This window comes from Mya arenaria, chromosome 5 (genome assembly GCF_026914265.1).
Source record: "Mya arenaria isolate MELC-2E11 chromosome 5, ASM2691426v1".
In the NCBI taxonomy this organism is placed as follows: Eukaryota; Metazoa; Mollusca; class Bivalvia; order Myida; family Myidae; genus Mya; species Mya arenaria.
Window position 1 is genome coordinate 33,340,360 of NC_069126.1, and position 121,896 is coordinate 33,462,255.

At 34.0% G+C, this 121,896-nt stretch overlaps 3 protein-coding genes and 2 long non-coding RNA genes across 9 annotated transcripts; 3 read left to right on the forward strand and 2 right to left on the reverse strand.

Annotated features, from left to right (window-relative positions):
* The first annotated feature begins 221 nt into the window (after window positions 1-221).
* On the forward strand, window positions 222-8,412 carry LOC128234767 (uncharacterized). The gene is made up of 4 exons (XR_008261030.1): window positions 222-402; window positions 2,375-2,577; window positions 7,128-7,334; window positions 7,815-8,412. It is a non-coding gene; the product is annotated as an uncharacterized LOC128234767 (long non-coding RNA).
* Window positions 8,413-28,301: 19,889 nt separating this feature from the next.
* Window positions 28,302-31,439, forward strand: LOC128234764 (toll-like receptor 4). Its single transcript, XM_052949264.1, has one exon. It carries the CDS (start codon window positions 28,364-28,366, stop codon window positions 30,986-30,988), a length of 2,625 nt encoding a protein of 874 aa, XP_052805224.1. The 5' UTR covers window positions 28,302-28,363; the 3' UTR covers window positions 30,989-31,439.
* A 3,824-nt stretch (window positions 31,440-35,263) lies between these two features.
* On the reverse strand, window positions 35,264-38,855 carry LOC128234768 (uncharacterized). Of its 2 annotated transcripts, XR_008261032.1 has the most exons (5): window positions 38,763-38,855; window positions 37,804-37,933; window positions 37,380-37,555; window positions 37,040-37,121; window positions 35,264-36,577 (listed from the first exon to the last, which is right to left on the reverse strand). It is a non-coding gene; the product is annotated as an uncharacterized LOC128234768 (long non-coding RNA). The 2 variants fall into 2 exon arrangements; XR_008261031.1 differs by having other exon boundaries at window positions 37,380-37,933.
* A 9,435-nt stretch (window positions 38,856-48,290) lies between these two features.
* LOC128234763 (transient receptor potential cation channel subfamily M member-like 2) lies at window positions 48,291-99,163 on the reverse strand. 4 transcript variants are annotated; one of them, XR_008261029.1, is made up of 25 exons: window positions 98,811-99,163; window positions 83,948-84,027; window positions 82,390-82,513; window positions 81,587-81,767; window positions 81,041-81,195; window positions 80,385-80,481; window positions 74,711-74,915; window positions 74,319-74,509; window positions 73,434-73,534; window positions 72,925-73,059; window positions 67,191-67,257; window positions 65,440-65,552; window positions 64,524-64,624; window positions 63,321-63,546; window positions 62,537-62,658; window positions 61,927-61,984; window positions 60,842-60,970; window positions 57,640-57,894; window positions 56,973-57,147; window positions 56,202-56,358; window positions 54,851-55,053; window positions 54,388-54,514; window positions 54,079-54,157; window positions 53,708-53,824; window positions 48,291-50,817 (listed from the first exon to the last, which is right to left on the reverse strand). XR_008261029.1 is itself a non-coding variant. In XM_052949262.1 (25 exons), exons 1-24 carry the CDS (start codon window positions 98,934-98,936, stop codon window positions 53,762-53,764), a joined length of 3,261 nt encoding a protein of 1,086 aa, XP_052805222.1. In that variant the 5' UTR covers window positions 98,937-99,163; the 3' UTR covers window positions 48,291-50,817; window positions 53,742-53,761. The 4 variants fall into 4 exon arrangements, 3 of the variants coding, with proteins under 3 accessions (XP_052805222.1, XP_052805221.1, XP_052805223.1); XM_052949262.1 differs by having other exon boundaries at window positions 53,742-53,824; window positions 65,440-65,543; XM_052949261.1 differs by having other exon boundaries at window positions 53,742-53,824.
* A 1,904-nt stretch (window positions 99,164-101,067) lies between these two features.
* LOC128233881 (uncharacterized) lies at window positions 101,068-105,387 on the forward strand. The gene is made up of 5 exons (XM_052947748.1): window positions 101,068-101,170; window positions 103,199-103,376; window positions 103,736-103,800; window positions 104,038-104,132; window positions 105,139-105,387. The coding sequence occupies exons 2-5, from the start codon at window positions 103,317-103,319 to the stop codon at window positions 105,270-105,272; spliced, it is 354 nt and encodes a 117-aa protein (XP_052803708.1). The 5' UTR covers window positions 101,068-101,170; window positions 103,199-103,316; the 3' UTR covers window positions 105,273-105,387.
* The last annotated feature ends 16,509 nt before the right edge of the window (window positions 105,388-121,896 follow it).

The following is a 121,896-nucleotide window of genomic DNA, read 5'->3' on the forward strand; positions in this document are numbered from 1 at the left end:
ATCATACGCGGTTAAAGAGTTCATGTCATGTAATATTTTGTTAAATAGCTTTTATGTTTCAAATGATTTTTTCAGCAGCAATCGAACTATTGTATTTGTTTGAGTAAGTTAATTGGATTATACAGTACCTATCAAAGTGTGTCAACGTTATGCCTATTGTTATTTTGGACTATAGGGTGTAGTTTTTAAGTTATAAACAATATGGCGGCGATTATGCGGAAATGAAATTGAATGTTACTTCGAACACGTTCTTCTACAAAATAACCGACCTGTATTTAGTGTTATTGCTTCAACATCAATCGAAGCAAAAATGGCATCAATGTATGCGTCTAAAAATGTTAAATTTAGATGGAGACAATCCAGAAATGAGCTGCCAGGAAGTGATCGATTTCGGACACGAAGGTACATGTACATTAGTCTGAAATAATAGACGTGTTATACTTGATTCTTCCAATCCCTAACGTCTAAACGGTTTTGTGCAAAAAGCGGGGGTGTTTGAAAAATATTGAAATTGTATTAAGTGAAGTATTTTATGGTTGAAATGGATAATAAAGGTTTATATTCATATTTTACCATGGAAGTGCAAAGCTATTGTGCAAAAAAAACCAAGCATTTAATGCATTAAAACACATCATTTACCTTTTCATTAAAAGGAAAGTTGACTGACACAGACAACAATTATGCCAAGCGGAACAACTTGACCCAATCGTAATAATTCGGCCACCTCCGACAAGCTTCGAGATAATACAATTGTAACAACTAGGCCTAGCCAGTATCCAACAGGAATTGACTTTCTCGAAGCTTACCGAAGATGGCGAGTTGTTACAATTGATGGCTGAAATGTTCCGATTGTTGTAAAACTGTGAACTGCAGCCTTGCAGGTGCCCTTCATGTATATATTGTTATGTTTTGACAGAATGAAATGAAGAAAAAACCATCAAACTCATAATTATTTGCTGAATATTACTTTTTGGTTACGGAATTTATGTAAAATAACATTATCTGGTAATATTTCTTGTTTTTATGATATGTTATAGATGCAATATGCTTAAACACGGAATCCCGATCGGAATAACTACCCACCAAAACAATTCGTACGTGAAGGATTTGCTGTATCAAAAATTGTAAACAAATCTGTCAACGTACAATTATTTGGACTTGAAGGTACATCTAGCTGATCTACATCTCTTAGTCTAAATATTTGTACGTTGACAGACTCTTTTTACGATTAAAAAAAATAAAAATAAAAATATATATATATACAATATATATATATGGCAAATCCTTCTCTACAACATCTTCATGTTACTTTCAATTCAGAGTTGATTATTCACTAAAATTATTTCGCATTTTTAATTGTTGTTTAACATGAAACGTCTCAACCATAAAAAAAGAACATAAGTGCTTCAATAGTCTAAAAAAATAGACGTGTTATATGGGATTCTTCCAATCCTTTATGTCTAATCGGGTTTGTGCAAAACAGGGTGGGGGTTGAAAGATATTGAAATCGTAGTTAGATAAGTATTATATGTTTGAAATAGATATTAAAGGCTTATATTCGTATTTTAGTTATTACCATGTAAGTGCAAAGATTTTTTTCACAAAACAAGCATTTAATGCATTTAAACACAACCATTTCACCTAGCATAACAACTCGACCATCTCAGGTTAACTTCGAGATAGACCAGTCACCTTTTGTATATATAATCGTAACAACTCGGCCATGGCCAAAAGGCTCCGATTGTTGTAAATCTATGCACCGCAGCCTTGCAGGTCGTCACCTTAGTGCAATTACTCAATAACTGCATATAGAAATAGAAGCAGATATTGAGTTATTACACTAAGGTGACGAGGTGCTCTTCATGTATAACAGTTTATATCATTATGTTTTGACAGTATGAAATGAAGAAAAACACTCATCAAACTCATAATAATTTGTCAGCTTTTATTTTTTCTGTACATAACTCATATTTTAGATATATATAATTATCTGACCCGGAATCCCAATCGGAATAGCGACCCACTTTTGGTACAAAAAAATTTTTATGTGAAGGATATGCCATTTCAAAATTTGTAAAAAGATCATTCAAGTTACTATTATTTGGACTAGTGCTTCAAGTGTTTGATTTATTGTCTCTATAATGTATAATGCACCTGTCAATTGTAGAGCCAAGCTGGGAGCTGCCTAAAAATCAGTTACCTGGTTAGCTCAGTTTGACAGATCTCCATGCAAGTGTTCACATGGTCGTGGGTTCAAGCACCATACCAGTAGCATCTTTTCTCAAAGGTTTACTTTAGAACCCATCATCCAGGAGTAAACAATTATGATTTTTTTATTAAATATTACAGGCCATGTTCTTTTGTAAACTTTCAGATTGAGAAGTGCCTGGATACAAGGCTTGTATTGTTAACATCATCTGATACAATCAACTGGAACAAAGCTGAAATGGCTGCCTGACCTGACTTAAAAATCGGATAGCAGTACATCAGACTAGAAGATTACAAGTATTGAGATGGACAAAATGAAACCTGAGCCTACCAAAGCTGACAGATTGCACAAGAAACACATAAATGCAGGTATTTGCTGAGATATTGTAATTATTTTTTGAAACTTCTCATTCATTTAGGAAGTTCAGTTGAAACAGAGTTGAAAAAAAAATGAACAAAGGTACATGTATATACATTTTGAATTCTAATTCAAATGAGAACTTTACTGGCCAGCACAGAATGGTAAAATGCTAGTCGACCAATATAAATGTACCTGGTTCGAATCAGTAAAGCTGATGAATGTACTGGTTGTGTAGCCAGGATGTGAGTAGGTCTGCACTTGGCTGATAATGCATATCACTTTAAATGTTTAAGCTGCACTCTCACAGATTGTCTGTTTTACCAACTCTTTTTAGCTCACCTGTCACATAGTGACAAGGTGAGCTTTTGTGATCACAATTTGTCGTCCGTCCGTCGTCCGTCCGTTGTCCGTCCGTAAACTTTTACTTTAAACGACATCTCCTCATAAACCGCTTAGCCAATTTCATCCAAACTTCACAGGAATGTTCCTTGGGTGGTCCCCTTTGAAAATTGTTCAAAGAATTGAATTCCATGCAGAACTCTGGTTGCCATGGCAATGGAAAGGAAAAACTTTAAAAATCTTCTTCTCCCAAACCACAAGGCTTAGGCCGTTGATATATGGTAGGTAGGATCACCAAATGGTCCTCTACCAAGATTGTTCAAATTATGGCCCTTGGGTCAAAATTGGCCCCGCCCCGGGGGGTCATGGGTTTTCTCTATATGTTTATAGTGAAAACTTAAAAAATCTTCTCCTCTGAACTTACTTGTCCTAGAGCTTAGATATTTGTCATGATTCATCGTCTAGTGGACCTCTACAAAGTTTGTTCAAATTATGGCCCTGGGGTCAAAATTGGCCCCGCCCCGGGGGGTCATGGGTATGCTCTATATGTTTATAGTTAAAACTTCAAAAATCTTCTCCTCTGAACTTACTTGGACTAGAGCTTAGATATTTGGCATGATTCATCGTCTAGTGGACCTTTACAAAGATTGTTCAAATTATGGCATTGGGGTCAAAATTGGCTCCGCCCCGGGGGGTCATGGGTTTTCTCTATATGTTTGTAGTGAAAACTTCAAAAATCTTCTCCTTTGAACTTACTTGGACTAGAGCTTAGATATTTGGCATGATTCATCGTCTAGTGGACCTCTACAAAGATTGTTCAAATTATGGCCTTGGGGTCAAAATTGGCCCCGCCCCGGGGGGTCATGGGTATACTTGATATGTTATAGTTAAAACTTCAAAAATCTTCTCCTCTTAACTTACTTGGACTAGAGCTTAGATATTTAGCATGATTCATCGTCTAGTGGACCTCTACAAAGATTGTTCAAATTATGGCCTTGGGGTCAAAATTGGCCCCGCCCCGGGGGGTCATGGGTATTCTCTATATATGTTTATAGTGAAAACTTCAAAAATCTTCTTCTTTGAACTTACTTGGACTAGAGCTTAGATATTTGGCATGATTCATCGTCAAGTGGACCTCTACAAAGATTGTTCAAATTATGGCCTTGGGGTCAAAATTGGCCCCGCCCCGGGGGGTCATGGGTATACTTGATATGTTTATAGTTAAAACTTCAAAAATCTTCTCCTCTTAACTTACTTGGACTAGAGCTTAGATATTTGGCATGATTCATCGTCTAGTGGACCTCTACAAAGATTGTTCAAATTATGGCCTTGGGGTCAAAATTGGCCCCACCCCCTTCGGGGGTCATGGGTTTTCTCTATATGTTTATAGTGAAAACTTCAAAAATCATCTCCTCTGAACTTACGTGGCTTAGAGCTTAGATATTTGGCATGATTCATCGTCTAGTGGACCTCTACAAAGTTTGTTCAAATTATGGCCCTGGGGTCAAAATTGGCCACACCCCGGGGCTGATGCGTTTTCTCTATATGTGTTATAGTGAAAACTTGAAAAATCTTCTCCGAACTCACAAAGACAAGTAACGTCTTAATTTAAACTGGATAACATATTTAGTACACATACCAATTTTCAATATGGGCCACATACAACAATTAATAACAAATATACATATATAGATACACACGTAAAATCAAGTAGTGACAAGAGCTTAGATATTTGGCATGATATATCATCTAGTTGACTTGTACCAATATTGTTCAATCTTTGGCCCTGGGGTCAAAAAATGGCCCCACCCGGGCGGTCATGGGTTTCCTTATATATGTATATGATGAAAACTTAAAAAATCTTCTTCTCCGAAACCAAAAGGCGAAGGCCTTAGATATTTGGTATGAAGCATCGTTTATCGGATCACTATTAAGATTGTTCAAACTTTAGCCCTGGGGTCAAAATTGGCCACGCCCCGTGTTCATAGGCTTAGGTTTTCAATATTTTTATATAGTCTTACATAATAAAACTTTAGAAATCCTCTTCTCCAAAATATAAGACCTAGAGCTTTCATATTTGGTATATAGTGTTACCTAGTGGACCTACACCAAAGGTATTCAAATTATTGTCCCGGGGTCAAATTGGCCTTGCTCAGGGGTCATTTGATTTTACATTGTCTTGTCACTTAAACATCTTTTCCTCTGAAAGTAAAGGTCAGAATGACTCCATACTTGATATGTAGCATCCTTACATGGTCCTCTCTCAACTTTGTTCAAATGGTTTTGTTTGGCCCCTTTTAGGGGTCACCAGAGCAAAAAATAGAAAAACCTTTAAACAACTTGATCTTATTAACTGCTTGATGGATCTTCAAGTCTGAAGCATCATAGCATGGGCCTCTGTCAGGTCTTTTCAAATAATTTTGTTTGGCCCCTTTTAAGGGCCACCAGAGCTAAAATTAGTAAAAAAAACATAACATTTTCTTCGCATGAACCCCTTGATAGATCTTCAGCAAATTTGGTTTGAAGTGTCCTTGCATGGACCTCTCTTAAATTTGTTCACATAATTTTGTTTGGCCCGGTTGCCATGGCAACCTAAAGGAAAATGTCAACAATTGGTTATAATCATCTTCTTCTCCTAAACAGCTTTGACAATTTTGATGAAACTTCATAGGAATGATCCTTGGTTGGTGCTTTTTCAAAATTGTTCAAAGAAATTAATTCCATGTAGAACTCTGGTTGACATGGCAACCTAAAGGAAAAGTGTCAACAATTGGTTACAATCATCTTCTTCTCCTAAACCGCTTGGACAATTTTGATGAAACTTCATAGGAATGATCCTTGGTTGGTGCTTTTTCAAAATTGTTCCAAAAAATTAATTCCATGCAGAACTCTGGTTGCCATGGCAACCTGAAGGAAAATATAGGCTGTCGTGTCCGCGCTGTGACTTACTCTTATATGGACAGATTTTAAAATGACTTGCCATATGTTTTCGACATACCAAGACAACGTGTCGTGTGCAAGACCCATGTCCCTACCTCTAAGGTGAAAGATACACTATGTGTTTATTCACAATGGAATGCTGAATATGAGGACATAAAGAGTGTTGGCTGTCATTTAGTATGATTGGGGTTTTTTCTATGCTCAGAGGCAATTTAATATAATTTGCAATATGTATTTGACACATAAAGGCAAGATCAACTTTTTATGTACTTGTTCATAGATCAATGTCACATTGGGGGGCATTTGTCACATACTTTGACAGCTCTTGTTCAATATTCTTTGAGAACAAGCTATATTATTAACAAAGGTTAAACTCTTTTACTCAGGTGAGCGATTTAGGGCCATCATGGCCCTCTTGTTTTATTTCTTGGTCTTGTAATGAATTATTTTATGCGAATTTCTGAACACTGGTCATAACAGACAACTGGAAAAAGTGGATCGCTGCTTTCTTATATTAATTCAGTCAAAAAAGACAACTGAAAATATTGGAACGCTGTTTTCTTATTTTAATACGGTCAAAAGATGATGTTCTGTGCCAAAAATCTCATTATTAGTAAAGCGTTAGTAATGCTTTTAACCATAAAACCAATAGTTACAAATGTAAGTATAAAAACATGATCTTATCTTTTGTCAGCAGTCTTATATCATCAGTTTTCATACTGCTTTTCATTAGCTTACCGGTATTCCAAGCCAAAAAGTAAAAGAAGTTGTCAAAACCTTCAATCTGTGACTGAGAGTGTGCAGCACTCTTACAGATTGAACGTTTTGACTACTTTATTTATTTTTGTCTTGGAACGGGCCAATTTATGTGAAAATGCATGTTAACCATTCATATAAGATTGCTGACAATAAATTAGTCAGAAAATGTTTATATTCAAGTTCAAAATGTTTTATGCATTTTCTTAAACCGTTAGTAACGCTTTAAGCCAAAAAACCGGTTTTCGACCTGAAATAGGGAAGTCTGCAATCTAATATTTTGTCAGTAGTCTTATATCACTAGTTTGCAGATATTTAAGCAAAAAAATAGGTCATTCCAAGACAAAAAATACAAAAGTTGTAAAAACAGTAAATCTGTGAGAGTGCAGCTTTAAATGACTAAATGTTTTGATTTGGCTCAATCCTCACCTAAAATCTTATAGTTTTGTGGCATCTAAATGGTTTGTTTTTAACAACATTACATGTGCATATGTATATATTTGTTCTTATTTTTGTAATTTAGATTTGAAGATTCATTCTCTGGAAAGTAGAAAAGGGCATGTTACATACTGTTATCACTGCCATGACAGAAACCATATTGAGGAGCTGGTCCACCTGTAGGAAGAATTGCGCTATTGGTTGGAGCAGCACTATTCCCCAGCCATACACCAGCACTTAGTTTGTCATAGGGAGCATTTCTGAGCAGTTATGGAGACCACTAACTATGCAGGTATGTCATAATCAAAATCTTGGTTTATATATTTTTTTATAATTTAGCATCTGTTGAGAAGAAATTTATTTCTAGATTGAAGGCACACACTATTATAGATTGATGCCCAAAAATATTTTTCTTATTTTAATGCATTATCATGTCTACCTCATTTGACTTAAATGATCAAAGCAAAAGAAATGCAAATGATTAATCTGCATATATACAAATGTAAGCTTTTTATCTGGGGAAATTGTTGCCACTTGTCTATTAATTAAAGAACACATTTATAATTAATAATGTTTAATCTGTACACAAATCATATGCCTTCTTTGTTTTAACCATCAATGTCAAAGAGTCCAGCATGATAATGCATTAAATTGAAAAAAATGCATTAATTTATATGAACCCTTTAAAACAAAGACATTTCCAAAATCCAATAAAAAATAATTGAATTTTGATGCAGAGTTCAGTTAGAATATAATATAGCTTTTTTTGCAGTTGTTGCAGTGAAACTTGCACCAGTGTGTTTTCTGTGGAGATAAAGAGATAGTGTCCAGCAATGAAGACCCAACTCAAGATCTGACCTTGTAAGGCCAATATGAAATAACTGTGTGGGAAAATGGGAAAAACCTGCAGTCAGGAATGCACGGAAATCATCAAAAGAACAGTGTTAAATTAATCTTGAATAACTTGACATTTATTTTGTTTGACATATTTATTTATGGTGCAGTGAAAACATGCTTTTTTCTTATGGTTATTTAAATTTAGAATTGATAGGAGAGAACATCACTATGTCGTTTCATGTTCATAGTCAGATCAAAACCCATGTACATGCCCAAATGAGCATTCGAAAATATCAAAATGGTACTTGTTGTATGTAGTGTAAGTTAATTAACATAATAAACAAAAATATTTAATTAATTTCAATTTATTATGCCCCCTTCAAAGAAGAGGAGTATATTGCTTTGCACATGTTGGCCGCTACGTCCGTCTGTCTGACAGTAGACCAAAGCTTTTCCGGGTGATAACTCTACAATTCCCAGACCTATTGTCAAACTTGACACGAAAGTTTGGTTTAACCAGTAGATGACACCTTTTGATTTAAGGGGTAATATGGTCAAAGGTCACAGTGACCTTGAACAGGAAGGTGTCAAAGCATACATCTGACTGATAAGTTGACAATGCCTGCACCTATGGCCCTCAAACTCAACAGGGAGGCTAAGCCTGACTATTAGAAGATCCTATTGATTTAAGGGGTCATTGGGTCAAAAGTCAAGGTCACAGCGACCTTGAATGCTGAAAGGTTGTACTAATAATGGCTGGACAAAGCCTGCACCCATGGCCCTTCAACAACTTGACTGGGGTTGGGCCTGACCAGTAGGTAAGCCCTATTGATTTGTCACAGAGACATTGAACGCAAAAAGCTTGCCTGTGTGACAACTCGACAAAGCCTGCACCCATGGCCTTCAAACTTGAAATTTAGGTTTGGGGTGACCAGCAGATGACCCCTTTGGATTTGGAGGTCAAGGTCACAACTCCAATATTGGTCATTAAAACTATGTCATTTACTTATTCCCTGCTGCTAAGAGGATACATGTTTATCAGCAAATATCAGCCATCATCTGAATATGAGTGAAAACTGTAACAACTACCCTCATACTTTGAATAGCATAATCTTAAAACTGCCTCAAAGGCATCTTTTGTCAATGAAAAACCAGCTGTCATCTGGACTCTGTTGATTGAAGTTCTGGGAGGCATTTTTAGGCTTGAAAGAGCATCATTTTAAAGTTATATTTTTATCATGTCCCTTGAATCTTGGGTATAGTTTGTATTGTATTTGCATTTTAAAGACATTGGCTTCAACAGACCCTAATGAAATGAAGGAATGTAATTGCTTACTGAAACTGTTATAAGCGACGTCATAAATTGAAGCAATTTTAACATAATGAATATGTATTTAACTTATTTAAAGCGGTTCAGACTTAGGAAACTTGAATTAAGAATCTTGTAGGCCATTGAATACATGATTAAGTAGGGCCAATATATATGTGCTTATTATAATCACATTTATCCTTCTTCATCTACCTTAAAGAGTGTTCATCATTTGTATGAAATCATTTGATCACGTTTCATTTGAAAGAACTTTGCGGTAGTGTTTGCTTGCTTCAGTTACATCACCGACAGTCTTGCAGTGCTTTCAGCGCTTTGATTAATGATATGTTGCACACATCGTGATTGTTATTTGAAATATGCCACTCCTTGAATCTGTGTATGGGTACTAAAATTAGACAAACACTGTTGTTGAATTATTGATTTCTGTACGATTTTATGCTGTCGCATACACACGTACCGAACATGAGCCAAGCTGATTAAAGAAAACATTGACCAATGATTTTGACTACTGGGCTTGTCCCTGTAGTTTTCACTGTATTATTCAGATAAAAATGTATTGCCAGAGTTAAAATAGAACTGTGTTTGATGTAATTTACGGTTGCGAGACTGTCCTGACTAAATATCTAAAAATAATGTTGTTGTTTTTTTTTCTGGTAAAAAGTATTTGGTATTGCATACTCAACTTTCCAAAATGTGTATTGGAGTAGCTATATGTACGTGATTACTTGATAAACAACAAATGAACATAGTCTAATTGGTTCTGTGTAGTTTTATCAATTATTAAAGGTGTGTTGATACTGTCGGATCCGTGGCCATCTGTTGAAACGATGTGTCCTGTTTCTGCTGAAGTGCGATCAACACCTGTAATACAATTAATTTAATTTTTCCTACCCTTTTTAGCATTCTTTCAATGATGTCTTTGATGTTAATGCTATTACCAGAAATGCAGTAGAAGTGAGGTTTAGGTCGTTTACGTATGCGATACTTACCAAAGATCCAGCATAAAACTATTTAAACAACTCCTTGGACTGCACATAAACGTATCCATCTAAAATATTTTTCGCAATAGTGTTCTAGTCATAACATAAATGATATATGATATCGTACTTTGATATGATTTAACTTCGTTAATTGTTTTTTTTTTTTACAAATGTTAGCATTTATATTTTTATTTTATGACAATGGATTTTAAATAGAAATTAAGTTTAAAATAAAAAGTGCATTTCAGCATACATGTGGTAACGTATCACAACATAAATCATATATTTCCACTGGTTAAGATGTCAGCCTTCCAATAAACAAGCAGTAGTTACCACTGTCTTACACCGTATTGCTTTGTACTGAAAAACACGTACATATTTTTACTTCCCAAAATAGATATATTTCTTTTTAAATTACCCAATGGCGATTGTTAAATAGTTTAACCAATGCAGAGGTACCAACCTGCTTGCCGTTATCTTTAAGTCAAAAATGTGTCGCTCTCATTCATGCTGGCACTAACGATTCTCGATCCTGAAATTATGTTCTATAACCAATCACAGGTTTTGGTTACGTTGTTAGCTTGGGATAATTAACTACTGAGTACCGCACATATATTCGAGGTATGGCCCTATGCATCTTAAATAGCGTTGCTACCGTTGTAAATTTGCAAGTAAGTATATACTTTCTTTCTATTGCATTACCGGTTTAAAAACAGTGTAAATGAGCAGTAACTACTGAAATTGTCCCGTATAAGTCACATAAATGTGAAAATAATCATTATGTGTTGCTGTTTTCCAAACATAAGTCATGCCAGCGTTCTTTGCATGGGACTTGTTGCGAAAAGGGTCCGCTTCATCACATCTGGTGTCTCAATAGGTCAACAGTAGTTTAATTGTTGTCAGATATCATATCCGTTGCTTCGAAAAGATGAATCTTAAGGTCAGCTGTCAGATTCTTGGTGATATTCTTGCTTGGACCTTAGTTAAGGCTATTTGCATGTGCCGATGGGAAATAATGAAAAACAAAACAAAGACTTTCCGACACAAATGGAAATTTATAATGTTAATCAATACTATTGCTTGCAGCTTTACATGGTTGTCGTGTTAAAAATCTGATTTATCTACATTTTGTGTTCCATGAGCTCGAAATCTAAAGTTCCAATGTTGACCAGTATTCGTTGATTTTAAAAGATAAATCTTTATGTGCTTATCTTACTTAGACCTTAGCACAGGCCATAGGCAGATGGAAATGGCAAATGAAGATATATGCCAAAAACGCATTTTCAACTTGTAGGGGACTTTAACTTATATTATTGAATTTCCGATTTACATGACACATCAATGCGTTGTACATGGGTCTGGTAGGAAACATTATACGCTTTGTCTATTGTTCGTGTCTCGCCAGTCTCTCGATGATATTGCCCTTTGCTCTTGTGCAAGTTTAGCTGCGTTGACATCCGTTTGTTGGCATATTGGATATAATTCGACATGGCTGGAAAAATATGGTCTCTGAAAAACGATATGGAATACGTACGTATATTTTGATTTATGCGTATTATATTAAGCCCGTTTCATGTTTGGAACAAGTGTTGAAATGAAACGCAAAATAAATTGATACAAGTAGACTTGGAAACGCACCTCTCTTTTCCTTCAAGAAACTAAAAACAACGAGTTTTGGAGCAGATTTGGTAATACAGTTTGGGGCTCGTACTTCCAGGAAACCCAGTGATTCTCGGAAGGGATGCGTCGAACCTAAGAAACTACACAGGACGACCGCAGGACATCCGTTGGTAGCGTTGTAACTGCCCTACAGACGAAATTTCAGAAGACGCTCTGTCTTTCTATGCAACGCGCCACGGAGCCCTCACCGGAAGAAGTCTCTCGGACCCGAACTTCCGCTACCTGAATGGTCGCGAACTGCCCCATCACTGTAGTCACCGCACCTATGCGCCGACTGTCACTACCTGGAAGTTGACCCGTCGCTAATGTCTATACGTTCCGGATCATGTACCGGCATCATTCCATTAAACTTCAAACTATTGAATGAATGGACAAAGCATGCTCACACTGACCTTTAAAGAAACCACGAAGATAATTAAATATTGGTCAATTTATTTAAACATTCCAAATACAACAGCAGCAACAACAACAACAACAACAACAACAACAACAGTGCATTGGCAATTGATAGCATGCTCCAGATTTCTCTATGATCAGTTACTTTTCAATAAAGTGTTTTTAAGATTTAATGAAAACAACTGGGTGCTTCCTAATAAATGTTATCGAAAGTAATCGCCAAAAAGTGCTGATTCCTAGAGGTTTTTATTTAAACATGTTTCTCTCTAAGCATATTGTTTCGTTAATATGTAGAGATTTACTCTCCGTGAATATTTACCCCCTTGGCCAAATTATATATGCGTATATGTAAATATGAAAGCAATTACTCACGGAGGTAGATCTATCCTTTGGTTCAAATTAGCCCCAAGTCATTGGTGGGGTCAATTGACCCCCCCGCCTAATTTTTTCATAGTTCATGTCTTATAAACGCAGTAATTATTCCCCCGGGTGTATTTTAAATTTGGCATGGTTTTACAGTTAGTAATTGACAACCAAATTTTTAAAGTTAAGGAAAGGTTAATTATTTATGTAAAACTTTATGTATTATGTCAAACATTGTTGAAAATTCTCGGCAGGCTGTTTCTTAAAAGTTTCTTGAAATATCCTGTTTATTTCTGATCTATCTATTTTGTTTTCAAGCTTAGCTATTCAATCTTTCTTCGAGACTGATACTTATCGTATTTTAACCCATTCATTATTTGAAGGAGACAGATTTCTTTATTATTTTCCTTAAATTACTGCGACATAATATCGCTAGGTGAATGAGATTGGTATAAAATACAGAAATTGAAAGCATACGCAAGCAATATTAGCTTTATCATTAGGTCTTATGTTCATTTTTACACAAAAAATGCATTTTATTTAAACTAATGTTCTCAATCACCAGAAAAACGGCTCCAAAAATAACCCAGGTGCAAATTTGAGCACGTTCTATATAAACGCAAACTATCTTAGATGATGACTGTTTTACTTCATAAGCTTTTTAATTCAAGGTCAAAATCATTTGAATGTCAAAATGCAAATATGACCAGTATTGACAGCGTTAAATATAACTTACTTACATTTTATTTGAAAAAGTCAGAACATTAATAAATCCACTAACAGTTTTAATTTTAATTTATATCTTTTCTCATATTAAAAGTCATGCTGACCTTATAATGACCCTACTTTAGCGTGTCCAGTGTTTAAAAAACTACATATATAGGATCTGACACGAGTTGTCATTAAATACATTTTTTATTAAACGAGTTCAGGAAATTTGTTAGTAACCAAGCCTTTGGCGAGCCTACTATAAAATTTCATGGACGCGTTTAACAAAATCTTATTTTAAATGACAACGAGTGTCAGATCTTTTTTTATCACATGCTTTAAATGGCGTTTTTGCGGATTTATATCGAATTTAATTCCATTTTCTGAACCCGTTGTTTGACAACCAAAATAGTTCAAAAGGAAAGACATCGATGCGCCATAGAAATAGTTCCAAATGAAAATGACAAAATTAGCAAGGAACTATCAAGTGTTAATACAAATAAAGCCCTTAACAATTCCAAAAGATAAAAAATGTTTAGTAAATTAATACATTAGGTCCCCCGCTGCCGATTTATGGTTACAGTATAGCCCACTCATTTTCTCTTTTAGACAAAACAGATCTTCGGCTGCCCTATTATCGTTACAGTCAAGCCCACTCATTGTCTCTTTTAGACACAAAAGGTCCCCTGCTGCCCTATTATGGTAACAGTCAAGCCCACTCATTGTCTCTTTTAGACACAATGGGTCCCCAAGCTGCCCTTATTTGGCTACAGTCAAATCCACTCATTGTTTCTTTTAGACACAATTGGTCTCCAGCTGCCCTAATTTGGCTACAGTCAAGTCCACTCATTGTCTCTTTAAGACACATTAGATCACCAGCTGCCCTAATATGGCTACAGTCAAGTCCAAGCATTATCTCTTTTAGACACAATTGGTCTCCAGTTGCCCTATTATGGCTACAGTCAAGTCCACTCATTGTCTCTTTTAGACACAATAGGTCCCTAGCTTCCCTATTATGGCTACAGCCAACTCCACTCATTGTCTCATTAAGACACAATGGGTCTCAAGATGCCCTGTACGGTTACAGTCAAGACCACTCATTGTCTCTTTTAGACACAATAGGTCTCCAGCTGCCCTAATATGGCTACAGTCAAGTCCACTCATTGTCTCTTTAAGACACATTAGATCACCAGCTGCCCTAATATGGCTACAGTCAAGTCCACTCATTGTCTCTTTAAGACACATTAGATCACCAGCTGCCCTAATATGGCTACAGTCAAGTCCAAGCATTGTCTCTTTAAGACACATTAGATCACCAGCTGCCCTAATATGGCTACAGTCAAGTCCAAGCATTGTCTCTTTAAGACACATTAGATCACCAGTTGCCCTAATATGGCTACAGTCAAGTCCACTCATTGTCTCTTTAAGACACATTAGATCACCAGTTGCCCTAATATGGCTACAGTCAAGTCCACTTATTGTCTCTTTAAGACACATTAGATCACCAGTTGCCCTATTATGGCTACAGTCAAGTCCAAGCATTGTCTCTTTAAGACACATTAGATCACCAGCTGCCCTAATATGGCTACAGTCAAGTCCAAGCATTGTCTCTTTTAGACACATTAGATCACCAGTTGCCCTAATATGGCTACAGTCAAGTCCACACATTGTCTCTTTTAGACACAATATATCACCAGTTGCCCTAATATGGCTACAGTCAAATCCACTTATTGTCTCTTTTAGACACAATAGATCACCAGTTGCCCTAATATGGCTACAGTCAAATCCACTCATTGTCTCTTTAAGACACAATAGATCACCAGCTGCCCTAATATGGCTACAGTCAAGTCCAAGCATTGTCTCTTTAAGACACATTAGATCACCAGTTGCCCTATTATGGCTACAGTCAAGTCCACTTATTGTCTCTTTAAGACACATTAGATCACCAGTTGCCCTATTATGGCTACATTCAAGTCCACTTATTGTCTCTTTAAGACACATTAGATCACCAGTTGCCCTAATATGGCTACAGTCAAATCCACTTATTGTCTCTTTTAGACACAATAGATCACCAGTTGCCCTAATATGGCTACAGTCAAATCCACTCATTGTCTCTTTAAGACACAATAGATCACCAGTTGCCCTAATATGGCTACAGTCAAGTCCACTTATTGTCTCTTTAAGACACATTAGATCTCCAGTTGCCCTATTATGGCTACAGTCAAGTCCACTTATTGTCTCTTTAAGACACATTAGATCACCAGTTGCCCTATTATGGCTACAGTCAAGTCCACTCATTGTCTCTTTAAGACACAATAGATCACCAGTTGCCCTATTATGGCTACAGTCAAGTCCACTCATTGTCTCTTTAAGACACATTAGATCACCAGTTGCCCTATTATGGCTACAGTCAAGTCCAAGCATTGTCTCTTTAAGACACATTAGATCACCAGTTGCCCTATTATGGCTACAGTCAAATCCACTTATTGTCTCTTTAAGACACATTAGATCACCAGTTGCCCTATTATGGCTACAGTCAAATCCACTTATTGTCTCTTTAAGACACATTAGATCACCAGTTGCCCTATTATGGCTACAGTCAAGTCCACTTATTGTCTCTTTAAGACACAATTGGTCTCCAGTTGCCCTATTATGGCTACAGTCAAGTCCACTTATTGTCTCTTTAAGACACATTAGATCACCAGTTGCCCTATTATGGCTACAGTCAAATCCACTTATTGTCTCTTTAAGACACATTAGATCACCAGTTGCCCTATTATGGCTACAGTCAAGTCCACTTATTGTCTCTTTAAGACACATTAGATCACCAGTTGCCCTATTATGGCTACAGTCAAATCCACTTATTGTCTCTTTAAGACACATTAGATCACCAGTTGCCCTAATATGGCTACAGTCAAGTCCACTTATTGTCTCTTTAAGACACATTAGATCACCAGTTGCCCTATTATGGCTACAGTCAAATCCACTTATTGTCTCTTTAAGACACATTAGATCACCAGTTGCCCTATTATGGCTACAGTCAAGTCCACTTATTGTCTCTTTAAGACACAATTGGTCTCCAGTTGCCCTATTATGGCTACAGTCAAGTCCACTCATTGTCTCTTTAAGACACAATAGATCACCAGTTGCCCTATTATGGCTACAGTCAAGTCCACTCATTGTCTCTTTAAGACACAATAGATCACCAGCTGCCCTATTATGGCTACAGTCAAATCCACTTATTGTCTCTTTAAGACACATTAGATCACCAGTTGCCCTAATATGGCTACAGTCAAGTCCACGCATTGTCTCTTGAAGACACATTAGATCACCAGCTGCCCTAATATGGCTACAGTCAAGTCCACTCATTGTCTCTTTAAGACACATTAGATCACCAGTTGCCTAATATGGCTACAGTCAAGTCCACGCATTGTCTCTTTAAGACACAATAGATCACCAGCTGCCCTAGCTACAGTCAAGTCCAAGCATTGTCTCTTTAAGACACAATAGATCACCAGTTGCCCTAATATGGCTACAGTCAAATCCACTCATTGTCTCTTTAAGACACAATAGATCACCAGTTGCCCTAATATGGCTACAGTCAAATCCACTCATTGTCTCTTTAAGACACATTAGATCACCAGTTGCCCTAATATGGCTACAGTCAAGTCCACGCATTGTCTCTTTAAGACACAATAGATCACCAGTTGCCCTAATATGGCTACAGTCAAGTCCACGCATTGTCTCTTTTAGACACATTAGATCACCAGCTGCCCTAATATGGCTACAGTCAAGTCCAAGCATTGTCTCTTTTAGACACATTAGATCACCAGCTGCCCTAATATGGCTACAGTCAAGTCCAAGCATTGTCTCTTTAAGACACATTAGATCACCAGCTGCCCTAATATGGCTACAGTCAAGTCCACGCATTGTCTCTTTAAGACACATAAGATCACCAGTTGCCCTAATATGGCTACAGTCAAGTCCAAGCATTGTCTCTTTAAGACACAATAGATCACCAGTTGCCCTAATATGGCTACAGTCAAGTCCAAGCATTGTCTCTTTAAGACACAATAGATCACCAGTTGCCCTAATATGGCTACAGTCAAGTCCACTCATTGTCTCTTTAAGACACATTAGATCACCAGTTGCCCTAATATGGCTACAGTCAAGTCCACTCATTGTCTCTTTAAGACACATTAGATCACCAGTTGCCCTAATATGGCTACAGTCAAGTCCACGCATTGTCTCTTTAAGACACAATAGATCACCAGTTGCCCTAATATGGCTACAGCCAAGTCCACTCATTGTCTCTTTAAGACACATTAGATCACCAGTTGCCCTAATATGGCTACAGTCAAGTCCAAGCATTGTCTCTTTAAGACACAATAGATCACCAGTTGCCCTAATATGGCTACAGTCAAGTCCACGCATTGTCTCTTTAAGACACATTAGATCACCAGCTGCCCTAATATGGCTACAGTCAAGTCCACGCATTGTCTCTTTAAGACACAATAGATCACCAGCTGCCCTAATATGGGTACAGTCAAGTCCAAGCATTGTCTCTTTAAGACACAATAGATCACCAGCTGCCCTAATATGGCTACAGTCAAGTCCAAGCATTGTCTCTTTAAGACACAATAGATCACCAGTTGCCCTAATATGGCTACAATCAAGTCCAAGCATTGTCTCTTTAAGACACATTAGATCACCAGCTGCCCTAATATGGCTACAGTCAAGTCCAAGCATTGTCTCTTTAAGACACATTAGATCACCAGTTGCCCTAATATGGCTACAGTCAAGTCCAAGCATTGTCTCTTTAAGACACTATAGATCACCAGCTGCCCTAATATGGCTACAGTCAAGTCCAAGCATTGTCTCTTTAAGACACATTAGATCACCAGTTGCCTAATATGGCTTCAGTCAAGTCCACGCATTGTCTCTTTAAGACACATTAGATCACCAGCTGCCCTAATATGGCTACAGTCAAGTCCACTCATTGTCTCTTTAAGACACAATAGATCACCAGTTGCCCTAATATGGCTACAGTCAAGTCCACGCATTGTCTCTTTAAGACACGTTAGATCACCAGTTGCCCTAATATGGCTACAGTCAAGTCCACGCATTGTCTCTTTAAGACACAATAGATCACCAGCTGCCCTAATATGGCTACAGTCAAGTCCACTCATTGTCTCTTTAAGACACAATAGATCACCAGCTGCCCTAATATGGCTACAGTCAAGTCCAAGCATTGTCTCTTTAAGACACAATAGATCACCAGCTGCCCTAATATGGCTACAGTCAAGTCCAAGCATTGTCTCTTTAAGACACAATTGATCACCAGTTGCCCTAATATGGCTACAGTCAAATCCACTCATTGTCTCTTTTAGACACAATAGGTCCCCAGCTTCCCTATTATGACTACGGTCAAGTCCACTTATTGTCCCTTTAAGACACAATGGGTCTCAAGATGCCCTGTAAGGTTACAGTCAAGACCACTCATTATCGTTTTTGACACAATAGGTCCCCAGCTGCCCTAATATGGCTCATTCAAGCCCACTTATTGTCTCTTTTAGACACAATAGGTCCCGAGCTGCCCTATAACAGTTACATCAAAACCAACAAATTGCCTCTTTTTGACACAATATGTACCCAGCCACCCTGTTTTAGCTACTGTCAAGCGAGCACATTGTCTCTTTTAGACAAAATAGGTCTCCAGCTGCCCTATTATGGTTACAGTCAAGACCGCTCATTGTCTCTTTTAGACACATTAGGTACCCAGCTGCCCTATTATGGTTACAGTCAAGCCCGCTCTTTGTTTTCTTAGACACAATAGGTCTCCAGCTGCCCTATTATGGTTACAGTCAAACCAACTCATTGTTTCTTTCAGACAAAATATTTCTCCTGGTGCCCTATTTTGGTAAAAGGTCAAGCCTACTCATTGTCTCTTTTAGACACAATAGATCTCCAGCTGCCCTGTTATGGCTACAGTCAAGGACAATCATTGTCTCTTTTAGATGCAATAGGTCTCCAGCTGGCCTGTTATGGCTACAGTCATGCACAATCATTGTCTACTTTAGACACAATATGTCCCCGGCTGCCCTGTTTTGGTTACAGGCAAGCCCACTCATTGTCTCTTTTAGACACAATATGACTCCAGCTGCCCAATTATGGCTTCAATCATGCCTACTCATTGTCTTCTTTAAACACAATATGACCCAATCGGCTCTATTATGGTAACAGTCCAGCGCGCTCATTGTCTCTTTAAGACACAATAGATCCTCAGCTGCCTTAAAATGGTTACAGTCAATACCACTCATTGTCTCTTTTATAGACAATAGGTTCGCAGCTGCTCTATTATGGCAACAGTCAAGCCCACACATTGTCTCTTTTAGATGCAATAGGGTCCATGCCGCCCTGTTATAGTTACAGTCAAGTGCGCTTATTGTCTCTTTTAGACACAATAGGTTACTAGCTGCCATGTTATAGTTACAGTCAAGCCCACACATTGTTACTTTAAGACACGATCGGTCCTCAACTGCCCTGTTATGGTTACAGTCAAGCGCGCTCATTGTCTCTTTTAGTTGCAATAGGTACCCAGCTTCCCTGTTATGGTTACAGTCAAGCGCGCTCATTGTCTCTTTTAGACACAATTTGGTCCCCAGTAGCCCTGTCATGGTTACAGTCAAGCCCGCTCATTGTCTCTTTTAGATACAATAGGTCCCCAGCTGCTCTGTTATGCTTACAGCCAATTCCAATCATTGTTACTTTTAGACACAATAAGTCCCCAACTGCCCTGTTATGCTTACAGCCAATCCCACTCATTGTCTCATTTAGACACAATAGGTCCCCATCTGCCGTGTTATGGTTACAGACAAGCGCGCTCATTGTCTCTTTTAGAAACAATAGGTCCCCAGCTGCCCTGTTATGGTTACTGTCATGCGCGCTCGTTTTCTCTTTTAGACACAATATGTCCCCAGCAGCGCTGTTATGGTAACAGTCAAGCCCGCTCATTATGTCTGACCAACATACAATAAATACTAGTAGGCTCTTTGAAGCTCCCAAGAGCCCTATAAGCAATAGTTTTGCTATACTGAATAAATAACCTCTATATGTTCTTAATCCAATTTAGTGCCAAGTTAATCCAAGTTCTGCTGCAATCAAGTTTATATAATGTCTAACCTTCCATAGTAGGGCTCTTTTACATCCAACTAAGTTTCAAATAAAGTCAAATGCAGCTACAATTAAGTTCATTATGTGTCAAGAAAACACAAAAAATAGCATTACAAACAGCATTCTTAACCAGCGAAGGCTTACACACGAACCATTCCAGGGTTCTACAATTCCTATTGTGACTACAATCAAGCTAAATATACCAATGTGCCTCTCACATTAGGCCAAAAAAACTACACATTTTAGCAACCATAATGCCCATTCAAAGTCAACCATCGCCATGTTCGCCTTTCTATAATTAGTACTCAAATCTGCGTGGTGGCCATATTGGATTTGATAAATTCAATTGCTTTGTCTTGACCTTGACCTTGAGTTAGTCAACGCAGCATTGTAATTTAATGAACATTAGGGACACAAGTAATATACATTGAAACTTATATCCCTTTAAAAATACTCAATTAGATATTTAATCATCTTAAACGCCATCTTTGATTTCTAGGTACATATTATACATGGGTTGAAAACAATGTGCAATACTGCAACACATTAAAGGGATGTTAATATTCAAACATTTCTTTGTAAGTAGCATCAACTTGTGAAAATATAGAGTTCTTTGCCCTTAAAATTGGTAAATATATCATTTTCAAGGGAATAAGTGTTACCACAGCAATATTAAATCTTGTTTTTTGCCGATTTTTTTTATGAATTTTGAAACGCTGCCACCCTGTCAAGAATATAATTAAAATGTAGTTGAAAAACTCGCATATGGCGTGAAGATTTTTTGAAGGTTCTGCAATATGCCTTTATGTCGGACTTATCTCGCAATTTCAGAAACGGCATATGATTATTTAATAATATTTTAAGTCTTTTCGATTAAATATTTTTGCCCAAATCTCGTAACCCACTTGAACATTGTCGTAAAACTGCTCTGAATATTGTCGCCCATTTCGCATATTATCACCTGTTCTCACAATTTTAATCATGGGCGACAAAATACAAGACAAGGGGGCTACGCACGACTTGCTGCGACTTAGTGTGCCGAGTAATGGCAAATTTATTACGACCTATCTTTTTATTTTAATGAGCAACGTGCGAGTTCGGCAAATCACTTGGTATTACTGTTACTTGAGGATCCACACCGTTGCCAGGCATTATAACCAGGGGGTATACCGAGAGCTATAAATGTCGCGATGCGTCAACAAGTAGGACTTCTCGCAATTTCTGGAAGTGCCTACGATATCTTTTACACCCTAACCCTAACCCTAACCCTATTCGTAAAATTCTCCCCGTTAAAATGTTTTTTTCACCAATCTCGTAACCAACCTTGTACAACTGCCTTGGATATTGTCGCCTGTTTCGTATGTAGTCACCTGTTCTCGTTATCCAAAAAACAACTGCCAAATCACGATCGGCAAACGGCGAGGCAAGGAGTTACGTAATATCTACTGCGACAAAGTGTGCCGAGAAATGACACATTTACTTTTCTTCTTTTCTTATTTAACACAATTGAAAGGCAATACGCTGGTTTTCTCGTAACATTAGAGTTTTACAACAATGCATGGTATCAAACGAATACGAGAACCCCCATACACATGCAAACATGCACACACGCACGCACATGCACACGCACACACACACACACGCACGCACGCACACACGCACGCACGCACGCACGCACGCACACGCACACACACTAACTAACACGCACGCACAAACACGCGCACATACACGCGACCAGAGATAAGAAATTTCATTAAAGTTAAGTAAAGGGTGTGTGTGCGTGAGTGTATATGCTTTTTTGGCTTTGAGCAGTAACTTTTTATCTAGATATGATTCGCGAATTTCACTTACAAAGTTACAATTACGTTTGAAAAATGACTTAAGTTAGGAAATGACTTTTGATGATTTATCAATACCGGCCCTGGTGTTTGGTGTATATAACATTTTCGCATAAAATAATTTGCAAAAATGCATGATTACAGGCGTTCTTCATGTTCTACATTTGATTCAAGTGGTGATTCTTAAATCAATTGAATGACAAGTAGAAAAGCTTGGACAGTTAATGATAGTCAATATAAACCACTACATAACGCTCTATAAAACTTTCCGGGTTCCCACCATGCTTTTGAACGAAAATAATATTATTTCATTGTTATTACTGTTATACCGGATGCGTACTTTTAAAATTGACATGGACTGAAGGACATTGTACTTGAAATTATCACACAATGCTAAGTCATTTTCCGGTGTTACATTGAAATTCAAAGTTATTTTAGAAATTAAACACAATAGGTTTTAATGATAAATGTTTTGTTGAACTCATATCTCATATGAACGCAACATGGGACAGGATAATTATCTATTTGTTTTTGTATTTCTTATTGTACACGTGAATATCTCAATGAGCTTTGTTAGTTGTGGACACGAAAATGTTCATGCACGACGAGGCCGTCAGGAGCGATTGCAATGGATTGTAAAGCAAGAAAAGTAAAACTTCGTCAGGTTTGCAAAAATATTGCCCAAATATAACCAAATGTGTCAGGTCTTAATATTGCACGAAATAACATTGGTGACTTCAATGCCGAAGACGTGAACCACCGTCGAAACATCAGTAGTTTGAATATGAATTACAACCAGATCTCGTCTCTGCGTAGTGGTGTCTTAAAGGATTTTCGGAATATATTGACCCTTGATTTGAGCGATAACGTGCTCGACATTAACAACAAAACGGTGTTTGACCCAAGCGTGCTACTATCATCTCTGAGAATTCTCTACGGCAATTTTAGAGAGGGTAACAAGCTTAAAAGAAGCTTTGCCTACCCCAATTTTACTATTTTAAGGAATCTTGCGATGCTGCAGATGGACGGCATTGATACAAATTTCGGTCTGGAATATGTAAACAGCAGCGTTAAGAATTTAACTCTTGCATCCAAAGGACCTTTGGGATTCTGTTCAATAAAGGAAATCTTTTCGACAACTTTCCACTCGCTTGTAAATGTACGTGTTTTAGATATATCCTCGTGTAGAATTGAAAATATTTACAGAGATGCATTTAAACACATGAAGAGTGTGGAAATACTGAATCTTTCTTTGAACAGGCGTCTTGGATTAGGTCTTTGAAGAACATTTCCTATTCGCTTCAGTTTACAACTTTGTGAACTACTCGCGGGTTTATACTTCATTTGGCGTTGGAACTATAATTTTGAATAGAGATATATGTTACCTACGGAATACCTCTCTGAAAGCAGTCGCCTTCGATGGCAACAGGCTTGAAATGATAGAAAAGAACACAAATTTGTTACTTCCGAAGCACTTGGAAACAATTTAAGCACAAGAGAATACATTCTCTTTTGGATTATACCTTTTTCAATTTGGTTGCCTGGAAAACGTTTTACATATTTATGCAAATAACCAAAACAAAGTGCACACAATTATTAAATACTTTGCAGAACCAACATCAAAAAACGACAACGATCGAAGAAGGGATTCAGAATGCCCATTCATGACGGAAGAAAGTTTGAAGTCCATTGCGAAAGAAATCCATGATTGTACGTATTTTCCAGCAAAGGAAACAGTTGCTGAGATGAAACCGCATTTTTCTAGGTCTCTCAAAAGCATTTATTTCTCCGGCTGCAACATGGTTTACAGCATTGACAATATGGATAAAAATATAAGCCCATCAAATAATAATATTGAAGTATTAGATTTTTTGAAAAACGCTTTCCATTCCTTGAGCGGCAGAGTTGGGCCATTTCCAAATCTGAAGATTTTTTGTACTACATTACAAAGCAAAATTACTTTGGCTATCGGCGATTACTAAACGACAACAAAGATGAAAATTACCGATACGATGCGTTTATATCTTATTCTGACCATGACTTACATTTTATACGTGACGAGATTATACCAAGACTGGAGAACAGAGGGATGAAGCTGTGTGTACACCAACGGGACTTCCTACATGGCATACCGATAACGGACAACATAGTGGATGCGATACGCACAAGCAACAAAACGGTAGTGATTCTCTCTAAAACCTTTGTGAAGAAGCAGTGGTGCATATTTGAGTTTAACATGGCAAGAATGGAAAGCATTGACAAGCGATTATGTGAGAATGGGTGTTTAGTGATTGTACTGTACGATAATGTTCCCGCGAAAGAAATTCCGCTAGAAGTAATGGATTGGATTGACAATAATTCGTACATCAGGTATACACGCGACCCGGACGTACAGCCATTATTTTGGGAAAGTCTGACAACAGCCATAGAACATTAATGTCCATCATAAATTAAATACATAATCATTTTTATCGTTACTGGTATTTTATTTGAGAAATACCGTGATTTCTTTATATAGTTGAATGACAAAACATAGATGTTTTGTTGTAATTTTGATGCTAGCATTGTTCAAATGCATATACATATTGATGGTTTTTATGGAAGGTCCTTGTTGTTTTCATTGTAATGTTTTGAAGAAACGATCGAGAACATGAGTGCGTTTTTTTAAATTGCAGATTCATAATTGTAATGTGCATTAATTAGTTATGCTTTATCCAATTTGCATTTTGCAAATGTTTTGCTCTTGTATCCCATAATTGTATTTACAAAGGCGTATATATAAACTTATTTGTGTATAAAGTGTTTGATAATAAAAATCGAATGAAGTAAAAGAGACTGACTTTGGCCTTATATTAGTGGTACTCAAATGTCCGTATGTTTGTCTTTCACGTTGTTCTTTAGAGAAATGGAACTTAACTGATTGGCATAGACATCCTTTTTCAGGTGGAAAATAGCTGCAATTGTTTTCGATATCAATGAACAAAAATGTTTCGATTCACTCTGATATGAATCATACGCATCAACTACATAGATCGAAGAGCCAAACAGCCATCCATTAAATGTGTTATTTTAATGCTACAATGATGAAACTGAATAGCCAAAAAACAAAAAAAACATCACGACATACACACGAACAACAAATACAAAACACACATATACATTATCGTAAATCATTAAACGGGGGGTCACCTTGGAACAACTACAAACAAACGGGGTTGAGGGTCACTGTTTACATCGATTTTTGAGCGCTCATCTTCATACAAATGTGGTTCTATCATTTACAAATACAATGAAATGGCTCGTCTTGAGCTTTCATGAAATTTTAAGACAATAACCTGTAAAGCTCAGCAGTTCGGCTGTTTACATCGTCTGAGCGATACACGTCAAACTTAAAGAAATCACAAGTACTCATTGGATACCTTTAATTGCTCAATTTAAACGATTCCATCTTGTCCATGTGGTTACAACGTTAAGCTTCAATCAGATTCTGACCTATGGATAAGAACAGAAAACGTATTTCGTATTAGTGTCGTAAAAAGTCGTAAAACTTTCGTATCTATAGCCCAAAAATTTCAGTGAGGGCGAAGAACTCTTTAGCATTCGTTTTGAACACTCTTTGCGCAGAAAACGCATATCCATATATACTACATGGGTTATTTTTTTGTCGTATATGAACCGTTCCAAACGTCTAGCGCGGCATGTTGCGAGAACTGCCGTGAATTCTAAATTGTTAGTTAATTGTAGACATTTGATTATTTTCTTCTTTTTCAATGAACAGTTTGCATGTTTACCTACGCGTTGTTGTGTTTGATATTTCAGCCGTACAAACGTTCAACTTGCAGGTAGCCAAATGACCTTGCTTTCATCGGGTGTTGCGTGTACTTCCGTCGTATTGACGTCGTATTGCCGTCGTATTGCTAATGGCCTAGTTTATTGTTTCTTCCCTTCTTTTATTCAAAATTTATTTGGTATGTTTGTATGTTTCCCGACGCGAAGCGTAATATGTCAGCCGTGTAAAAGTTCAACCTACAGGTAGCCAAATGGTCTTGCTTTCATCAGGTTTGGCGTGTACTTCCGTCATCTTGGTGTCTCAATTGAGAGTCACATTACTCACTTGACTCTCGATAACCAGGCGATGACCTGTGACCCACATGACATGCATTGCGTTATTGCTTATGACCTCTCCCGCAATACACTTAAAAAGCTACACTACAAATCGGGAGGAGGTGCTATACATATTTTATTTGAATAATACGAAAATTAAATACCGCTTAAACCGTTAAAAGATTCACAGACAGCTTTGCATTATACTCTGCTGCCACTATAAATGGCGACATGGAATAAATAGTGCAATATGACAGTATAGCGTTATACAATTGAACGTGTCTTTTAAATAAATTAACAAGTGATGTAAACATTAAATAGGTTCTGTAATCCGAATACGCAAATATCCACGAATTCGAGAATGACAATAGTACGGTACGGTAACACTGTTTTTATCATATAGGTACATTTACTTTATTCAAATTGTGTGTTCGAACAACTGCCTGATATCACATTACTCGACGAGTGAAATTAAAAATATTGTAATTAAGTATGTACTACACATTCTTTGTAGATTGCACTAAACGCGTAGTGTCAAATTCGGTGTAACGGTATTCGAGTCAGTATGCCCTACAATTGAGTGTTGCTGACAATGGACGGTTATTCATGATGTTACGGTATAAAAAAGTGGTTTGGCCTTGTATTGTTTGAAATGCATTCACGTCAACTAGGCAGATATTACCGATATGTAACGATTGTCCCCGATGGTTATCAATTTGTTTCAAAACAGTAATAGCAACATGTCTAATTTCGAGCAACTTCGAAATAGCGATGACATTCTGAAATTTATTCATGTTAAAAGGCATAGCTGCTCCTGTTGACACATGTTTTCCTCTTATTTTGGTATGTGGGGGACCAAAATGACTACAGATGTGTGGACCTACTGACTAATAAATGCAGAAAAAAGCGACGCAGTAGGATGTACCCGGAAGTCACAAAACGAACGTGAATGCAAACGAGACTTACGCGCCCTATACCAATAGAATCCGGGAGCCATGTTAAAACCCAGGTTATGCCTTTAACACGTTTAAACAATGTATTAAGATTGACACTGTGTGCATGTTTTCTTAAAAACCAACTAATATGCGTGTTTACATAACGTCAAAATGAGTGATACCTCAAAAGAGAAACAAAGATCCTAGCTTCCGTTCGTCGCCTATGTTTTTCATATAAAGTTTCTTCAATCCTTTTGTTTGTTTGACACGATCGTAAAACGACATATCTAAATACTACTTATTAAAGATTCACCAATAATCTGTTCACTTTTTAAACTGAAGATCTTTTCTAAAAATAATTGTATAAAATAAAAAAAAATTGCTGAGCTATTCCAAACTATGTTTAGAGTCTTCATCGACGTCCGAAAGAACCCGCAATAGCCAAATGTTGACAGAAAGAATCCATTATGCATCATAACCTTGGAATTCATTGTATAAAACTATCGTCAGTAATTCTTTGCAAAACCTAACTTTTTATTTTTGTTTGGTTTGTTTCTATATCATAGAATTACTTAAACGGGATTGAAAGCGCATTGATCGTGCTGAATAGCCAATGATAGCATTAGAATAGAAAACCACATCCTACCACTAAATTAAAGTTCCGTGCTCGTATAATGCTTTTGAATGAAATAACATTATTTCATTGTCATTATTGTTTTACTAGATGTGTTAAAAACACTTCACTAAACAGGAAAAACGTGATACTTGGGTTTATCATACAATGTTGAATCCTAATTTGCCGGTGGTGCATTGATAATTGATGTTTCGTATAGTGGCACGATTTTCATTGTTCATTTTATTTCCTCCATCTATTTATGCGAATATTCTACAAATGAAGCCCAAAGAGTTTTTATATAAAAATGTTCGCATGGAACGCTAACACACATATCATATGAACGCATTTAATTTTCATCAAGATGAAACTGGATAATAATATATTTGTTTTTGCATTGCTTATTGTACACGTGAATATCTCGATGAGCTTCTTTAAATGTGGACCCGATCTAAAATGTTCATGTACGACGAGGCCGCCAGGAACGGTTGCAATGGATTGTAAAGCAAGAAATGTCAAACTTCGTCAGGTTTGCGAAAGCATTGCGATCATATACCCAAAAGTGTCAGATCTTAATATTGCACGAAATAACATTGGTAACTTCCATCCGGAAGACGTCAACCACTGTCGGAACATCAGTAGTTTAAATATGAATTATAACCAGATTTCGTCTCTGCATAATTATGTCTTTGTAGATTTTCGGAATATATTGACACTGGATTTGAGCGATAACGTGCTCGACATTTACAACAAAATGGCGTTTGACCCAAGTGTGCTTCCATCATCTCTGAGAATCCTCAAACTCTACGGCAATTTTCGAGAGGACAACAACCTGAAAGAAAGCTCTGCCTACCCAATTTTTACTAATTTACGGAACCTTGAGAAGTTGCAGTTGGATGGAGTTGAAACAGATTTCGGCCTGGAATATGAATACAGTGCTGTCAGAAATTTATCTCTTTCATCAAAAGGACCTTTGGGGTTCTGCTTCATAAAGGAAATCTTTCCGACAACTTTTCACTCGCTTATAAACGTACGTGTTCTAGATATATCCTCTTGCAGAATTGAAAATATTCACAGAGATGCCTTCAAACACATGAAGAGTCTTGAAATTCTGGACCTTTCTTTGAACAGACGTCTTGGATTTAGCTCCCTGATGAACATTTCCTATTCGCTCCAGTTTACAAATATCCAATTTCTGAATTACTCACGGGTTTATACTTCATTTGGCGTTGGAACTATAATTCTGAACAGTGATATATGCTACCTTCGAAATACATCTCTGAAAGCAATCGCGCTTGATGGCAACAAGGTGCAAATGATAGAAAAGAACACATATTTATTACTTCCGAAGCACTTAGAAACAATTTACGCACAAGAGAATAAATTTTCATTCGGATTATACCTCTTTCAATTTGGTTGCCTCGAACACGTTCAACATATTGATGCAAATAACCTAAACAAAGTGCACGCTCCTATTAAATACCTTGCGGAACCTAAACCAAAAAACGACAACGATCGTAGCTGGAATTCGGAATGCCCATTCATGACGGAAGAGAGTTTAAAGAACATTGCAAAAGATATCCCTGCTTGTACGTATGTACCACCGAATGAAACAGTTGCTGATTGGAAACCGCAGTTTTCTAGGTCTCTCAAAATCGTTAATTTCTCCGGCTGCAACATGGTTTATAACATTGGCAATACGCAAATCACTATCAATCCATCAAATAACTCATTTGAAGCATTGGATGTATCAAAAAATGCATTCCATTGCTTGAGCGGCAGGATTGGGCCATTTCCAAATCTTAAGTTTTTGTCACTCTCCCGTTCTTATTGTTCATTCATAAATTCAGACTTTTTGTCGATGGGCAAACTTGAAAACCTTCAGCTAGATCAAAATTATTTGGGAGGAATGTTTGCACATCAAGGCGGCAGAGACACGTTTGAATATCTCACAAATTTGAAAACGCTTAATATTTCTACAAACGGCATAACACGCCTCAAAAATAATATATTTAATAATCTTATAATGATTGAAGAAATTGATTTAAGCAGTAATAACATCGAAATGTTCGCTGTCAATGTTAAGCCTTTGAAAAATCTGCTTCATTTGAATCTTCGAGGTAACGCAATTCATACGCTTAATAATGATTTAAGACAGCTTCTCGAAGACAATTCAGAGCGAATAGGAAAGAATTTTACCCTGGACTTGAGAAACAATTCAATCGAATACAGTTGCAGCAATCAGAAGTTTTTGTACTGGTTGCTTTATCATAAAAAAAGATTACAAGGTTTTCATGAGATGGTTTTCTATAGGTTAAATGGTAGCTCTGTAGATTCAAATGCATTTCTGCGCGATGTGCCCCACTTGCGTGCACAATGTAGATCATATACAATTGCGATGGTGTTGTCCGCTTTGGGTGTATTGTCAGCCTGTGCAATGGTCACTGGAGTCATTTTGTACAAAAAGAGATGGAAACTTCGATATTGGTACTACATGACAAAGCAAAATTACTTTGGCTATCGGCGACTATTAAACGATTATGAAGATGAAAATTACCGATACGATGCGTTTATATCTTATTCTGACGATGACTTACATTTTATTCGGGGCGAAATCATACCAAGGTTGGAGGACTGTGGGATGAAGTTGTGTGTACACCAACGGGACTTTCTACCTGGCATACCAATACGAGATAACATAGTGGATGCGATACGAACAAGCAAGAAAACGGTGGTGATTCTCTCAAAAACATTTGTAAAGAAGCAATGGTGCATTTTTGAATTCAACATGGCAAGAATGGAAAGCACTGACAACCGAGTGTGCGAGAATGGGTGTTTAGTAATTGTACATTTCGAGAATGTTCCCGCGAAAAGTATGCCTCTCGAAATTCTTGATTGGATGGACAATCATTCGTACATTATGTATACACGCGACCCAGACGGTCAGGAATTGTTTTGGGAAAGTCTTGCAACAGCCATTGAACGTTGATATCCATTGTAAACTAAATACATACAATCATTGCTAGCGTTATTGTTTTTTGTATTTTAGTAACACCTCGATTTCTTAATCGGGTTGAATGACAAATACATATTTTTGTTATAATATTAATGCTTGCGTAGTTCAAATGAATATATCATTACGGTATGGGAAGGTCCCGGTAGTTTTCATTGTATTGTCGAATGATTTAACTGTTTTAAAAGTAACGCTCGAGAACTTTCCTATTTTTAATTGCAAATTAATATTTCTTTAGTGTAATGTACATTAAATTTTATAGTATCTTGTTTAGTTTATTTGTATGTTTTAAAGTGTTGTGCCCATGTATCTCACAATTGTATTCAAGAAGGCATATGTTCTTTAATGTTTAGCGCGTGTATGTAAACTTATTGGTATATAAAGTGTTTGATGATATGAATCGAATGTAATAAAAGAGATTCGCCGTCATGTTGTTCTTTAGATCGATCGAACTCAACTGGATTGGTCTGTTTCCGCTCATTCTGATGTGAGTAATGCAAATGATTTACAAGGACCAATGAGCCAAGAAGCCATCCATTTAATGTTAGCTTTATGCTACAATTATAAAAACGGAACGCCAAACAGGCAGTCAACAAGAATGACACAAGAAAAACAAACAAAATACGCACATAATCATTACGTCACTGATTACACTCAACTTCACACTATGGCTTGTTCAAGCATTTCAGGGTTTGGTATCACTTTTACATCGCTCAACTTCACACTATGGCGTGTCCAAGAATTCATGAATATAATCAAAGAACCCACATTGAGCCATCAATTTTGAACACAATTAAGTATAAAGCAAAACAACCAATACAATTACTTCACTTACTCAAATACCGCTATTTAAACAATTTGTTCTAGTGCATATGACTACAACCGTAAGCTTCAATCAGACTTCGACGGATGGTTCACAACTAAAACGAAGTCCAGAAAATTATTTACATTAACTTGGTTTAAACAGTATTTATTTCAAAATAACATTATAATGATATACACATTTGTAGCATATACAATATTAATGTCGGAAATAGTGATACATGGAAGGTATACAAATGAATAATGCACAAAACAAAATTTGACAGAATTGAGAAGGAAACTATGGTAGCTTATACTATGCCTCTATTTTGTCACTCTTTCAAGCTGCTTGAAATGGTGTTAATGTTGTTATTGTTTGTATATTTATGTAATCGTTAAAATTTGATGGATAATGTGGAAAATGAGACGTCAAAAATGCGCATAGGGTATGAAAGAGAGTAGTGTAAAGAGCAGGAAGGGGGGGGCATGGATAGGTCAGGTCAGTTGTAGAGTCGAGGTTGTTCTCATTTATCTTAAGGAGATTAAAAGCGTTTAGTTTGGCGATTGAAGTGTTGAACGTGAGTAAATATCATTGAGTTTGTCTGGTCCGTGGCGTTATTGGATCCAAACAACTTGAAGCGACATAGGCCTTATAGCAGGCAATTGGTCGAATAGGTGATGCCTTTGTGCATGATATAAGGGACAGGTGAAAAAGAAATGGTAGGTGTCCTCGATTTCACCACATTGGCAATTTGGGCTATTGATATTGTTTTTAGAGAACAAATGTTCATTAAGATTACTACAATGCATCCGCAACCTTGCATGTGTGAAACACAATTTGCGCAGGTAGCGCGAATCATATCCGTGGCAACACGACTCGTTTCCATTTCTAATCTTTATACTGAAACACGACTTGAACCTCTGAAGGAGAGAAGAAGGAAACATAAACTCACACTCTTTTACAAGATGTTTCATCTCCTTACACCTGCCTATCTCACTTCATTTATTCCGTCCCGAGTTGGTGATACAACCTCTTACAATCTTCGGAATTCTGTTAACCTTCGTAATATTACTTGTAAAACTGAACTGTTATCGAATTCATTTCTACCAATTATAATATCGTCCTGAAATGCACTTCCGGAAACAGTTCGTTCCTCTCCATCCTTGCCCTTTTTTAAGTTTACCCTTAACAAGAATAAACAAACAGTTCTTAAATTCTACTATGAGGGTGAACTCAAATTTACTTGTTTATCTATAGGCAATTATTAATTTAAACATGGCAGTACCGATGCAGTTGGGCGGCCACTTCTATTCTATATATGCGTACGAAGAAATATTTACAGGCCTGCTTTTCAAAATAATGTGTTTGTAAAATATTGTCTTAACATTTTATAGTACAGGTGATCGTACAAAAATCATAGAATATCCTGTATAAACTCGAACAATATCATTTAACCCCACTTCAGTTCCTTTCGTTCCTGAAGAAGTCTGTATTAATGTCAAAAGAAGTCGTAAAAGTCTGGTATATATGGCTAACAAATAATTTCAAAGAGGGCGTAGAGCTCCCATGCATAAGGTTAAACAAACTTTGCGAAGACAACTCACTACCACACACCGCGGTTTCGGTGAGAGTTATCATGCCGTATTTAAGACTCGTTTTACGCATAGTACGGAATGTCGCGAGAAATACCGTGACAGTGCGATAAGGGTATAAACGACACATCGTTCGAATTAAAATTTGGTTTATCATGCGTCGATATAAACGTTTTCAAACCTTTGTTGTTAATTGATTTTATTTTAATTTTGTCCAATCCCAGACTGGCATGTTTACTAACGCGCTTTTGATTTTGTACAGTAACAAAAGTTTCAGGAAGTCAATTTTGCTTTCATAGGGTTCGTTGTGTACCTTCGTCATCTAGGCGCCTCAATGGCAAACATAATTTCCGACCAGATTCTCAAGAACCAGGCGATGACCTCTAACCTTATAACGTGACTGCCGGTATTGCACGGTGAATGGAAAATAGATGTTATAAATGCTTCATTTGAAAAAAAATGAGAAACGACTACAGCTAAAGCCTGTGTAAAGGAGTACACATTTTCAAATGTTAATCATTTTACATCAATTAATTAAAACATATCGAGAAATACGTTTGGTTGTATTCTACTCTGCTGACGTCATGTCCACGCGATTTTAGATAATGATATGGAATAAATATGGCAGTATGAAAGTGTACCGTAATACGTTTAATCATGTCTTTGAGTAAATAAATATAACCAGACGAGTGAGGTATATGTTAAAAAGGATTTTTTGATTGATTGAGTGAGTGAGTGAGTGAGTGAGTGAGTGAGTGAGTGAGTGAGTGAGTGAGTGAGTGAGTGAGTGAGTGAGTGAGTGAGTGAGTGAGTGAGTGAGTGAGTGAGTGAGTGAGGTAATTTCGCACATTGTCCCAACATTTTTCAGTTATTATCAAATTCAATTTATATCGCTTATCCGAGCCAAAATAATACATCAATAGGTCATTTAAATACACTCATATAATAACGAGCATTCAAAGGACAATGATAAAGTTATCGAATTAAAGCAATATTACACCAATAAACTATTAAAATCCAGTGTACATTGTAAAATGAACGAGCAAGAAAACATTAGCGATACTCTCAAAAACCTAAGCAAAGAAAAGAAGCAATGGTGCATATTTGAAATCAACATGGCAAGAATGGAAACCATTTACAAGCGAGTGTGCGAGAATGGGTGTTTAGTAATTGCATTGTACGAGACTGATGCTGTTCCCGCAAATAAATGCCTTTTGAACTTCTCGATTAGATAGACAGTCATACGTATATTACGTTTACACGCGACCCCGACAGCCAGCCATTGCTTTGGTGAAATATGACATCAGCCATAGAGCGTTGATGTCAATTGTAATTTGAATTTAAAAACTATTTTCTTTTTTTAAATAACTAGATTTTCCTTATAATGTTAAATGACGAATGTAAAGTGCGTTTTATTTTTTTATAACTTTATTGCTAGCATCGTTCAAATGAATATATGATTATGGTATGATTTTAAACTTTTGTAAAAGTAACGATCGATAACTAACGTGTTGTTTTAATTGCAGCTTAACCTTACAAAATATGGAGTTCTGTACATTATTACTTTCTTCTTTAGCCCCTTTGTTTGCTTTAAAGTGTTTTGCCCATGAATCTCATGATTGTATTTGAGAGAGCATTTGCACTTAAATGTAAAGCGATTGTATGCCATGTGTTTTGTAATGCCATGAGTTTCATTGTATGAATCGAATGTGAAAACAAGAGATAGAATCTGTCCTTTTGATTAATGGTGCTCCTGTGTTACATTATTGTTGGTGTTTTGAGCAGTGAAACATAAGTGATTGCAATGGTCTTCTGTGTCATGTGAAAACTAACTGCTTTCTTTTTTTCTGATTTTAATGTAACAAACATGTTCCCACTCTTTCTGACATGAGTAATGGAGATGAATTACAGAGATTGATGAGCAAACCAGTTATATATTAAATATGACACTGTTAATACCACAGAGATAAAATTGGAACGCCAAACAGAAAATCAAAAAGAAATATACAAGGAAAACAAAAACAGTTAACACAAATAGAAAGATATCGTTTTACAATAAACGTTTGGGTTGCCATCTTGGAACGGGTAGGGAAAGAGGATGGGGTCAATGTTTAAATTGGTGTTTCAGCGCTCAGATTTAAATATGTATTATCCCAGTATTAATGAATAAAATTAGAAGTCTCATTTTGAGCAAGCATCATCTTTTAAGACAATAGAGTATAAAGGACATCACTTTATAGAATAACTTAACTTACTTATCGTCTGCTTTGTAAACAATTTATTCCTGACCATGTGACCTTTAACGTTAAGCTTCAATCAATCAGACCCGGTAATATTTATGTATTACCACACAAAACTGAATATTATTTACAGGTAATGTTTGATAATGTGCATTTATTAATTCAAACATGTTAAAGACCGATGCAGTCAGGCGAACACTTTATTTGAAAAAAATCGTACTAACAAATATTAAAAGGCTTGGTCTTAAAAGTAATGTCTTGCCTACTGGCCGATCCACTATTTGATACCATTGGGAACTCACAATTTCGAACTCTAAAGAAAACTTGAATATTTTAACTGTTCTCAATCAGCATGTAAAATATAATACAATCATAGCTTGTAAAAGATAAGATCACTGTCATCATTCAAAAGTCCACACAAATTGTCTATTATAATACATCTTTAAAACTGAGGTGACTGTAATTACTGCTGAGACGTGTAGAACGTCTAGGAGTGTTCACAAGATGGTCATATGTGTTGTCACTATCTTCGTCTAATTGGCATCTGGCTTCACCCGATATTATTGTCACACATGTTTTGTGTCTCGTTTTTGATGTTTCTGTATTTTGTGTAACGGTATCGTTTTGTTCGATAAAACTCACAGCATTCTTTTTAATGGTATTTATTCCATCAAAGTTGCACACATCGTGATTGTTATTTTGAATGCCACTCACTGGATTTGCGTTGTTAGTATCCATATTAAAAGTAGACAAAGACAGTTGCTGAACTCTTATTTTCTGTACGTTTTTAATGGTGTCATAGACGCTTTCATAGGCTTCTTCTGCTGATAAAAGCGTTGAAGTGGATGGTGTTTCGCCCCGAAAATACTTATTTTGAACTTTTCCTTTGGATCGCCCATATTCTTTTATCTTCCCATGTCCCTTTAAGTCACTGAAATTGAAAATGTGATCAAATAAATTCAGCATTATGCAATTAGAATAGTTAAGTAATCTAAGTTATAGATCCTTGAAGTAATTATTTAATATATCGTTGATATGTTGACATAATTCAGATTGCGTACCACGGAACAAGGAATTTTATACATTTTCCACGATATACATATTTTATCATGCGCAATTCCACCGTATCATAATTTACATGACATGTCAAAGACCGCTTGAAAGCGGCCGTCAGATTATTTATGGATTAAGCTATTTTGATGCATATGCGGTCTGTTTGTGGTGTATGCTCGTCTTGTGTATCTCGTTCATTGCCTTTGGTCCTTTACCTTGTGCCTCTAAAAAGGGTTTATACTTGGATGTTTGACTACTGAGCTTGTCCCTGTAGTTTGCATTGGATTTTTTACATTAAAATCATCATTCATAAAAAAATTGTTATAAAGTGTGGCCTTACCAATTGATAACATTGTAGGTGATTAGTCCTATAAGGCAGATAATGACTATCCCTCCAGCAACCACACCGAACATGAGCCAAACTGAAAAAACCGAAATATGAATCAATGGTTATTTTATCATAAGTTAATATACATATTTGAACGTGTCCGAGCCGTTAACACGTCCATGCAAAGGAGTTATAAATGTTCAATGCAAGATAGTTATAACCAGACTTAATATTATCTTACTAAGCTTGGCCAGTCCCCATTATATTATATAAATAATAACTTTTTACCCTGAGCGGAATACGAGTAAGATTCAATCCAACCGGTTGGAAGATAGCGTTTAGAAAAACTCACATTTAAGTTTTGAATCGATCGAACGTTTCCTGGACGTATGGCGATGGTTTTGGAGTGAGCTAGCTTCATTATCTGCCACTGTGGAACTTGTATTAAGGATGTGTGTCCATACTGTCGGGTCGGTGGACGACTGTTGAAAGATGTGTGCTGTCTATGCTCGTATGTTCTATACATACCTGCAATACAATTGAATAATTTTCTAACATTTTAGAACATCCCTTCTTTTAATAATGTCTTAGATCTAACTGTAATTTCCCGGAATGTAGTAGAACTGTGTTTGAGGTTATTAACGTTTGGGAAACCTTCTAATGATCCAGACAGATCTATGTAATTTGTTATTGTGTGTAGTATTACATTGTACACTTTTTTAAGTATATAATTATTAAAGTAGCTTTAGGTGCATCTTCACATCTATTAGTACTACAATTTGCAGTGGGGTCAAATCTCTCGCTCTGTCACGGTGATGTTCGGCGGAGCGCAAAACATCCACTGATGGGCGCCGTCCCCGCAATGTACCGACACGCCCCGACCTTGACAACCTTGACAACCAGCCACTGACAAAATAAAAACTCAGTTTTAACACTATTTATCATCATGTACCTATGTAGGTTTAGTTTGATCGTTCGTACGTCTTTGTCTTATTAGTGTAAAAGGTTAGGACAAACCAAATTAAGTGCGTGTTTTACGTCAGGTTCATATTCAAAAATATATTTCCCTTGCTACCATGCAGAAAAACACACAAATTTATTCATTCAAGATTCTATACTTGCCCTTTGTTCCACATTAGCTGTGAGATATATGACATAGTGGGATATTGCCCCTTTATGCTTTATATGTATACATTTATATACATCATAGTTTCTGTGAGGTTTCGGAAATATATTACGCAGTTTGAAACTAAAACATAAAATACTCACTTATTGATTACGAAGACTTTAAACCCAACAGTAAGATAATACTGAAATTAAATTTAACCAGACTGAAGTATGGTCGTGATCTTAAATAATACGTCCCTTTGAGGTCGTCGACAATGAATGTTTAAACTATATTTATTTTTCAAGTAATTCTCGCATGATGTTGCGCGCGAGTGTTTTGTTTTGTTTCGGGAGCTGGAGTTAAAAGCGGAACCAGACTAGTCCGGCATAAACACAAACATAAATGGACCGAAAACTAAACCCGGGACGCCTTGGTGAGAAGCCAATTTGGTCATGCAAATAATAGCGAGATAAATGACAAATACTTATTACGGAAAAAAACGTTTATTTTTTTCAGTTTTTTACGTTTAGGTTTAATAAACTATATTTTCCCCTCAAATTTAAGCTTAAGTTGAACTGTCCTTGTAAATGAGTAAAATACCTCAACATAAGAAAAGTAAGATCTTACCAACAGTAATTTGCGCAAGGTGTAAAAGTATTTTCCACATTTTAATAGCAAGCCACGCCACCACAGAAGTAAAAATCCTGTGTTCACAATTTGAAAGTGCACTTTATGACTTATTAATCATATTTCAATTTAGCAAGTGTGATTTACTCGTCTAAACCTGGAAACCCATCAACACAAATGCAGATAAAGACAGGAAGCTTGTCAAGTGGTGGCACTTAGAACTGTTGTGGACGCGTTTGTTGTCAGAGGAGACATCTATATTAGTTCACTGGAAAGTCAAGGTCTTGGGTTTTAAGCTCATCCTCAAGGCATTAGTCAATATTGGCCCTTGGCTCAAACTCAGCAAAATGAATAATTGAAAGGTTCAAATTATCTATAGTATAACTAAAATTAAAAACAAATAAACTATGTGTGCCTGGTTGTAGAACATATAATTTGTAACCGATACAGCTTTTTATTGCCATCTCCTACATTAGCATTTTTACAACAAAATGTTTTTGTTTTTTTTATTTTGCATTTCTGAATCTGAGCTTTGAACTCGAATACCCAAGATGTTAGTAAAATTGACCATGATATTATACAAAGTGAGTCACCTCGTCATGCTCATGGATTGGCAAAAGGACTGATACATGAAATGATCTTAAATGTAGATGTTGTCATATGTGACAGCATCGGTCAGGGATAGTTATATTTTATGTACTATTTTATTTATTATGTATAAAATTATATATTAAAAGTCAACTTCCCCGGCCGATAATGCCAACTATGGAAGTGCTGGCTCCGTCTGTTAAAGGTTACTCGTGACCTCGTCCCCAGTGTATATATTTTATTGTCCTTCGGAGTCATTGGATGTGTCTTTGTGAGTATTGGAAATATGGTTTGTGCAAGGAAGAATGGAAAGTTTTGAAATTATCATTGATTTCAATGAAAAGTTTTAAATTAAGTTACAACGGGTATCAGGCCTCAACGAAGAATCCTCAGGAAAAAAGAAAAACACGTAAGTAAATTGAGTTATTTTGCTATCACCCTATTATGCAGATCATAAGTTATCAGCAGCAATGGGTATATCCAATATTTAGCTGTCGAAACGACGGTTTTTGCGGCCATCTTCTTTGTTCTATGTACTTTTGAGACAGCTTGATGATCTACAGTGTTTTGGCTTCCATATTACCTACTATCTCCATGTATTGTTTTCTTTCTTTTCGGGAACCAAAATGATTAAAGATCAAACGATTATGCATAGTCTTGTGGTTGTTAACAATATGAGATAATGACTCTCATGTCAGGAACATTGGCAGTCCTTGAACTCATTTCTCTACGGAGCCGTTTCATAATTGAGGAGAATGTTTTAACATCGGCAATATCTTTAACTGTGAAACACTACAGTTAAAAGTATGTCCTAGGTACGAACTCGCTTTCAGTATTCTTGATGCAACGATCCCATGGATCCTCTGGTTTCTATACATTGTTTAAAGTGTACTCCTATATATATATATATATATATATATATATATATATATATATATATATATATATATATATATATATATATATATATATATATATATATATATATATATATATATATATATATATATATGCTACGTTTTGCCTGCAACCAGTGCAACAAAAATGCTATTAAGGGCCTTTTACAATACAAATTTAGGCGGGAAAAGCCAATTACTAAAACGTTTCGAAACATCACTTTAAATTTAGTTTCGAAGTACAATATTCTTCAAAAGAAAACTCACACCCGTTGCAAAATGATTAGGTGTAATAAGTAATTTTAACGAAGGAACATTTAATCATATTTTTTTGTTAAAATTTCTTTTACAGACAGACAGACAGACAGACAGACAGACAGACAGAACATTTATTCAAGTCGCACTTTTATATATTCATGGGGTAAATACAGATAAAACATGCAATAATAATAATGTATAAAACCACTCTTCGTGGAGTTATGAGAGACTATTTGCTCAATAAAAACAATAAAATATAATTATCAACTTAAAACATGCAATATAACTTAAAATATTCAGTAATAAAGATAAAGTGAGAATAATCATTATTGTACAAAACATGCAATAAAACATATAATCACTAATTACTTGTTATACAGATACTGACGTCGGAGTTTAAGGATATCATGACAGGTTTTGGCACTGTGTTTAACAACAGTTTCATTTGAAAGAAAGAATGAAAGTTTTTCGTTGTCCGATAATGAATTGAAATTATCATTAATATCAATAACTTTTAACAACAGTAAATATCGTAGATTATTATATAAAGGACAATGTCATAAAACATGACATTCATCTTCTACTATGTTATGACAGTTAAAACAAGTTCTTTGTTCAACATTGAGTGATTCATAGCGGCCCGTTTCGAGTTTTAATGGCGCCACTCGACATCTTAATTTAGCTAACGCACTTATGTAAAGGCGGGTAATAGATAGGCTCTGAACATAGTATTCTGTTTTATATGTTTGCTTAAAAGTTCTGTATAGCCACAGTTTGTTGCCTCCATTTATCTGTCGTATGCTTGTATTTACATTTATAACATTACGCCATTGATGGTGAATTTGGTCAAGAATAGTTGTATGACACTAATATATTAATCTAAAGTGTTCAGATCTACGAATTTTAACGTTTATATCCAAGTTATAATCAGCTATATATTTCACTTTATTCATTACAGTACGAGTCCAACACTTCTTATAAACAGATATTGCTTTAAATACAAAGTTATTCAGTCGATTACAGTCCATATTAGCTAATCGGACCATATGGGAAATGACAACTTTCCATTGTTTAGCAAGAGGTGGGGTCCATCCAATGTCACCATTCACAGCGGTGTTTGGTGTATATTTTCCTACTCCAAGGAAGAAGCGACTGGCTCTGTGCTGGACGGCATTAATTCAGGCGTATTCCCCATATCGCAGCACCGTAGCTGATGGTTGGCCAGACTACTGTGTCGTAAAGTTTCGTAAATACGTTAAATGGCATGCCTCCCATGGCTTTAAATTTTGATATAATAAGTCCAAGGGCCCGAGTAGCTGATTGGGCAACGTATTTTGCAGTGATGTTATAATCGAGAGTGTTGTTTAGTAGTAGTCCTAGGTAACGATATTTTTCTACGCATTCCAATTCATTATTACTACATTTGAACTTAAACTGTATTATCTGTCTAGACGGATTTCTAAAGTGCATAACCTTGCTCTTCTCAATATTAACGGTCATGTCGTTTATGCAACACCATCGCGATAGTATGTCTCGCAAATGTTGAAGATCGTTTTCATTTTCGGCAGTTTACACTAAATCATCCGCATAAAATAGGTGACTTATTATCTTCCCGTTAAATAAAACAACTTCATTTGAATGCCCAAATAGTTCGCTGCAGTCATTTAAAAAAAGTTGAACATTGTCGTGGAAACCAGACATCTCTGTTTCAGGCCAGTGGATACGTCAAACCAATCGGTTGTATAGTTGTTCACGCGCACGGCACATTTGACCGATTATGAAAACGACTTCAGAGCAGTCAACATTTTGCCGTGTATTCCGAAATTCCCTTCCAATTTAGCCCAAAGCTTACTTCTATTAATCCGGTCATAGGCTTTGGAAAAGTCGACGTATGCAACAAAGGTATCCTTCTTTGTCTTTTTTCTAGCGTCGATTATACTAGTTAAAGTTGATAACTGGTCGATCGTACTTCTGTTTTTCCGAAAACCATTTTGAGTGTCAGATACTGCATTGTTTAGTTCGCTCCATTTAGTAAGTCTATCATTTAATACATTTGCAATATACTTTGTAAATTGCCAGTTTCACTGTAATTCCACGGTACTTAACTGGGTCACGTTTATCTGAGTCTTTCAAAAAGGTATATCATCTTTTCATTATCTTAAAGATAACTGTTGTTTTAAAAATTGTTGTGTTTTATTGAGTGTCTGTCGGCGTGTACATGATGTATATTGAAATAATTGTTATGTTAATTAAACATGATTTGTATAGAATATTTATATTCAAAACATCAAAAGTTATTGTATAGGAATGTATAAGTGCGATGCAGATGTTTTATGATTTACCAAATGCATTTTGTTTTTGTTTGTTTGTTTTTCTTCATAGAAGGCCACACTGTAAATATGATGTTGTTATGGTTGAACCTGTAATTATGTCATAATGTGTTTATAACTTCTCTAAATAAAGATATTATTATTATTATTATTATTATTATTATTATTATTATTATTATTATTATTATTATTTAGTATTAAAGTACGAGGTGCCGGAAAAGTTTCCGGACTGCCTTTGTACTGTTGTCAGTTTTTTTGATTAGGAAACATAAAATTGCACCGAAATAAAGCAACATTTTATCTAGAGGACTGTACAAAAATTACTTTTTAATCATACATAAAACAATCATTTTTAACACTGCAAATAAACATATCTCACACCGTACGGATCACTCCGTACGGAAATGACGTACTGTTAACGTTCATTAATGTAATTACGTCAACGTAGGCTCTTGTGTGCTAGTTAATGTTTTTCAAAGTACTGCCCTTGAAATTCAATACATTTTCTGTGTCAATCTACCCACTTATCCAAGATATCTGCGTACCACTCCTTTTCGTAGCTTCTTATTGCCGACCTGACGGCAAATTTCATTTCATCTTCACTTTCAAATCTGCGACTTCGTAAGTCGGCCTTTAATCTCGGAAACACACAAAAGTCAATTGGCGCAAGGTCGGGACTTTACAGCGGATGTTGCAGTCTTTCATACACCAACAAGTCTATTGTTAGTAACGTGTCTTCAGCCCGATGTGCAGGAGCGTTGTCTTGATAAAAGATCAAATTTTCAATTTCGCAGTCCGGACGTTTCTTTCTCAATGCGTTCGTGAGATGTCTCTGCACGACCTAAAATGTCACCAACATACTCAATATGAACCCAAATCACATTAAACGAAATGCCTGGAATCAATAAGAATTTAACATTAAATTGTATAGTATTTGTTATCATAATTGATATGTTGATGTAACTTACTTTTTGATAGTAATCTTTATTGACTGTCTAGCCGCTAGGTACTGCATGTTGCAGAAGCATTCCGTGGCTGTCCATGAAGAAAATATATATATTATTTTCTTTGATGATTTCGATCGCCTCGCTTTTTCAGGAGGAGGCGAAGATCGTCTTTTCCATACCATTGACTCCTTCTTCGTTTCAGGGTCATAAAAGTTCACCCAGGTTTCATCCGTGGTAATGATACGACTTTAAAATCGACCACCCTCCTTTCTCCAGCGCTGTAGAAATTTCTCAGATGCTTCTATCCTGGTTTTCATAATTTCTTCGGTCAAAAGGCGTGGCACCCATCTTGCGCATACTTTTTTCATTCCCAAGTCCTTTGTCAAGATATTATATACATTTCCATGGCTTAATCCAACACTATCTGCTATATCGTCGACCGATTTCCGCCGAACAACGGAAATGACGCGCAGCACTTTGTCGATACTGCCACTATCCTGTTGTCGACCGCTTCTCTTATTGTCACTTACGTCGTCACGACCGTCCCGGAAACGCTTGTGCCAATCAAAAACGAGCGTCCTGGAACATTTCCTTAATCCGTCCTCCGGATTGATAAATTTCCATGATTCCGTTGGTGTCATTCCCGCTCTCGCACAGTATTTAATGACTGCTTGTTGCTCCGTTCGCTCGGATGACGTTGACTTTCTACACCAGCGATTTCTTCCATTGCTTTAAACAATGCGCATGAATTCAATGATTTTCAAGCGATGATGTTTGTTTTGCACGTGTGTTTAGAAATGACGTTGATATGACGTCATGTAAATTAATCCGATAAAACAGCGCCAAAATATTGCATATCTAGCGTTAATAGCAGTGAAGACAATTTGGTAGTCGTTAATAATTCAAAGGGATTCGTAGCGTAGGTTATATGTTATAGTAAACATATTTTTCAATTAAAATATGGATTATATGTTATTAATTTTTATAATAAAATGTAAAAATGTCGTTAGGATTTATGTGTGACAAGAATCGTCATAGTCCGACGTCAAAATTGTGCAATATATAACCAGTCCGGGAACTTTTTGACTGAACCTCGTATATACCAATTACTAGAGGACTTTTCCCTTTGTATGGTGGTGTTCATCAGATTAGGAATAACATCCTCATTTTGTCAATTGTCTCTCTTTGGAATTAGCATATTCCCTCGGTATTGAGTTATGTCATTATAACATAATAAACATGCTTTCTAATTCACTACTTGAAATCTTATTCTGTTGCTTTTAGCAATGATTATCAAAATTAACACTTCTTTAATTAATTCATTCTCTTGAAGATGACATGAACACCGCACTGACATTTCCATGCCATAAACTGCATTGAAGATCCACAAACAATTATTTGTTTTGATCTTTATAAACTGCCAACTTGGCAGAATGGATTCGACATCAGGCCGACTTATGAATCATTCTCTGAACGGGCAATGTTAACATAGTTGTTTATTTCATTTGAAGTATTTTAAGCATGACAGCTTATTAACATTAGTTGAAAGGGACTTTACTAAATAGATATGTAATATACCTTTAAGTTATGTACACGACGATCATCATAGAATCCGTTCGACTTCAGCTTTCATTCGAGATTTTCTTGAAGACGATGTATATGTAGGTATCCTTATAACTGTAACGTCTGGGTTTATGTTTATATTATATCAGTTCTTCCATAACATACACTTTTCTGGTGGCACAATTAGAAACTCGCTCAATTCATTATTTTTAAATGCACGCTTCGCTGATCTCATGTTGTTAAATATAACTCTCCAGAAGTAATTAATGGAGAAGCCTAATCGGTGGAAGTAACCAAGTTATCGAAATGGTCAATTATCCTAGGAGTATATCATTTATAGATTACCTTTTCAAACAATATGTTTGCAACTTCTTAAAATAAGTCTACGACGTTCAGTATGCTACATGTGCTCATGAAGGTTTTGGTGTATCTTAAAGCTTGGTTGAACGATGTGATACAGAAAATTATCCCGTGCAAAAATGTTCAGACATAATAATAACCTTTCTACTTTTAACACGATTTTGAGATAAGTCATTTACCAAATAGGCTAGATTCGGTTTTGAATCAGGACATTCCCACTGAACATTTGGCAAATCCTTTTGTTCTTTAAACATGTTCGAGATAACATAAGATTTGAAGCCTTCGTTGTCATCTACAATGCCCTTTACACCTATCAATCTATTTCATTCAAAACACTATTCGGCTTGCAATTATTGAGAATTTTGTCTATTCACCTGTAATGAGCTATGGTCATTTTGTACATTGTAGGTAAAAAATGTCTTCTTCTCAGAGCGTTAGCATAAAGTTGTTTTTGTGCCTGATTTATGAACAATTTTAAAATTTCATTCTCACAGAGGCATTGCCAACGTCCTTTCCTACAACTGATAGCCTTAAGATTTTGGTAATGTTTTACTCAAAAAAGTTTGTTTTTACTGTAAAATGTGATGATACTGAGTATGGATGGATTTGGTTTATTTCTTCTTATGCCAAACATCGCTAAGTTCGCTCATTATTTTGTAATGTTCTTCATAAATAGGAATAACCCTTTTGTTCTCTACCTGAACTAGAGCAAAACCTATAGCAGAACTGGATGCATCTGTTTAAAAAATAAATGGTTTATTAAGAGTTGGCAACATTAGGATTTAAGTGGACGTTAGCTTGTCCCCTAATGAATAAAATGATTTTTGACCCCTATCATTACAGTGAACTTTGAAGTTCAGGGTCAATTAATATAAAGGCTGAGCATTTTCTGCAAATTTTAGGATAAAATTGCGGTAGTAATTACATAATCCCATTGTTTAACCTGTATTTCATTTATTAGAACTGGGAATGTTTGACAGGCTCAGTTATTTTTGGATTAACTTTAATACCCTCACTAGAGAAGAAATAACCAGGGCATCGATCCCACCTGTACTTAGTTTGCATATCTGGAGTTGTAACTTTAAATTTGCTCCTTGCAACAGGTCAAAGACTACTTGTAAGTGCTATAGATGTTCATTTGCCTTAGATGAATGCTCAAAAATATCATCGACGTAAACTTATGTATTTTTGAGGTTGATAACTCTAAGAACTTTACACAAGTTTATACGGAAGCCGCATGAGATACAATTTCCCTTTAGGGAAAATCATGTAGATGTATTGCCTTTGAGGTTGTGTATCTTATGTTTTCATATTGTGAGTCTGAAAGCTAGTACAACCTGACTCGGAAGTATCTAATGCAACATCGTTGAAATTTTGCCTTTCCATGTGGTTCCCCCTTTAACCATATGTAAGCTTTCATTTGTAGCCTCAATTTCAAGCGAGCGGGTTTGATATGATCCTTAATTCTGCAAAAATGACAAACTTTGTTTTTGCAAAGCAGTCACAAAAGATGTGGGGATTTGTTTTTCCTCGGGCTCAACATTCTGAATGTGTTTTGTTATTATTGTATGATCCCCGTGAAAGTTACTTTATTTTGAAATTATTGACCCTTGCGTGAAATTAGGCGTTATGTTATTTTGTGTGGTATGTTGATGTCTTAATTGGTTGCTTTTGTTATGGTGACTAATGCTTTGATTAAATTTGTGCATTCTCTTACATATCGGCAGTGTTAATTTATTCCTCAAGTGATAACGACCTAAGCCGAAAGTCAGACCTTACATGTGGAAGTAGCGACTGCACTTAAAATATTAAGATATGTTAGCGGTGTGAGCTTTCTTATGTACTTCATAACAAACAATATAACATTTTATTTTGACCTTTTGTTTCATTTGATATACATCTGCTTAGGTTTGAACCGGATCTGTGGTTTTACTGAAACGTTGTTTGAATTTAGTTTTATATGACCGTTTCAAAAATGTCTCTTGTGGTAGACCAGTCAATGGCCGGATACATGCCATAAACAAAAGTGGAAGATCTTTAGGTACATTGCGAAAATATTAAAATAGTTCTATTGTTCAATTTATAAAATCAATTCTGGCTCTTTTCCAACAGGTTACATTTATAAAAAGGGGGCCTAATTTGAAATCCTATTGCATTTTGCTCAGCTCCTTCAGGCCCCGATTAGTACTCTGTGGGATGTCAGCTTCAGCCATGGTGGTGAGAACTGATAGTAGTTGGTTGGAGATGGAAACTTGGTTTCTTCTTCATGGCTCGGACGCAAGTGGATTATGGCTTGATCGGGTTCTTTTTTCTGTCACTTGACCGTTCAGTGTCTCCGGTATTGGCCTTTTTGATCGTGTATTTGGTACCCCTAGCATATATTATAGATGGTCTATGATAATGTTTGTTTCTCAACCAGTTTTTAGCAGGCTTAAAGTACACCTTTAAGTAGGGTACTTGCTTTTTAATATCTGTTTATTTCGGCTGATAAGATTTAAAATTGTTCACGATCATTTGCGCTTAAGATAGGAAGGGCAACCTTGATAAAAAGACAAAACTCAGATGATGTTTCTTCTGTTTCTTTATTATGAATTACAAATGAATTAAGATAAAAACAAAATGAAAAAATTGACAGTTTCTGGTAAATGAAGACTGATAAAATTCATAAAAAAATAGTGTGTTGTATACACAGCATATTTTCCTAAAACTAAAACACTCTCAAGCATAGGTGAGATGTACCTTACAAAAAAGGAATTGTTTTCTTATTAAATGTGTTCATTAGCTTGAGTAACATGCCAGTAAAATAATGTAGTTAAACTATAATGCAGAAATTGTTAATAGTTGGATATATTTTTAATAACTATATATAGACAACATGACATAAGGTATATAACAATTCGACATAGGTATATAACAATTCGATATACTCGAACAAGTAAATACTTCCTATCTTTAAATATTAGAATAAAAATCATATATGATTTGTAAGAAAACATGAAAAAGTTTTACCTAAGACTTATATAAGTTATGTCATAAGCTGAACATAAATACACCAAATCAGATGATAGTTCAATTAGGTCTCTCTGCTTCATAAACCACGTGTTATACTAATCCGGCCAGACGCGGTTATGAAAGGTATGAATTAGCTATCAGAAATGTTACTGTTTCATCACATGATTAAAGTCTTGATCAATAATGACTATTTGCATGTATGTAATATTATGCTCATCCAGTTGTCGGTCAGTATTTACAACTGTTAAACACGTTGGTTCAATTATTTAGAAAAAATGATAAAAACAAATACCAAAGAGTCCTTGTAGCTGAAAATAGTTAAACATCGTACTACAACATAAGAAATCAACAAGGTATACTACAAACATGAAAACAACATGAAGCAAATTGAAATAATGAAATAATGATATTGATTATGGATAAAATAAAAAAATGAAAAAAACATCTTTATAAAAATATTTAAACAAAACAATACGGCATTGATATACAATTGAATTAAATTCGTATATCAATATATAGCTGAAAACCAGCTCCAATGAGCTCATCAAGCAAAACAACCGCGTAGGATACTGATCTTCAACATTACAATACTTCATACACATAAAACAGTTATAATGGCAATAGTATCTCATTAGATCACAAATTATAAAAGTCTTTCGTAGAATAATATTTCATTTTAACAGCAGACAACAAATTCGTTATGACGAAATCCAATTTTGTTAGTTTGAGATAACAAAATAATTGTATGTTATTACGGAATAGGAAAAAAAACATAATAATATTCGCTTTTACTGCGGTATAACTATAAAGGCTTCTACCGAAATTGAATGTTTTTTTTATTTCATTTCAGGGTCTCCCTACGATATAGAACACTTTCTGCTTTATGACCTAACATTTATATATACGTATTTCTGGTAACACCACCATGGACTGGAAGTAATATATCTTAAAATGGTTAAAACAGATAGTATTGTTCATTTTACTAAGGCAATGCCAAATTGATTACTATGTTCAGCGTCGCCGTTCTAGTACGTTAGAAGCCTTAATAATGAATATATATGAAACATTTAACATAACTGAACTAAGCAAAGAAACCTGATTACAATAACAATATATTGAGTCAAGATATATATAATATACAGAAAAACGTTTAACTTGTTAGATTGATGGACCTGTAAAAATATTTGATGATTTTCTGAGCTGAAATTTGCGACCAAAGACAGTTTTTGTATAGATAATTTTGAGTTATATCTTCCATTTAAAAAGGGTCATTATAACAATGTGTTTCTTCATTGTGATTACATATCTTTAATGAAATCATGTGCAATTAGCTCAAAGAAATAAACTGATTGTTTATCATTTAGACCAAGAAAAACAGAAGATGTTTCAACAAATACAAATAAAAAGTACATCTTAGTAATTGCCAATCATCTTTAGTTTCTGACAAACGGGTGACAGACAAAACTAATACGAAGAAGTTCCTTATCCCCGAAATCAGCGAAGACAAACTCAATGTAAAATGTAGGTTTATATCATGGGTGTGGTTTTGACAATTTTGCAGAAACACTGCAGTTACTAGTATACATAATGCATACATTTTGGGGGAAATTCAGAATATCTGAATGTTAATCTTTATTTGACATAGTTTAAGTTAGTAAACGATGAATATTTATATCATAAAAAAAATAACAATATACATGTTTGCCCTATGCATCCTTGTAAATATTATTCAATAATACAGAACACGAATCAATCATTCATAAAATGCATATTTTCTCCTCTTGGTTACTTTGAAAGTTAAATAAAATCTATTAGTCTATATTTAATTGAATGTATATTTAACTTTTATATAAATGTTCACTTTGCCTCATTGCAGCGAGTATCACACATTTGAGATGTGACCCATGCAGCTGGTTTAAAAAGTATGCTCCAAGCCTTTCGGCAAGAGTTAAACAAAGTCTAGCTGTGTGTCGTGCCGGCTGGTATAACTGTATGCTTCTAGCCTCTTGGTAGCGAGTTTAACAAAGTATATGAGTAAATTGTGCATTGACAGCTTGTGAGGGACAATCAACCAGAATGCCAGTGATAAATTCTCTGAAACCTGAAAACAGCAAAAACATATTGGATCTAGATAAAATTTTACATAGTACCACATTATAATGCCAATGTTTTTTTTTTCTCAGTTGGTCAGCGGGATTTATTTAATCATTTGACTTGTATGAGACTTGCTATATAGAGGTGTATTGTCATTGTTTACAACTACTAAGTTTTAAGTGAGTATCTCACAATAAAAGCTTACAAAAGTATAATAATTGATCATGTGTTAATTATATATTCATTTTCCTGACCATATACTTCTTCCACATTATGACACTTAACCTGATAATGCATTCTAATAACCCGTATAGCACACTATTTGACCTAAATACTGCATCATTGCACCTATCCTAATATCGCCGTATGAAACGAACAAAAACATAATACAACATTATGCGACGAACCCCATTAACAATACCACATTTTGGCATTTACTGTATTAACACAACTATTTGACTAAACAGTATAATGCATTATGGCATATTCCATAGTAGAGGTTTTAACCTATTAAACATAATTGCACTTACTATAATACCGCATATGGCACTTACCAAAATAATAATACCACCTTATGGTACTTACTCGAATAACAAATTATAGCATCCACCCAAATACCGCGTAAAGGCACTTACGCACTTTTTAATACCACATTATTGTAAATATCCTAATAACATAACTGTCATTTACATTAATTCCATATTATTATTAATGGAAATTGTTTGGAAATACTCTCAAAACACAAAAATCGTAAAACACAATTCATTGGAAAAACCTTACATAGAGCTCGGTCAAGGCAATTCACATTGTTTGTTTTTTTTAAATATGTTTTCATACAATGTTATTTTTATATCAGATTGAATTAAACAACTTACTTACCCGTTCTGTTAAATATTTTTAACTTCAGATCAGTCAATAATTGCATGCAACACAGTACACACAAAACAGTGCTGTCATAATATGTAACAATTAAAAGCTGTGCATATTTAAAGTGATACAATAATGATCAATTCAAGCAATATTTTACCTTTTGAACTTCATCGAAATTGCATTCAATATAGAATAACTAAATTATTGACAAACAGGTCTCTTTAAATATGCGTAAAAAGTAAGTTTCCCTGCATTTGCTTTCAATTAAACACAAAACAATAAAATAATGGTTTCATTTTCATTATTATTCTTCATACCAAAAAACGCAAGGTCAAGGTTTAATAGCAACAATAGATGGACTAGATATTAATAGCATGTAAGCTAAATACTGCATGGAGCAAAATATCTTCATATGCATATACGTTTTCATTACATTTGTTCACAATACCAACAATTTTGAAACTAATTAACCCCTTTCATTAGATAAGCCTCAACGAAACCTTACGTTACGTTTGATAAAAATAACCCTTTATGTAAGATAATTCCATCAGTAGCTTTAGTTTCAGCTTAATGCAATGTAACCTTTATGTGAGGTAAGCCCTTTAGTAATCTAAGGTTAAGTTTGAAACCAAGTTATTCTTATGTGGGTTAAGCTCCTTATAACCTAAGGTTAAGTTTTATACAAAATGACCCTTATGTCAGGTAAGAACCTTAGTAAGGTTAGTTTCGATTGGATACAAAGTTACTATTTATGTGAGACAAGCCCCTAAGTAACACTAATTTTAGTTTGATACAAAGTAGCTCAATATGTGAGACGATCCCTTTCGTAATGTTGATAATAGTTTGATACCAAGGTATCCATTATGTTTGGTAAGCCTATTAGTAATCGTCGTTTGAGTTTGATTCTAAGCAACCCATTTAAAAAAAATAGACCAATAGTGAGGTAAGTTTTGGTTCGATACAATGTAATTAAGTATTTGAAAGAAGCCCTATTCAAGTTAAATTCAATACAATGTAACTAAGTTTGTTACATAATAGCCTTCTGAGCGTAAGTTTAAATTAGGTCTATTTTTCCCAAAATTGTTAACGCAATGTTGTTCCTTATGTGACATATGCCTCTTATCAAGTTTAAGAATGACAAAATGATAGCCTTAATCTAAGGAAAGCCTCTACCCATGTTTGAAATCGACACAATGAAACCCTTAATTTCCCCAAATATATTAACGCATGGCAATCCTTTATGAAACATAAGCGTCTTATCAAAATTACGATTGACAAAATGCATTCCTAATCTAAGGTAAGCCCCTACCAATGTTTGAAATCGACACAATAAACTCCCTAATACGTGATAACCACCTAGTACTTAAGTTTGAGTTTTCGAAAATGAAACCTGCTCTATGAGATAAGCCTCTACCAAAAGTTGAGATTAACACAATGCTAACTCTTATATGAATTAAATCTTTATTTAAGTAAAAGCGCTTTGATTGACATAATGTTGACTTTAATATGACATAGGCCCTTAACCCGAGTTTGGGTAAGGTACAATGCAATCTCATATTTGAGAAACAGCCGGTCCCAAGTTCTAAACAATTCATCCCCTTATCTACAATATAACCTTACTCAAGTTTATATTTACACAATCCAACCCTTTATGTACGATAAAACCTTACCTAACTTTTAGTATGACACAATGCAACCACGAATATGAGAAAAGTCCCTGCTCAAATTTAAGTTTGACAAAATGTAACCCCTTATTTTAGGTAAACAGCTATCTAAATTTACGTTTGACACAATGCAACCCTTATTCTGAGTTGAGCACCTACGCAAGTTTGAGTTTGAAGAAATGCCATCCACCCCCTCATATAAGGTTAGCTCCTATCAAAGATTACAATTAAAAATAAAAATACAAATCCAGTAGTATAAAATTCAAGAATTAACCAAGTTCAGAGGAACACGGTTGTTGCCAAAAGATACAAGAGTCAGTGAAACACAAATAGTGCACCTCTTTTATGTGACAAAATCCTTACCAACGCTTGTCCCTAATCTGAGATCAGTCCATACCTTCATCGCTGACTTGCTTTCTAGACTGGACCTGGTGCTTGATCTGAAGGTTTTTTCTCATTCATCTGTATTATCCGCTCCAACTGCGAAGAAACAAATTCATGATTTTATTATTTTATAACAAACCTTAAAACACATTAAAACATACTTATTTTTAGTTTGAAGGAAGTAGTATTAATTCTGATTTAAGTTTATCAATTTACCTTTTTCTCCATGCTGGTCAACCTACTTTCCAGTTTCGGTTTTCGATTTATTTCAACATCTGTAGGTGACAGATGCATCAAACAATCGTAAGATATCCATTTTCTTTAAATAATATTATATTATAGTATCCTACCTGATTTTCGATGCTTGTCAGCCTACTCTCTAGTCCAGGATGAATCTTCAATACAAGCTGTTCATGGATCTGCTCTATACTTAAAACAGGGAAAGTGAAAAATGCCTTAAATAATAGTAACCACTGAATCAAACATAAAAAAATGAAAGAGAAATTAAATAAGTAAGGACCAAAATAGAAAGAGATAGATACAATTTTTACAGCGCGGGCAATAACAGAACAGGCGAGCATCTATCATAGCCTTAAATGTTATCACATATGAAGAGAAAATTTCTTGGTAAGTGCAAATAATCTATGTATTCAGCTTACATATCGTGTGTGTCATTAAGTTTGTTTTCAGGACTTCGCAAATCTTTCACTTCCCGCTTATGGTTAAAGTTGGCTGCAATCACTTCCTCCCATTGTTTCAACTCTTTCTGATTCCCTAACCATCGACCTAAGGACAGCAAATTGTCAACAAATGTATGTTTTTTGTAGATAACATTATTTTGTTTGAAATACTTCACACTCAATATTGTAGACCCAAATAAATGGCATACAATAGGGCATTCTTCGTGAGGTCCTGTTACTTGAAAATATATTTGCATATTTACTACTTTAAAAGGCTTTGACAATAAGATGTGTTCCGTGATTCATGCAAATTTCTCTACAAAAATTCAATTTGAGAGCCTTATATCTTAAATCAGGATAGTGTGAGACACATTATCCGAGACATTTGACTTTAAACATAAACCAGATTACAACGCTGTCGCGTATTTCTTTAAATACTCACAGAAACAATTTATTTTCAGCTTCTTTGCCATATAACGCGACTTAAATATTAACCGGAATAGCCAATCAAAAAGCCAAACAAAAGGCAAGAGGAGATTAAACGGTGGGAAAAGTGAAGGCCGCATGCTGTATTCGTTGATAAGAGAGTAACGCTGGATGTACCAATGGTTGTCTGTGTTGTCCTGGACTTTTCGGAACGTGTTGCTGAAGAATATAAAAAACAAAAATTATGCCCATCGATAATTCACAAAAGTAATTCCACCAAAAAAATCAACTTAAAGTCAGATATCTGAAACAGATACATAACCAATTCCTTTAAGGGCTTTAAATGCAATAAATGTTCTGCATTGAAGAACTAACATTTCTTAATTTTTTATTCATTTTGTTTTTACCGCAGAAGAAAGGGCACAAATAATTAACAAGTTTAAAAATGTTTAAATTAGAGTAATAATTGCTTGTTAAAGAGTAAGATTGTAATATATAAAAAATGGTCTTTTCAGTGTAATATTTCAATATATATCACCTCGTCATCACCAAAACCTTTATTTACAAGGAGTGTTGCCACGAGTAAAAAAAATACTTTTGGTGTTCACGAGGTGAAATATATTGCGATCCTACACTGAAAAGACCAATGTTTCTTTTTATTAAACGCTTTAAAACGAAGGATACAAAATTACACTTTTGATATGTTGATTTTAAGAAATGTGCGCCAAATTGTATGCGAAACTATGCCATTTCGAAAAAGACGTCATTGAATTTGTGTCCCAGTCCCATGTGCGCTCATGTTTGCTTTGGTATTAAGAGCGGGCTAAACATTTAAAACAGTGAATAATATCAAAACGTTATTTATTTGTCAAAAACATTAAAATATCATTTGCTTAATCTCTATAAACCACATTAAAGCCTACAATATTTTCTCATTTTGAATACAGCTTTTTAGGCAAGTTCTTGCTTCAGGTAGATGTTTTATGTTATGTTTTCTAGAACACTATAGTAACAGTCTATCTAGACCAGAGGGTGATGTGTTTGAATGCAATAATGATATTCAGACATGCGGTAACGTGACTTAAAAACAACATAAACATTCCGCGACCTAGCAACTCCATTTGTTGGGTCAGTGAAATTTGAAACACTCATTTATTTGTCATTGTTTTATGTAACTAAAAATTAAAATGGTGGCCCATTTTGTGACATAGCGTTATGGTATATGCTATACTGAATGGATTCATATACAACTATTCATAATCCTTTAAAGTTTCAATTGAGTGTTTTTCAAACCAAATATGGAAGTAAACTAAACAAATATTAACAATAAATCTTATTTAAATACTATGTTGAACCATAAACCGTACCTGAACATTGCAATAAGAAGGTTTAGTAGCAAGACATTGGCAATCATCATGTAGATGCCCATCATGATCGGCACCAACCACATTCCTGTGTCGGTCGGGCATCTGGCTTGGGTACCATTCATCCATAATGCAGCGTCGTTCGTACAGTCAGCTTCACCTGAGAAATTAAAATTACATGATGATTATATTAACATCGTACGCGGATAAGCGATCCAATACATTTTCACTTAAGCTGAAATGTTCTATTGATTTTATTTAGCAAGCTATATAAAATGTACCATAAATCAAACATTAAGCAAATCAGTATAATTGCCCAACCAATGAAACATCTGGGGAACATATAAACAAATATATTTAAACCAATTTTACACCGATTTAGTCGCAAGTTTTTTCTCAGCCAATTTTCGAATGATGAGTATGTACAAATGTTCATACTTATGTAGTAAACATTTGTACAAGTGTCGTTTTTTATATTTTAACTACCTGTTTGCAAATCATGGCCACCACTAAAGTTTCTAGCAAAAAAAGCTACCAAAGGCAATAGTGGACAAAAATTATAGTCAGTTTTGTCAATATTGCCATACATATTTCGTATTAACTCTGAAATATATTTTATTTGTATATCGTTAATGTTGTTTTAGTTATAGCCAATGATAAACGTTTGCACTATGAAGCCGTCATGGACACCGACGCCAAGCATATCAAAATATCCGGGCATATTTCTTCGAAAAGCAGCCGACCTCAAAATAAATGAGGGAAGATACGACAAACCTTCAATTTCTTCCAGGAACAGCTCTCCATAGATGTTCCAGTAGGATTTACGGATGATCTGAACAGCCGTGTTCCATGTAAAAGGGGAGTTTGGATAAAGAATGGAGTTGGAGGAGATCGCGAACGAGAATACAAACACAATCAAGATCAGCACAAAGTACATTAAGTCCTGAACCTGGAAAGTACAGCATTAGGGTTGACATTAGTATTACGGTAATACTTAGTGTGCTCTTAAGAACGTTCACAAACAACATTATGACAAGGAAGAACACCAGGTTCTCGATCTGGATATGTAAAACATTTTGTGTAACAGAAGTAATATGAAAAAACATGTTGTGCACACACACGAACAACTTTATTTGACCATTTCTTTCATCAAATCCTTGATCTAAATGAGTAAGATAGGAGAGACCGACATAGTTATTCTTTAACAAATGTTCACAAAAACACAAACAACATCTTTATCAGCAGAAAGTACACCAGTCCTGCATATAAATAACTTAAACACTACGGTTAACAGTCATAGTAGTATGATATTTCATATCTTTTTGAAACGCACACACTATTAATACGACCAGTATGAACAAAAGAAATGCTTAAATTAATTGAATTAAAGAAAATTGTTATTCATTTAAAAATGCACATAAAAATCGTTATATTAACTTACCATTTTGCCAATCATGACAAGTTTTGGTCCCAGTTCTTTGTGAACTGAAAATATATGCAATAACCGCAGGAAAAACGTTACATAGTTGAGAGCAAGGACCACCCTGGCAGCTTCGAAAGTACTCTCGTAAGGCAGGAATCGAAGTATTATTCCGATAATGAACACTACTATGGTCATGGTGTCGACTTTGTTCCATGTGTTATTGATGTAGCTATGACATTTCGTGGCTAATGGTTTTGAAGATGTCGATACCATCTGACGTGTAAGAAAGGCAAATATGGATTATTATATTGAATCAATTGTTCTTATTTTGCAAATAAATCGTTATTTACAATTTGTGTGTGAATCAATTTAAGGTCTTGATGTTTAAAACCAAGCAACCTAATAATGTAAGCGAAAACCCCAAAACAGGCTTCGAAAATTAACACTTCGCAAAAAGGTGCCCAAAACAGAAAGATATACATATGATGCCTCAAGCTGTTCTGGAATGCCTTGTTTGATTATTTTTTATCAAGAGCATATACGCAAGAATAAAAAGCAACATGCTGATAGTTTTATTTGAACACCACGTGTAAGGTCGCTATTACAGTCTTGTTACATATCACATGCCACGTGAATTTTGCGATTTATATAAATTACCAGGTAAATAAATGTTAACGGAAGCAAATACGTCATATTCTTAAGAAGGTAGTTCAGAATTCCTTTATTGTCGTTGCAGATCAAAATGATTCTGGATATTTACCGAAAAACATGAAAATAGGTGATTTCATTATGCATTGGTCAGCACTGCTGAAGCACACTGACTAAATTATCCAAACTTGTTAAAATATAAAGGATTCAGAATTGTAATATAAATTATGAAATATTGCGTATACAAATAACTCCCAAGCAATACACATTTGTATTTTGTATTATTTTGCAAAAATCTTACGTTTCCACATCTTTAAATAATCAAAAAGATATTTTTGAAGTTACCACATGTAATTAACAATGAATTAATATTCTAATAACTGGATAATCATTTTATAAAACTTTATTTATGATATAACTCTTTCATCATCTATTCCATACTTATATAATACAGTCTTCAGTTTGGTCAAGAAAGTAAAGAAGTAACTGTTTAAACAATCCTGCGTTTGTAAAGAATTTCCTTACTATCGAACTTAGAGAGAAAAATGTATAATAAAATGCAACTGAATGAATAAATATTTTGCAGGAATTAAGTACACTATTACAGTATTAATAAATGTTTGTTTTTACACATACAAACACACTATGCAAGCATAACAATATACAAATACCTATAACTTGTTTATAGGAGATAAGTCATTGTAAAAGTAAATCAATAGTATTTCTAGGGAAGTCAAGACGTCAACTAGTTTTTCTCCAGGACAATGACTGTGATGAAAAAGGAAGCAGCCGGTTGCTAAGGAATGTATGCTAAAGAAGTCGTTGTTTGCTATGAGTTTAAATGATTCTTAGGAAAGTCATTGGTTGCTAAAGAGGTCACTGGTTGCGAAGGAATAAATGTTTTACTAAGAAAGTCTTGGTTGATAAGGAAATCATTAGTTGGTTGCAAAGGAATTAATTGGTTGTTAAGAAAGTTTAACTAACCACTGCGTGAGGCTACATAAAAATATCAAGGGTCTTGGATTTGCCGTTTCAGTGAAAGTTTACAAAGACACCTGGGTCGTGGCCAGCTTTAATAACTGAGGCATTATTCAACCAGTTTTGGTAAAACGCCACTACATGAGGCAAATTAACTAATATCAAATGCCTTGGCCATAAGGTTTCGGAGAACAAGTTTTTCAAAAAAATATTCTTGAAGAATATAAAAACCTGGGACAACAGGAGCGGATCCAGCGTTGAGCTCAGGACATCATTTTAATATTTTATGATAGGACCACTACGTGAGTATACGTATCAAATATCAGAGGCCTGTGCCTTGAAGTTTCAGAGAAAAATACTTTCAAAGATTTACTTTATAAATATAAAGAAAACCTGAGACCCCGAAGGCAGGGCCTGTTTCAGGGACAAAATTTTAACAATCTTGATAAATACTACTGCCAGAGCTACAAAAAAATTAGTTGAGGTCTTGGATTTACGGTTTTAGGAAAGAAGATGTTCACAGATATAACTATATAAAAATATAAAAACCCGAAACCCATGACCCAGGGGCCAATTCTGACCCCCCAAAGACATACAATTTAAACAATTTGTAAAAGTAACACTACATGAGGCTGCATACCAAATATTATATATATATAAGTAATCAAATGTTAAGCTGTATAATAATAATTTAAATATTTAAACATGCCATTAGAAGCACTGACGTTTTATGGCTTAAAATATGTTTCAATCTTAAAATAACAATTAGATAAAAAAATAAATAAACCAGCGCTGTCACAGGACAAGACAAAAGACACTGGAAAGTTTTATTGCACAGATAGCCATTAGTAATATAACATACTATCATGCTGACCTTCTATGCAGTTTTGAAATATTGATGTGTAACATTTTTATAGAGATAATTTATAACATGAAGGTGACAACGCATTGCATAATGGAGTGGATGTCAATTTGTGTCTGTTTTAACTTTAAAAATTGATCAGCATAAATGAACATATTTCTATGTCAACATTTTAGATAATGTTAAGAAACTATTTGCAATAAAACCTAGAGTAGGTCATCACGACCTTAAACTCAAGCACAATGACTTAAAATCAATAAGGTTCTTACAGCATTGCATCGTTCAACAAATTTCCGTCAAGTTGAAATTTTGGCCAAGGATTGAATCATTAAAACACAATCAAATCTAAAATATTTCACACGTGTAGAAGCAAATAATTACGTGACCTTCTACAGGCTAAGAAATACGTTCATATGATGGTTGTGACCAGTGGTGTTCGAAATGCTTGGTCCGATTCGATTCGATTACTAATAGCAAATAAAGGCCGATTTTCAAACACTATCCACTTTTCATTTAACCCAGATATGCACCTTGCTATTCACGTCTACTTATTGGATCTCACAACATAAGTGCATTAAGTTTCATTTGAATATCTTTAAAGTTAAAGTATTTGCTTTTCGATGCCAAAGACATAAATTCTATGATAATACCTCGATTTATTTCTTCGTAAAATGTAAGCAATAAAAAGGGCTGTACGGTTAAAAATGGTTTAATCTACAGTAACTACTACACCTGTCTGACTTCCTCTGTTGCAAAAGCGAACACCCATACAATAAGAATTATCTCTTCCAGGGAGACTTGGGTGTCAAAGCTGAAGACCAGGATATACGTGTACAGGCTGAGGAACACGAGGTAAGAACACTGCAAGAAACAGTGTTATACAATATGAGTGCCAAGTTTTGAAGAACTGTATGAATGTGTTTGTTATTATAATACTTTACAAGAGAGCAACAAGCAGCAATATAGCTAAACAAGTTATGGGCTTTACTACGATTGCGCGTTAAGTCGTATGTTACATCTGTATAGTGATTTATGTGATCATCGCGAACAGCTTGATTAGCAAACTACATCTAGACAATAATAACATATTGACTTTTCCTTTTAAAAACTGTTTAAATTATCCACTAACACAGTTTTTCAACCTAACTTTACAAAAGTCAATTGACTTGGAAGCTTGTTAAAACCAAAAATCTATTTTAAGACCGAACACGAGGGTACAAACGAAATAGTCTCATTATACGTAACTATACTGTACTCAAAGATGGTGAACCGAAGCTTTGAAAAAAAGGTAAAAGTAGGAAATACAATATTTTACGACAGATAGTGAAAGGGGTATTGGATAGTATTAAAAGGAAGATACTACATCGTCCACAAAGATGGTGAAAGGGGCGATATACGATAAAAGTATGCAGTATGACATTTTACACAATGATGTTGAAAGGTATTTTAAAAGGAATAGTATAAAATACCACGTTGAAATGTTAAAGTAGGAAGTACCACATCGTAAACAAAGATGGTGTTAGACGCTAGGACAATCGTGTTAGACACACATATATTTGAAAGTATTTGAAAAGTAATAATAGGGAAAACCACATCGTACATAAAGATTGTAATAGGGCCATTGAAAATGAATAGTAGGTAATACAACACTGTACACAAGAGTATCAAAAGGGGCTTTCAGAAGTAATAGCAGAAAATACCACATCGAACACAAATATGATGAAACGGGCGAAGCAGGTCTAGGAAATACCTTGTAAAGGCTTGTTGAATACAAACAGATGCTGGAAGGAATGGTGAAAAGAATTAGCAGGACTAACCAAATTGTTCAAAAAGATGATGACTGGAGCGTTGAAGAAGTAGTAGGCCCTACCGAAACTGAAATGATGAATAAGACAACATTGTTTTTCAGTTTAAACCAAAATGTATCTAGGCAACATTATAGTGGAGGAAAAGTAACAGCACTGCAACAGCTGGTTTGCAATCAGCTTTGTATTAACATAAAATACAGGTTTTTTTTCTTTTTAATTGACCATAAGTGCTGCCGCATGTTTTTGATGAAACTATTTTTCACTCTTTGAGAGTGTATTTCTGATTCACGACACAGTCTGTTACTATGTTATGATTTTGAAAAAGTTGGTTCTATGTTGGAGTGTATGCTTTATTTTCGATAAAACACCCATTAACCCCCATAACGGAAGAATATACAGTATAACACAGATCTTCTTATCACTGTACAATAACTATCGTATGAATACATAACAAAGCAATTCACTTATTCGCACGCCAGTTATTGAACCAGGCAGACATCGCTTTTCATCAGAAACCCCCATGATTAAAATTGTCCTTTCGCACATAGTTTGTTCATTATTGAAATTAATTTTTTAAAGCAATATCTATTTACAAATACATACACGAACACAAACATACACTACTGATAGCTTTTTTGTCGTCCAATCTTCCGAGGTGTTATTTTTCTCGGACGAAACATGACGTTCGGTGAAGTCCAGCAGGTTATGAGCCAAGAATGGACACAGCAAACACAGCAGGAGCTGAAAAGAGAAGAGCAATATATATGTTATATACTTGTTTGCTTCACCTCAATTACGACCTAACAATACCGCTTGACCGACCTTATTTTAAGTCCCGACCCTGAATAAATTATTGACAAAGCAATGTATAAACAAACTAGTATTCATTGTTATTGGTAACATACACCATAAATAACTATTTTCAGTATCAGGTGAATCAGTTCACTTGGCGTAAACTTGATCAGTTTTCAACTGATGACCATTTATAACGGAGAGTCAATTAAAACAACAGTACAATGCTAATAAAAATAGTCGGTGAGTCGGTGAAATATACCCATTGATCAATTGTTAACCAATGGGATAGCATCATGAGCACAAGAAAAAACTCATCAGTCAATACAACAAAGAGGTTAAATGCACTTAAGACTGTAACTTTTACGGTTAAAAAGTGTGTTTGTTCACAAATCCTATGAAAATCATCCCAATTATTCCTACTGTGACTAGATTTTAAATTAGTTATACTACATTCATGAGAAATAATTCCTGTTGTTTAAATGTAATTGTTTTCTATCGTTTGATTGTGTTAAAAGCTTCAAATCACAATGAAAACGTAAACCTGAGGGTTTTATATTTTTAACAGAAATAAAACCAAAATAATCAAGTAATGCAAAGTTGTGACCTACTCTCCATCGCGAATTGTCCTTAGCCAGTCGGCCATTCCATATCCTGTTTAGCAGAGATTGACATGCGGCTTGTGTGATAAAATCCGTGTTGTCTGCCTGCACAGCTATCGACATACACGATTCATTGCCCCAGTTGATTTGCCTTTGTACCAAAAGGTCCTCGGTTTTTCGTTCGTCTGTTGAGTACAATTCAGACAAGACTCCGTTAGCTAGACATGTCCATTCCCTGAAATCAAGGCGAAAGCCATCTTTGATAAGTCAACGATTGAGGTGTAGTTTAATTGAAATCAAGTATAATAAAATATTATTCATATTTGTTCTATTCATGTTTTCATCGTACAGTATTTAAAACACGTTGAACGTATATTTTGACAATGTCTTATCGAAACTGTCTTATTTTAGCTCTTATGCACAGAAATAATTTCATACTCTCTGCATAAAAATATGTTTATGTTTATAGTACATTAGAAAACATACCAAAACATACACATCACAAACTTTAAAGATAATGACTATGTTTTCAATCAGACTAGATCGTTGTGTATCGAAAATGATGAAATGTTTCTTTGCTTGTATATCTGCTTTTTACATTTTAAGTACATCAGGAGATGCCCCTGACATGGTTACACATTTGCAATGTGTAATCCCCCCGTTAAGAATATTTGAACACAGATGTTTAAACGGTTTTCTATTTGTGTTTTTTTTGGTAAAATTAACTTCAAACATTTTATATCCAAAGTGAATGGTCAATATATATGAATTGTAATTGTGAAAAATGATTTAAAAACTAACCTTACCAGACAAGTAAAAATTGACCATGTTTCTTAGATTTTTTATACAAATGGTGCTAAGCAGTTTTGACCACAAATACTTTAACGATAACTCATGTACATTTAAAAGTCAGTATCAGATAAGATAGTTAACATTTTATGTTTGATTTTTGTTTTTTCTTGACATATCTGTAAAATTATCAATCCCTTAAACGTTTCTTTCGTACTCAATTTATTTATTTTTTGGATATTTTTACGCCAAAACCCAATCTGCCTAATTAAATTAAGTTAAGAACTAATTAGGGGTAATGGTGACAACAAAAGAAATACTGACATTAACAACATTTTGGCCAATTTTACACCACATTTTTTGAAAACATGAGAAAAGCTTAACTGGATTTCATATGTATTTCTAGTTCAGCAATACTCTTACTTTATGCATGCCTGTATTTCCTTGATGCGCTCCTTGTCACGTGTTTCGCTCAACATGGACTTGAACATTTTGTTACCAACCAAAGCCATAGCTATGGCATCCTGTAATACGAACATATATGAGAACGTTTTTATTTGTGTGCAAAAACAACACATTTCAAATGTGACACAAACATCTATATTTAAGTGTGCAATTAACAACTTTTATTTTATTAAGTGGATGAAACAACCTTCTATTAAATTGTGTTAAGTAATCAATCTTCTGTTCAATTGTTTTTATTAAATAATTTACTAATAAAGTGTATGCATTGAAAAGTTTCAATTGAATTATATATATTGAACAAGTGTCAAGTGTGTGCATCAAACGACTTTGAACTTAAATGTGGGAGCCATATAAAATATGAATCTGTGAGCTTGGTACAAATGAATTACAATTTATGTGAATAAAACCAACTTCTGCGAGGATGGAACATTTTTTTCATTTATGTGCATCAAACAGATCTAAATGTCTGTGCAATAGCTCTTAAACTACAAAACATTTCATTGTGGTATGATGACAAGGTCTAAAATGTTTGTATCGATAGTTGTGCTCCAATGTCCTGTAAGATTTACAACAACCGAAGCTAGCATTGTCATAGATTTAAAAATAACTGGGTCCACACCAATTGGAATAGGTTGATTAAATCCCTACAAAGCATACATATACTTTGGTTGCAGTTCTTGTCAAACTAAGTGAACAAAATGGTAGCATTAACATCTTAGCTAAACTCTCAGCACCTAAAACGGCAGTAACGGGAGGTGAATATTACCGGTAAGTATCTGGAAACTTTATGTAACAAAACATATTTAGCCTCATTTCTGATTTTCATTTGCTGAATAAGGACCCCAAAAGTTCGTATTAATTCGGACTATCTAACCTTTCCTTCAGCCCAGCACAGCTTCGCCATGTCTTGATACATCATCAATATCGACCAAATAAACAGGAACTGAACATTCTTGTCAATTCGTATGAACTCATATCCTGGAAAAACTGAAAGAAGTCATTTGATTGCTATTAACTTTACGTTATTAAAATGCAGAGGCGGATCAAGGATTTGAAGTTAGAGTATGCGAACTTTTGACGTACGCTTTCACTTGAACACTTTTAGATGGGCCACCCGTCAGATGCATCTCCAAGAACAGCAAGTCATTATAACTATCCTTATTATACCCTCTGTAATCCGTGTATCAGTGCTTATCCTTTATTCGTTATTATCCATGCTAAAACGTACTTCAGAAATTTCTTCAGACCGAAAAGTCGAAAACACAGCATGCATGGGACTCGTTCAAGTGCCATTAATTCCATATTTCAAAAAAAGCCATATACCTTAACTCGCGTAGTGTGCACCTTATATCACTGTAATTGCAAAATGAAATGTCAACCATTGAATATTTGGGTATCAGATAAAAAGAGTAACATCAAAAACTTCCACATCAAAATGTACTGAAACGAATGTTCCATTTGTTAAAATTAAGCAGAAATCATCATAACTCTATGATTTTAACCATCTGGAAATTAAAATCCTACTGAGAAGCTGTCCATGCTGCTGCTGTTTATGAAGTTCTCGATTATGGTTTCAAAATACAAAAAAAAGCAATATCAATTTTCATCCACTTAAGTATATGATGATAAACTATAATCTAATAAATTGCAGTGATAAATGATAATATGGGGCAATACGAGAATAAATGGATTTATAAAACTTGTCTTCCTGAAAACCACGGTATCGAAAGAGAACAAGTAAAAAGTTTAAAAAAAAACAAATGTTATGTGTAAGACAGCAATCATGCAATGCTGCGGCATTTATTGAATATGAAAGCTTCACATTATGATTTTGCTGTTTATCTCATTTATTTATTTTTCGTTTAAGGTAAAACGATACCTTAATCTCTAATGCAAGAGGTACTTTTTTAAATATGTTAATGGAGAACATAGTAACACTTTGAATTTTTAAACAGTAGTTGAATGAGCTTGGTTTTGCCTAGTTATGTACATGTGATCATGTAACGAATTAACACTTATAAGCAATATGCAACAATGATTTACACATGTAGAAACACATCAGTGGTTTATTAAATTAAAACAATTTTTGCGATTGGAAAGTATTTACTTTTAGTTAGTACTAATGCGTTAAAATATAACGTACTAAATTTTAATATTTCGAACACAACCTTAATATTTAAGACGAAGAATGCAGAAATATAAATTGAGAAGGAGTAGTAAATGTTATTTATTTTATTTGAATGTTCAAGAAATATTTACATCACTTTAAGTGAGTGTGTCCTCATTTAGGGACGTACGCAAAATATACACCCGGGTATTATATTTGACCAAATTTAACGCCAAGTTAAATGTTAACATAATAATGCTACTTAGATTTGTAACAAATAAAAGCATCACATAATAAGCTTCACTTAGATAATAATTTCAGATCTATTTCACATTTATATTTAACTAAATGTATCTTGTATGTTGGAAATGTTCAAATCGATTATGCTTATAAAACTTTGACTTGATTTTAATTTAGCAGTGGGGTATGATACTATATAATTATAACTCTTCATTAATAATGTTTTGGCAAAAAAATCTGATCTGTCGTAGCCCATAGCTAAAATCATACTTGATTACCTATTTCATAAGTGTCAGGAATTACGTCATGAATCACCGATACTCCATGGTTTCCTCTAACACGGACCTGAAATTAAAGACTCGAGTTAAGGCGTTAAAAAGCTCGTTCACATATTTTTGTTTCCCTGCCATTTAAAAATGCAAAAAATAATAGATTTATTCTGCTTATATATCTTTTGTTCACAAACTGGCATATGCTCGTGTATACAGAATTTTGTAAATCTAAGCTTTAATTAATTCGATTCTCGATGGCTTCATTTACGCCTTTTGTAAAATGAAGCCATTTTTTACCATATTTTTAAATCATTGTGCACAATAAATGTCTTTTTGAAACTCTTGAGGATATTTATCATTGTTTCCAAATTTTTGTTCTAGTGTTGCCGATAATCGATTATAATCCACAATTGATCGGAAAGGCCTACGTCGGCGACAAACGATAATAAAATTTGAACAAACGATTATAGAAACAAGGGACGTTACCCATACCGACTTCTGTTAAAGGATTAGTTTTGAACTTCTCATGTTTGTGGTTTAAAAGTGATTTTTAAAACATAATACCGTTTCCTTCTTACTGTGTTAGATTTTAGTTTTCTCATTTTTCTGAAAGGATATATTATTGTTAAACATATAAATTATTCAACTGCCTGTTGTATTTTTACCGACTGATTATTAAAGATAAATTGATATATTTTTGTGTTTATTTTACACATTTATACAAAACTAAATGTTAGACAAAGATAAGAGAGATGGTCTCATGTTCTGTAATATTAACTTGTAAACACTAAAATATAGTTGCGTTCTTAAAAAAATAATGTGTATTTTATACAGAGAAATGAACAAAGCATATTGTAACAAAATATTTGTGCTTGAAACTGGTGCATTGCTGGGTTATAAGCCGATTATAGAAAGTTTTTTTTTCTGTCCGACAACACAACTTTGTTAACAATGCACGTGTTATTAACGTTTCGATGTCTGACCCTATAAAACGTGAACAACCTAATTTAGGATGCACAATAGAGGCTGATGCAAATTAGTTTAGTTTTTTTCTGATTGAAATGCATTATTATGTATAACGCGGTTGACTGTTATGAAACAACATAGCATTTATATACAGGTAACAAATCCTTTAAGTATGTGACGTGTTTTATTTGACACTGACATGACAAACCATTCGCGAATTAATAAAGCCTTAACATGTGTGGAATAAGTTTTTTATTTGTAATCAAACATATGTGTTTTTGTTTTTTATCAATTACGTCAAGTGAGCTAAACATACTTATGCATTAAAATTGATCTGGACCAAACTATGCTTTGAATTCTAAGAATATAACAGGATCTACATGTGTGATATACCTGACCGGTATGCTTATAATGATGATGCTTATAATCGTTTTAGGATTAATGTTGTTGTTTTTAAAATACAGAAAGGCAGAAAACAACACTTCAGTTCGCTGAGTTAACAACTGTCTTCCAATATCTAAGCTTAATAACTGGAAAAAGTTTTGGATTAGATCTCGGACAACGCTTGAAGATGTTTTAAGATTTCCTTTTGAATTGTTGACGGCAATTTTCCTAAACAGTACACACAACACCTTTTTAGTGACACACAAACAGAATCAATTGAAACTAAATAGCATTTCTTTCTTTCTATGGTTTCAAAAAAAATATGTACCATTCGGTTCAATTTCGGCAGTACTGTGGATTAGTTTTGTGACGTTTTCTGTAAACTACTTAGTAGTCATTGTTTTGTTATGTCTAATTTTTGAATAGTTCATGTCTAATATTTCAAACAATGAATTCGTGGCGTTCCATTTCCATTTGAATACTATTCAGTCAGCAGTACATTTTTAACCATTGTGTTACAATTGTGATTATTGTTATGTTCTGTGACTTTTGACAGTTATGATTATTTCATATGCACAATTAGGATAGACAATCAGACTAAAGTGCAACCTTTTAAGATCAAATGATGCATCACAATAGGAGGGATTTCTAATCAGCCAATATGCAACAAAATATTTACAAGCAAGCTTTAACTTTAGCAAATGATACCAGTTCGGACAAGCATTGCATTATCTGGTCTTTATCTGCTATATGTTCGCAAAAGGCTTAGGATGTGTTTAGTGTCTAAATTGTTTATACAAAATTGTGGAAAAGCATAACTATCATGATGGCTGGTGTTTTGTATTTGACATGTATGATGTATAAGATATATTTACGGAGGAAAGGGCCCTACAGTATATAAAAGCTTTTTTCAACTCAGAATTTTCATTACAAAAGATTTTTGAAATGCGTTCTAGTATATAACTACAGGGATGTAACTATACGTTCATTAATACATTTGTTACTATGGTAGGGTCACAACTAAATGACATCTCATTTAATGTTTATTGGTAACTGTGTCAAATAACCCGCGTTTAGGCAACTACATTGAGCGCATGTAGAATAAAAAAATATTAAAACATATTGTCAGTTTCATAATAAAACGTTAAATAATATATTGCAATAAGATTGTGAAGCCCATACTAAATTCTTACCAGTTGACACATGCATTTAATATATCGGAAAACCAGCACATATCTTGCATTAATCGAGTGAATATTACTATCATCCAATATTGTGTTTCAAATGGTTGATAAGTTTATAACCTGTTTAAAATCATTTCCGTAAGCTGCATCTATGTTATTGATTATCAATAACAAATCAAATGAAGTGACCATTAATACAATGAAATTCAAGTTAAATATCCATTACAGTTAGCGAACTTTGTAAGGACAATAAATAAATAATAATTTTCAATTATGAATGTTAGCTTAATCGTTATCAATTTCACGAAATGCAGTTGAAATTATCCATCAGTTGAGCGTTAAAATGTCATTTTTGACCTGTTTATAACATTATTTTCACCTCATAAACCAAACTGTTATCATAATTTACAGTATGTAGGAATAATAAAATGTATTATTTTCAGTTTAGGCTTCCACATTAACCTTCTCAGAATAGACATTGTTTGTACGATCTATTAACAAAATGTGTATCACGTCGTACACAAAACAGACTTAAGTAAAGGGGTTGGAAATCCATTTTATAAATGATCGTTTTTCAACAAATACATATATTTCTGTTAAAAGAATACCAATATTATTACCATCTTATAAATGCAGATGTCAAAAACTACTCATCAGTGCTGGTATGTGTTTCTTTAGGACTAAATAATTTGCATAATTATGCTATATGAATAGATTAAATGTAAATCTGTTATATAATATATTTGAACTTGCCCAAATAGGCAAACTATAGTATTATATTGTTTTATCACTGATGCGGTGAAAGGGGCAACTCTTCATCGTCATCGGATTTTGAGGTTAATGGAAGTCCGGTGGACCGATACACAATAAATGAGTGTTTAGATACTTGACTCTAACAAAATTGTCGAATAACGAACCCCAATACCCGTTCGTTTTCCCCAGTCAGAAAAGGGTAATAACTCAGCAGTTGTCAAAGCCAGAGTTATGGTACTTGCCATACATGAACGCATTGGAAACATCCAAACTAGGAATATGATTATACCCGACGTTTTTGCTTCGAAAATACAAAAGCTAAATATTTTAATCTATCCAAAGCTTTGCATTTTCTGCCAACAAAAATTAACAAGATTTTCGATTGACATTGTTAAACTTATAAATCCAGCCTTAAAATCAAGATTTTCATTGATTCTACGTCACTGTTTCTACGTAACTGCATTATTTAACAAGAGCTGTCGTAAGACAGCGCGCTCGACTACGCCGCTTTGACTTAGAAGTGAATACAATAACGATGTAATAATACCAAGTTTGGTCTCTTCATGTTAAACCTAACTAAAATTATTCGTTATATATGGTGACTTTGATGCTGCCCTCCAGCCCGCTTGAATTGTTATGTTAATTAAACACGATTTGTAGAGAATAATTATATTCAAAACATCAAAAGTTCTTGTATAGGAATGTATAAGCGCGATGCAGATGTTTTATGATTTACCAAATACATTTTGTTTTTGATTGTTTGTTTTTTCTTCATAGAAGGCCACATTGTAAATATGATGTTGTTATGGTTGAACCTGTAATTATGTCACAATGTGTTTATACCTTCTCTAAATAAAGATATTATTATTATTATTATTATTATTATTATTATTATTATTATTATTATTATTATTATTTTATTATTAACAATGACGCAAGTCATTCAAATAATTTGATTTCCTATTATGAAAATGTGGTTAAGAATATACAAATATGCCTTTTAAAAAAAATCAAGGGCCATAATTTGTATTTAAGATTAAAATGGAGGTATGTTTCTTGCTGTAAGATGGTCCTTAACCCTCTTTATTCTTTCAATAGTCGAGCTGAAAATGCATATTAGCAAAAAATAAATATTAGCATTCAACCTTAGACTTTTTCGGAAGAACAAAGCATACTATTTACAAAATTCAATATTGGGAAAATTATCAATAGTTGAATTAAGCACATGCTTGACGGAATAATTGAAAGTATAAAACTATAAACCAGATACGTTTCCATCAATGTTAAATGAAAGAAACATACCGTACTATACTTATCTCTATAATTTACACTTCATCTACTTAAATATGCTTACACGTTTTTTTATTCTTTACACATCCGTATTAGTAATACTTTAATATCACATTTTAGTTCGTTATAACAAATGATTTATATACATTTGCGTGTAAAAGTTATGACAAGCTACATCATTAGCATTCTGAAACACTCCAAATAGTGAAAAACTGAATATAAGAAGCCTAAACAAAACTATTGATTACAACCCTCAACAAAAAAAAGTATTCGGGGTATAATTATAGAAGATGTCGTAAGACCACGGAAGATCATACATGAATAAGGTAACGTATCTGGGCTTTATATACGTCACAATATACAAGCTTAAGGAGCTGTTCAATCAAAAACTACAAACAATTTGAACATATATTTCCATTCAACAAAACAGAGTGTGAACGAAAATACAAATTTGCACTTCTTGCAGAAGTAACGTATTTAGTTATTCGTTTGCAATTTTCCAGAATTCCATGAAGATTAGGTGAACCTCCCTTTCCTCTTTCTCAAGGACCTTTGTCCCCCCGGTTAACTAGTGAAATGCCGCAACAAAGCACCCAACACCGAAGGAAATTGTGTATATATATAATTCATATTTAGTTTGAAGTCATTCAACTTACGGATTTAATAAAACCCTTCTTTTTTAAACATTGCGAGTTATGGTTGTCAATTATACTTTAATATAAATCGTAAATTATTTTTAACCTACTAAGTATACCTTTGTTGCCTTCGTCTTTTGTTGCTACAACATTTTTCCCAGCCGATATATATTATATACCTCAAATCATACATTCGGTACAGTGACACAATACCTGCGATTGCAACTGTTTTATACATTATTGAATTATTGGTAAATTTGTTTGTTGGTTGATTGACTGATTGATTGGTTGTTTGGTTTATTAATTGATTGATGGAATGATTAATTGGTTTATTGATATAATTTTTTTCGATTCATTTTACTTGTAGGCCAGATACTTTACTTCAATGACCAGATACGTTACTAACAAAACTCAAACGTAAGTTGTAAGACACGTCGCATGCACATTAAGATTGTTTGCAGGGCTAATTTCCTTTAAAACGATTGTTAACACCAACATCCTAAATGAGCCTGTATACATTATCATTACCGTTTTGTACAGACGCTGAATCTCTTGATCTGTAAGGTCCGTCCTTAGGTCCATACCGTTGTGAATGAAAAGTTTAACAAAGTCCACCCGGTTTTGTAGTATTGCCGAGATCATTACTTGATACAGTTCCTTCGTCTACAATGTATAAGATGCAACAGCCTCTTCAATGTATATTAAATACAAAGCTGTCCTTAATACATGTGAGATACAAATGCATTGTAATATATGTCTGATACAAATGCCTTGAAATGTCAATCAGATACAAAGGTCTTTTCCTTGGAAATTAAATTAATGTCAACGAAAATATTACAGGGTCTCGCACATCTTGTTAGTTATTTCAAAGAATATTAAAATAAAACATAACTTACACTCTTTAATAAGACTATTTTCATGCAACACATATCTGTTCTGGTATACGGGCTGTCTTTTGTTATCTTTACAAATTTGTCTAAATCAATTCTTTGTTAACATAACCTATATTTTTTTCTTACATAAAGACAAGACCTTACCGGCAATTTATTGCCATTGTTGATGATGACGCTCCTTGCCACATCAATTCTGTTCCAGCACAGGGCTAGCTTTAATTGGTCTTTCACTTGGTACGTGTTGCCTATAAAAAGTGAGAAACAGCATAAAATAGTTGACAATAATCGCTCAGATTATTTGCAAAAATTGCTATAAAGGGCGAGAAATACAGTTACAAAAATTAGCTTGAAATGGTAGGCAAAATAGGTAAAAATTATCGCAAATTGTCAGTATTAAGAAATTTCGCTGGAAATAGTGGAAAACATAGACAGAAATAGTGGGAAACATATAGCTAGAAGTAATTGAATATTGCTATAATGGAAAATATTACTAGAAAAGTTGAAAGTATAGGAAGAAAACGTAGGTAGTATAACAAAAAGTTAAGCCAGATATAGAGGAAAATAAATTCGAAAGTATAACAAAATACAAAAAAGTGAGAAACATATATGGGCGAATAAAGCAAAAAAATACTGTAAATGTATTTTAATACAGTTGGGAAAAAAAGCTAGAAATAGTTTGAAAAATATATTTAGAAAAAGGTTTGAAATATATTAAGAAATATAAGCATATGAAATAAATGCTGTGTAAATATTGAAATGTGTCTTAAACACTTAATGCTATGTTCATTTTAGTACAATTTAATTGTATTGTTAAGATCTTAAGCATTATAGTGAGACATGGTTTCCTAGAAAAGTTTTGCCCTCATTTATAAACACCACGTAATGAAAACATGACTGGTTAAACTTCTATTTTTCGCCAAGAGGAAACTAGAAACAGGATCTTTTTTGAAGAAAACCGTATTCAGTTAGGTTTTAAAATTCAATAAAGTATTTTCTGTCTTCAGGGGTAAAGGACATTTCGAAATGTACCTTTCGTTAGAACCTGGAAAATATCAATATCCTTAACACTGCCCGGCCCTTCCATGTCATACACGGAAATGAGCTCGTAATCAATGACGCAGGCACATTTGCGTTGCATCACCGTGTCGTTTTCGCCGAATTCCTCTTTTATCATATCCGCAACCGTCTGTTTCACAGATTCCTCGAGGTACCGACATATCCTGGTTATTATAAATAACTGACTCTCAATATGCAATAGTGCTATTATGTAGTTTATATAAATAACACTTATACAAACTTAAACAGGCTACGTATAGTCAGTAGCAACAGTTCAGTTGCCCGTAATAATAAGAAAAAAATATTTCTTGTTTATTTATTGCATTTTGTTCACTAAACGTCTAATTCAGTACTTCAAACATTACTTATTGTGCTTTTTTCCAGCAGGGTCCGTTTCTTCAATTTCCATTTCCTCTGCATTGAGATAAGCGTACGCGAGGATATCCGCTACCCCGCCAGAGTTCTTCACAACGATAATGGGCGTGTTGTTTTCTATCGCTTGATGAATAGTTTCTAGCGTGTCAGAATCACCCGCCAGAACTAGCAGAATTTTAGGCACTGATTCGGCATCTACAATACAGTTCATTAAATATATATCCCGCCTTTGGCATTTGAAAGACCCACTACCAAACTATCTAAGTTTAACAACTGACTTCCTTCTCTGGCTGCAATAATGTCTTTATTTCTCAACTTGAGACTTACATAAAAAGGGCAGTGACACACGATACTCAATAAACCGAGGCAACTGCCTACTAGGAAACAGGAGAACTACAACCAAAGGCAATTGATTAAATATTTTCCGTTTCTCAATGCGTTACTATGTTGGGCGGATTTTCAGTTTAGGCGAAAATTAAAACTTACGCCGGTGGAAGGCAAACAATCAAAGCTAAAATATCGGGTGTTTTTCGTCTTCTGTAGTTTCCAAATACAGGTCATATTCTAAATGCAATATGTATGATTTCCCGAATCACAAAAAAAATCCCAAATACGTTTTCCATCCCGAAATTCTGTATATGTTGAATCACATTTTAATCCTTCGTTCACTTATTCAATTATTACTTTTTTAATTTCACTTAAACTGTGCACGCAAACACGTTTAAACCCCAGAAAATTTACATTTGACTGACCGTTCAAATCCGGTATTTAACAATCCTTGATTAACACCACTAGTTGCAGTTACATATTATATATGTAGTGAGTTGTTTGCGGAGTTTTGTGCCATTTTTCCATGTTTCTGGTTTGAGATTGTTTGTTTTGATGTTCTGTGTCTTTTGCGTTGACCCTGTGTCATTAAAAGTGGGGTTAATGTTAAATTTCCGACTTCTGTACTTGTTTCTGTAGTTTTTTATATTTGTTTTATTAAAGGTGAACTGAATCGTTATTTTTATTTCTTAATGTTATCACTTGTCTCTACTTAACATGTTCAGGTTGGATATACCAAGCGTAAATTTCGTTTCAACGGTCTACCGTAACCACGGAATTGCAGTCTCTGTTATGCCCATTCTATTGTTGCTAGATGAATTAATGTCCTTGAAATTGGTGGACACTTTGTTGTCTCCCTTTGTTTTAGGTGCGCATGTCCAGCGAGTAACACAATGCACTTCACCATTTACCACAATACATTGCTTTAATTTCCCGCAAAATGCTGGATACTTATGGGTTTCTGATATCGCCAACATATTGATGTAAGAATTAAACCAACAAAATCTACGGAGTCGGTTTGAATAGCCATACAACATTTGTTTTTTTCTGAAGTCAGCACGTATCATTGCAATAATTATAAACGCGTTATTTCCCTTGAATGAAAATTAGCCATGTATAATGGAGGCAACACAACTATCTGAAACCGTCAATGACAGACAGTCAGTGGCACAAAATAAAGTAGCGATAATGACATGAAGACGATCTGTTTGTTGAAGCAGCTAGTTGAAACGGATTGAATTATCAAACACATTTTGCAGTGCCATTCAACTATGATTCTTGAGAGGACTTGGGCAGATTGAAACTACATCATTTGAGTTTTTTTAATACAAGGAATTTGAAACAACTAGCATTCCATAATATAGCTTTACATTTGGCTGTTTTAATTCAGCATTTTAAATGGAATGCTGTGTTGTTGTCATCTACTAAGGAAGATAAAATTGTGAGTGCTAAAACGTGAGTGATATGAAATATAATTTATCAAAGAATGATCTCCACCATAATACACCAGGTCCTGGGATTAGTGGGGACTTTGGCTTTCGCGTAGACAAAACCAGCGCATTACCACGCCCACCTGGATGTAAAAACACGGCCAATTTCCCCGGCTATCCCTGGTAAAACAACCGGACCTGGGGGGGGGGGCGTGGTGACATTTGACTGGTGCATAACACTAACAGTAAATCTGTGCCCAATGATGACATCGAACCTATGATTACCAAAACACTAAAACAGCACTCTAACCGATGCCTCATGTTGGTTAGGGATTAACCTAAAACTTAACCCCTCAACGTTTTTATCTTAAGACCGATCAAGACGCCTTTGCATTTAGTATCAAAGTAAACCTTGGATAAAAAGTGCATCTGGTGTTGGCTCTAACCAAAATACTCAAAAGCCAGCATAGAACTCATAACTAACTGAGCTTACCAGGCCGCTGATTTCCCAAATTCAATGTACAGTACAAAATAGGCAACTATCAATTCATTGCTGAATTTTCATCCCCCACGACACTCTTTTTTTCGCCGCCCCTTAGAAAAAATGACTAGTGTACCGGTATGTATATGCAAATCGTTTCAGTATTGCCTAGGAACTTAGTTTATTCTTCGATGTTAAACGTTTACTTGTAAAAAAGAAGAATTGTTATGATCTTGACTGTGGTTTGTCTAGAAACTCATGTTTATGGTTCCTTAATCATTAATCTAATGAACAATAAAATACCCTCATTTTAAGATGCACTTTTACTCCCAAATACAATTTACCAAAATTAATGCAAATGTTTTGATAAACCAAAAAAGGATGAATAAATGTCAACAATAGTGGTTTTTATTAAGGATACAGAGATTAATCTTAAAGAAAGGTGCAGAAAACATGATACATCTACCTTATGAGACTATAGTAGATCACACTAATTATTTTTAAGCATTCCCCAATCAGTTAATATATTTGTGTTTTCAGCTATTAAATACACGGTTACTATATTGTTATCAGTTGTTAATATTTTCCATAAATACACTAGTTAGTAAGAAGTTAAAGGCTTATCATTCAAAATTTATATATGTTATACATGTGTATGTATTAAATTTGAATAAGAGTGTCACTTTAAGACACTGGATGAAAATCTAGCAATTAATTTATATTGGCCAAAAAGAGACTTTGAGATTTTAAAGACTGCCATTCGATATTTTATATACAACACCGGTTAAATTTTATTTACGTCATACTCACTTATTTTGCCTATTTATTTTTAGTATGTTGTAATATAAATCTGTAAACACACCATTGAGCTACAGTCAAACACCTTTAGCCCCCATTATCACATGACATCATGATTTCACAATTTTAGAAACCCCATTAAAGGGAGTGATATATCAAAAAATAATAAAACAAATTAAAACAAGAAATACTGAAAGAAATCATGAATCAACAACTTTGAGTTTGTGGACAGTTCATTTCATAATTTTGGTTGAAAATGAGATTCAGTGACTTTACTAGAATTTTTATTATTTACAGTCATCAAAAGGCTGTTCATCCTAGCTAAAAAGCTTTAGATCCTTCAAATTAAAGTGAAATTTTTAATAGAGACTTTATTCAGTATTTGACGCTGGGAGGCATAATTTTGGGGAAAACAAATTTGGGTCCTCGCTCAGAAATAAAATGTGTTTGATTAAAAGCGTTGACAATGGGGTTTGTTTAACAATTTGTAGTCATTATGGTGTTTTTTGGGCATATTTTATTACACTTTTTCTGATTTATTGAAATAAAAATTGATCTGGGGTGGAATTTTAAATGCATGAAATTTCAATTTTTGAACTTAAATAAGAAAATCTGCGATCTTTTTTTGGTCAGCAATCTTATATTACTAGCTTCTATGCATTTTTGCATAAATTGGCTTGTTCCAAGAAAAAAAAGAACAGTTCTTTACATGTTCAATTTGTGAGAGTGCAGCTTTAAGACAAACGCCATATCATTCCAATTTTTTGTTGTACAGCTGACTGAAAAATCTCAAGTTTTTTCTGAACAGAAACAATCAGCTGCTATAAACAAAATGCGTACAAAGAGTGAAATGGACAATGTCTGTATTCTGTCAGTCCCAAATTTTGACATATATTTTTTTTATTGAAAAGTATACACTTTAATGTCTGTTGCAATCACAATGTAATTATTATTAAAATTTTCAATTTCTTCATTGTCTTGATCATTGAAAACAAAAGAAAAATCTTTTTTGAAAATTTTAAAAATAAAATGCTTGTTTTTTATGCATTTTATGTTGTAATGAATAAAAATGCATATATTAAATAGAGAATTTAAAAACGTGTGTATAATTTTAAAAATACTAATACAAACATGGCATTAAGATACTGTTTCACTTTTGCTTATATAAATATAAGTTGACTCTTTTAAAAAATATAATAATAATAATGTTTCATGACCAATTTAATGAATGTTTTCTATGCTATTCGGAAGAACTAAAATAAAAGTTTAAGGGCAATAAAACTGTATGCTGTATGTAAAGTTTGTGTTAGGGGGAACTTCATTTTCACGTAGATGTAATGACCTTCTGTTTCATTTATGATTGTATTGGTGAAATATTCTGTATTCAGCATTTGCTGTTTTGTTTTATTATACTGCTGTTTTCATCCTTTAACTGAAATATTATAGGACTTAAAATATAAGGTTAAACTCTAAATCAAATTGGAAATATATTGGAGTAATGGAAATTAATTACAAGCAATATCTTGCAAATCAGTACTAATTCTACTGCTGTTATGATCGCCTATAATGATCCTGATGATACGATGATACGGCCGGGATCATTTCAGGCGCTCATAACAGCAGTAGAATTAGTCAAAGAGACCTATGTATGGCGATATTTTGGCGATAGTGTGTATAAATTTAATTGAATTCCTGCTACAATTTGGAATAACAGAGATTGATGTCATTCCGATGTAAAAGTGATTATCCTTTGCGCAGAACGCAGTGATATGTTTAGGATTGGTATATTAGCTATAAAATTCATGTCTAAACTGGACGTTTACCGTTTTCATGACGAAGTGTGTTTGGGAAAGTTTCATCTCTTGTCAATTATATTACCTTAGTGGATTTTTAGTTTTATAGATTGTTGAAATATTGAAATATTGAAATATCGTCGACAAATCATGATTAATAGTTGTACTGTGTCCCATGAAGTGATAAACAGCCCATAAAATGTAATATTTTTCACTTTCAGTATCAATACTTTTTTTACCCAGCTGAGGCCAGAGACAACTAAGTAAGCCAGCTATTGGATCTGCATCATACATTCAGGTCTCTGTATGTTTGACTTTGTTAACTTTCAAATTACAATCGTCATTGGAATACTTCGAAAGATTAATCAGAATCCATATGTTTTACTCGTTATTTTGGTGATCAACCATGTAAGTGGACTAGAAACCTCGGAAAGTACATGTTATTTACTGAATTATCGCGGAAGTTGATATGTCGATTGCATTCTTTATCAAAACCGAGAGGCAGTAACCAGGAACGCAACCACGCACATATAGCAACGCCAAGGGAAGCAAGTCAGTCGATTTTTTCGAAAAATTCGGATCAGGGGGTAGTTTTTAACAAATCTACCAGCTTATGAAAATAATTAATACTCAATAATATCTTATATAAAACTTGAAAATTATCATATCGCTATGTAATATTTAAGTGTAAAATATCAGTTCAGCTTTGCTTTAAAGAAACTTGGCATTGAAATTCAAAAATTGATGCAAAGCTCAGTATTATTTCTAAGTTTAGTTAGAGTGGTTTTCCAAAAAAAGATGGAAATGAAACTAATAAAAAATACATTTTGTTTACCCGTCCTAGAATTGAATATGGCATTTTTCTCCACCAGTTCTGCAGTGTCTACGATGACAAAATGGGAGTGATTCGGGTCTAGAATATCTTTTTTCGGCTGCCGTAGTCAATATATAGAAAAAGAAGTGAAATAATGTTTAGTAGTAAATACAATAATACACACAAAATTAACAAGCAAATAATGAAATGCATTTGCGCAAGAAATGTCTTAACATTTGATAAATCTGATTGCTTTACTGCGAATCGCAACCTCTTGGCATTCATTGGAAACTTCGTTCATACAAATCGTTAAATCGTGAAATTTTGACTTATAAGCATCACAATCAACCCAGTTGTATCTTAATAAAACATTTCTTAATTTTAAAAGATGATTAAACATATGTGTATATCAGAGCAACAATGAAATATAAATAAAATCAGATGGAAATACTTACCGTAAACCTTAAAGGTCAATGTAGTAATTAAGATTTAATCTCGAACGAGATATTGAAGATTTCATAAATAGCACATGTATACTCGCACAACGAAAATGAAATCAGCTAATAACAGCATATTATAGAAAATGCTAGTTTTGTAGCATATACACAAAAAATAAAAACGAGTCATGAAAGCGAAATTTTAAGACAAAATAAAAACAGGTAGAACAACATTATAACCTCTTCATCGATGCGATCCTTTTTATTCACCAAACATTCAGGCGGCGCTATTCCAATGGAGACGACTTCTTTCCCCGTAATCATACAAGCCTTTACAGCGTCACCGACATGCTTCATTACTCCTGTGTTTGTGCCGCCTGATACGATCCAGGCACCTAGAAATTACAATTGAAATTTGAAAAAGCTTTTATTCTGGCTTAAATAAAACGTTGTTTTTGTTATTTAAGTTTATAAATTGCATAGGTTTTTCAACAAGAATATTTTTACTTTATATTTTGCTTATCAATAAATGTGTTCCGATGTTGCAGGGTACGGGCCTTAAAAACAGCTAAACCTCACCAAGCGGGTTTGACACAAAGTTGACTAAATTTAGAATTAAACTGCTAATTTCTAAAGTTTAAGCATGAAAATTTGCTTTAATTGCCTTCATAAACATATCTCTATCTTAGACAATAACAACTGAAATAATCAAAAATATGGAACAGAAATTCCAATATGTTGTGTAGAATTATAATGACAGTTTAGGACAATCAAAAGAATTGTAACCTGTTATAAGTAAAGTCTTTATGAGCCCGTGTCGGAGTGTGTCCTGGAAGCGTTTGCTCATATGGACATTTTTAGCGCTCCCTGTCACGGATATAAGGAGCGTGGGCATATCGAGCTCAAAGACGTTCATCAGTAGTTCAATCATGCCCGACATATTTGTGTCCCCAACTATTCTTACATACTTCAATGCAATAAAACAAAATTATTGGCAGGGAATAATTCAAAACTTATAAGATTATTTGTCGCGCATAAGGTTCCAGTCGATTAACACACTTATGTTCTTTGATACCCAAAACATTTGAGTTCGAATTCTGGCCTCACTGGTAAATTTATTATAAAGCATATCGATCATTAAGGACACATTTAATGGAAAATTAAATAAATATATATATATATATATATATAATGTATAGTGTTATATATATAAATAAAATGTACTAGGCCGTTTCTTTACTTTTCCGTGGGTGTTCAAATGGAATGGTAGCAACAGTTAAAGTTTTTGAAAAAAATCCGATTGATAAAACAAAAAATCTCAAAATAATAAAGCCGAACCAATATCTAAGTCTGAACAGGTTTTGACACTGATTTATCAAGAAATTCACTGAAATTTTGGTACATATTTTCGCTCCTTTTTACTGTAAAAATAACTGAAAAAATACCAAATACTATATATGTGAATAGAGTCATTAAACTATGTATATACAATTTCATTTGAATACTTTACACAGGTATAACTAAGATTAAAGTGTACTTTCAAAAACCCTAGACAAGTTGTATAAACCATTTTAATTAAATACAGTTACCTTCTTCACCGTTTGACCATAGAGGCCAAACTTTATTACCCCTTCCTCAACGTTAACCTCCTGAGCCTTTTCGCTGTTTTTGCTTAAGATAGATAAGCCGCAGCAGCAACGCTTCTTTGTGTTCCTGAAACAGTTATCTGACATATGCAAAAATGTAGCATCCTTGAGGCTTTGTCAAAGACCAGTTTGTACAAAATAATTTGGAGTTTAAAAATACCAGTCGAATAAGGCTAAAGCAGGGTTGATCTTATACACTTTCATTACAAACTATTGGACCAAATTATCGAGCAAACAAAGTATTCCCGTATTTCAGGTTATAAAAGGCGCACTGTATTCATTCGGGAGATTTGTCATAAAATTTTAGGCTTCACCAAGTTGGTGTTTCGTTCCGTGGATTTACCGCCCCTTTTTTTTAAAAAAAGACCAAAAAGACAACATTTTAAGAAAAAAATGCCTTTCACTTGAGTGTCAACTGTTTGTCAATATGATAAATATATAAATAATAGAAATAGACGCTAATTCAAGATGTGTACTATTATTGGAGTATTTTTACTTAAAAACTTATTTTAAGTTACAATCATGATTATGAATGTCACAACTTGAATTTGACCAGATGACGCCGTTGATGTAGAACAGCCTTACTCCCACACGCATATGTTTAAAATTAGGTATGAAATGATGTTGTAAAGTAATGTTTGATCAAACACTGACAAAAACAAATGTCTTGGACAAATAGCTGTCCAAAAATTGCAATCAGTATCAAAAGGAATATTGGTAACGTAAGCCTATTGTGTTGTCTGTTTTAATTTAAAACGTGATATGGGATGGATGAAACAACCCTTGACCATAATAATTTGAACATACTGTTTACTTTGCTTCTTGTATGCTATTTTCTTTACAGTGATTTTCAAACCGACATTAAACCAAAACGTTTAAATATATATCGGCTCAAAATTTGTTAATGATTCCTATTAAGACATGCTACTATGTCATTTTTAGATATAAAAACAATGGTCTAAGTGTCTAAATACAGATGCAGTGATTCAGGTGGTAACGTTGTTTCAATCCTTTCCAAAAAGTATGCTTATTGTTGTTTATGATTAAAAATAAACCATTGTATTGAAAATGTTATAAATATCTTAAGAAATTTATTGTATCTATGTATGTGCTCATTTAAACCTTTGCTTAAACATTATCCCAATATTAAATAGAGGTTAAGTTCCAGATAGTGTTTAAATGGTGGATTAAAATCTTGTTAATATTGATTATAAGGGAATCATTTTTGCATGCTCCATTTTTGTTTTTGCAAACCATACATACAACATAATATTGAATTATTGTGGCCGTAGCCCAATTGTGTTTTGATAGAAACATATGCATTTGCATGTATTTTATATTTTAAATTAAGTTGTGTTTAGTCAAACAAGGACCATAATCATACAAGTATTACTACCAGAGTTGGGGCCATTCATTTACGTGTATTGTTTCTTCTGGCAACACGTATTGTATCATGTTTCATTTGAGTATCTTGAACGGTATTTGAGAAATGGCCACTTACAGACAGAACAGCTTATTAAAAGATACGCACTTCGCATTGTGGTCCTCGGAACTGTTGTTCCATTTGATGTCCTCCGAAAACTGAAAATACACAAGATTACACTGTATTATACTAGTTATTACAATATGCTACTAGTATTGTATATACTAGTTTATCTAAGCTCAACTCACATGGCTCGGGTATGGGCCAAACTTGCGGAGATATTTCATCAGAGATGGTCAAAGTTATCTATTGCAATAAACAGTCATGTTCTAGTTTTGATTGACGAAATAAAATCCCTTTATTGGTCAATTGAACGGTTTAATCACATCAATTGTAATGTTCATTGATTTGTCGCTCAAATAGTATAACAACTGACCTCAGTAATTACCTACTTATTATTGAACGAATTAATATATCGACTCCAAGTCCCGTGTTGATTTGAGCAGGAGTATCATGTTACATGTGAAAACCTCCATTGTTTGAACAGTTATGAATATTTAAAAAATGGTTCTTTGTCTGCATGTCAATGGAGAAAACAGCAATGAGCAAATAGCATTTGCTCAGTTATATTTCTTGCAAAAACAGTACTCGGACTTCATATTGAGAGTACAAAAGAATGTTCCTTTGTTGGGACTTGACCACAAGACCTCTTTTTAAATACATCTAATAAACAGTTATACCATACGGATATGTAATACAAATGAAATAACATCTTATAATGCAGTACTATAATAATAAAATTGAGTAATGCAATAAAACCCACTTTAAAACATTATACTACCAAACAGTATCAATGAAAATAAAATATTCATGAAAACACAAGTTAACGTGCAACTATTGAAAATTGAGTGTTACCATGCAATCTTGTTGCATTCTAACAATTCAAAAGATATTACCGTCCAATATTCCCAACGTTCTTCTGAATCGGAATCGGATTCGTCAGAATCATCTAAATGAGCATGAGCTCTTTTTGCAGTATTAGCATGTATTTCATTTTGATTTGACATGTTATGATTTTCTCTCCGCTAGGATGGCCCTTGTATCAATTCCATGTTCTGCAGTTCAAACATTGCACAGGGTTACAATGCATTATACTAATAATTACTAGTGGTACATCTATCAATGTATATACTAATTGAACTCACATGGCACGGATGTGAGCAAAACTTGCGGAGATTGTTCGCCGAAGATGGTCAATGTTATCTATTGCAATAAACAGCCATGTTCTATTATTGATTGACGATATATAATTCCTTTATTTGTCAATTGAACGGTTTAATGGCAACACTTAAAATATTTATTGATATGTCGCTCAATTGGCATAACGACTGCCCTCAGTCCTTACCTACTTATTATTTAACAAAATAACATATGGAATCCAATTCTTCGTGTTTGTTTGTCCTGGATTAGCATGCTATAAGTGAATATCTCTAATGGTTAAACAGTTATAAAATACTGGAGACAGGGTTCTTCGTCGTCATACCAATGGAAAGGAGAACTATGAGCAGATTAGATTTACTCAGTTACATTGAGTTGAAATCAGTAAGAAAAGAATGTTCCCCTGGTGGTACTCGAACAAAATACATATTCTAAATTATTCTGATAAACAGTTATACCATCCGGATAAGCACGACACCTGAAAACTAGATTTTACGATGCACTACTTTGATAAGTACAATAAATTTATTTGATTACAATTTACTTTAAATCATAACAAAACCACACAGGACCCAATGAAATGAAACGATTTTGAAAACACAAGTAGCCATTCAAAACGGTTAAAATACAATGTTGCAATGCAATATGGTAGCAATAAAAAATACACAGTATGTGACCGTATTGTTTTCCAGAAATGAGTTCTTAAGTTGGTGAATCCTCAACTTCACATCTCACCTCACTATCGCTTTCACTATCATCGATAAAGCGTAATGTTTCAATTTCAATGCTCGTCACATTAAATGATCCATCCTGTCTCTCAAAGAAGCTTTATATTGTCTTAAACATCTTTCTGAGACCTTATACCATCAAAATAAACTTCATTGGACTTATCTGCAGATTATTTAAATTGAATTTCTGAACGAGTTACTAAGACACAGAAGTAAAAAAAATAATATAAGAATCCTTTTGTGAAATATAGCTTTATATATTGCACATGCACTTTTGAACTTTAAACCCCAATTGAAACAAGATTGTAGCCTTAATTTATTATATAAGCGATGCATACATATTTAATCTAGCGAACAAGCGCAAGTGTATTTTCGAATGGCCAGTTATTAAATTGACCGGAAAGAATATAATTGCACAAAACATACTTAATTTCGTTACTTCATAGAAAAACAAAATGTAATAAATAAAGTTTCTATGAAATACGACGGGATAAAGATTACAAATTCCATGCATACTGAAACATAATGTAACCCTCCTATATTTGGAAATTATTTAGTTACTAGGCGGTGTAAACCAATCGTTTCATATTTAAAGGGCATCTGTGACCGGAGCCGTATAAATTATATAGTTACGTGATGCAGACATATTAAGAAAACAAGCGAACAAGAGCAAGTGGATGTCATAGAATAGACCATAAAGATATTTGCAAAATACTTTAATAAAACGATGAACAGTTATACGATGGTTGATATGTCAACTTCGCATTTCCTAAAAACGTGTGTAAAAACATAATATGTTGAACTTCAAACTTATGCAAACAACATTTTTTTAAACTAAACAAATAAGCTGTATGAAAACAAAATCGCGTGAATTAAATATGGAATTGCTAATATCTCATTATATACATTTAATTCATGCGTAATTGAATAAAACCATTTTAAAGGCAAACGAAATTAAGACCGAATTTAAAACAAAAGTGAAAATATGCAAACTATTTGACAAAAACATTCCAAAATTTCATTTGAGGCTTTGAAGTGGCCATACTTATTCTCCTGTAATAAAAACCATTTATACGCTTAAATAATTGCAGAGTCCATAGTTTATTGGTACTGGTCAAATCTGTCCATTCATGCATACCAATTCAAGGTATTGCGTATTTGACAAAAAATATCTAGCTGTATTAAAGGAAACAACAACTCAGGAAAAGACGTTTGGTGGTCTTTTACCTAAACCATTAGTTAGAATTTGTGTTTTATCCAGTTCCATAGACAGACGACACCCTAAGTCTGATGAAGCCGGCTCAAAGAGTTAGTTGTTTATTTTGGTCCAGAGTTTCTGTAATTAACTCGCGATGGCAAAAATTAAATGCTCATTTGAAATTATCATTATACATGTAGAAAGGCATTGACAGTACCAAAAAGCTACTTGTAAGTCGGCGGTATTGAATATAATTTCTTAAACAATTATGCCAATCTAAAGACCAACATTCTAAAATCGCTACACAAGTAAATTTAAAGGATTATATTACACGTACTTTTGCGACGGCATTAGAACATACCGAGATGCAATTTGACTTTTTAGAAGATGATGAGCATACTCACAATTACTTCAAAAGATGACGCTGACAATATTTAAAACAAATTCATAGTTAATGCATCATTTACGATACTTTTATGGTGAATTACGCTATAGAAAGATTGAAAAATAAGCAAAGACTATTTCTACGGAAGTACATTCAAAACAAAATAGTTCATGCATTTGAGTATTCCCTTATTGAACATGGTACAAACCTTTAATGTATTATTTTAGATGATAAAATAGTGTACATGTTGTTTCAAAGAATCGTTTCACTCGTATGCAATGTATTTGGATACCAAGATCAAGCAAAAATTGCCGTACACCAAATGTTTCATTAAACAATGTATAAATCTAGAAATATACTGTAGGCTTATTTAAGAACATTGTAGTGTAAAAAACTGTTTGATCTTTAGTATTACGGATTTAGATCCCCCTCAAAGATTAAGTTTCAACCAAACATATACTATAACGTCCGTGACCCAGATTTTCATATCATTTACCTTAAAATAATGCAACATTATATCGTAAAGTGAAAAAGACTTGTTTTATCATCGGTAGTATAGCCTTTAAATTATGACCATGTCCTATTTAACACAAACTATTTGCATTTTATTTAAATTAACGTTCTCAGTTACTAGTAACTCGTCCAAAAATACCACAGATGCAAATTAACGTGACTTACATCTTGATGAAAAATGATGACTGTTTCAAAATGAGCTTCATATTGATATACAAACAGCATTTCAAATCATTTGACTGTCAAAATGCAAATATAACAATAAACCAAATTTATGTGTAATTAACTTGTGTCCTGCATCACATGAGGACTCTTCTTGATCCAACCATGTTCCAAATAAATAAAAATACAGCTACTACATAATTAAGTCCATTATGTGCAAAACAATCATCAAAGCAGCAATACTGCCGACATGCTTAACCAAAGAAGGCTTCTACACAAACGTTTTCTGGGTTTGACAATTCCTAAAGTGAATACAGGGAAGCATATTCTCAAATATTCAGATACATATAAACCTAAGGGGGTATATACATGTCATTCCACATCTTCAACATTTAAATTGTGACCACTTCTAACCAAACAAATACCTTCTCATTGCCAAAATATACCACAATTTGGCAACATAAATCCCAATCAGAGCAAAGACGCCCAATGCATATCTTTAATTATGCTCTATCTGTGCCAAATCGTCCTCTCCTGTGACCCACTCAACGCTATGTGCTGCTTTAATTAGGCAAACTCAGTACAAAATAAAAATCACATCGTGGCAAACAACTCATACACAGAACACAACCACAATATGAAACTCTAATTAAGCTAGTTAATTGACTATATTTCGGCAACCATGAAGCCCATTTAATACCAATGTCTTTTCAGTGCAATTCAAACTAATAATTTTGGCAGCTGCAATGTTCATGTTAACCAAACCCATGTGCTGCTCTATAATAAGTACTTAAAAAAAAACAAAAAAAAACGTAAATCTCAATTTCTACTTTGACCTTGAATTGGCCTTGACATTTTCCGTGAGGTAGTCAATACAGCATGTAGCATTTTAAATCTGAACAATGTTCTTTTTTCTGAATGTGTGGCCATCTTTTGTGGAAAATAAAATTAGATTGCCTTCAAAATCTGTAATGAGTAATTTTCATGAAAATAATAATTGCTTTGATAGTAAAAAACTTGTTTACTTTTTCAGTATCAGTGCCGAGGTAGTAAAAAAAGACATTCACCAATGGCGATATGTTGCTTTTTTTGTGATGTTTGTTGTCTGTAGTGTATGCCTCTCTTGTTTAATGCTCGTTTACTCTAGATCCGTGTGACTCTGAATACACTTCTATGCGGCGAATTCTAACCGCTGATTTGTCATCCGCGGGTGTTCGACCCCGCCTAGGTGATATTTCAGACACTGCTGACACTACTACCGATGTTATTGCCAAAAAGAAAAGTAATGAAATTTGATGATTAAATATTACATACCTCATTCTTTGAATTTCTGTGTAATACATAGTAAACAACAGCGGACAACTGTAAACATTCAAACATTTAAACCCTGTTGCTTACTGAATGTGTTTTATACACTTGATTCATATTTGTAGCATTTTCATTTAAATAGGAAGTTTTTTTAAACTATTAAAGAAATTTTTAATTTGCACTTTAACAAAACAAACAAAATGCACCATGCGTCATGTTAAATATAAAGCCGCAACAGTTCGAGTGGGACTCAATTCGCATTATGAAATGAACATAAAGCGATATATAAGCTCTTAAAACAACCCCCATTTTAAACACATAAAATACAGTTTGTATTTTTGCGCATGCATTTAAGAAAGTAAGAAGCATACATATCCGAATCGTACAGATTTTGTTAATTATACGGAACACATTTTGATACGTAAAATCAAACAAAGTTCAGTATTCTGGAATAACTAAATCAAACGATCAGGCTGATAATGACCTGTTACTCTGTTTGTTTCTTCCGTTATATGTTCAATCATGAAACCCGGACTGCAAGTTTTGATTATATAAAGGTAAATCTTAACATTAATTTCAAATGTTATTTAGGAATACTGTAATTTTAACTCAATTTATATAAATGTAAGTTTAGTCAGTAACGGGAGTTACAAATGGTAGAATTAATGAATAAGTAAAATATTAAATAAAAAACAAGAGCAGCGGTATATAATATACTGATTAAATTTCATTTTAACTTTCGGATTTTTAGTTGGAAAAACTACAATTGTCTTTAAGTTGTTATATAATAAAGTGATAATGAAATCAAAATCCCGGTATTCAATAAACAACAATAACAAAAAAAAACATCAAGACAAGAAATGTGGAATAAGAATGAGGAAATCATACGGTACAATTTCCATTATCAATGTAATATAAAATACTCTTTTGTAGTTACTCATTCGCATTTTTCGATTAGTTTGACAAAGTGAGCTTTACCTAAGCGTACTGGCTGCGCCCGGCCTGCCGACTTTATCGTTTAGAAACCAAATATAATCGCTATTATTATTTATAAACTCATGAATGAAATATATCTGTTACAAAAACTAGGTCATATGTTACTGCTTTCATGGAAATGGAATACTATAAAATTTGTTTGGTTAGACTTCGTTGTGTGTTTATTAAATTATACGTATGTGATACGATATCACGCACCTGGCACAGCTCATCAGGCTACAAAAAGGGACACACACACCTTGCCTCGCATTAGATTGAAACAAGCTTTGTGTTATCTGACACAACCCCTGTTTTTTAGCAGATGTCATAACAATATCGTGACATGTTCTTTATTTTAAGCTATCATTACACTTTACTGATAGTCTGCATTTTCGTTTGGTTTTTGATGTGTTCAATTTTTGAAGAATCGTTCTTATTGCACTCGCAAACTACCAAATTCTGGCATTCTCAAGTTTATAAAGACAAAAGTTGCAAGTTAAATATCATGAAGATACACTCCTTAAATAACTAAGTTTTGGACTAAGCATAATAACAAAGATTAAATTACAGTTTGGTTTATCACAATTTAACGAGAGCCATGTAATATACCTTATGAAACCTCAGTACTTATGATCGCTTCTGTTATTTCAAGACGTCAAAGAAAAGCTACAAGCAGATATGTAAAATATTGTTTCAATTTTATAATGAAAATGTGTTTAAAAAAAGAAAACACTTATTTTAACTTGTTTCCTTTAAGGAGGTTAGTAATTCAACAGGGATATTTAGCATTCATTAATATCAATGTGTGTGTTGAATCTAAATTACTAGTGAAAATAGATGAAAATGTAAAATTTCTTACAAAAAGATAAAATCTGTATTAAAAGATGCAGATTATTTAATTATATAACTTAATTCGTATTACAATGTTTTTAATGATACATTAAATGTGTATAGTTTTTTCTATAATTTCGTATATTTTAAAGTCATGTAAGACTTCACCGGAAAATGAAATATGTTCGAAAAACTATATAAATATATATTCTCCTTTCTAACGCCTTTCATGGAATGCTATTTTTAGTAAATTCGGTTACTGTGCTAAGTCATTGTGTGATTCTATAACCTTATAGAACGATTATGAACGTCTTCAATTACTTTTGAAGCTCATATCAGACTTCACGGAGACGTTTATATGTACTAACAACTGAAGGATTACTATGCCTCTTTGTAACGGCTTTCATGGAATGCTAGTTTTAGATAATGCGGTTACTTTGCTAGGTCAGTATGGGATTAAATGATAAAATAGAATATTTAAATCCAATACAATCTCCTACAAGTGCATATCATTTGATAAGTATGCAAATGAGAAAATGTCGGAAAAACTGTCTTGTAGATGATAATGATTTAGTAGTTAAATAATAGAATGAAGTACGAACACATTTCAATATGCAATACGTTAACAGCTACCGCACTCCATGCAGTATGTCTTGTACATTTTAAGCCCATCATTTTAAAGGCGACTCTTTCTTACTATTTAGTCTCATTTGAGGCTTGTATACAAGTAGAATGAAGTACGAACACATTTCAATATACAAAACGTTAATAGCAACTGCACTTCCATTCAGTATAGCTCGTACATTTGTGTGTATATTTGCACCCATGGGCCATTTCACTTTAGGAGCAAAGATTTGTTTAGGAATGATCCTTATGTAGATTTTCTCACATCCTACTAAGCACTCTATACTAAGACAATCATCGACCACAAGGACAAGAAATGTTATATCAGATAAACTGAAACAATATCAAACTATTGTAAATAGTTTAAACATTTTCAGATGAAGAAGATAATTTGATTTTACAGAATATCATTTCATAATCAGGCTTTTAATCTGAAAAGGGCTTCTAAACTAGATAGCAAAACACATTTAATGAAGCAGTCTGTTGTTAAGGTAACAATAATCCTTTTGCTCAATTTTGAAAACAAAGCTCTGAAAAATATGAGCGTTTGTACTTTTTTATCTTTTTAAATGATATTCATATTAAATAAATTGTTTGGAAAAATATTAATTTGACAACAAATGTTTTGATCCATGTTATATAAAAGTAAATGCGAACTCTAAAATAACGCGCAAAATTTAACGATCTCATAAACTGAAAATAAGATTAATAAGACTTTTAACATTCTGATTTATGATTGGAGTAGAACTCGACATTAACTGTTTTATTTTGTTGTTCGAAAACATGGTTACACATTATTGTTGTTATTGTATACCTTTGCAAAGCGTTAAAGTGCAATCTCTTTCTTAAATCATGTCTAAGGGCGTGGATATGGCATCTCGTGGTATTTTTGCATTACAATATCTAACATGTGAAACTTCTTCTGTTAACCGGCCTACGATATTTGACCAATTTAATTTCAACATTTCATGGTATTGGGCGGCGATATACAATTATGCTAAACCTGTTGTCTTATACGGATTAGCTTTACTTTAAACTGCATCATATTCACCTTTGTGTTTGTCTACATGTCTTGTAGTTTCATATTTCAATTAGTTGTTTGAAATAGGATAGAAGCTCCGCGCAAAGCGCTGGACCGAAACAACTTCGACGTCCAGAGCTTAATAAAAGGGATCACTTCTTTTAAACGCCGGTATGGTGCAACTAAAATACTGTATTAAGTTAGTGGGAAAGCTTGTCTTTCTGTAGTTTGGACAAAAACCACGTTCAAACAAACTCAATTAGAACTTGACATTTTGTTTCAAACGTTTTAGATGTGATAAACGCTTTTTTTTGGAATGGAAACAATATGCTTTTGCTTAAATCAAGATGGCTTAAACATGTTTTAAGCGTCTGTTTTAACTTTCGATTTAAAATACAACACAAATGGTCTGGTATATGTTAGGACAATGTATGTCAGTTTTCTAATGATGGCAACTAAATCTTTTGAAAGCCAAAAATACATGTACATGTATTTGCAATTCATATTATTTTTTTCTAGTTATTCTTAAATACATACGTCACTGACGTTACAAAGACGCATGGGAAGGGCTTAAACATATATTGTTATAGCTTGTTACCCAAACCATTGGGGCATCTTGTGTGATTTATTTGTATGTGTACGTTTATTTATATGTCATGATGATGACAGAAAGACAAAGGGTAACAATTAATTTTAAATGTTGACAATTGAATAAATTTTATCAATTGTCACGCAAAAATCAGATAACCATTTAGAGAGAATGTTGTATATAATAGTTGATGATGAACATCATATTTAAGAGTTGATAAAGTTTCATCATGAAAGATGTCATGAAGATTACAGGGGACAAAGAATGTCGATTATCCTTTAAAAGCTAGTATGAATGGATTTGATAATATCGCTGTTTAAATGTTTATTTGAGATGCTAGGTCAAGAGCGTTCTTTCATTATACCAAAACGTGATATTCATCTGTGTCAATGACAAACGTTGCATGATTGCACTCTTTTCGTTCCTAGAAGAACAAGAAAACGATTTTGTTTTCTAAAAATCTGACAAGGAAAACTATCTAGTTACTTTAGATGATGTAAATAGCAGGTGTATTGTCTTACAGAACCAGATGGTTGTTCAACGCGACATTACAACTATTATATTATTCAAGCAAATATATTCAACATGCAAGTATGTATTCATCACTGACATGCAGATGAGAGCATAGCTGGCTTGTTCGTTAGACGGACCCTTCCCTAATGTTGCCACGACATGGAGGGAGGTAGACAAAGGGTGGTAGTTGGTGTAAAATTGGTACATTGGAACGACAAATGTCTAAGGGCACTTAGGCAAAATAGTAACCAAATGCCGTTAAAATTTGATGTGTAGTGCAACATGTAATAAACAGGTTTCAGCAAAGTCAAAATAAAGAAATATGATATATTTAACTCAATTGTACACTTTGAATGAAACAATTTAATTACTATGTTATTGGAATAGTGAGACCTTCTTCATCAAAATCGTATAGTAAGCTATTCTCATGGACAAACATTATACAACGACAGTTACCGTTTGAACAATCGAGTTAATGTATGGAACGTGCGAAACGTCTCGAATTTCTCACTTTACAAAGTTTTGCAAATGCTAGGAGCTTTCAGAAGGTTCGAAAAAAAATTCCTATGTTGCCAAATTGTTCTTGAAGGGAGATCATTCAGAGTTTAAATCAGAAATTAATTGGATTCCATTTTGAAATCAGTGGGTTGTTTTTGAAGCAGCAGAATGAACTGCAACTGAGTTGTAACTCATGCCGTGTCGATTATGATTTTCCCCGCCAAAACAGTCTGCCGAAAAGGGTGTCAAATAATCGTCGGTAACCAAATCATCAAGCCAGTTAACGATGTTTGTTTACCAATCCCGTTATTGACATTGCGCTTTTGCGACTCATTTTCCGACGTTTCTTGATTATGCACAGTTTCAATAACAGGTGTGCTACCTAGATTAGTTTTCAATACTCGTTCATATTTTTAACTCTTGTCATCATATTACACATCCAAGCTCGGTGACTTCGCATATTAATGTTTATGTAAATTTAAAACAAAAGGGAGAGAAATTCATGATCTTAATTTGTTTCACGACCCCCCCCCCCCCCTTCACTAACCTTTATTTCCTTCAAAACTGATTCTATGGTATCCCCAACAAACGTACACATGTCCAAACGTGATTAAAATAAATACAACCCCAGACCATGTGTCTAATAATATCAATTTAAATGTAAACAGAAATACAACTTTTTCCGAGGACGCAATTTCGGGGCTCAGCTTGCGACATGTGGTCACTTCCATTAACCGAAAAATTATGGTATAAATGCGATAAAAGAGGTATTGGTCCTATCCATAATTTAGAGGGTTACAAGCCTAGATTCACTGAAAAGTAGATTAGAATCGCGGAAATAAGTGGATGAAAGCAACTTTAACATGTACTAAAAACTATACGATTACTATACTTCTTTGAAACGGCTTTCATTGAATGTTATTTTTAGATAATGCGGTTACTTTGCTAGGTCAGTATGGGATTAAATGATGAAATATATGATGAAGATTATAGTTTTAATCAAAAGTAACATCAAGAAGAAGTGTGATATTTTCAACTGAATTGTACACGAATGAAACATTTTAACTACATTCTTAAGCAGAATACATGCCAATACTGAAAACTTCTTCAGCACAATTGTATAAAGCTCAACCAAAAGCAAAGCATAAAAACGAAGAGCCTAAAAGTGTTAAATAAAATACAAACTGCTGAAATATGAAAACACGACAGTTACCTTTGGAAAAACCAAGTAAAAGTATCTAACGTGTGAAACGTCTCTAATTTCTCACTTTATAAAGTTTTGCAAGTGCTAGGAGCTATCAGAAGATTCGAACATTTTGATCACATGTTGCCAAATTGTTACATTGGAGAGGTCATTCAGAGTATAAATCAGACATTTATTTGATATCATCCTGAAATAAGTGGGATGTCTTTTTGAAGCAGCAGCATAGTCTGTAACTGGGTTGTATTTTAATGCCGTGTTGATCATGATCATAAAATTAAACATACAGAAATCTTGAAATCTTCACCAAAGGTCACCAAAGAAATTGACTTCATTTTTACACCAACTGCCATATCCAAAATAAAGGTTATCAAATGCCATATACAAAATTGAGTTCACATTAGGGGTGGAAGTTGGTGAAATTCTTGACTTCTCGAGAGACACACATTTTTATCACACGCCATAAAAATTCATGGCATTTCGTTGAATTATTGTAATTATTGGAATAATTATCAATATTGTACGAGCATTGTAAGTGTGTTATTTGCATCAATTGAACGTATTTAAACAAACTCATCCAGCCAGTTAACGTTGATCATATGCAAATTCCGTAATTGACATTGTACTGTTGTAATTCGATTTTCGGCGTTTATTGATTTTTCACATTATCACTTACATGTGAACTACCTAGATTTGTTTTCTATACTGGTACAACTTTTTTACTTCTGTCATCATATAACACATTCAAGCTAGGTGACTTCGCACATCAATGTTTTATCTGAATTTGACAACAAAAGAGAAAGATATTTATAATCCGATTTTGTTTACGCTTGCAAGAGTCGTTATCTTTAATTAATATATGTATAAATCATTTTTGATTTGAATGCATAAACATGTTCACACTCTTTCTGACATGAGAACGGGAAATGAAGCACAGAGACCGACGACCAAAACAGCAATATACTAAATATGATACTTTTTATGCAACAGTAATACATTTGGAACGCTTAACACACAATCATCAAGAGATATACAAGAAAAACCAACACATTTAACACAAATAGAAGAATATCGGCAATTGTCAAAGTGTTGCAAATGAACTCAACATATTCGGACTAATTCGGATCGCGAATCATCGCATATTAATATACGATTAATTTGAAATTTGTTGCTCTTGTTATTGTTTGTATTATGTCAGGAGGTCCCGAAAAATATAATTCAATATGTTAGAAAATGACTACATTTGATAATCTGTTTCCGGTTACGGTCGGGTCGTTCCATTTACAGAATGGGTGACAAATAATTACTGAAAGGTTTTCATCAATGCAATAAAGTATAGATAGACTCCACACACGATAACCAGCCTTACTTGAACTTGTTGTGATCTTCTCTCCGCTTGAACTTCCCCTGAATTAATTTTATCTTCTGCAATTCATTAAAGGCACTAGGTTACAATGTATATAACTTGCCATTACTAGCTATACAACAATTATTGTATATATTAGTTTATTTAAGCTCAACTCACATGGCACGGATTTGAGCCGAGCTTGCTGAGACTGTTCGTCAAAAAAGGTATAAGTTATATATTGCACTTAACAGTAGTGTTCCATTATTGAATGACAAATAAAATCCCTTTATTTGTCAACTGAAAGGTTTAATCACAACACTTGTATTGTTCATCAATGTGTCGTTCAAATGGTTTAACACCGGCCCTCAGTTATTACCTACTTAATATGTAATTAAATAATATATGGAATCCAAGTTTCCATGTTTGTTTGTCAATGATTATAGTTACTGGTGAATAGTCCCATTGAGTGAACAGTTATGAATATTTTAACAAAGGTTCTTCGGCTTCATGTCAATGCAGAAGACAGCTTTGAGCAGATATCAATTACTCAGTTATATTTCTGAGTAAAAACCATTACTCGGACATATGGAGAGTACACAAAATGTTCCTTTATTGGGACTTGAACAAAAGACCTCTTTTACAATACTTCTAATAAACCGTTGTACCATACGGACATGTACTACAAATGAAAACATCATTTTATCATTCAGTACTTTGATGATTGCATTTAATATTATACAATACCAATCCACTTTAAAACATTATAATACCAAACAGTACCAATGAAAATAAAATAATCCCGCAAATGGTTGAAAATACAGTGTTACCATGCAATATGGTTGCACTCTGAAAATTCACAAGACGTTACCCTCGACTATTCCCGACATACCTTTGAATCGGAATCGTCAGGATTATCAAAATCAAAGTCCGTCACATTATTGCTGTAACTTACATAGTTTAAGCTTATGTTTTCAGCAGCGTGAGCTCATTTTGCATAATCAGCTTGTTTTTCATTTTGATTGAACATGTTATGATTTTCTCTCGGCTTGAATAGCCCTAGAATCAATATTTTCCTTATATATGTATTATACTAGTAATAATAGTAATACTACTATCATTGTATATACTAGTTTATTTAAGCTCAAATCACATGACACGGATGTGAGCCAAGCTTGCGGAGATTGTTCGTCAGAAATGGTCAAAGTTATCTATTGCACTAAACAGCCATATTCTATTATTGATTGAGGAAATAAATTCCCTTTATTTGTCAATTGAACGGTTTAAAGGCAACACTTGTAATGTGCATTGATATATCGCTCAATTGGTTTAAGACTGCCCTCAATACTTACTTACTTATTATTGAACAAAATAATATATGAGTCCAAGTCTTCGTGTTTGTTTGTCAAGGATTAGCATGATATAAGTGAGTATCTCTATTGGTTGAACAGTAATATAACACTGAAGACAGAGTTCTTCGTCGTCATACAAATGGTAAGGACAACTATGAGCAGATATTAATTACTCAGTTTCATTTCTGAGTTGAAGTCAGTAAGAAATGTTCCCCTGGTGGTTCTCGAACAAAATACATAGTTCAAATACTTCTAAAAACAGTTATACCATCTGGATAAGCACTACATCTGAAAACTAGATTTTACGATGCACTACTTTGATAAGTGCAATCAATTACAATCCACGTTAAAACATAACAAAACCACACAGTACCCAAGGAAATGAAACAATTCTGAAACCACAAGTAACCATGCAAAACGATTGAAAATACAATGTTACAATGCAATATGGTTGCAATCTGACAATACACAATATGTTACCTCATATTCCCGCCTTTCTTCAGAAACGAGTTTTTCAGTTGGCAAATCCTCATCTTCACGTCTTACCTCCCTATGGCTTTCACTATCATCGTTAGAAGGGATGGTTTCAATTTCAATGCTCATCATCTTGAATAATCCATCCTGTCTCTCAAAGATGCTTTATATTTTCTTAAACATCTTTCTCAGACCTTATACCATCAAAATAAACTTCATTTAACTTATCTGCTGGAAACCTACACTGAATTTCTGAATGAGTTACTATGACACAGGCGTAAGATCAAATATTACAGGTATCCTTTTGTTACATAGATATATACTGCACATGCAGTGAAGCTTAACACTTCTACTCTAGTTACCCGTATTGATATAACATTTTAAGCTTTACTTAGTATATAAGCGAATCAGAAATATTTAGAAAACTAGCAAACATGCGCAAGTATATTATCGAATGGCATGTTATTAAATTGGACGAAAAGAAAACAAATGCAACCAAAATACCAAATTTCGTTAATTCACAGAAAATTAAAATTTAGAAATTAGGTTTCTATGAAATTTGGCGGAATAAAAATTTCAAATTCTATGAATGCTGAATCATAATAAAACAATCCCATACTTGGAAATTATTTAGTTACTAAGCGGTGTAAACCAATCGGATAATATTTAAATGGCATCTGGGACGGGAGCCGTGTTAATTATAAACGTGGTGCAGAAATATGTAGAAAACTAGCGAACACGCGCAAGTGGATGTCATAGAGTCGACCACAAAGATACTTGCATGTTTTTGATAACCAAACGAACGGTTATATGATGGTAAATTTATCCACTTCGCATTTCCTTAAATCATGTACTAAAATAGAATATGCAGAACTTTAAGCTAATGATAAACAACATTTTACGTGAAAACAAATACGTGTGAACTAAATATGGAAATGTTTACGGGCTTCTCTAAATGACAATCAACTTATATTTTTATTGTTAACCCCAAATAATTATGTTTTGTAAAGATGAACAAAACTTACACTCCATTTTTTGAAACGTCATATGCAGTGTTGTATAAATGAATGAAATATGGACTTTTGATAATTTCAATCCTTTTGGAATCATATCGTCCCTATATTATTTATAACATCCGTCAATTTATTCAAGACAGATCTGCATACCCCAGAAACTGTTGTACTGTTTGGTCCTTTAATCAATCCAGCAAAATTCAAAGTCATCAAAATAATAATCATTCAAACAAAACCACATATTTGGAAAGGCATGAACTAAATTAAAATGTTCACATTATCTTATCACTACTTAAAGTAAAAAATTCAAGCATAAATCAAGTAAAACACCCCAAAGTTAAATCGATGTTTTATGAATTAAAGAATTACTTTGCCGTCTGAACTATTGGTTATCCTTCTTTCGATTTTGTCATTTATAACAATAACAATTAAATCGGTTCTGACTCACAGATTCAGACTTTTTATAACAAGCTTCTTACGTATTTCATATATTAATGATCATATTTAGATATTGTTAACAGGTACAATTATTTATTACATATATACTTCATTGAAAAGAAGTGTATATATATATAATTATAACTTGCTAAACATGCTTGATATACATGATCTACTTTGATCTACTTTGTTTTGTTTACATTTTCTCCTTATTGTTTGTACTCCTACACCTAATTTGGTCACTTTTTTGAATCTATAGTGGTTTCATTTAACTGATTTTGTTTTTCTCACAAGAAACTTCCCAGCAAACACGCGACGTCGGTACGACGTTGGATTAACGTTGGATTTTGGTCGCGACGTCGGCGACCTAAATCCAACGTCTATCCGACGACATAATCCCGACGTCGATACACCGTCGGATTACGACGTTGTACCGACGTCGGATTCAGGTCGGAAATGTATAAGTCTACATTCCTCTTATATAATCATACTTTGTCGTACACACTCGTTGAAAACCAGACTGCGATGTTTTTTTGGTATATTTTTAGCACATATCATATTTAAGAAAAGTTACGCCCCTTCCGCGCATAAGAAAATGCCCACTAGGTGGCGCCGTTATTCATTGGAGCTATCTTAAGTAGACGCATTTGCGGATTCGGTTTAGTTTAGTTTTATACGTTTTAGCAGTACTAAATCGCAAGATTTATACCCGTTGAACTTTCTGCATTAATCATCGGCTTTGTAATTGTATTGATATTTTTGGGGAAACAAAATCTTAAATTTCGAAACTTCGTGTGTACCTAGCTTTGCAAGTGAAATTGGCGGCCATTTCAACCGACAGAAGGCAAACGGACAAAGGATTCGAAAACAACACAGCGTTTAGTGGTTAAAAGCAGAATAAACCAACTCGAAAAGGTATGCTCGTGATATATTGACTTCGTTTTATGAATATTGCAAAACAAGAATATAATTACGGTACCTGAATGCATGAAAATGTCTTGCATTATTAAAATTCAAAGCTCCGGATAAGCTACGTAATTCTGTTTCAGACAATCTGATTTCTCATCAAACCCTTTATTTTGTGATCATTCTTTGGTATTGTATATTAATAATAAATATGATGACTCGTCAAAATGTAGTGTTTGGTAACATATTCACAATCGATCTCATAATATCCCAGTTATCAAAGCTTATCTGGAACTTGCAATAACTGTTACTGTATTAACATTGTTCCCCACCCACCCCATTAACAACAACTAACTACATTAACGGCTAAATGCAGAACATCTAACGATAGTGTCAATACAGATGAGTGATCGAAATATGTGTATTTGTGTTGTTTAAACAACAGATTACGGGTCAGTGCCTAGATTATGGAAAACCATATACATTTTGCTAGAAATTATCTAAAAAGATTATTTTTAGCCCCCAACACTATAATATTGTTGTGATTACTGGTCAAAATATCTTGGACGAATTGCATAAACAATATAAACAGTCGGCACGATATATGTCAACTTGATATTTATTAACAAAATGGGTTGTCAGTTGTTCAACCTCATGTAACACGGTGTCGGGACAATTCGGACCAAGAGATGAGACAATTCTTACCAACTGTCTTTTTATCTTTATATATTGAATGTAAAGATTTGCATGCAAACATGACATTTTGAATGAAGATTTATAAATAACATGCACCGTAATAAAGTTTTAACTAAAAAGGTGGTATTTTGAAGATACATTTTCTGCTAAGCTATATTTATAAATGACACTTGCATCAAGCAAATATCAGTATATATAAATGCAATGCTTGTATACATCATGGTCAATTGCATTGTTGACAGTGCGGCGTTTGATCACGTGTTACATTTCTTTAAATTTGTGAATTGGAGGATGTAGAACACACGGCATATGACTAGTGTCTTTCAAGCTATATAATATTGTATAACATTTGTCAAAGCAAACATAAAGTATAAAATCACTGGTCACATTTGCATTATTTACATATCATCGATAAGTTTAAAGCTAAGCTGTCAATAAGTTGACTATGTGTAAATAACATAATGATAATCTATTCTCTCAAGTGCAATCTATTCTCTCAAGTGCTTGATTGCGATCACGCAAAAAACGCTGTTTTATAATTATTGGATAATTTACGTAGTTATGCGTGTGTTTTATAGCCTACTCAAAATTACATAATCCGAGGCAGGTGTGAAATTATTCTGAAAGGGCGCCGGTCAGTTATTTACATTATTTTGCACAAGTTTTCTGTTCAAATTTACGCCAACTTATGAAAACTCACTAAAGTGGTGAAAATTAACGCATTTACTCATTGTTTTAGAAAAAATAGGTTGCAATAATAGAGATGCAAATAAATTATGTGTATTCAAATAAAAAAAATGATTTTTTAAATATGGGGTCTGAATTGTGCCATCTCGTGGTCAGAATTTTCATATCGTGGCATCTGTGCGAATAAGAAACCTTATTTGCATGATCACTGTGAATAGTAATTTCCATCTATGAATTGTATTGTTTAGGAGATATTAGGATTGTAGCAAGTAAATGTGGCCGAGAGGATGGAGTCTCCGACTTGAAATCCCTTGGTCCCTCACCGCTGTGGGTTCGAGCCTCGCAAGGGGTGATATTTTTTTATGTGAGGAAGCCTTCCGGCTGGCTTGCGATAGGTCAGTGGTTCTACCCAGTTGTCTGTCTGTGCAACTCAGACGGGTTTCTGAGGTCTTCCTCCACTTGGTTTAGCCGGACATCGCGCAATGACTGCAATACTGTCGAAGTGACGTAAAACCCAACATGAACAAACAAAAGTAAAATATATCTTATATAACACATTTATTATTATTAATTAATCTTAGGTTCTTTGATTGAGGACTTGATTGGGAAAAAGTTTTTGTTTTTTTGTTTTAAAAAACAAACATTTTTTGGTAGGATTTCAGAGACGTGTTCTGTTCCTTTTGGCGGACATGAGGAACGACATCCTGTCCCTCAAACGAGAAAGAAAGGTCGATGAGATGGTGCCGATGAGGATCGCTCCCAGGCCGCTACAATGGAGGATTACATGGGACTGGTGGAGAGGATTAAAATACCAGATGAAAGACACAAAATGGTGAATACAAATTAAGATACACTTAACTGCTGCTTTTTAGATAAATGACATACAATTGAGACAAAACATTGCTTTATAAATTAGTTAAACTGATAATATATTACAGAGATTCACTCCTTTTACCAGGAGCCCTGATATAACCCCCGTCTGTTTTGTTTTGCCCTTAATGAGAATTCAGAAAATAAAAATGTGTCTTGTATTAGTGTATTTTATACACCAGCAAATGGCAATTAATTTATTGGATGAGAGTAATAATTTTTATATGTTGCCCTTAAATGCAACTGATTGATCATGAATATTTTATTAATCAATATCTACATTGATTTAGCAAATGTTGATATTTTTAAATGTTGTTCCAGGTGCAGGCTCTCTCGGCCATCGGAGGTGTTAACGTGAGGGACAACGTGAAGAACATCCTGGAAAAGTAAGTTATCGAGCAGAAATTCTAATTTAGTAATGCTATTTAATGAACTAAGCTAAATACTGTTCAAATTAAAGTAAATAATATGTTAGCAAAACAATTGTGTATATAAAAAGATTCGAACAATATTAAATGAACTTGCTATTTTCAGTCTTGTTTGTTGTACCGTGGTAATGAATGCAAGCTGCGCTTATTTCATTATGGGCTTTTGTTTAACTTAGTTGGATTATGTGTTTTCAGATTGATGTCCAATGAGCTGATCTCCCTGTTTAACATGAAGGGCAACAACAATAAACTTTCCTTCAAATCCTCTGCTATTTGTGGAATTGTGATTGGTAAATATGATTTTATTCATTTGATAAAATACTGTTAAACAGTATTTCAAATTATAAACATAAATATGTAAGATTTTGTGATAGTGTGGTGGTAGTAATAGAAGTTGCAATACTTATATGAATAGAAAATAAGTTCACAGCATCATTTTATTAAATGAACAAAACATTACCAAGAGAAACTACAACCAGCGATGCAGTATGATGCAGTACTATCAAAACAAGATTAATAATATATTCTATAGTTAAATTAAAATTTCTCAATTCAAATTAAAATGTCAGAAATTAGTTTAGAAAAAAATATGTGTCAAACAGATTTGATTCAATTGAGTCACTGAGTAAATCAGCATCTCATCTGGATCCAAATTATTGGTAAATGATGTATTTAAATGGTATAAGTACGAGAAGGGTCAATAAAATGAGTTGATAGATGGTCAATTTATATAGATATACCTGTTGATATATAGATACAGACATTTCCTACATCGAAAGATTTAAAAGAGAGGCTGATGTAAACCATTCTTCAAAAGAGTTAATTACTGTAGAATAACAGCTGTAATAATATTTAGAATGCAAAGAGCAAATTTAGCTGTGATGACATTTGCAAACAGTTTGGTTCAGGCAGGTGAGATAACAAGTAACTCCGTGTCTGATCTGTAATCCAAACTGTTTGTCTCACTGACTGTAACTGCAAACTTGTGAAAACAAATAACTTGAATATTAACTTTAGATTTTGGCTGTGTATTGTTTTGAACATTCAATTATGGACCCAGAACAACCGCTGCATCTCTGTTCTGTACTGATATGGGCCTTTAATGTTTACACTTTAGTACGTAGACTAGTATATTGAGTGATACCCATGCTAACTGATGAGACAAAGTTCATATGCTTCATTTAAAATGTGTCGGCTGAACTAGTTCCTATCTGATTGCATAGCAAACATGCTTAAATATCCATAAAAGCTGTTTAAATAATGAATTATAACCCTCGCCTATAATTAATTTTTCAGCCAGTGCTATGAAAACAAAGGTGAAAGAGGGCATGACGGAGCATGAGCATGAGGTGATGTTGGCAGTCCAGACTTGTTTGAAGTATGCCCCAGATCGTCGGGGTGGAGGCGGACGCAAGAAAACTACTCCCTAATTTGTATGCCCCCACCACTAAAAGGGGTGATATAGATTTACATTTGTATGTATGTCTGTGAGACTTCATGGCTTTATTATTAAGGGTATGAACTACTGCCACTGTGTATTTTCATCAAATGGCACATAATATTTTTGCTGCTATGGTCCTTAGTTTTGCAAAATATGATGATTTGACAAAGTGGAAATGGGGGCACCTCTGTCCTATGTATATATTTTAAGCTTATATTGTTTAGAGGGTCAATCAAATAACATCTTTGAGCTAAGCACAGGGTACTGCAGTTGTTAAATAATGTACTTTGAATTGTAGTGGGTGACAGTGCTGGTTTTGCATGACATCTCCTTTTCTTGAATTGTACCCTGTTTAGGCTATATTTCACAAACAATTTTAAATGTCTGCTTATTTGCTGGTTTTAATCAAGTTTAAATGGAATTTGTTGTCTTTGTTTACAACATTTTTGTGAACAAAGATAAAAACTTCCTTTTTATTTTGATTTTTGTCTTGCCTATTGTGTAACCATTCAATTTTAACTGATTGTTGAATATAAGTTTGTGAACTTGGGCATACTAGTCCATATGCAAATTACACGAATCAATTTATATGGTAACTTGTCCACCATAACTAGATCGAAATGACACTTCGTTTTGATGGAAGAGACATACATTTGTACAATAATGCTGGTTATTTCATTGCAAATTTCTATTGTATAAATATAAAACAAATAAATGATTTGGATGTAGATATTCTAAGATATGACTTAAACAATATGTCTTGTTTGAGAATCAAACTGTTTGCAACTTGGTTGCATTTGTAAACAAGTGAATATTTGAAGCGAACGACATTGTTTGCAACAGCATTAATGTGTAGAATTGATTTATTTGATCTGGGACTTCAATGTTTTTTTCAAAATTCAACTATTCCACTGTGTTGTCATTCATATCCATACTTTAATGAATTAAGAAAGTAACTTAAGGACCAATAAATGATTCAAGGTTGTTTATTATCTGATTGATATGGTTCAGAGTTCAGGTGCATATAGGCATTGAATTGAGTGGCTAGCAATTGAGTCACCATGGTTTTGGGTCTAATTTTTTTGGTTTAAATAAAACATCTAAACTAAAAATCAGATAACAAATAATGGTCATGCATTTATCTTTTCGATACTTACATAAATGTTTTCATTTGTCGAACTGATGTTTATTGTACATTAACTCATCTCCTAGAGACGCATAACATTTGTCAAATAATTGTTGGAAAAGATGATCATCTACATACTGACATCCATTGTTTATCTTTTTATGTAAAACCTCTCTAACCCTACACTTTTAACAAACAATGTCTATTTTCTGTAAGTGCAGGTGATAGCTGCATTATTGCAGGCTTGCACACATACAGATGTTTTCTGTCCACATGGAGCTATAGCACATGACAATATTCATATATCCAGAGTGTCTGGTTTAGAGAGAATTTACTGTATGCAATATTGTCGTAATGTCTGCAAAACGATATGTTAAAAAATTGTATAAGTTTTATCATGTGTGTAATTTAATAACGAATACCATGCAAGCATAATAAAATTGATTTCGTAGCTTGTTGTTTTATTTTATGAGTCATTGTCTACCAGGTTGCATAATTCATCCTGCATAAAAACTGGATGTTCTCCGATTCAGGTTGCAGTAAAATTCCAAAATAAGAATTTAATTATTAAATGGTTGGATTTAGGTTGGATTCACGTTGGAAAAGGGTTGGATTTTGGTTGGGAAAAGGTTGGATTCACGTTGGAAAAGGGTTGGATTTAGGTTGGGAAAAGGTTGGATTCACGTTGGAAAAGGGTTGGAAAATGGTCGGACCCCGACGTCTATACGACGTCGGAATAAAGACGTCTAAAAAACTTTCAAATCCAACCAAAATCCAACGTTAATCCAACGTCGGGGTCCAACGTCTATACAACGTCGGTACAACGTCTTTTGTTTGCTGGGTTAATCTTTTTCTAACGTTCTTTTATGTTCAGTACACAAGTTGAACCGTCATCCCACAACAATAGTTCTGGGTGTTTATAAAATACTAGATGTCAGTGTCATCTCGTATGCAAATCGGTCCATTAAGTTAACTATATAAGAAGTGAAGTACATTCATTCCGTGGTCTCTAGCCTTTAACACAACCACGCAATATTTCAAACACATACTATATAAACAGTTTATCTACAGTATCAGCATTTTGTTTCGTTCTCAATTAGAGGTGTGGTAACAAGAGAAGTGCACTTCGGTTTAAAACATAATCTAGTAGGAAAACAACTGCGCTGACGTAAGAATGTGTGCAGTGTTGATGAGTGTTTCGTCTTGTTGAGTTCCTGTTTGTGTAGGCTTTACCATTGTTACATTATCTAAATCTACGTTTTAATTTTTCGCTTACTCCAGAATGTTAGAATGTAAAATTTGTCATTAAGAAGAGGCTGAACTCGTACAGAAGTATTGTTTATAATTTGACTTGCCACGGTTTAGTAAAACTGAACAATATCTATACAGACTTAAAGAAGCATACGACAATATTGATTTCAGATAGTCTTTCAGGCAAAGAAAAGTGCTCAAAGAAATGACCTAAACAATCAGCAATGTTCGTTTATATAACCCATAACCGACGCAAAGCACACAAAGACCACAACCTGTAGATAGCGTATTTATTTAAGTACACTGTGTTTGATATCTTATATCTCTTATGTGTTTTCTCATAAAGTAAGTCATTGTGTTGTTTTTGTCGTCTTGCTCTTATGTTAAGCATTCCGTTGAGAATACAGGTCGCCTTTGTGATGAGCATATATATCATTTGAAGTAACTTGACCCTGTCTAGAAAGGGACGCCGACGCGAATTCCCGTTAATTGTGATGCCTGGAAGAAACTACATTTGCTATTCATATAAAAAATCCGATAGGACAATAAGTTGTATTTTAATAGTTTTGGGTCCGAAACGTATTAATTTCTTTACAACTCACTATAAATTTGTACATAAATCATTTTGGGTCCAGCACATTCGCTTCCATTATTTTTGTACATTCATAAATGTGGGTACGAAACGTTCTTCTTGCAACTCGCAGTTAATTTGTATGTTAATACGAGTAGTTGCGGGCACATAATGTTTTCTTGCAACCCCCACTTATTTCTCATGATGAACATTTAATACATGCGTTTTTGAATAAAAACCCAATTTAAGGCAAATCCAATCAAGACCGAAATTTAAACAAAAGTAAAAATATGCAAATTTTTGGCCAAATAAAATCCAAAATTTCACTTGAATTTTCGAAAAATGACCATACAAATGTTTTCAACTGTTGTTTTCTGCTGAAATATAAACCAACTATGCACTTGAAATATTGCATAGTCCTTAAGTATATTGGTACTGTTCAAATCTGTCCATTTATACATACCAATTCAAATTTGACAATAAAATATCTAGCTTAATTAAAGAAAACAACAACTCAGAAAAATACGTTTGGTGGTCTTATACCTGAAACATTAGTTAGAGTTTTGTTAAGTTCCATAGATAGACGACATCATAAGTCTGAAGGGGTCGGCTCAAAGAGTTAGTTGTTAATTTCGGTTAAACTCGCAATGTCAAAAATAACATGTACATTTAAATGTATCATTATACATGTAGTAAGGCTTTGACATTACCAAAAAGCAACTTGTAAGTCGGCAGTATTGAATAGGTTTTCTTAAACAATAGCGCCAGTCTAAGGACCAACATTCTAAAATCGCTACACTAGTAAAGTTGAAGGATTATATTACAGGTACTTTTGCGACGGCATAAGAACATACCGAGATGCACATTTGACATTCATGGTGATTTAAGCTATAGAAAGATTAAAAATAAGCAAAGAAGTACGGAAGTACATTCAAACTAAATAGCTCATGCACTTTAGTATGCTCTAATTGAACATAGCTACAAACACTTAATGTATTATTTTAAACGATAAATGTACATTTTGTTTCAATAAATCGTATCACTCGTATGCAATATATTTGGAAACCAAAATCAAGCAAAAACTGCCGTTTAATAAATATAGAAGTAAATTTGAGAAAAGACGTTTATGCGTTGCTTTTCAGTTACTTAACTAGTCAGTTATGAGGATAATTTTAATAAGTTGTATATCAATTGTTTCATTAAACAATGTATAGAACTAGAAATATACTGTAGGCTTAATATTCAAAAATATTGTAGTGTAAAAAGCGGTGTGATCTTTAGTATTACGGACCCCTCAAAGGTTATGTTTCAACCAAACATATACTATAATGTTCGTGACACAGATATTCATATCATTTTCTTAATAAAAAGGCAACATAATATCGTAAGGTGAACGAGACAGGTTTTATTATTTGTATTATAGCCTTTAAGTTTTTGTTCTTTTGAACACAACATATTTGCATCTTATTTAAATTAACGTTCTGAGTAATTAGATAAACTAAAAATCCCCCAAGTGCAACTTTCTCAACGTGGTATATATCTTGTTGAATAAATTATGACTGTTTCAAAATGCATTTCATATTAAAATACATAACTAAGCATGTCAAATAATTTTACTCTCAAAATGCAAATATTACAAATACCGACAGCCCAATAAACCAAATTCTTGTGGTATAATAGTGTGTCATGTACCACATGAGGGCTCTTCTTGATCCAACCATGTTTCAAATAAACACAAATACAGTTCCTGTAATAGTAAAGTTCATAATGTGTAAAACAATCATTAAAGCAGCATTACTGCCGACATTCTTAACCAAAAAAGGCTTCTACACAAACGTTTCCTCGTCTGAAAATCCCTAAAGTGACTACATGCAAGCATATTCTAAATTATAGATACCTCAGAGGGTATATACATAATACATTCCACTTCTCAAACATCTCAATTGTGACCATTTCTAAGCCAAACAAAAGCATGTGAATCTCTAGTTATCCTCCTCAATGCCAGATATACCCCATTTTGACATCATAAATCCCATTCAGAGCAAAGACGACCAAGGCATAGCTAGTATTAGGCCAAATCAGGGCCAAATAGTCAACCCCTGTGACCCACTCAGAGCCATGTGCTGCTCTAATCAAACATACTCAGTACCGAAAAGATCACATCCCGGCAAGCAGCTCATACATAGACCAAAACCACAATATGAAACACTAATTAAGCTAGTTAACTGACCATATTTCGGCAACCATGAAGCCAATTTAATGCCAATGTCTTTTCAGTGCAATTCATTCTGATAAGTTTGGCAACTGCAATGCTCATGTTAACCAAACCCATCTGTTGCTCTATTATTATAACTACATGCCAAACAAATCCGTAAATCTCAGTTTGAACTTTGACCCTGCATTGGCATAGACCCTTTCCTTGAGGTAGTCAATGAAACATGTTTTTGACATGAGCATTAGGAATATATAAGATCCTTTGCCCTAAAAATCTGTAATAAGTCATTTTCAAGAAAATAATATTTGCTTTGACAGCAAAAATCTTGTTTACTTTTTCGGTGTCCGTGCCGATGAAGCAAAAAAAAAAGACATTCACCAATGGCGATATGTTGCTATTTCTGTGATGTGTGTTGTCTATAGTATAAGCGTCTCTTGTTTGGTGCTCGTTTATCCTAGAGCATCTAGACTTTTATGCAGCGAATTCTAATCGCTGATTGGTCATCCGCGGCCGTTCGACCCCGCCTAGGTGATATTTCTGACACTGCTGACACTGCTACCGATGTAATTGCCAAACAGAAATTAAGTTATGAAATTCGATGATTAAATATTATATACCACATCCCTTTGATTTTCTTTGTAATACATAGTAAACAACAGCGGGTAACATTCGAACAATTAAACCCTGTTGCGTACTGAGTGTGTTCCATACAATTAATTTATACTTATATCATTTCTTCCATATCAATAGGAAGCTCTTAAAGGATGAAGAAACTTTTAATATGCACTTAAAAAACAAAACGAATTCCTGCACCATGCGCCATGTTTTAAATAAAACCACAACATTTCAATTCGCGAGAATTGCATTATGAATGGAACGTAAAGCGATAGATTTATAGTTTTAAATCAAATTTTTAGCCTCATCGCACAAATAAAGGCACGTTCTGATATAATTTACGAACTACAATGCTGTTTGCATAGGTGGACACTAAAATAATGTCCTTCAGTATAATGATATTGTTTAAAAAGTTTTAAGATGCCATGTTAATAACATTCTTAGAGTTTTACTCGAAACGAAAATAAATATCATTACTTAAACACGATACATGACTATACTAAAAATATATAATTGTATGCCAATAACTGCTACAAATCTAACACAATCAGACGATATATGCAGGCTCAAACTCAAAACGCGAATTACAAAACAATGAAGCGGCTCAAAACTAAGAAAACGACCCCACTTTAAACATATCATACACAGTTTGACATGTGCTTTTGCGCATGTATTTAAAAAAGTAGGACGCATATATATCCGAATCGAACGGAAGATATACCGAACATTTTTTGATGTGTTAACTCAAATGAAGTTCAGTATTCTGAACTAACTAAATCAAACGATCAGGCTGATTATGACCTGTTTCGCTGTCTGTTTCTTCCTATACGGGTTCATTCATAAAAATCTGATTTTGATAATATAAATGTAAATCCAAACAGTAAATTCTAATGTTATTTAAGAATACTGTGATTTTAACTCAATTTATATAAATGCAAGTTTAGTCTGTAACGGAGTTATACTTGGAAGTATTAATTAATAAGTGAAGTATGAAATAAATAAAATCGAGGACAGCGGTATACAATATACTGAGTAAATTTCATTTTAACGTTCGGATTTTTAGTTGGAGAAATAACATTGTCTTTATGTCGTTATATAAAAAAGTGATAATGAAATCAAAATCCCGGTATTCAATAAACAACAAAAACAAATCAAGAGCTGTCACAGTATGTGACGAATGCCCCCGAATGTGACATTGACCTATGAACAATGTCAGTACATGAAAAGTTGATCTTGCCTTTATGTGTCAAATACATATGGCAAGTTATTTTAAATTGCCTCTGAACATAAAAAATACCACCCATATTTTACAACCTACTATATTATGTCCTTATATTCAGCATTCCATTGTGAATAAACACAAAGTGTATTTTTCACCTTAGAGGTAGGGACATGGGTCTTGCACACGACACGTCGTCTTGGTATGTCGAACACATGTGGCAAGTTATTTCTAAATCTGTCCATACAAAAGAAAGTAACAGCCCGAACACGACAAACTATACTCTATGTCCTTATATGCAGCATTACATTGTGAATAAACACCTAAGCGTGACCTTGATCTTACAGGGAGGGACACGGGTCTTGCACGCGACACGTCGTCTTGGTATGTGGAACACATGTGGCAAGTAATTTTAAAATATGTCCATACAAGGTAAGTTACAGCTCGGACATGACAGCCTATACTCTATGTCCTTAAATGCAGCACTCCATTGTTAAAAAACCCTAAGTGTGACCTTGACCTTAGAGGTAGGGACACGGATCTTGCACGCGACACATCGTTTTGGGTTGTGGAACACATGTGACAAGTTATTTTTAAATCTGTCCATACAAGGGAAAGTTACAGCCCGGACACGAGTTGTTGAGCCGGACGCAAGGACGGACAGACGAACGGACGGTGCGCTTTTAATATTCCCAACTTCGGGGGCATAAAAAACATCAAGACAAGAAATGTGAAATACCAATGAGGAAATCTTAAGGTACAATTTCCATTTACAATGTAATATAAAGTCCTCTTTTTAGTTACTCATTCGCATGTTTCAATTGGTTTGATAAAGTGCGCTTTACCTATGCGCACTGACTTTGCCCGGCCTGCCAGCTTAATCGTTTAGAAACCAAATATGACCACTTTTATTATTTATAAATTCATGAATGAAATATATCTGTTACAAAAACTAGATCATACATTACTGCTTTCATGGAATTGGAATACTATGAAATTCGTACGGTTAAACTTCATTGTGTGTTGATCAAATTATACGTATGTGATACGATAGCCCACACCTGGCACAGCTCATCAGACTATAACAAGGTGGCACACACACCTTGTCTCGCATTAGATTGTAACAGGCCTTGTGTTATCTGAAACTACCCCTGAATTTTAGCAGGTTTCATAATAATATCGTGACATGTTCTTTAGTATATTCTTACCCTTTAGTGATAATCTACATTTTCGTTTGGATTTTGCTGGGTTCAATTTTTGAATCGTGGTTAAGGTACTTGCAAACTCCCAAATTCTGGCATTCTCAAGTTAATAAAGACAAACTTGCAAGTTAAATATCATGCAGATATACACGTTAAATAACTGTTTTTTGGACTTGTTTAAATTACCATAAAGTGCGTAAGCATAATAAAAATGATTAAATTACAGTTTGGTTTATTACAATTTTACGAGAGCCATGTTATATACCCTATGAAACCTCAGTATTCATGATCGCGTTTGTAATGTCAAAGAAAAGGTACAAGCAGATATGGAAAATATTGTTTCAATTTTATAAAGAAAATGTGTTTAAAAAATACACTTAGTTTATCTTGTTTTCTTTAAGGAGGTTAGTTATTCAAAAGAGATGTTAAGCATTCATTTATATCAATGTGTTTGTTGCAACTAAAGCACTAGTTAAATAGATGAAAATATAAATTTTCTCACAAATGTATGAACTCATTTCTAAAAAGATGCAGATTATTTTAAACCTTAACTAAATTAATATTAAAACGTCTTTAATGTTACATTTAATGTGTATAGTTTTTTTATAACTTCGTATATTTTAAAGTTCATGTAAGACTTCATCGAAATATGAAATATGTACAAAAACAATGTAAATATCTATTCTCCTTTCTAAAGCCTTTCGTGGAATGCTATTTTAAGAGAATTCGGTTTATTTGCAAAGTCATTGTGTCATTTTATAACCTTATAGAATGATTATGAACGTCTTCAATTTCTGTTGAAGCTCATATCAGACTTCACGGAGACGTTAATATGTTAATATGTAATTACTGAACTTATTTGTAACGGTTTTCATGGAATTCTATTTTTAGATAATGCGGTTACTTTGCTAGGTCAGTATGGGATGAAATGATAAAATATAATATCTAAATGCAATACAATCTCCAACAAGTGCATATCATTTAAAAAGTATGCAAATGAGAAAATTGTCGGACAAAACTGTCTTATAGATGATAATGTGTCAGTGGTAAAATAAATTATCGTTGTTTATATGACATCAGTGGCAAATAAGTGCATATAAACTCAAAATGCAGTAAAACAACCCTCGGTTGCAAATTTGTCCTCACATAGGTGAGGTAAATATGGCACGTCGGTACTTCATGTCGTTTAGAATATCCCTGAGAGGCTTTCGATTTTGCCGGGGTTATTCAGTAACTATTAACTATAATTATAAAATTATAGACAGAAACTTGGTACAAATACAAAAAATCAATTCTTATCATACAGCTTTCTTAAAGGCGACTCTTTCTTACTATTTGGTCTCATTTGAGGCTTATATACTAGTAGAATGAAGTGCGAACACATTTCAATATACAATACGTTAACAGCTACCGCACTCCATTTAGTATATCTTGTACATTTTAAGCCCATCATTGATTCATTCTGTCTATACTTTTCAAACAGTTAAACATATGTGAACAGCAAAAAATTAAAGTTTAGAACAGTCTTACAATAATTGAAAAGAGGACTCATGCCTTTTGCATCAGTTTTTTAAAAAATGTCTTAATGACAAAATGATTGATGATGAATAACTTTAGCGCAATACAATAGTTTTAGATATAAATTTATCGACATAATTAAACTTTTTATTAAAAGTTTTTATTCTCTTTTCAACTGTCCTATAAGTAAACTTTCCTCCGTGTGTATATTTACCCTCGCGGGCCAATTCACTCCAGGAGAAAAAGTTTGTTTAGGGATGATCCTAATGTAGATTTTCTCACATCCTAATGAGCACTTTATGCTGAGACAATCATCGACCACAGGGACTTTACATGTAATATCAGATAAACTAAAACAACTACTGTAAATAGTTTGTAATAGTTTTCAGATGAAGAAGATAATTTGATTTTACAGGATATAATTTAATGTTAAGCCTTAAGGCTATTGATATGAAAAGGGCTGGAAACTGGAGAGCAAAACACATTAATAAAGCAGGCTGTTGTTAAGGAAACAATAACCGTTTTGCTTCATTTTGAAAACACAACTCTAAAGCAGATGGGCGTTTGCACTTAGTCTTGGTTAACTTTTTCTCTTGATATTCATATTAAATAACAAACAAACACATATTTGATATCATTCAGGGGCGTAGTTAGGGCCTTAAAACGTGTAGGCCCGATGATTCTATGTTAGTTTTGGGGCTTTAATATGCATATTGCACATACTTAATTAAACTTGTAATAATTAAAATAAAACCAAGTAATACACTCTGCACGTAGTTTGATTAAAGACCAACTTGCCCGGTTTAAAACAAACTAACTTTTGTTCAAATTGTTTGGGTGGTTACTAGTTTTTATTGCAGTTTTGGTCTTTAAATTTTATCAGTTTTCAAAAAAGCTGTAGGCCCAGGCCTTTAATGCCTATATGTAGCTACGCCACTGTCATGAATATTGACGAAAAAAAATAAGGCCAAAAATGTATTACTCTATGTTATATATCAATAAATGCGAACTCCTTAATAACACGCACAGTTTAACGATCGCATTAATTGAATATAAGATACATAAGTCTGAAACATTCTGATTTTTCTGAAATACTCGACATTTACTGCTTTATTGTGTTTCACGAAAACATGGTTGCACATTATTTTTGCTATTGAATACTTTGGTATGTAAATTACTTTGCAAGGTGTTTCAGTTCAACCTTTATCATGTTTATAAAGTGTGTATATGGCATCTTGTGTTATTTTTGCAGTACGATATCTAACATGTGAAACTACTACTGATAACCGGTCTATGATATTTGACATATATAATTTTAATTTTATGATAGTAGGCGGCGAACGGAACAACCTCACTTCACATTGCATCATATTAACCTTTATGTTTGTCTACATGTTTTGTAATTTCATATTTCAATTAGTTGTTTAAAATAGGATAGAAGCTCCACGCAAAGCGCTGGAGCGAAACTACTTCGTGGTCCAAATGTTAATAAAAGGGATCACTTCTTTCAAACGCCGGTATGGTGCAACTTAAATACTGTATAAAGTTAGTGGGAACCAGAATAGCTTGTCCCCTTGTCGTTTGAAAAAAAAACGTTCAAACAAATTCAATTAGAACTTGACATTGTGTTTTGAACGTTTTATAATAACGGCTATATTTTTAATAGAAATAGTATGCTTTTGCTTAAATCAAGATGGCTTAAAACGTTTTTAAGCGTCTGTTTTAATTTTCGCCTTAAAATATAACACAAATGGTCTGGTTTATGTTAGTATAATGTATGTCAGTTTTTTATGATGGCAACTAAATATCTTGTAAGCCAAAAAATACATGTACCTGTATTTCAAATTTATACTACTTTTTTCTAGTTTTTCTTAAATACGTACGTCACTGACGTTACAAAGACGTACATATATTGTTGTAGCTTGTTATTCGAACCATTTGGTCATCTTGTGTGATTTGTTTGTTTGTGTACGTTTATTTGTATGCCCTGATGTTGACAGAAAGACAAAGGGAAACAATTAATTTTAAATGTTGAAAATTAAATATATTTTTTCAAATTAATTGTATCCGATATCACGCAAAAATCTACTAACCATTTAGAAAGAAATCTTTTATATAAAAGTTGATGATGAAACATATCATATTTAAAAGTTGATAAAGTTTCATAATGAAAGATGTCATGAAGATGACAGGGGACAATGAATGTCGATTATCCTTTAAAACCTAGTATGAATGGGTTTGATAATATCGCTGTTAAATTGTTTATTTGAGATGCTAGGTCAAGAGCGTTCTTTAATGATACCAAAACGTGATCTTCATCTGTGTCAAGGACAAACGTCGCATGTTTGCACTCTTGTCGTTCCTAGAAGAACAAGAACAAATATTTTGTTTTCTGAAAATCAGACAAGAAAACCTATCAATTTACTTAAGATGATGCAAACATCCTGTGTATCGTCTTACATTATGGGATAGTTGCTCAACGCGCCATGCTTTATATTATATAAGCGCATATATTAAAAATGCAAGAATGTATTCATCACTGACATGCAGATGAGATCATAGCAAGTATATTAAGCCTTCCCTTAATTTGCTAAGTTATGGAGGGAGGTAGACAAAGGGTGGTAGTTGGTGGAAAATTGGTACATTGGAACGACAAATTTCACGGGGCACTATGGAAGAAAGTTGCCAAATATCGGTAAAGTTGGATGTGGAGTGTATCATTTAAATCAACCGTGCCCCAGATGATCAATTTGCAAGAAAAAAAAAATTGTCGAAAACTGTCATAAACTCGGTATTAATGTGTACAATGCATTGATATTTACTAACTGAAGTACCACATAGTTTGCAATTTATTTAAGTTTAGCAGTTATTTCGTATTTTTCCATTTAAAAAGATTACTGGGTATTTCTACCTAGAAGAATTTATTCCTTATGCGTGATTGGCTGGTCGATGTTTTCACGTGATATTACCGAGTGAGGTGTATATCTTAATTATGTCACACACTTAGAGTAAGCCTTCGTAGCCTAGAGGATACGACGCTGAACTGCAATTTTGGTGAAAAGGGTTCGAACCCGGTCTCCGACCTTTCTTTCTACATTTTGGTACCTTTTTACAATTATGATATCAAAGCGTAACACATTCTATTAAATAATTGTCCTGAGATTCGTTACAGAAAAAAAAACTTTTTTGGTGCCAATCTGGTGTACAGTCCCTGTAATAAAAAGTTTCAGCAAAGTCAAAATGAAGAAAAATGATATTTTCAACTCAATTATACAACACATTAACTGAAAACATGTTAATGTTATTGGAATAGTGAAACCTTCTTCATCACAATCGTATAGTAAGCTAATTTTATGGCCAAACATCATAAACGACAGTACCTTTTGAACAATCGAGTTAATGTATCGAACGTGCGAAACGTCTCTAATTTCTCTCATTACAAAGTTTTGCAAATGCTAGGAGCTATCAGAAGATTCGAACATTTTGATCACATGTTGGAAAATTGTTCTAGAATGGAGGTTATTCAGAGTTTAAGTCAGAAATTTATTGATTATGATCATAAAACAAACCTAATTATTTGCATAAATCTGGAAATGTTCACCAAATGCCCCGAATAATTTTGTTTTTACTAACTAGCATATCCAAAATTATATAAATCAAAAGCCACACACAGAATTAGGTTGATGAAAGTCTTGATTTCTCGAGAGACACGCATTTTTTACTATACGCCACCAAAATTCATGGCATTTGGTAGAAGTATTGAGCATATTAGAGTACTTGAACTATTAAGCTAATATCTGCACTATTAAGTAAGAGCATATAGTGTGTCATTTATTCGCATAACTAGAATATTTTAGTTCCCCGCCAAAACTGTCCACCAAAAATGGCGTCAATTGAACGCGGTTATCAAACTCATTCATCCAGCCAGTTAACCATTTTCGTATACCAATCCCGTAATTGACATTGCACTTTTGCGATTCAATTTCCGACGTTTCTTCATTATTCACAATATCACTTACATCTTGTCATCATATTACACGTTCAAGCTAGGTGACTTCGCATATTAACGTTTATGTGAATTTGAAAACAAAAGGGAGAGAAATTCTGATTTTATTTTACTCTCGCAAGAGTGGTTATCTGTATTCTATAAATACACATAAGGTATTTAAAGCATAATTAATAAAGAAATATCTTTTTTTTAAATAACACCGTTGATGATATTGGCGTATTCAAAATATAAGATAGATATGATAGGACAATTGAAAAAAAAATGTATTTATTGTTTCGAAAATTTATACATATATTCTTTAGTATCTATATTTCGCTTGTTATTAAAGCACTAGCCAGTGAACAACGTCAAATAACGCTTAACTTGAGCGCATATTTTACCATCTCTAGTTCATTTTGTCACCCATTGTGAACCGGGCAGTGCAGATTAAGTCACCAGCCTGCGCTGTTAGCGTCACCGGACCGTGCACCACTACTTCCTCCTTCTCCTCGCTGTGCCAGCGGACCCGTAATATTAGGAAGATTGTACCTCTGTTCAGATTTGTCAAATATGTATTGTATTGTCTCGTCTGAGTCGCATATTTCCAGGCCTCCTCACTGCCGTTGTCTTCGTTCAAATGAAGGCAGGATTCTATTTTCTTAATTGCCTTATTAATGGGATCCAAATGAGGAGATTAATTCCATAAACTAGTGGCGGTAAAGGTTCGCGCCTTTTTATCCTTCACATTATTTTCATATCGTTGAAAAGATCTAGCATCCTTTACCGCAAGACATTCTATGTCCGGGTAGTTTTGAAATTTGTCTGTGTATTCCGATATACACTTTTTAAATTTCCATCTATCAAAGTGCCCCAGGGGTATACTTGCTCGTCCTCTGACGAGTCACCCGTGTCTTCTTCTTTGCCATATTCATTCTTATTCATTCGTAACATCCTCGCCGATCGAAGCGTTTGATTTCATTCCAACGCCGTGCGCCTTTCTCTTAGGTCATAGCATATTATCTAGCCTATTAAACGTTTTATCGTTGTTTTAGCATTCGAACATATTGATATCTATGTTGAAATAGAGTCTTTGGAGTTTGGAGGCTACAATCATATCCGGTGTAGCTTATTCCTTTTTTCAGTGCAAACATTTCGCTATATCCCGCCAAAAATTACGGTGCGTATGACGTAGTCATTCATTTCTGTTACGTGATATACATATGCATTTACAATATTACAGATAGAGATCATGTGATACGCAAAAGAAATTGACCAAAATAACCCATTGCAAGACCCATGGATCAATCATCGATCATCCTGACCTCTTTATCTAACCTATCCTATCCCACCGGGGGCCCCTGACCCCCTCCTCGAACTTCCTCCAGGGTCTCCTTTCCCTTCCCCTAACCTCTCCAATTCCAACGGGGCACTTGACCCCTCCTAGAACGTTGTCTAGATTATCCTGACCCCTTCTACTTACCTAGAAAATTGTTCGAAGGCATCCTCAACAAATGTATACATGTCCTTACTTGATTAAAATAAATACAATCCCATACCATGTGTCTAATTATATCAATTTAAATGTAAACATAAATATATATCTTTTTCAAGAGACGCAGCTTGCGACATGTGTCCCCTCTCCATTAACCGAAAAATATATGGTATAAATGCGGTCAGTGTGGTATCAGTCCTATCCCTAAAATAACTTGGCTATATTTAGTCGGAAATGGTGCATTTTGGTGTATCACTTTTCGATATTGACATCAAATATGCGGACTATTTTAGAGGGTTACAAGCTAGGTAAGTCACTCCTTTCTCATGAATACGATAGTGTAAATATACTAAAAACAATTCGTGGTAAAGTTCTTTTTCTTTTATTTTGGCTAGATTCAATGAAATGTAGATACGAAACGTACTTGACACAAATGTTTGTAAATGTATATCACAACTTCGTTTCCACTTCTTGCGGGCCGTGCTAACAAGCTCAGCATGGCTCTCAGGTGACCTACTCAACTCTGATATTAAGCAGATATTTTAAAGTCCGTACCAATCCCAAACACGTATTGAAAACACTTTGTAAGTTTTAACAGTATTATTAAATTAGGTAAAACATCACTCGAACTGAGTATAATTCTTCAGACAGAAATATTATGTATTTATATCATAATATTTTTTAAGGGTCACTGTGATTTCGCTGGTGCGCACGTTCCGTAAAAAATCGTATATTATATAATATATAATATGATATATCTGTTTTATGAACCATGAACATAGCGGTGTTATTTCTGCAGTACAATGCGATTTTCAATACATTTGTCTGTGCTTTATAATTTTAATACGTATGTATGTTTTGTTAATACTGTAGGCCTTTATCAATTTTATCAAAATTGAACGTAAGTAAAAATACTTATAAATGTTTAATTTATACAAGGCCACATAAGTCATATGCTTGCAGAGAAACTATCATCTCAAGTAGTTCTTTAATGTTATTATCGGTATTATTTCAGTTAAAACTCAGCATTATTACTTTATCGAACGTAATGTGGTTCTACTCTGAACAAAGGCTTGACTAAGACTCCCTGCCAACGAAAATCGAGGCGCTTTTATACTCGTACAGCAACCGAAGGTTGCCAGAACGCTTCTGCCATGAACAATTATGGCAATGCCACCCAAAACGTGCAGTGCCAAGCAAAATGATGGCAGTCACAACAAACTAAATGGCAGTCATGTGACCGCCACAACAAGAACGTTTTAAGAAATTAATGGCAGCTATCTTGAAAAATATGCAACTGTTATTGATAATTGTTATCAAATGCCACATACAAAATTGAGTTCACATAAGGGGTGGTAATTTTGTGGCAGTTGATGAAATTCTGGACTCCTCGAGAGACACACATTTTTATTACAC

Excerpts from the sequence above, each read along its gene's own strand:
- LOC128234764 (XM_052949264.1), top strand. The coding sequence starts at position 28,364 with ATGAAACTGGATAATAATATATTTGTTTTTGCATTGCTTATTGTACAC.
- LOC128234763 (XM_052949261.1), bottom strand. The coding sequence starts at position 98,936 with ATGATGAGCATTGAAATTGAAACCATCCCTTCTAACGATGATAGTGAA. Across the intron at positions 80,482-81,040 it reads AGGATCGCATCGATGAAGAG|CCGAAAAAAGATATTCTAGA; the intron begins GTTATAATGTTG and ends TGACTACGGCAG. Across the intron at positions 73,060-73,433 it reads ACAATGGCAATAAATTGCCG|ACGAAGGAACTGTATCAAGT; the intron begins GTAAGGTCTTGT and ends TATACATTGTAG.
- LOC128233881 (XM_052947748.1), top strand. The coding sequence starts at position 103,317 with ATGGAGGATTACATGGGACTGGTGGAGAGGATTAAAATACCAGATGAA. Across the intron at positions 103,801-104,037 it reads GTGAAGAACATCCTGGAAAA|ATTGATGTCCAATGAGCTGA; the intron begins GTAAGTTATCGA and ends ATGTGTTTTCAG. Across the intron at positions 104,133-105,138 it reads TATTTGTGGAATTGTGATTG|CCAGTGCTATGAAAACAAAG; the intron begins GTAAATATGATT and ends TTAATTTTTCAG.